The following is a 134,856-nucleotide window of genomic DNA, read 5'->3' as shown; positions in this document are numbered from 1 at the left end:
GGTCATCCTTTCCTAATTTCCTTAATTTCCTTACGAGTTTGACAAATATAATTTAAATAATATAATATTTTAACAGAATTATAATATTTTAAATCGGTATCTTTATATTATATATATATATATATATATTATCCGTAATCTCTATATTAAATCCGTAATCTATTCTATTGATGAAATAACAAATAATTAATTAAATTATTTATTATATATTATCTATAAAATTAACACAGGTGATGAATGAAATCAACCAAAAAATAACAAATGTGGTGAATGAAATCAACCAAAAATAATAAAATTTGAATATTTCGTATTCAAACTATAGCTACGATTTTAAAATATTACATTAATTAGAATATTTTGTGTTGTTATTTAATTAATCTAAATTTACACTTTTAGCTAAATGTAATATTAAAATATTACATTATTACATTATTATTTAAGTATTCAAAATGAAAAAATAAATATTAAAGGAAATAGGAAAGATAATAATTAAATAGCATTGATGAATCTTATTTTAATATATTATTGATTTATTTTATTCACTTGAAAATTAGAGAAGCCATTGATATACATGAAAAGTATGAGAATCAACCAATAGAAATGGGGTATATGGACTTAAAGCTTATTGCTTTAATAGTATAGTTAGATTAAACCAACCTAGGGAGCACGTTACTTTGGGAATCAAAGGAGTCATTAGGATTTGAAGTTCCAATTAGTTCCTCCTAAAAATTGAGTTTTATCGTTAAATTTTGTACTTTCAATTATTAAAATTAATCACTCTATCACGAAAAGTCACTTCGAAACAAGCAATAGATGTTGCAAAATGGTATGTATGGTAACAATATTTTATGACCTTTCAAGCATTACTTTTTTGACCGGACCGGCCAGTTCAACTAGGATTCCGTATCAAACCTTTTTTTCTTTTTTAATTTTAGTTTTTCCTCGTCAATCAACATACACCCACGTATCTTTAAATTCTTAAAAAATTCCATATTTTTGACATGACACTTTCTCATCAATCAATCTCTCTGCATAAATCTACATACACCTTCGTTCAATAGCATGCACTGTATGATCCAAATAGATTTTTGTCTAGTGCGTCAGTTTATAAACCGAGTTGGCAGGCTCAAAGCGATTTCTTTTGTACACCTCTAAATCAAAACCAATACACTCGATACCTATTTAGCAGCTATATAGCCAGCCATTCACTATTTCGACCAAAAAACTTTTAAGAAAGTACATTCTTATATAAAAAGTGAGCTCTTAAATAAGGTTAAAGTTTAAAAAAAACCCGTTACCATATAAAGAACCATTTTCTACAATAGTAAACTTAAAAACAAGTTTGTTCTAGAAGCCGTATAAACTTATAATGACAACTTTGATGCTCAAGATACGATGACATTCGATCCCTTGCACAGCTCATATTGAGGAACCCTGCCACCATCAAATGTCGTATAAATATAAACATATTTGATAAATGAATTATTTATTAAAAAATGATACCTTTGTTTAACTCCAATGACTCCTGTGCCTGTCGACATGGGTACGCCCATGATAATACGTTCACTAGCACCTTCAATCTTATCTACTCGACCATTCACCGAAGCATTAAAAAGATGATCTGTTGTTTTCTCAAACGAAGCCAACATTAACACGCTGTCTTTCATTTTCTGAACCCCAAATCGAGTCATCCCCAAAACTTCACCCTTATACGTCATGACATCAGCTAAAAGCATCATATGTCTGATATCTATACTCATTCCATGACTTTCCATAGTGTATTGGATCTCTTTAATAATCGTCCTTCTTGCAGCTTCAATCCCGAGTGTACCGTTTACTTCAAATATATGATTAGTTGTCGTTTCATGTCCATTAATTCCTTCAATCCCCATAACTGCTTGCAGGCCCGTTCTGAAATTAACAGTTTTATAATTGTTATATTATTATTACTATTATTATTATTATTATTGTGTAACTAAAGACAAACATACCCTTCGACAAGCAAATTAAACTTGTCCTGCTCTTTCTTTTTGTTTATTACAGCCCGTTCAATAGTACCAATGCCCTTTCAATCATGAGACCGTTAGATATAAAATAATTCGACAATCATATTTGACACACTGAGTATAAAAACACTTTATATACGGTTTTGTCCTGTTGTTTAACCCGAACAATCATTTAAGTTTAATAGTCTTTTTTTGGCTTTTTTAGCCCATTAGTTTTATTTTTGTGTCCATCCACCCCACATTTAACTCAGATAAAGGGGCATTTTAGTCTTTTTATCCCCAACACACATATTAATGCCGATGGTACAAATATGCCTAAGTGTAACCCACTATACTCTCTCTCTCTCTCTACTTTCTATCTCTAATATGTTACCTACCTAGCCAGAAGGTGGTGACAAACACGGTTTGGGAACGATGAAGTTTGCCAGGGGATAGGGTTAAAAGTGGTTGTTTTTAATTTTTATATATTTTTTTTATTTGTATTATTGAATAAAAACGTGTATCATGTTCATTAATGGTTGTATCCCATAAAAAAAGACCAAAATGCCCTTTAATTTGACAAACTTAGTGCTGTATTAAATTGATACGAAAATGAAAGTAATGGATTAAAAAGAAGTCAAAAATTTAAACTTTTGAACTAAAATGGTTATTAGCCCGTAGCCCGGTCGAATAAAGCTAGATAAAAAACTTGATTTCAAACGACCTGAGCCGAGCTGGCTCATTTTGTAACCGAGCAGCTCAGCTAGGCTCATTTAACTTCAAGCTCATGCTCGAGCTGAGCCAAGCTGCCTCGTTTAATTTCGAGTTCGAGCTCAAACCCACGCAGGCTAGACTCGTCTCAACTCGTTTACAGCCACCAGACTAAAACCTTAAATCCTTTTCGAACCTCTTACCTTAACAACAACTGTTGGAAGCTTTTTTCTGAGCGAATGAAGTTCAAAATATAGTTTATCCCTATCAGACGAGGGACAAATTTCAAGTTTACTAGCCTTCAAAACCCTAATATGCTGCACACAAAAGCAGTCATTTCTGTAAGTATATAAAATAATTTCAAGGTAAATATATAAACAAATCTTACATGTTCTTTCAGTTTCATTTTAGGAGTTTTTAGTATTGATTCTTTCACAGTATATGCATCTATAGCAAGTTGTAAAGCTTGAATCGTTGAATTGTCAAGGCTAATAACAATAGAAGCAGATCTTGATCCCAGTATAAGCTTTATACTCTTCGCGACCTACATTAAAATAATCCAACTCAATTTGTTACTAAAACCTTTTATACTTGAACCTTGACAAAAGCATCAAACCTGGCCCAAAAGAGTTCTCTCCATTTGACCTTTGACTAGCTTAGCAAATGATATGTTATCATTAGTTCTGAGTTTTGCTGTAATGACAGGTGTGCTGATTTTCTTGGCTGCGTTTATAATTTCCTTGATACGAGGAACACCAAGAGTGACATCTGTCAAAGGGTTAAGTAGTACACAACTCTACATATTATGATTAAACGAAAAATAACAATAATAATAACAAAAGGATACTCATGCTTGCAACTCCGGCAAAATGGAAGGTTTTTAATGTCATTTGTGTTCCTGGTTCTCCAATACTTTGAGCACCAATTGCACCAATATTTGTTCCCGCGTCAACCTTCTTTTGATGATAACGATATATACACGTATTTAAGAATACCTGCAGCTGCTGAGAAGTTATGCCACATATGCTTTGAGAAACCTTTTCAATAATATCAGATTCTTCATCATCTAACTGTCCATCATCATGCGGCAGAAGTGCTCGTTTAGTGATTTCTAAGTTTGCAGCATACTTGTAAATAAACTGTTTTAAGATCTTCCTGAAGTCCTCAGAGCAACCACCTTCTGGGGTCATATCATGCATTGAAAGACGTTCATCAACCGCTTCACGAATCTCTGAAGCCGAAATGCCTCTATGTTGACCAGCTGGACATGTAGCCTTGGCTTTCATTAATAAGCGGTCAAAATTGAGAGGAAATCCAGCTTTTCCTTCCATCTGAGACGGGTCCCGCCCATCACCACCGTAAGTAAACTGAACAATACAAGCACTGGAATCCCGTACTGTGTTGTCATAGTAAACAGATAAGTCTTCCAATCCCTTTATCAGTCTTCGCGACATATAACCAGTGTCAGCTGTCTTAACCTGTCATCATATAAATAGACAAACCTTTAGAAAACTACATGATTTCTGAATAATAATTATTTGTTTAAAGACTAGAAGCTTACCGCTGTATCCACAAGCCCTTCTCGTCCTCCCATTGTGTGGAAGAAAAACTCAGTAGCCCTTAAACCGCTATAAAACGAATTCGCTACAAACCCTTTCGCCTGCATTCAGGAAAAAAGAAGGAAACTATTAGATAAATTTACAGTTAATAGTTAATACATGACCCCAGACCATGAGAGCAAAAACATACAGCAGGAGTTTTTGACTGTCTTGGAAAATGCGGAAGACTTCGGTCAACAAATCCATTTGGAGCACGTTGACCTCCAACTGACTGTTGACCAACACATGCAACCATTTGACTAATATTGATAGGAGATCCCTTTGACCCACACTGAGACATAATCAAGGGGCTGTTCCTCCAATGCAGTTTTTCCATACAAACCTTGTAAAAACAAATAATCATTTTCATCACTAAAAGATAAAATCTTTAAACGTTAGTAAATTATTAAACAGGCAAACGATGTATCACCTTCCCAGTTTCATCTCTGATTTTATTTAGAACACCTGTTATCTCAGCTTCAAGGGTCTGAGCGGCATTACAACCAGGTTGCAACTTGAGCTTCCCTTGATTAAAATCAACTATAAAATTTTCACATTTATTATTTCCTTCAAAAATAATTCTAAGTGTATTCTCATTCAAGTTATCTCCAGGTTGAACATCATCAATTCCAATTGAGAATCCATGATTTCCTATCCATCGAGCACTGCATCAAAATAATATCATCCATCCATATATTACTCCATCAGTAATTTAGATATATTTACAAACAAATGTAATAAATAAATAAATAAGCGTGGTGTTACTTGGCACAAATTTATGACCCCAAAATTGTTTTTTACCGCCTTTTTTTCGTTCTCTTCCTAATTGCATGGATTTATATTTATAGTTATTAGTTTAACAACTAATTAAATAAAGTGATTAACATTAAACCCTCTACTATTCTCCTATCATATAATTTCTAATTTTGGTAAATACATGGTATCTAATTGTTTTTTTAAACATCTAGAAAACATAATATAATTCGTATGACTTTATGAGCGGAGTAAAATAATTGTTTTAGGGCAATTCAAGGTTTAAGATAATCAATTAACTTTTATATAAAAACTTTAAAAAATATAAAATAACATAGCATTAATCTATATCTATATACTTTATAAATACGTAAATGCAGTGCCACGTGGCACGATTCTATGACCCCAATATAATCTTTATACATAAATCTTCATATCTCAAAATATCGTCTTACAATTCCTATATATTTATTACTAACTATTTAATCGCTTCCTTACTCAACATGTGTAATACACGGGGTTCTAACCTATTGCGTGTGTGTGTGTGTGTGTATGTGTAAAAACATACCTTAGTTTTGCTAAGCGGTTCATACAAGAAGCTGCAGCATGTGAATTGTAGTCCCTAAGAAGAACCGAGTAAAGTCCATCCTTGTTTCCATTCCCTATAGCAGCCAAATAAAATGTGAGTAAAGTACTCTATTTTTTTTGAAGTAATGTTTTTTTCTGTAATCATATACTTGATCCCAGTTTAAAATGTACCGAAAAGTGCCTGTTTTGAACCGTTACAATATTAAAAAAGACCGAAAACAAACCTAAAGTAGCCTTTCCAAGCTGGCCACTTATAAGTTCACTGTTGTAAATGCAGACATATCCATCATTCGGGCACATTGTTTCATAAGGCTTGACCCCTTTTCCACTCGGTTTTCTGTAACTCTTTTCAGTAAGAGTCAGATTCAAATAAACTTTCATATCTGCATGTGGTCTCAACAATACACTAAATAACTGTTTACCAGTCCAAAGCTCAATTGGCTGAAAAACAAATAGTAAAATAAACAGTTATGAATTAAACAGCGTAAGCGCAAATGAAATTTAGACACAGTTTTTTTAAAGATCTTGCCTTAATAACAGCAGGAGTTGGTAAATCAAGTGTATCCATTGCATCACCCATATAACAACACATGAGTGAAAATGAAGCACGATCATAAAATGTGTCTTTTCTTGTTATAAGAAATGAAGATGTCAAAAAATCTTGAGTGGATGCAACCAAAATCTCCCCGTTTTTTGGTGTGCATAAATTGTTTTGCACCTGCATAATTAAAAGTGGCAATAAAATATAACAATTACATTAATAATAATAATAATGCGTAGTATTAAAATTCATATATATCCTTCTGAAAGTTTAAATTTACGCTACAAATCTAATAATATCATACTTAACGTTTCAAAAGCCAAAAGTACAGCAAAAAATTCCCACTTTACCCCTCATAGTGAACAAAACAAAATCAGATATGAAGACAACTATTCTTTGAACATAGTTCACAGATATGAAGTGTTAATTGGTATTTGCAAGATTAAATATGATATTATGAAAATCAAATGGCAAATAGGTAATTTAAGAAGTTTGTAGAGATGATTACCCCCATTAGCATTAGAGCTTCTGTTCGGGCCTCTTCAGTTTGTGGAACATGCATATTCATCTCGTCGCCATCAAAGTCAGCATTGTATGGATTACAAACAGATTCATTGAATCTCAATGTCCTCCAAGGCATAATTCTTGCCTACGTACACCAGATAACAAAAAGATTAATGACAGCTAAAAATAATCACAGATTTTAATAAAGATAAGATTCAACAAACTCACTCGGTGACTCATGATCGACATACGATGCAAACTTGGTTGTCTGTTGAAAAGGACAACATCGCCATCTATTAAGTGTCGGTGAACTACGTCACCAAATTTCATCTCATCAGCCAAACGCTTTCTAGCATTAATACTCAACGACCTGTGGCAGTACACTCACAGGGTCATATGTATCAAATCTAAGAAGGAACATGTAAAACGGGTCAAAGTACTTACAGCAAGGTGTCATCTGGCTTTCTGATAAACTTTGCACCAGGGTATTTAGAGGCACCATTACGCACCGCCTGCCTGAGTCTCTCTATATTGTGATGTGAAACACGCTCAGGGTAAGTCAACACCCGAGCCATTAAAATAGGAATCGCCACCTAGACCAATAATATCTCATCACAAGAAATCAAGTCTCATAAAAGCATTCAAGATCACAAGTGACTGGCATGTTATATGGGCCCGTATCACACCACGTCGGCCAATCTTTTGGTCATATGACTCGGCAGTCAATCAGGTCATATGGGACGTATGAATTGGCATACACCCGTTAAATATAATATTACTTCTGATCTATTAACCACATTGGCGTCCTGTTCCATATTAAGAGACTTTTTCTACAGCATACCCACTTGACCCATAATCAAGCCTATGTGACCCGAACCCACCCGTTCTCATATAAAGGTGTGAAATTTACATACCTCTGTAATCTTTAGATTCGGGTCGGGAGAAATAACAGTACGGCCGGTATACTCGACACGTTTCCCAGATAGATTCCCACGTATACGTCCTTGTTTTCCTTTCAAACGTTGAAATAGACCAGTAGTTGGCTTGGGAGAGTTTTGGATCATGGCAAATGATGGTGGTAAACGAATGTCACTGTTTATATACTGTGCAACTGAAAACTGCAGATGGTCCCAAGAAACCTATTACATCATCATTATAAAATACATCAGAGTATAAAATTACAAGTGTTTCGTTATTTTTAAGTTGAAAAAATCATATAGAATTACAAGGAAACCATACCAGTTGTTTGATAGCATGATTTGGATCAGTTAACACACTATTAATTGTAGCATTATATTTTATAATCTCTGCCAATTTCAGGGTAACATCATTCTCATTGCTGCAAGATAGAATATACAATTTGTAAGACATTTGAACTCTTAGTTTTCATGATCATGTATCAGCAATAAAACATGGTAATTGATAAGTTAACCATTTCATTTTAGTATATAGTATTTAATTTTTCTTTTAGTAAATTATGCATTAGCAATAGAACAAAATAAAAAATTTGGAACTGAAGTTAACCTTGTTGATGTGCCATCAATTTTGACAGATGGACGAATAGGTAGTGGAGGAACAGGAATAGTCGATATAATGAGTTTCTCAGGTCTTTCAGCAAGATAAAGCAAATCACAATCCTGTAAAACAATGAAAAAATTAAATTATTCACAAGAGACCAATGAAAATATGCTAAGCAGTTAATGCGGAAAAATATCGGTAATTTTAATATCATGAAATATTCATATATTTAACACTAATAATTCAGTATAGTCTCCCACCATTAACAAATTAACCTTTTCTAAACTGCAAAACACTAAAAATCGTAGCAAGTAAGAATTGATTAAGACTTAAAGCGCTAGCACTAAACACTAAACGTTGATAATTAAGACTTAAAACACTGATATCGGTAAATATAGATGATATATCGGTCAAATATTAGTCCAATATCGTTGATATTATTGGTAGCGATATTCTGAACTGATATTCTGATTTATATATCGCCAAGGGACCGATAACCGATATATCACTGATATATCAGTGACATATCGGCCATATCGACTGCATAGGAAATATGTCAAAAGTTACTGATATATAATGTTACAATATCATGTACTAACTTATATTCAAACACTAATTCTAGTTGAGTTATAAAGTTCATGACATGATAGAATAAAGTCAACTCTACAATGAAGCGGAAGTCAACTATACCACATCGAGCATCTTCTTAAAAAGTTTAAGAACTTTGTCAGGGTTTAACATTGAAAATAAATTGGCAGGTGTCTTCATCTCCTTCATGTTAGATATAGTATCATCGGATTCCTTTGAGGTATTATCTTGAACCTTGGTACGATCATGTATGACTCCCACTGTTCCAACAGCTCTTTTCACTATACCTGTAATTTTTCATTAACAACAATTAGTGAAACAATAAAGGGACAGAAAATTAAAAAAAAATTACAAATTATAGGGTAAGCTCTTAACCATTTATATAACCACATCTGGAGCATGTAACTGCCTTCTTGCTACTTGCCATTGCGGTGCACCTTTTAACTACCTTTTTATAAATATCATTCTTCATCCTATGATTTGTTGTTGGATTTCTCATACTCTTTAAAAATCCTAAACGTTCTTCCTCAGACAACAATATACGAGAACAAAACTGAAAAAAAAAACATGAGAATTATAAAAACAAAAGTCAAATGTAAAATGTAAAAGCTACAACTTTGATATACATATAATACAATAGTTTGGAAACATAGACATCCAACCAAATAATGTTTATCAAGATTAGGCCTGTAAATGAACCGTTCGGGAACTGTTTAGCAGAAAGTTCATTTATTTAATATCATTTAGTTAAACAAACGAACATAAACATGTGTCTCGTTCGTTCATTTACGCTCGTTTAGAGCATTCAGATCCCATCCCCATCTCTAACCCTATAAATTAACCAAAAATCACATTTTTCTAAATTTGTTTATCACTATTTAGAAAACTCCTGCATCCTACATTCCATTCCCAATATTATCTCATACAATGAAATAATACCTTTTTTATAATTATTTTTATTATACTTTCTCTTTCATCCACTCACATTCGCCAATATAAATCATTAAAATATATATGGGGGAAGAATAGTTAGAAGCAAATTTGGGGGATTTGTTTGTTTTCCCATAAAAAATATGGGGGATGATGATGGATATGTGGGATGGGATGTAGAGGTATTTTTCATGTTTTTCAGTCATTTTTCTTAAAATTTAAGAATGAGGTTATGAATGGTGGATGTGCTGTGAATTCTCTTACCTTCGTTCTTTTACATTCGTTAAAGTTCATTTGTTTATATATTCAGTAAGTTTAAGTTTTTAGACCCACTGTGATTTGGTTTAGCTTTTTATATTTTAGGCCCAACAGATTGATGTTCACATTTAATTAGTCGGTGCCCACTCATTATGTTTATGTTCATTCATCTATGTTCAATTATGTCCATCCTTTTATGCTCGTGAACCGTTCGTTAATACTATTAGCAAACAAAAATAAACGAACACAAACACACCAACTTTCTTAGCGACGAACACAAACAACAAAACCCTGTTCGTCAAACTGTTTGTATCCAATCGTTTGCTCAGTTAAAGTTAACGAGCACGAACATGTCTCGTACGTTTTCGTTCGGTTGTTTACAAGCCTGATCAAGATCAATATCAAACAACAATTTCCAGTGAACATAAACCAAAGCTACATACCTTGCATATGCACTTCAAAATTTCCACAATATAAGATAAATATCCAACATTAAACACTGGCAACACGAGTTTCAGGTAACCAAAGTGACCAGGGCAATTAGCAAAATCACCATGGCATGTCTCACATATGGCAGACTTGTTTGGAGGACCCTGAAATACCAAACACATGCCTTTCAAACTCAATAACTAAAATAACAACTTAATGAAAATAAGAAATTAATTAATGCATTCAACCAAGCAAGACAAAAAAAAATGTAGCACAATTTAGAAAGCAAAGATATGTTGTACAACTTCTTATCCAACTCAATTTTCAACCAAAAGCACTGTAGCCATGTGACTCAAAATAACAAAGATGCAAATTATGTATAGCACCTGTTACAAGTGTTTAATTTCAAAATTTAACATGAATAACTCATGAATGTGGTTAAGAAATTGAAATGAGTCAAGAACAATCTGAAACAAAACTTCGATAAATTGGTGTGTAAAACAACAAATTATTGATTAAGCATGTTTCATAACACTAAAAAAATGTTTAGACAGAATGATAATGCTTTGGAATGAAAAGATTAAGAATGGTGAAAACCATTTGGATAGTCTACTTTATATTTATCATCAAAAACTTATTATTCCCACCGGTAATCAGCTCCATCCAAACCAATGTTGTAAAAGAAGTTACATAAATGTATTTCATATATGTATCTTGCAAAGTTACATAAATGTATCTTGCGAAGTTACATAAACGTATATCATACGATGTATCTTGCGAAGTTACATAAATGTATTTCATACGAGGTAAATATATATATGGTTTCAAGTTAAATATATGTACTTTCACAAAATCTCTATATATAGGGAAAATTTAACGTACAAACTAAAAAATTGTACTAAACATGCGAATCAAATAGTGTAATTATACATACAAGTAGTCTAATTACACTAAAAACAAAACACTGAATACAAAACAACTACTAAACACTTACATCACTACACTACTTGTATGTATAATTACGCTATTTGAATCGCATGTTTAGCGCGTTAATTTAATTTGTATTTGATCCTAAGGGGAACGTTAACGTACGAATTAAATTAACGCGCTAACTGTGCGAATCAAGTAGTGTAATTATATATACAACACAGTGTAACTACAGCATAGTGTAATTAATTACACTATGATGTAATTACACAATTACACTACTTGATTCACACAGTTAACACGTTAATTTAATTTGTACGTTAACTTTCCACTTAGGATCAGATACAAATTAAATTAACGAGCTAACTGTGAGAATCAAGTAGTGTAATTATATATACAACATAGTGTAATTACACTACGATGTAGTTACATAATTACACTAGTTGTATATATAGTTACACTACTTGATTGGCACAGTTAACACGTTAATTTAATTTGTACGTTAACGTTCCCCTACATATATATATAAAATTGAAAAACTACAAATAGAATTCCAATTCGGTTAATCAAATCACTAACGCCTAGCGAGTTGTACAGCATAAACGGTGCCTAAACCCTAATCCATCCATAGATATAATAATTACCATGCGTGAATCCAACAAGCCATGACAAACAGTGGCTCTGCCATCCTCACTGCCGTAACATTGGCCACGGTAGACTTGAACTTCCCCCATTTTGAGTATATCGGCTTCCGAAAACAACGAGAACTCAATTCGCTTGCTGATTTTATTAATTAATAAACAAATGAGCAGAGTCAGTATATGAAATAATTATAAATAAATAAAAAGTCTTACATTCTTCGTGGACCGGCATCTTCGATGTACGGTTGCTTGGTGAATGAGATGGAGGTGTCCTGTACTAGACCTTTGTTCATCATTGTACTGGTGGTGGTGGTGGTGGTGGTTAGGGTTTAGGGTTTTGAGAAGAGTGGAAATGAGGCGATTGATCGATCGATTGGTGGCATATGCGGTTTGGTTCGTGAGTGTGACTGGCCCAGGGTTTTGGGGTTTCCCGGGCTTGGCCTAAAGATTAAACTGTAACAAAAAATAGACGTGAAAACGTTGAACCTTGAAAGTGTGGATGTGTTTTATTTAACGCGTTGCGAAACGTTAAAACGTGGAACAAGAAAGAAAGAAAGAAAGAAAGACTAGAATGTCAAAATGTTCATCAAAGAAACGAGTAGGAGTAGGGGTGTTTTTTGGGTTTATTTTTCGGATTACGGGTTTTTTTGGGTCGGGTTCAAAGTTTTAATTTTATACCCGAAACACAACCCAAATATCTTACGGTTTTTTCGGGTTCGGGTTATTTGAGTTCGGGTTTAATTAATTGGGTTTCGGGTATCTAAGAAAACAAAAGGAAAATAAAAAAAGTATAGAAAAGCTACAACACGAAAACTAAAACAACATATTCTTCTTTACTTGTTACGTATATAACCGGGGCAAACATGTCTTTTCACTTTTTCATATATAGATTTAGCTACTACAAAACGATTATAATAAAGTGGCAGGCAAACGGGCAACAAGCTGCGCCGCAACCCCCTTTTGAATAGCAAAGTCAATCCTACGAAAAACGAAGCTTTGGGACCTAGGAGTTGAAGAGGTTCCGTGTACGACACGTTGAACCCTACTCAAAAAATTCACAGCCTCCGAGGCTAGAAAACCAAATGTATCAAAAGCAAATGGGAGAAAGACATGTTGATTCTCTAAACAAGCTTTCTCGTGTTTAACAACTTTGCCTGATTTAGCCTTCAACGCATCCTGACCCACAACAAACCCACGGTCCCTGAGTCCAACATGAGGAGACACTCCTGTAAGATTCACACAGGAGTGTTTCCCCTGCCCACCCGAACACAAGAATATCAGCTGGTCGTGAAGTAGATCTCCCTTCAAGAGGATCCGTGAGAAAGTTAACAGGGGCTTCCTTTTTATCATAAATCTCTGCCCGTTTAAGAACATCACACACAACATATTCTTCAGTTACGTTTGTTATTAGCCATAAACAGAAAAGATATATAAACAATAAATAGTCGATCACCCATAATAGGTGGAATAGGAACAAGTGGAATATGTAGCGTAATTTGTATGCGATGTACATGTATAACAATGATATCATATTTTTAAACTAATAGCTTCTTCGGGTTGACCCGGAACCTAGAATTCAGACCCAAGAACCAACCCGCATTACTTAAAAAAGTAACTGAGGTTTTTAACGACCGTTAATGTAAACGACGTAAAATATTATCAAGAGTTAGCATATAGGATGTTAAGCGTGATTTTTAAAGATATATAATGAAACATACAGTTTTATAGAAACATAAATGATGTTATCTATAATGTTGTTTTATTAAAATCCGATTTGTGTATATATTAAACGTGTTAATTTATTTTGCTATTGTGTCACATTCCATTGTATATAATACTATAACATAATATTTCATAAATTACAAGCGTGATATATTTTATATAAAAAGAATTTATGTAAAACATAAATCAAAACGAGGATGAAGTTGTCCATGGACGTATACACATCAACTAATGATCTAATTTATAATTTAGTATTGGTTTTGCTATTCAAAAGGGGCTGTGGCGCAATTTGTTGCTCGTTTGTCTGACACTTTATTGAAATCGTTTTGTACTTATTATTAATTTATTATTAATGTTATTGCTATAAAAAACCTATACTATTAAATTTTGTATTTTAAGTTTCATAATGATTGATTAGTGCTCGAGTGAACTATCATTCACTAGAATAATTTAGTTGTTCTTTTTTCCATTTTAACTTACACGCTTTCTAAACTACTTTTAGATCTATACATTTGTTTACATAAGATTAGAACGCCAACCATTTATGCATAAACGCCTTCTCACATATCTTGATAGTGCTAGGCTATAAGTCCGCTAGCTTTCTTTTTGTAGGTATGTTTGGCCTTCCTTAAATTGTTAAATGTCGGATATAGTAATAAAATAACATATGTAACCTTATACTATTCTATATAATTTAGAAACAACCATGGCATAAGAAAACTTAGGTTTGTTGAGTTACTAATGGATCCGGTGCCACAAACATGGCATGGGGAACCACCAACAAGTCAAATCGGTGAATGGAAAGCATTATGAAAGCTATAATTAATACATTGATTTCGGGTCATGTGATGTGTGGCTTTAGAATCAAACACGGCACGGGGGGCATGTGTTAGGCGGCTTATAGAGGAATACTTGTAGAGTTTATTGATCGGAGGTTTACAGTTATGATGATCGACGATGACACGTGATTATTCTTCGAACAAGCAGTGAACAGTATTACAACATAATACAAAAAAATAACAGGTTTTGATACATCAAAAACTAACATTTACAAAATACATCCACAAGGTTACACTATTTGACATTTTTTCCAAAACTTCTACTGCCATCAAACTACACACATCCATCATCCATGCATCTTATTCTACATGGAAGCCAATTCAATGAACCTAAACTAAACAAGCAAAATGACCAATCTACCCCTTCCATCAACCTGTTTTCCTATATTCCTTTCTCATAGCAATTCAAATACTATTTCATCCAAAACTTCATCAAGAATCAAATCTTCCAAATCAAGTCCAACACTTTCAAAAACCAACTGCAAATTCATCCAACCATCACCACTTCTCAAATCTCGAGACACAATATCGTTTAAAGATTCATTAATATCATGTTTAAAGTTGAGCATTCGGCTCACATTGTTCCAAACTTGATCAAGAACAAGTGATCCAGTTGGAGTAGGACTAATGTGGCAATTAGATGACAGTTTTCTCGGGTAGTATGTAAATGCTCTTTCATACGTAGTAAGTAGAACATCGTCAACCAAATCAAAGACTAGTAAACGATGAGATAACTCATTAACCTCCTCTGCAAACCGTTCCGGATCATGGAAATAGTGAGATTCCATTTCTTGAAACACAAACGGGTCTAATGGCTGATTCGAGGAGTACCATGTTTGTTGAAAACCGATCTTGATGAAGCCTGAACGTTCTAGAATCTTCTTTACATAAGCGAAATCATCGTCTTTTGTTGATGATTCCATTTGTTTCTTATTGTTGACAGTCTTGATCTCCTTCTCAACATTTTTATGAACGCCTGAAAAGCATTAACAAATTAACACAAATTAGTTTGTATATATTTTCAAAAGGAAAAAGTCAAACGGGTCGAAATTCGCCCAGAAATGTAATCTTTATTGCATTAAATCTGTTAGATCCTTTTATTTAAAAAACTCAGACTACTACAGAAATAATATAACTTTTCGGTCATATTTGTCACACTAGCTATTTACTAAAGACTTTAAGAAAATGTGTTTCGGGTCTAGCTATTTCGACCCGTTTTGACCTTTACACAATTACCCATTAGCCGGTATTTTGCCACCTTTACACACACACACACAAAATAAGTTACCGTTTGAGATTTGAACTTTTTTGTCTTGTGGACAATACTCAGAAACTAAAACAGGCCTCTCTTGAGTAATTTCCCGGGATATCTGATAACTATTTTCCTTGACTTTTAACTCATGTGCATCTTCACAAAATGCAGTAGATTTAGCCTTAAAGGACTGCTCGTTTTCTAAAAACGTGTCACTTTTATCCTTTACTTCATTCAAAGACTCGCAATCTTGTGTAGAATTTAACTCTGCATATTTATCTTTATGTACAGATAAAGAAACATGATTTCTTTCATTTTGGCTAGAACTTCTAAACAAATAAGTGTCACGAGAACCTTGGTTTTCGCTTCTGTTTGTTAACTTCAAGCTTCTAGAAGCACGCAGCGTGGCCTTACTGACACTAAAATCAATAAACCTTGTAGCAGATTCATTGTGTGAAGATATTCTTCTAAGACTCATAATATTTTTACCATTAACATCATCGTTTGAGTTCTTCGATATGATGTAACTTTCATTCAGTTTATCTTTGAGCTTCATAGGCATTGATTTTTGTTTCGTATTGGAAGACACTGACCGTTCTTGTAACATGTTGATGAACAACTCTTTGTCAACTTCAAACATTTCCAAAATGTCCCGAGAATCGTTAACTTCAGGATTTGTGACCTTAACACGTGTTTTAGAACAATTAGAACTCACTGTTCTTTCCGTAACATTTTCAGGAAAGAAAATAATTGGATGAACCCATTCGTTGGTTTCCAAATGATGAATCGAGTAAGTCCTTTGCAGTTTTGGACTCGAAACAAAATCTTGATGTTCAGAAATTAATGCCTTTATTCGCGCTTTTAACGACCGTTTTCTATTACTATGATCCACCTAATGAACATAATCCAGAAACATTTACCATTTTGTTTTCTGTATCAAAACAATAAACTTTATACAAATTCATATAATATTAATAAGTAATAACATACCAGTATATGACTTGTTTTGGCATCAAACAGTTTCAAAACTTCAAAATGATCTTGATCATCCAACACCCTCTTGTACTTTTTATTACCTAAACAAAATCAAAACACAAAGTCATTTCATACAATTATGGACAATGAATATATATACATAAACAAAACATTATATATTGCTTACATTTGGCATGTTTCAGAGAACAAAATAAGCCAGACATGCACCGCGGATGACCATTATCCAACCGTTCATCTTCAACCCACATCACTTTCGCCATTCGACCCGTTCAATTACCAAAAACCAAGTACCTCTATGAGCCTAAATTATGAACTTTTGAATTAAACATAACTAATTACAAACAAATGAGGAAATCAAAAGGAAAAGTAAAGACAGGTGAGACAATGAGTACCCAACAAGAGAAAAGACTAAACCCAAAATTATAAACACTTGGTGTCATAGTGTGCAACCACTTAAATAATAATCATGATAACAAAAGGCAAAAGGAGATTGGACTCATTGGAGGTAGGATATTATTGTTGTTATTATTATTAACATAATAACATGTTGATTAATTTAGGATGCCCATGTGAGAATTAACAACAAAGTGAGAGTATTTTATTTAATTTACTTTACTATCTCAAATGAGTAACAACTCCACCATGGTTGCATTTGCACGAGAAACCATGGATTAATATTAATATTAATAACTAGAAATGGAGGGAAATAACCTTGACAAATAAGAATGATTTGTGGTCCACCAGTTTGATTTTCTTACCATTATTTTTTCATATTTTAAAATTATACTTGTGCGTGATTTAATAATGATTGCACAAATTTTAATGGTCTAATCTCTAATGGGTTCGCGATTTCACTACTTAATACGTTCGATTTGGAATTACAGTTTGATTTTTTTTTATTTTGGCTAGCAATTCAGGAGTTAAGGTCTGATTTCGGTTGACGATTTAGAAAAGTGAATGGTCTGATTTTGGTTTGCAACAATCAATTATGCCACTAACATGATAGCAGGCGGTTAATTAGACGGAAACGGAATTGATAGAATTTATAATTTTGTCACGTCGTGTTTTGAAGTTGAAATTGAAATTAATGGTTTATTTGAGTCACGTATATAACATATAACAAGCTATTATTGAATTCTATCTTTTATATAGTATATACTATATGTATAAAAGATAATAATTTGAATTTGCAAAGACATATAATATAATTTATTGGTAACACATGGTTCAAAGATATTAAAATAACTTAATACAATGTTGTAATACATAGTTATCACATCTAGAACATGATGAATTTTTTTATATATAATTGTTTTCTTTTGCTGACATTTTTATCATTCATCCAGGATCTCTTTTTGATAGTACGGATGATATTGACTTGAGCAAATTTAAATCAAAATCTCAGTTAATAATAAGATTAAAAGAGTTTAAATGAAATAGAAACGAATGTGCAATTATACAAATACATTAATCCACCAAAATATTACACATGTACAAAGTAGTTTCTAATGTTATATGCAAAGCTTTAATTAGTTGCGGCTAGAATTTTTTTTCTTCTTTTTGTTTTTGAACTTTGAGTTTAATTATGACTAGCTTTATGTTTAATTTTATTTTTCATAAGAAAAACAAAAGAATATACTTGAAATAGTTTCTTTCCAACTAAAAGTCACTCTAGTTATGATATAATAGCACTTGCGATTTTTTTCTCTTTAATTTTTTTAGGTCAAACCTAATATATAATATTTTTTTTTACAAAGCGATTACAATAAAGTGGCAGACAAACGGGCAACAAACTGCGCCGCAACCCTCTTTTGAATGAGAAAGTCAATCCTACTAAAAACGAAGCTTTGAGACCTATGAACTGAAGAGGTTCCGTGTACGTAACGTTGAACCTTACTAAAAAAATTCATAGCCTCTGGGGCCAGAAACCAAATGTATAAAAAAAAAAAAATTGTGTCATCATGTTTTAATGTGTTAGAATGTGTTTTATGATTCGGAAAAGATTTAGTGGTTATCATTTTAGTTGATCATACATAGCGTGTAATGTTTTATCAACTTTTTAATGTGAAAAATATAATAGTCATTGTGGCAAATAACATAAAAGTTCAATGTGATTTCTTTTTTCTTTCTTATTTTTGTTACAAAAAGTCACTCAACGATTTTCTATCCTCATATTAAATTTAAACAAAACTGAGAAGAAAACAAGAATTTTAAATAACTTGAAATAGTTACTTCCAATTGCTTTACAAAACAATTTTGATGGTTCTTTTAGTTTAAATATCATAAAAAGTGTTAAGAGTAATTCTATTAAAAAAACAAAAATATATGTTTGTTCTTTTATGGTAATAATTTGCAAAGCGACATGATAATAATAGAGGAGAAATTGTCAAAAACAAATATTGATTTACAAAGGCAAAGGTAAGGGGATAAAGCTGGTATTTGGTGCGAAACATCGGAGTAGGCTTTTAGCACCGGTGCATAGCATTATCATTATGTAGCCAAACCTGATGCTAGGACCCCTAAATTATTAATTATATTAAGTGGTAATATAAAATTATAAATAAGTTATAATATGTACCGATAAAAAAAGAGAAAATTTTTAAAATAATGAAGAGATATATTTTTCTAAATGGACCTACCATTTTGAAAAACTCTTAAAATGGCTCATCCCAATCTCATCTTCATAAGATTCAACTTTCAACGAAAATCTAACACATGGCTTCAATTCTCATCGTCAAAGTGGATTTGAAACCATGAGATTTGATCTCAAACCTCATCCTCACGATGAGATTGGGGATCCACGTGTCAGTTTCTAACTAAGTCGTTTGAAACTAATCGCTGACTTTCGAATTTAAGCGCGAATATGGTGCCACTCGTCATCCTTTCATTGGTAGATGAATCTCATCGTCCTACATACTAACCCACTGCCAAGATTGGTTCGAATGAGTTATTTTTGTTAATTGGAAATTCAAACACCCGAATTGAAACATTGTTTCATCGTTTGATCAGCGTTTCGAGATAACGTTCACATCAGTCAGCTCGTATTATTATTCCGATCAAAAGCCCTAAACATCGGTTTGAAATTCGATAAAAAAACTTAATGACGTTAAGTGTTTTTTTAACCAAGGTCCATCGAGTAAAAAAAACTCGAAAGGTTGGACGGTTGACATAGATTTTTAAAGATAAGATTATTATCGGTCAATACACAAAAATTGAGATTATTTATTTTCAATTTTGTAAAAAAAAACATATTGTCTACATATCATATGTATTTTAAATTAAATTAACTTAAATAACAGATAATATGCATTTTTAGACTGAATTTGATTTTCAACAATTTAACATTTTTTGCATACAAAATAATATTCTAGGATCAAAAACACAACACGTTAATGCAATCAACTCTATGAGTATTTCAAAATACAAACAGTATAATCAAACGTATGAATGAACCTGTTCGAAGATTTGTTATTTATTTTTGGGTACCAATTCGAAGATTTACTAAAATCAACTTATTGGCCATTGTAATTTTATATCTATATAAAATTATAATATAGTATTTGTCATTCATATTTAGTGTGACCACTATTTACGCCTTTTCAGCAATTAAATAATTGATTTATATTGAGTGTGGAACAAACACGTGTTTGTTTATAAAGTTGCATATTTCCCGTAAATATCAAAGTTGTTAATTTATATATTTGAAACGTGGCCTCGTTAATGAGTTTAAAATTTTAAGTTTATATTCAAAAAACGTCACATTTTATCTTTTCTAGCCATTATTATTTACTACTAACGATATAGGTTTATCAATCACTAGTTTGAGGTCGATGTATTACACGAATATTTCTTGAAAATACAATAATAAATAAATAATCAGTATATAAGAAAAAATAAACCTGTTAAACACTATTAATATAGTCGTTGTACAATAGTTTTTAAAATATTTTAAAGTAAAGAATTATAAATATTAAATGTTTGAAAAAAAAGAAAGTAAATATTAAATTAACAAATTTTGAAGCATAATTTTAAGAATGATAACTATTATTTTACTATTATAAATTTGTTAAAAATTGTGAGGTTTAATTTAGGAGTGACAAGTGACAAAACTTGTAGCTTTTTATTAAAGTGTATATATTCGAAATAAGTATAAGTTGTATGCTATTTTGGTGTGTAACTAAACGGCTTAACAACATCGCGGATAACGTAAAACTCAGGTAAATTTCCACATAAATAATGTTTTGGGGGGGGGGGGGGGGTCTCTTCATTAACTTGCCCCATTGACTCGATGTAAACAACGTTTGAACACAATGGACACAATTGAAGAATATTAGCTACCGTGTATGAGCAACTATTCAACTAAAGACTTAAGAAGTATATTTAGAATAAAATTCTGGGATGGAGCAAAAAACCAGCTTGCATGATCCCATAGTTAAGATCCAACACTCCGTGTTTGCATGATGCAAACATGTAGAAGTTTGAATTTTCTAAGCAATTCATACCAAAATTTGTACCTTCACTTAAACATAGGTATGAGAGTAAACTTCAAGAAATGTGCTTATCAAATAGAGAAATCTGCATTTGACTCCCTGGAAAATAACGTCACGAGATGGAATAGCCACTGAAAAAGAATTTGCGAACTTTGACTCCCTGTGTTACTTCGGCGGGTTCTTCTGACTCCTACCGTCAGTTGACCGTAGGTATTTTAGTAATAATACCAACATATTAAGGGTATTTTAGTAATCTTCTTCTAATAAATAATAAATATAAAAATAATAGTATTAATAATAATAAATAAATAAATAATAATAATAATTCTCTAATAATAATCGTAGAACATCATAAGGCTATCTTCATCATCATCATTTCATCAACAACCTCAAGAACCCTATCTTCATCAACTTGTTTCATCAACAACATCATTTCATCTTCATCATCAACAACCTCAAATCCTCAAACCCACCACCAAGTAATCCCTCCTAATATCATCATCTTCATCATCAATTTCATAACAAGTAATCAAATCTCTCAAATCCTCAAACCCTATATTTCATCACTCAAACCCTCAAATCTCCCAAATCACACCACCAATTGCTTCAATAATTCAACCACCGCACCCATAAATCATTCCAATCAAAACCCCTAACCTCCGGCACCACGCCACCGCCACAGCAGCCATCGTCGCCATGGATTCTGGCCATATCGTTTTTCCGGTCACGGCAGCCACCGCCACGGCACCCACATTCCGGCCATCTTGTTTTTCTATTTCAAAAAATTTATTAATAATTATTAATTCTTGTGTCATATTTGTTGTTATTGGATTTTTGGATGAATATTGATATTTAGATCTTAATTGTTTTGTAAATATGGAGATGATAATGAACTTGAGATGTTGAAGATATGGTGATGATGATGATGATGATGATGATGATGAAGATGATGATAAAATCTGGAGATGATGATGATGATGATGAACTTGGATTTTTGGATTAATAAAATCTGGAGATGATGATGATGATAAACCTTTGATGAAGTTATAAAGTGGTAATATATATTTATATTACATAGTTACAACAAACCTTAGTTTAGTTCAAATGGTTTGTTTTGTTTGTTGTTAACCGAGACGTCGCCGGTTCGAACCCCACCCTCTACACGATTTGGATTATTAGTTTTAGAATTAATTAAAGGCTCAGGGGTAAAATAGTCACTTCAACCTTTTTTGGTCAGTCAACTGACGGCAGGAGTCAGAAGAACCCGCCGGAGTAACACAGGGAGTCAAAGTTCGCAAAATCTTTTTCAGGGGTAAACCCATCGCACGACGATATAAACCAGGGAGACAAAATGCAGATTTCTCTATCAAATATTCTGGTCATTAGTCATTAGTTATAATCCTTTTAAGGTTAGTTCGAACACAAGTATGATATAACTTTTCATTGTATTTCTCTTTTCAAGTTACATTCAAACATTATTTATTCATATCGATATTTTATTCATCTGGTTAAATTCAAACCGGCATGACTCCTTAAAAAGCACCTAGAAACTAAACCAAACAATGAATTCAACTTCATGTTTTGAATTCCGTTTGTTTTGTTACTTTTGTATATCGGTTTCTTCAAGTTGTTTTACAAATACCAAACGGGGAAGGTTATTTTGAGAACCATGATGAGTTTTAAGAACTTTAAGAACTCAATTTTGAACAACACATTTAATTAAATGATATGAAATATGTGGCTGAGATTAAATTTAATTAAAAATTGAAGTAGGAGAGAGAATAAATATTTTTGATAATTACACAAGTTTAAAGGTGAGTTACACATGTGTAAAAAGTCAATTCGTTGTGTAAAAAAATACTGTAATTTTTTGTACATTACTTACACTTACGTATTACACATGTGTAAAAAAAATTCGAAAAAAAAATTGTTACGTTGAGTTCTTAAAACTCAAAGTGGTTCTCAAAAGAAATCAATCCATACAAAACATCCTTGTCTTTTTGCATATTTATATTCTAATACAAATTGAGAATTATTTTTAATCAAAAGACGAGCAAGAACTTTTGTGGATTATATGTTCAAAGTGACGAATATGTTCTTCTAACGTTAATCTATATCAAATAGTTTTCAAGTTATTAACTACTAGAAATAAAAATAAAAAAATGAATGCTTAAAAGTTACTGTAATAAATTTAAATTTATGCACACGAGTTAAAAAATATAATAATATCATACATTAAAAATACTTTTTTAAATATATAACTTAAACCCGTTAACATGTCCGACTTATTTATTAAACAATATGTTGGAAGATGTTGTCTTTCCAATATGTGAGACCGGTGACGAAGCTTGAATGAGTTCGTCGGGGAGGCGTCAGACTCAAAATGTATTAAAAAAAACCATAAATGATGGGGCCGGACTCAATTTTGGACCAAAAAAGGGAAAATTTAAACTACGTGTACAAATTTCGAGCGAAAAATGATCAATCTACACTACTGCGCAAAAACCATAGGGCCCGGCCACCACGGGCCCTAAAGAAGCTTCGACCATGTGTGAGACTTAATTCTAATTGATGTAAAAAAAGATTGTGTAATAATGTATAAATAAATATAGCTAAAAGTTCTAAACAAGAAGAAAAGTTGACCAAGTATTTTCAAACTATAGTTATACCATAAATTCGTGTAAAACAATACAATATCTTATGCAGTAATAGGCGTGATATGTATTGTACAAGTATAAAAACATAATTTATGTAGAATATAAATGAAAACGACGTTGAAGTGGTCCATGAACCTAGATATATAGGTTTCATAAAATAACTATATTAACTACTTTATAATTTACTATTCCAACCAAGGTTCGAGTGATTGGTGCAGGAGCCAACTACCTAGATAGTTTAGTTCTTTTGTAGGTATGTTTGGCCCTCCTTTTTTATCACCAAATATAGCATAAAATAATAAAAGAAAATACATTTTATTAATTTAAATTATTAACCAATAACCATCATTAGGCTGAGGGGTGTGGGGCTTCAACGGGGGCGCTAGAGCCCCTCCGCTCGCGCCCCCAGGCGCTAACACCACACCACCGAGGCGCTAACGGGGGCGCTAACGGAAAAAAAAAAGAGGCGTGAGCTGGTTAGCGGCTGAAGAGAGAGAGAATCTTGCATTGAGTTTAGAAAAGAGTCGTTGGGTTCTTAAATATTAAAAAAAAAATATTTTCCTATATAATTATACTTCATTTCACCCATTTTTATACCAAAACTTCAAACCTTCACCCAAAATTAATTCATCTTCTCAACTTTTTTTTAAAAAAATGGCTGGAAATTGGTTCCCAAACATTGATTCAGATTATCTTGACGACGATTTATGGTCGTCACCGCACCAACCGATGTTTTATTCGGAGCCGCAAGAATCACCCGGCTTTCAACCATCTAACACACAACCGTCTCCTAACTTTGTTGTTCCGGAGACACAAGAATCACACGGTGAAGCTACGGGACCAAAAAGACGCGTCCACCGGAAAAAACAAGTTGCAACGGACGGGTCGGGACCGGCTTCGACTCCGAGGACGAAACGGAAAGCCACTCCGTGGTCATCGGATGAGAAGGAAGCCTTGTGTCGGGCTTGGATAGTCATTTCTGAGGATCGGCGTTGCGGTAATTGTTTTAACGTTTTTAAAAATGATTTTTAATAAAAAAGTTAAATAAAAAAGTTAAATGGAAATCTAATTTATTTATTCATTTTGCAGCCGACTACCAAAAGAGCAAGATTTTTTGGACAAATGTTAGGGAGACGTTCTACATGCTCGTTGGGAGTACAGAGCGGAACGCCGATATGATTTCGGGTCGGTGGTCCGAAATCAGAAAATTTGTCGGCTTGTTTACTAATCTTTTCAACAGGAACAGCGGTCGTATGAGACCAAGTGGCAGTGATGATTTGGCGGTTTACAATTTCACGGTCGAAGAGTGGAAGCAGGAGTGTTTGCGGAGGTATGGGATGGTGAAGACGTGGGACGATTTAAAGTTGTGGGAGAGGTTGAAAAGGTGTTCCAAGTGGGTTGAGCTGGTGGCGCCGGACTTTGATGCGGAAGTAGGGCCGAAACGGACTAAAACTAGTTCGTCTGGAGCGTATAGCACTTCAACCGGGTCGGATTGCCGCGTTGGATTCGACCTAAACATTGCGGAGGAGGAAACGTCTTCACCGCCGAGGAGGTGGCCATTGGGAAGGGACGCCAAGGGGAAAAAACCGGCTGAGGGGGAAGCCGTAAACATCGCCAATCTTGTTGAATCCCTCAATAAATTCAACAAAACCATGGAGGTGGTCTCTTATGACAAAAAGGAAAAAAGTCGAATGAGAGATTTGGACTTTCTTACTAGAGACTTCAGTAACCTAAATCCGGTCGATCAAATGCTAATGGAAAAGCAAAAGGAACGTATCCGAAAGAGGTTGATCGAAGAAGACCAAGCCGAAGAATAAGAAGAATGTTTTTTTTAGTACTTTAATTTTTATTTTATTTTTAGATATTAATGTGTTTTTTTATTAATGTGTTTTTTTTTAATAATTTATGAGTTTTTTTAATAATACGTTGTTTGAATATATTTATAAAAAAATAAAAAAAAAATTCGCTGGAGCCCCTGCTGGAGCCCCTCCACACCAGGGCCAGAGACTCCAACGGGGGCTCCAACACCCCCCTTATCCAGTTTCTCTCTCTGCCACACGTCATAATATTATTGGTTGGAGCCCCCATTAAAGCCCCCCACACCCCTCAGCCTAAGATGTGGGTGTGAGTTTGAGTAAAATTAAAGTACTTTGAGACTTAAGGTTTTAACTATGCTTTGGAAGCCTACTCTTGTTACAGGTGCGTGGTGATCACGATCGACATTATTGTTTCTAGAAAATTCAAACATTTGGAAAAATGAAGAGTAAGCTTATAAAAACTTTTAAGGCTTAGGGGGTGTTTGTTTTTTCTTCAAAGATCTTCAAGGGAGCTAATGTCTGCAGGCGCGCAGACATTACCCTTGAAGACTGTTTGTTTTTTTTTTTAAAACAGATCTGAAGTTATCTTCTTTCATCTTAAAAGAAAAGCAAGGAAATCTTGCTTAAAACATCTTCACAAAAAAACCCTACTCTTCTCCCTTTGCAGCCACCCTCTCATCCACTGCTCCTACCACCGTCCGCCAACACCACCACCCACCGTACGCCGCCACCACCACCCCCGTACCCCGCCGCCACCGTCCACCACCATCCACCGCCACCACCACCGTCCACCACCCACCATCCATCACCACCACCGTCCGCCACCACCACCACCATCCATCACCGCCACCACCACCATCCATCACCCACCACCACCACCATCCATCACCGCCACCACCACCACCATCCATCACCGCCACCACCACCGTCCACCACCCACCATCCATCACCACCACCGTCCACCACCCACCATCCATCACCACCACCGTCCGCCACCACCACCACCATCCATCACCACCACCGTCCACCACCCACCATCCATCACCACCACCATCCATCACCACCACCACCATCCATCACCGCCACCACCACCATCCATCACCCACCACCACCACCATCCATCACCACCACCGTCCACCACCAACCAAAACCATCCATCACCACCACCCATTGTCCACCACCACCATCCACCGCTACTATCCACCGTCCGCCGCCACTACCACCATCCACCACCACCACCTTCCACCACCCACCAAAACCAAATCGGCATGGCAGGCAAAGACTAAAAACTAGATGTAACTTGAATAAATGACTTCTATCTTGTGAGATAAGTTTGACAGTTATGCAGACAGTATCAGCTTATAAAAACAAACAGTCTTATATTTTCAGCTTGCAGATCTTCAGACCACATCTTCAGTTGCAGACATGAAAACAGATGAAATCAGCTTGCAGACAGTTTATGTCTGCAAAAACAAACAGCACCTTAGTTGTGGGTTATAAAATAAGGGTGATTTTTGACACGTGACGTCATGCTAGTAGATAGATGATTTTCATTTTAGGGATGTAGAAGTGTTGTAGTCCAGAATCACCCTAAACGGATGCCATTGGTCCATTTAATAAAATAACAATTATTTTAACCTCACTTGCAACAAATCTATGTCGCCCCACATATCGAACCGGGGGGGGGGGGGGGGGCGCTAAAAACTGCCCCAAACTCCTTCCTTTGTCGCGCCACTACACTCATACTAATCGTGTTGAGATAGTGGGTTAAATTATTTACATATGTGGAAAAAATTAGGTGTGTGACTTACAACTAAATGATTTAAATGATTGCGGTTCTAGTCTCATTTGATACATGGTAAACTAGATGGAGAAAAAACTTTTAGCCAGTAAAAAACATTTATATATGTATTCTTGTTAATTAAATCAACCTACCATGAATACCTTTAAAAACAGGTAGTCTAAGATGCTGCCTTTTTTTTTTCAGTGGTAAAATATTTGCAAATCTGCGGACCATATCTACAGGCATCTGTAGCAGAAGAGGTGGACCAAACATTTGCAGTCTGCAAAAAGAAGATTATTTGTTTTTTAACGTCTGCAAACTGCTAAAATCAAACAGAAATAAGCTGAAATTTAAATAAAAAATATCTTCAACATAGAAATTTAAATAATAGTTAAACAACACTAAAATAATATTTATAAAACCACAATAACATTTTTTTTAAATAACTTGTTCCGTACTTTGCATGAACAATAATATTTGATAAATGTTGTCCTTAAAATAATGTTGAAGATTAATTGTGAAAGTTGTAAACAATTCCTCTTATGTATCTATTCTTTCTTTTGCTAACATTTAAAAATATACGACAAAGATGAAAATACAAAGAATGTTGGTAGAAGGCAGTAGTGGGTGGTGGCGGCGATGGAAGAAGGCAGTGGTGGTGGTAGAAGGCGGTGGTGGGTGGAAGAAGGCAGTCGTGGTGGTGGAAGGCGGTGGTGGGTGGAAGAAGGCAGTCGTGGTGGTGGAAGGCGGTGGTGGGTGGTGGTAGATGGTGGCGGCGGCGGACGGTGGTGGAAGGTGGGTGGTGTAACATCTGCCCCGATCCGACCCGACCCAGGTACCCGTTTCTCTGACCCGAACTCTTTCTTTTATGATTTAATATATATTTATACTTATATTTTACTTTTAATAATAATAATGTTTTCCTTCCCGCCTCTTTCTCTCTCTTTCTTTCCGCCGTCCCGTCCCTCTCCTTCTCTCTTTCCGCCTTCTTTTTCCTCTTGTCGCCGTCCCGCCCTTACGCCTTGTTTCCCTCTTTTTCTTCTAACTCTTTGCTTGTCCTTTGTTCCTTCCCGCCTAAGGTTGTCTGCGCAGCTCCACGCGCCAGACTCCCTTACAAGGAATCCTGCGTGAAGACCACCTGTTTCAGCGATACGCGAGACGAACTCTTCTCGCAGCGCGTTAAGAATTGTAATTCTTCTCGCAGTGCGCGAAGGACGGAAGTTCTTCCCGCGACGCGCTAAGGATTTGTAGTTCTCGCAGCGCGCTAAGAATCGTAGTTCATCCCTCGACGCGCGAAGAATTATAGTTCTTCCCGCGGCGCGCTAGGAATTTTAGTTCCTCCCGCGGCGCGCTAAGAAATGTGACTCTTCCCGCGGCGCGCTTAGAAATGGTAGTTCTTTCCGCGACGCGTTAAGGTTAGTTCTGTCTGCCTTCGCGCTCGCGCTCTCTTGACCTTCTGTGTCAGCCTTCTCGCGTTAAACCCTTTGAGTTTTCTTCTGTTTAAGCTAGCCGTTGCTTTTGAGTTGTCTTATCTTTTGAGCTGTTGACCTAATCTGCTTTATGTCTGAAAAGTTACTTTCGGCGCAGCATGCGCACCAACCCATTGGTTGACAGAAAAAGTGACTGACATTATCTTTTGAGATCTGCTTTTGCCATGCTTGACCAGTAACTTTATCTGTCCTCTCCCATGCCTTTTTCTGGATCCTGTCAACCTTTTCCTCTTTTTCCATGCTACCATATCTTTTGATATCTTTACTTTTCAGAACTTTTTACTGTTGATATCTTTTCTTTTACTTTTGGAGATCTTTTCTAGGGTTTGTGTCCCCTAGGGTTTGCCTATATATAGTACTATTTTCTTAACACTTCACACACTACACTTATTCTCTTCCTCCCTTTTTGCTCTCTGCCGTTGTTCTTCAGCCGCCCCCCTCCTCTCTTGCCTCCGTCTTCCTCCCTGTTCTGCCCTGCTTTTCCGGTAATATATATATATATATATAATAATTTACTTATTAATTATGCTAACTTATAATCAAGACTTAAAACCGATCGTTAAAACAATAATCTTATTTATAGGTTAACTTGTGCTTGTTTAAAGTTGGTTCTTGCTTTATCTTACACCGCATCGTTTATCAAGTGAGTAATCTCGTACCTAATCCCTTTTTGCTTTTAATGTTTTGGGATGTTCATGTGTTCATACAAACTTAGAGTCTTAAACTTGTTTATGAACTTTAGTCGCGCAGTATCCCATGTGTTGAGGACGTAGACTTGGCTGTTTATTTGTATGTGTGGATCATTAACCGTCTTGTCGGTCTATTCCGCAGTTTTCATGGTACCATTAGATGAACACGGGAGAACTATCGTTTATGATTTTCTCTTTTGTATACACATGCACAGTTTGTCTTGTTTGTGAGCTCAATTGTGAGCACTGGCAGTCTTATGAATCTTAGAGTTGGTCCCGATCAGATTACACCCTTGTTGAAAACCAGACATACACATGTTGCGCGCAGATTTTATTGTTATCTATGTATTGTATTAAACTTGATTTCTCACCAACACGCAAGTGTTTGACGTTTATTTTAACACATGTTCAGGTTTGCAGTAGCTGTTTTGGAGCTTGTGGACACGTAGGAAGTTTTCTTTACTTTTGACCTAGATTAAAATGTATCAAGACAAGTTATTGCTGTTCGGATATTATGATTTATAATATATTGATTTATGTTGATTTATATTATTTGTGTTTGCTTTGCGCGTGCGCGAACGAATGTATTTATTAAATATTGACACCCAATAGTGTCACGAGTAATGAAACAATATGTGGCGCCCCGATGTATAATCCGCCTTTGGTCGGGGTGTTACAGATTGGTATCAGAGCTCGTTGACTTTAGGATAGGTGGTTAGACGTAACGGCCTAGAATACCTAAGAGTCCCTTCTCGCGCATGAGAGAAATCTCATGTTTGCGCGCTTATTGTTAATTACTCGTTATTTATGAGTATGCTCGCGCTTGCGCAGTATATGATTTTATGTTTTATTTCGCGATATTTCGATTTTTGCTAAATTTCGATTTTTATTGATTTTTCTTACATATTCGTTTGTTGAATTTGAAAGTCCGAAAAGTCATGGTGATGCATGAATAGCTGATTTTCAATTTCCACTTACGATTATGTTCTGAGGTTGGAGACTTGAAAAGTCATGGTGATACATGAATTGTCAACCTTCAATACTCATTTTCTTGTATGTTTTATATTGAAGATTGAAAAGTCATGGTGATACATGAATCGTCAATCTCCAATATTCGTTTGCTCGTATATTTTAAATTGGGAATTCGGAAAGTCATGGTGATACATGAATTGTCGATTCTTGATTCGAATTTGTTACCTTTATTAAGTCTGCATTTTGGGTCATTTATTTTACTCTAACTTTTGACAGTAACTGACTCCGTGAAACCAAGCTTTATAAGATTAAAACTTTGCGCTAAAACCAAGATATTAACTAAAATTTAAAATTTTTATAGAATGCCTCCGCTATCTCGCCGATTTCAAAGAAGAGAAGCCTCGCGCATGCGTAGACAGCAACGTTCCCAGGAAATGGCCGCCGCGATAGCCCAAGCCTTGAGCCAAAACAATACCAACACCTCTGGTTATAACATTAAGTCCTTTAACGCGGGTAACCCTCCAAAGTTCACAGGTCTTGAAGGAGCCACCGTGATGCTCCAGTGGCTTGAGAAAATAGAAAACACTTTCCTTCACACCCAATGCCCCTCAGACAGACGAACCCTATATGCTTCCAGTGTCCTGGAATCCAGAGCGCTTACATGGTGGAATGGAGTAGCTCATGCGCGTGGCGCAGAGGCTGCTTCTAGCATGACATGGGAGGAATTCAAGGAAATTCTTACGCGAGAATTCTGCCCTCCCAACGAAATTAAGCGCCTGGAGGAGGAATTTTGGAATCTTAAGCAATACAGCGGTGAAGCGCGCGAGTACGCGACGCGCTTCCATGAACTAAGTTTGCTTGTCCCTCACCTTGTTACCCCTTCCCGCCGAGCCATAGAGAAATTCCTTGGGGGTCTCCCCATGGAAATTCAAGATTCTGTATGGGCCAGAAACCCAGTAACCCTCCCTGACGCTATTGAGTTGGCCGCTGTGCTCAGTGACAACCATGTCAGAGCAGGAACCCTGTTCCTGCGGGGAACTGAGAAGACCAAACTCACCAAGACTGCCCCTGAACCAACAGAAACCAAACCTGAACCCTCAAACCGTAACAACCTCAAGCGCAGGCGCAAGGCCTATGCGCTTACCAACCCGCCCATTGTCCAGCAACCCGCATACCAACCTCCAGTTTACACGCCTAACCCACTATCAGCCTACCCAACTCCCCCTATAGTCCACAACTATGCCTTAACCAATCCAGCACTCCCTGCCCCGCCAACTAAGAAACCTTACACAGGAAACCATCCCTTTTGCCCAACCTGTAGATTTCACCACCCAACCCAAACCCCGTGTCGACTTTGTACCCGATGTGGCCGTACTGGTCACCTTGCAGAAAACTGTAGAGTCCTTCTCGCCAATCCAATTGCGCCAACACCACCAGTCTACCCGCAGAACCCACAACCAACCTACCAAAACCCACGACCCAGATCGTGCTTTAACTGCGGTGATCCCAGTCATTTCCGGAACGCGTGCCCGAGACTACAAGTGCAAATCACACAAGCGAATCCGGTGAACCAGATTTCGAACCAAGTAACGCGTGGACGAGCTTTTAACATAACCGCGCACCAAGCGCAAGCGAATAATGACGTAGTTAATGGTACATTTTTGCTTAACGGATTTTATGCTTCTGTACTTTTTGATACTGGCGCCGATCGAAGTTTTATCTCTCGCGCCTTCGAGCAGAAGCTTGCGCGACCGCGCAACAATTTAAAAGAAGATTTTTCAGTTGAATTGGCTAATGGCGAAACTGTTTTAATTAACTCTGTGATCAAGGATTGTACACTTAACCTTAACGAAAACGATTTTCTAATCGACCTCATCCCCATGCCTCTTGGAAGCTTTGATGTCATTATTGGTATGGACTGGCTCTCGAAGAATCGCGCCGAAGTTATTTGCGCCAAGAAGTTGATTCGCATTCCTCGAGAAAATGGTGATCTTCATATTTACGGCGAAAAACCCTCCCGCGGTCTTAAACTTATGTCTTGCGCCGAAGCCCAAAGACTCATGCGGAAAAGGTGTATTGCATTCTTAGCTCATGTGGTTAAACCTGCTGAAGAAAAGAAGCTTCGCGATATCCCTGTTGTGCGTGATTTCCCTGAAGTTTTTCCTGATGATCTTCCTGGTATCCCTCCCGCTCGTGAAGTCGAGTTTCGTATTGATCTTGTCCCTGGTGCTTCCCCCGTTGCTAAATCTCCTTACCGTCTTGCACCCGCTGAGATGCAAGAATTGGCCAGCCAACTTCAAGAGTTGACTGCTAAGGGATTCATTCGCCCTAGCTCTTCGCCCTGGGGTGCTCCGGTGTTGTTCGTTAAAAAGAAAGATGGATCGTTTCGCATGTGTATTGATTACCGCGAGTTGAACAAACTCACCATTAAGAACCGGTATCCCTTACCGCGTATTGACGACCTCTTTGATCAACTCCAAGGTGCCTCCTGTTTCTCGAAGGTCGATCTCCGTTCTGGTTATCACCAGTTGCGCATCCGCGATGAAGATGTTCCGAAGACTGCTTTTCGAACTCGTTATGGTCATTTTGAATTCTTGGTCATGTCCTTCGGTCTAACCAACGCACCCGCCGTTTTCATGGATCTAATGAATCGGGTGTGTAGGCCCTTCCTGGATAAATTCGTGATCGTGTTTATCGATGATGTTCTGGTGTATTCTAAGACCAAGGCCGAGCATGAGCAACATCTCCGATTGGTGTTGCAAAAGCTTCGAACCGAGCAACTCTATGCTAAGCTTTCCAAGTGTGAATTCTGGTCTGATGAAGTACAGTTTCTTGGTCATGTAAACAAGATGGGTATTCATGTCGACCCATCCAAAATTGAAGCAATCAAGAACTGGATTACGCCATCCTCTCCTTCTGAGATCCGTTCCTTTCTGGGCTTAGCTGGTTACTACCGGCGATTTATTTCGAACTTCTCAAAGATCGCTTTGCCTTTAACAGCTCTAACGCACAAAGGTAAACCATATATTTGGGGCTCGAAGCAAGAAGAAGCCTTTCTATCGCTCAAGCGATTGTTGTGTGAAGCTCCTGTTCTTGCGCTACCTGAGGGTAATGATGATTTTGTCGTGTATTGCGATGCATCCAACCAAGGTCTCGGTTGTGTTCTTATGCAACGAGGCAAGGTTATCGCTTACGCATCAAGGCAACTTAAGGTTCATGAAAAGAATTATACAACTCACGACCTCGAACTTGGTGCAGTTGTTTTTGCCTTGAAGATCTGGAGACACTACCTTTATGGTACTAAGTGTATCCTTTACACTGACCATAAAAGCCTTCAGCATATCTTTGATCAGAAGGAACTTAACATGAGGCAACGCCGATGGAACGAACTCATCAGCGATTACGATTGTGAGATCCGGTATCATCCTGGTAAGGCTAATGTGGTAGCCGATGCGCTCAGCCGAAAACCCTGCCAGCTTAACTGTATCTTGCCGCGCACCCAGCTTCACTTCGCGCCGATTCAAAGCAACCTTGAATCGCGTATTCGTGACGCGCAGCGCGCATCCATCAGTAATGGTAACCTTCGCGCCGAGTTAGCGTGTGGCGCGGAAGCACTCTTTGTCCCTAATCTGAGTGGAATTCTCTGCTATCTTAATCGCATCTGGATTCCCTTTGATGAGAATCTTCGCGCTGATATCCTGAGTGAAGCGCACAAATCTCGATATTCTATTCATCCCGGCGCTGATAAGATGTACAAGGATTTGCGCATTACTTATTGGTGGCCCGGTATGAAGAAGGATATTGCTGTGTTCGTAGCTAAATGTCTGACTTGTTCTAAAGTGAAAGCTGAACACCAACGCCCATCTGGTTTGCTCGAACAACCAGAAATTCCTATGTGGAAATGGGAATGTGTAGCGATGGACTTTATTACCAAGTTACCTTTGACAGCAAGCAAACATGATAGCATTTGGGTAATAGTGGATCGATTGACTAAGTCTGCTCACTTCCTGCCCATATCGTGAAAACTACCGTGTTGAGCATCTCGCACAGCTTTATGTCAAGGAAATTGTCTGCCGCCATGGTACTCCTTTGAGCATCATATCCGATCGCGATGGCCGTTTTATATCTCGCTTTTGGAAATCTCTCCAATCTGCGCTAGGAACTCGCTTGGACATGAGTACGGCATATCATCCCCAGACTGACGGTCAGTCTGAGCGAACTATTCAAACTCTTGAGGATATGCTCCGATCTTGTGTTCTTGATTTTGGAGGTAATTGGGATTCACACCTGCCTTTGATTGAGTTCTCTTATAATAACAGCTATCATTCCAGTATCGGTATGGCCCCATTTGAAGCACTTTACGGTCGTAAGTGCCGCTCCCCGATTTGTTGGAGCGAAGTGGGTGAAACTCAAATCACAGGACCCGAACTTGTTCAAGAGACAACCGATAAAATCGCCAAGATCCGTGATCATCTGCTGACTGCCAGAAGCCGACAGAAGAGTTACGCAGATCGCAGGCGAAAGCCTCTCGAATTTCAAATTGGTGATCTTGTTCTCCTCAAAGTGTCGCCCTGGAAAGGTGTTGTCCGCTTTGGGAAGAAAGGTAAGCTTGCTCCTCGATATGTTGGACCATTCAAGATTCTCGCGCGTGTAGGAAAAGTTGCTTACAGACTTGACCTGCCGCCCCAGCGCTCAGTAATGTGCATCCAACGTTCCATGTATCCAATCTCAAGAAGTGTTTAGCCGACGAGAACCTTCACGTTCCACTTGATGAAGTTCAAGTTGATGAAACTATGCATTTCGTTGAGAAGCCTGTTGAGATTATGGATCGCGAGGTAAAGCAAACCAAGCGCAGTCGTATCCCTATCGTGAAAGTTCGTTGGGAGTCCAAGCGCGGAGCCGAGTTTACATGGGAAAGGGAAGATCAAATGAAGATCAAGTACCCGCACCTGTTCTCTGCGCAACCTACTTCGAGATAAATTTCGGGACGAAATTTCTTAAAGTAGGGGAGACTGTAACATCTGCCCCGATCCGACCCGACCCAGGTACCCGTTTCTCTGACCCGAACTCTTTCTTTTATGATTTAATATATATTTATACTTATATTTTACTTTTAATAATAATAATGTTTTCCTTCCCGCCTCTTTCTCTCTCTTTCTTTCCGCCGTCCCGTCCCTCTCCTTCTCTCTTTCCGCCTTCTTTTCCCTCTTGTCGCCGTCCCGCCCTTACGCCTTGTTTCCCTCTTTTTCTTCTAACTCTTTGCTTGTCCTTTGTTCCTTCCCGGCTAAGGTTGTCTGCGCAGCTCCACGCGCCAGACTCCCTTACAAGGAATCCTGCGTGAAGACCACCTGTTTCAGCGATACGCGAGACGAACTCTTCTCGCAGCGCGTTAAGAATTGTAATTCTTCTCGCAGTGCGCGAAGGACGGAAGTTCTTCCCGCGACGCGCTAAGGATTTGTAGTTCTCGCAGCGCGCTAAGAATCGTAGTTCATCCCTCGACGCGCGAAGAATTATAGTTCTTCCCGCGGCGCGCTAGGAATTTTAGTTCCTCCCGCGGCGCGCTAAGAAATGTGACTCTTCCCGCGGCGCGCTTAGAAATGGTAGTTCTTTCCGCGACGCGTTAAGGTTAGTTCTGTCTGCCTTCGCGCTCGCGCTCTCTTGACCTTCTGTGTCAGCCTTCTCGCGTTAAACCCTTTGAGTTTTCTTCTGTTTAAGCTAGCCGTTGCTTTTGAGTTGTCTTATCTTTTGAGCTGTTGACCTAATCTGCTTTATGTCTGAAAAGTTACTTTCGGCGCAGCATGCGCACCAACCCATTGGTTGACAGAAAAAGTGACTGACATTATCTTTTGAGATCTGCTTTTGCCATGCTTGACCAGTAACTTTATCTGTCCTCTCCCATGCCTTTTTCTGGATCCTGTCAACCTTTTCCTCTTTTTCCCTGCTACCATATCTTTTGATATCTTTACTTTTCAGAACTTTTTACTGTTGATATCTTTTCTTTTACTTTTGGAGATCTTTTCTAGGGTTTGTGTCCCCTAGGGTTTGCCTATATATAGTACTATTTTCTTAACACTTCACACACTACACTTATTCTCTTCCTCCCTTTTTGCTCTCTGCCGTTGTTCTTCAGCCGCCCCCCTCCTCTCTTGCCTCCGTCTTCCTCCCTGTTCTGCCCTGCTTTTCCGGTAATATATATATATATATATAATAATTTACTTATTAATTATGCTAACTTATAATCAAGACTTAAAACCGATCGTTAAAACAATAATCTTATTTATAGGTTAACTTGTGCTTGTTTAAAGTTGGTTCTTGCTTTATCTTACACCGCATCGTTTATCAAGTGAGTAATCTCGTACCTAATCCCTTTTTGCTTTTAATGTTTTGGGATGTTCATGTGTTCATACAAACTTAGAGTCTTAAACTTGTTTATGAACTTTAGTCGCGCAGTATCCCATGTGTTGAGGACGTAGACTTGGCTGTTTATTTGTATGTGTGGATCATTAACCGTCTTGTCGGTCTATTCCGCAGTTTTCATGGTACCATTAGATGAACACGGGAGAACTATCGTTTATGATTTTCTCTTTTGTATACACATGCACAGTTTGTCTTGTTTGTGAGCTCAATTGTGAGCACTGGCAGTCTTATGAATCTTAGAGTTGGTCCCGATCAGATTACACCCTTGTTGAAAACCAGACATACACATGTTGCGCGCAGATTTTATTGTTATCTATGTATTGTATTAAACTTGATTTCTCACCAACACGCAAGTGTTTGACGTTTATTTTAACACATGTTCAGGTTTGCAGTAGCTGTTTTGGAGCTTGTGGACACGTAGGAAGTTTTCTTTACTTTTGACCTAGATTAAAATGTATCAAGACAAGTTATTGCTGTTCGGATATTATGATTTATAATATATTGATTTATGTTGATTTATATTATTTGTGTTTGCTTTGCGCGTGCGCGAACGAATGTATTTATTAAATATTGACACCCAATAGTGTCACGAGTAATGAAACAATATGTGGCGCCCCGATGTATAATCCGCCTTTGGTCGGGGTGTTACAGATTGGTATCAGAGCTCGTTGACTTTAGGATAGGTGGTTAGACGTAACGGCCTAGAATACCTAAGAGTCCCTTCTCGCGCATGAGAGAAATCTCATGTTTGCGCGCTTATTGTTAATTACTCGTTATTTATGAGTATGCTCGCGCTTGCGCAGTATATGATTTTATGTTTTATTTCGCGATATTTCGATTTTTGCTAAATTTCGATTTTTATTGATTTTTCTTACATATTCGTTTGTTGAATTTGAAAGTCCGAAAAGTCATGGTGATGCATGAATAGCTGATTTTCAATTTCCACTTACGATTATGTTCTGAGGTTGGAGACTTGAAAAGTCATGGTGATACATGAATTGTCAACCTTCAATACTCATTTTCTTGTATGTTTTATATTGAAGATTGAAAAGTCATGGTGATACATGAATCGTCAATCTCCAATATTCGTTTGCTCGTATATTTTAAATTGGGAATTCGGAAAGTCATGGTGATACATGAATTGTCGATTCTTGATTCGAATTTGTTACCTTTATTAAGTCTGCATTTTGGGTCATTTATTTTACTCTAACTTTTGACAGTAACTGACTCCGTGAAACCAAGCTTTATAAGATTAAAACTTTGCGCTAAAACCAAGATATTAACTAAAATTTAAAATTTTTATAGAATGCCTCCGCTATCTCGCCGATTTCAAAGAAGAGAAGCCTCGCGCATGCGTAGACAGCAACGTTCCCAGGAAATGGCCGCCGCGATAGCCCAAGCCTTGAGCCAAAACAATACCAACACCTCTGGTTATAACATTAAGTCCTTTAACGCGGGTAACCCTCCAAAGTTCACAGGTCTTGAAGGAGCCACCGTGATGCTCCAGTGGCTTGAGAAAATAGAAAACACTTTCCTTCACACCCAATGCCCCTCAGACAGACGAACCCTATATGCTTCCAGTGTCCTGGAATCCAGAGCGCTTACATGGTGGAATGGAGTAGCTCATGCGCGTGGCGCAGAGGCTGCTTCTAGCATGACATGGGAGGAATTCAAGGAAATTCTTACGCGAGAATTCTGCCCTCCCAACGAAATTAAGCGCCTGGAGGAGGAATTTTGGAATCTTAAGCAATACAGCGGTGAAGCGCGCGAGTACGCGACGCGCTTCCATGAACTAAGTTTGCTTGTCCCTCACCTTGTTACCCCTTCCCGCCGAGCCATAGAGAAATTCCTTGGGGGTCTCCCCATGGAAATTCAAGATTCTGTATGGGCCAGAAACCCAGTAACCCTCCCTGACGCTATTGAGTTGGCCGCTGTGCTCAGTGACAACCATGTCAGAGCAGGAACCCTGTTCCTGCGGGGAACTGAGAAGACCAAACTCACCAAGACTGCCCCTGAACCAACAGAAACCAAACCTGAACCCTCAAACCGTAACAACCTCAAGCGCAGGCGCAAGGCCTATGCGCTTACCAACCCGCCCATTGTCCAGCAACCCGCATACCAACCTCCAGTTTACACGCCTAACCCACTATCAGCCTACCCAACTCCCCCTATAGTCCACAACTATGCCTTAACCAATCCAGCACTCCCTGCCCCGCCAACTAAGAAACCTTACACAGGAAACCATCCCTTTTGCCCAACCTGTAGATTTCACCACCCAACCCAAACCCCGTGTCGACTTTGTACCCGATGTGGCCGTACTGGTCACCTTGCAGAAAACTGTAGAGTCCTTCTCGCCAATCCAATTGCGCCAACACCACCAGTCTACCCGCAGAACCCACAACCAACCTACCAAAACCCACGACCCAGATCGTGCTTTAACTGCGGTGATCCCAGTCATTTCCGGAACGCGTGCCCGAGACTACAAGTGCAAATCACACAAGCGAATCCGGTGAACCAGATTTCGAACCAAGTAACGCGTGGACGAGCTTTTAACATAACCGCGCACCAAGCGCAAGCGAATAATGACGTAGTTAATGGTACATTTTTGCTTAACGGATTTTATGCTTCTGTACTTTTTGATACTGGCGCCGATCGAAGTTTTATCTCTCGCGCCTTCGAGCAGAAGCTTGCGCGACCGCGCAACAATTTAAAAGAAGATTTTTCAGTTGAATTGGCTAATGGCGAAACTGTTTTAATTAACTCTGTGATCAAGGATTGTACACTTAACCTTAACGAAAACGATTTTCTAATCGACCTCATCCCCATGCCTCTTGGAAGCTTTGATGTCATTATTGGTATGGACTGGCTCTCGAAGAATCGCGCCGAAGTTATTTGCGCCAAGAAGTTGATTCGCATTCCTCGAGAAAATGGTGATCTTCATATTTACGGCGAAAAACCCTCCCGCGGTCTTAAACTTATGTCTTGCGCCGAAGCCCAAAGACTCATGCGGAAAAGGTGTATTGCATTCTTAGCTCATGTGGTTAAACCTGCTGAAGAAAAGAAGCTTCGCGATATCCCTGTTGTGCGTGATTTCCCTGAAGTTTTTCCTGATGATCTTCCTGGTATCCCTCCCGCTCGTGAAGTCGAGTTTCGTATTGATCTTGTCCCTGGTGCTTCCCCCGTTGCTAAATCTCCTTACCGTCTTGCACCCGCTGAGATGCAAGAATTGGCCAGCCAACTTCAAGAGTTGACTGCTAAGGGATTCATTCGCCCTAGCTCTTCGCCCTGGGGTGCTCCGGTGTTGTTCGTTAAAAAGAAAGATGGATCGTTTCGCATGTGTATTGATTACCGCGAGTTGAACAAACTCACCATTAAGAACCGGTATCCCTTACCGCGTATTGACGACCTCTTTGATCAACTCCAAGGTGCCTCCTGTTTCTCGAAGGTCGATCTCCGTTCTGGTTATCACCAGTTGCGCATCCGCGATGAAGATGTTCCGAAGACTGCTTTTCGAACTCGTTATGGTCATTTTGAATTCTTGGTCATGTCCTTCGGTCTAACCAACGCACCCGCCGTTTTCATGGATCTAATGAATCGGGTGTGTAGGCCCTTCCTGGATAAATTCGTGATCGTGTTTATCGATGATGTTCTGGTGTATTCTAAGACCAAGGCCGAGCATGAGCAACATCTCCGATTGGTGTTGCAAAAGCTTCGAACCGAGCAACTCTATGCTAAGCTTTCCAAGTGTGAATTCTGGTCTGATGAAGTACAGTTTCTTGGTCATGTAAACAAGATGGGTATTCATGTCGACCCATCCAAAATTGAAGCAATCAAGAACTGGATTACGCCATCCTCTCCTTCTGAGATCCGTTCCTTTCTGGGCTTAGCTGGTTACTACCGGCGATTTATTTCGAACTTCTCAAAGATCGCTTTGCCTTTAACAGCTCTAACGCACAAAGGTAAACCATATATTTGGGGCTCGAAGCAAGAAGAAGCCTTTCTATCGCTCAAGCGATTGTTGTGTGAAGCTCCTGTTCTTGCGCTACCTGAGGGTAATGATGATTTTGTCGTGTATTGCGATGCATCCAACCAAGGTCTCGGTTGTGTTCTTATGCAACGAGGCAAGGTTATCGCTTACGCATCAAGGCAACTTAAGGTTCATGAAAAGAATTATACAACTCACGACCTCGAACTTGGTGCAGTTGTTTTTGCCTTGAAGATCTGGAGACACTACCTTTATGGTACTAAGTGTATCCTTTACACTGACCATAAAAGCCTTCAGCATATCTTTGATCAGAAGGAACTTAACATGAGGCAACGCCGATGGAACGAACTCATCAGCGATTACGATTGTGAGATCCGGTATCATCCTGGTAAGGCTAATGTGGTAGCCGATGCGCTCAGCCGAAAACCCTGCCAGCTTAACTGTATCTTGCCGCGCACCCAGCTTCACTTCGCGCCGATTCAAAGCAACCTTGAATCGCGTATTCGTGACGCGCAGCGCGCATCCATCAGTAATGGTAACCTTCGCGCCGAGTTAGCGTGTGGCGCGGAAGCACTCTTTGTCCCTAATCTGAGTGGAATTCTCTGCTATCTTAATCGCATCTGGATTCCCTTTGATGAGAATCTTCGCGCTGATATCCTGAGTGAAGCGCACAAATCTCGATATTCTATTCATCCCGGCGCTGATAAGATGTACAAGGATTTGCGCATTACTTATTGGTGGCCCGGTATGAAGAAGGATATTGCTGTGTTCGTAGCTAAATGTCTGACTTGTTCTAAAGTGAAAGCTGAACACCAACGCCCATCTGGTTTGCTCGAACAACCAGAAATTCCTATGTGGAAATGGGAATGTGTAGCGATGGACTTTATTACCAAGTTACCTTTGACAGCAAGCAAACATGATAGCATTTGGGTAATAGTGGATCGATTGACTAAGTCTGCTCACTTCCTGCCCATTCGTGAAAACTACCGTGTTGAGCATCTCGCACAGCTTTATGTCAAGGAAATTGTCTGCCGCCATGGTACTCCTTTGAGCATCATATCCGATCGCGATGGCCGTTTTATATCTCGCTTTTGGAAATCTCTCCAATCTGCGCTAGGAACTCGCTTGGACATGAGTACGGCATATCATCCCCAGACTGACGGTCAGTCTGAGCGAACTATTCAAACTCTTGAGGATATGCTCCGATCTTGTGTTCTTGATTTTGGAGGTAATTGGGATTCACACCTGCCTTTGATTGAGTTCTCTTATAATAACAGCTATCATTCCAGTATCGGTATGGCCCCATTTGAAGCACTTTACGGTCGTAAGTGCCGCTCCCCGATTTGTTGGAGCGAAGTGGGTGAAACTCAAATCACAGGACCCGAACTTGTTCAAGAGACAACCGATAAAATCGCCAAGATCCGTGATCATCTGCTGACTGCCAGAAGCCGACAGAAGAGTTACGCAGATCGCAGGCGAAAGCCTCTCGAATTTCAAATTGGTGATCTTGTTCTCCTCAAAGTGTCGCCCTGGAAAGGTGTTGTCCGCTTTGGGAAGAAAGGTAAGCTTGCTCCTCGATATGTTGGACCATTCAAGATTCTCGCGCGTGTAGGAAAAGTTGCTTACAGACTTGACCTGCCGCCCGCGCTCAGTAATGTGCATCCAACGTTCCATGTATCCAATCTCAAGAAGTGTTTAGCCGACGAGAACCTTCACGTTCCACTTGATGAAGTTCAAGTTGATGAAACTATGCATTTCGTTGAGAAGCCTGTTGAGATTATGGATCGCGAGGTAAAGCAAACCAAGCGCAGTCGTATCCCTATCGTGAAAGTTCGTTGGGAGTCCAAGCGCGGAGCCGAGTTTACATGGGAAAGGGAAGATCAAATGAAGATCAAGTACCCGCACCTGTTCTCTGCGCAACCTACTTCGAGATAAATTTCGGGACGAAATTTCTTAAAGTAGGGGAGACTGTAACATCTGCCCCGATCCGACCCGACCCAGGTACCCGTTTCTCTGACCCGAACTCTTTCTTTTATGATTTAATATATATTTATACTTATATTTTACTTTTAATAATAATAATGTTTTCCTTCCCGCCTCTTTCTCTCTCTTTCTTTCCGCCGTCCCGTCCCTCTCCTTCTCTCTTTCCGCCTTCTTTTCCCTCTTGTCGCCGTCCCGCCCTTACGCCTTGTTTCCCTCTTTTTCTTCTAACTCTTTGCTTGTCCTTTGTTCCTTCCCGCCTAAGGTTGTCTGCGCAGCTCCACGCGCCAGACTCCCTTACAAGGAATCCTGCGTGAAGACCACCTGTTTCAGCGATACGCGAGACGAACTCTTCTCGCAGCGCGTTAAGAATTGTAATTCTTCTCGCAGTGCGCGAAGGACGGAAGTTCTTCCCGCGACGCGCTAAGGATTTGTAGTTCTCGCAGCGCGCTAAGAATCGTAGTTCATCCCTCGACGCGCGAAGAATTATAGTTCTTCCCGCGGCGCGCTAGGAATTTTAGTTCCTCCCGCGGCGCGCTAAGAAATGTGACTCTTCCCGCGGCGCGCTTAGAAATGGTAGTTCTTTCCGCGACGCGTTAAGGTTAGTTCTGTCTGCCTTCGCGCTCGCGCTCTCTTGACCTTCTGTGTCAGCCTTCTCGCGTTAAACCCTTTGAGTTTTCTTCTGTTTAAGCTAGCCGTTGCTTTTGAGTTGTCTTATCTTTTGAGCTGTTGACCTAATCTGCTTTATGTCTGAAAAGTTACTTTCGGCGCAGCATGCGCACCAACCCATTGGTTGACAGAAAAAGTGACTGACATTATCTTTTGAGATCTGCTTTTGCCATGCTTGACCAGTAACTCTATCTGTCCTCTCCCATGCCTTTTTCTGGATCCTGTCAACCTTTTCCTCTTTTTCCCTGCTACCATATCTTTTGATATCTTTACTTTTCAGAACTTTTTACTGTTGATATCTTTTCTTTTACTTTTGGAGATCTTTTCTAGGGTTTGTGTCCCCTAGGGTTTGCCTATATATAGTACTATTTTCTTAACACTTCACACACTACACTTATTCTCTTCCTCCCTTTTTGCTCTCTGCCGTTGTTCTTCAGCCGCCCCCCTCCTCTCTTGCCTCCGTCTTCCTCCCTGTTCTGCCCTGCTTTTCCGGTAATATATATATATATAATAATTTACTTATTAATTATGCTAACTTATAATCAAGACTTAAAACCGATCGTTAAAACAATAATCTTATTTATAGGTTAACTTGTGCTTGTTTAAAGTTGGTTCTTGCTTTATCTTACACCGCATCGTTTATCAAGTGAGTAATCTCGTACCTAATCCCTTTTTGCTTTTAATGTTTTGGGATGTTCATGTGTTCATACAAACTTAGAGTCTTAAACTTGTTTATGAACTTTAGTCGCGCAGTATCCCATGTGTTGAGGACGTAGACTTGGCTGTTTATTTGTATGTGTGGATCATTAACCGTCTTGTCGGTCTATTCCGCAGTTTTCATGGTACCATTAGATGAACACGGGAGAACTATCGTTTATGATTTTCTCTTTTGTATACACATGCACAGTTTGTCTTGTTTGTGAGCTCAATTGTGAGCACTGGCAGTCTTATGAATCTTAGAGTTGGTCCCGATCAGATTACACCCTTGTTGAAAACCAGACATACACATGTTGCGCGCAGATTTTATTGTTATCTATGTATTGTATTAAACTTGATTTCTCACCAACACGCAAGTGTTTGACGTTTATTTTAACACATGTTCAGGTTTGCAGTAGCTGTTTTGGAGCTTGTGGACACGTAGGAAGTTTTCTTTACTTTTGACCTAGATTAAAATGTATCAAGACAAGTTATTGCTGTTCGGATATTATGATTTATAATATATTGATTTATGTTGATTTATATTATTTGTGTTTGCTTTGCGCGTGCGCGAACGAATGTATTTATTAAATATTGACACCCAATAGTGTCACGAGTAATGAAACAATATGTGGCGCCCCGATGTATAATCCGCCTTTGGTCGGGGTGTTACAGGTGGGCGGTGGTGGTGGCGAAAAGTGGGTGGGTGTGGTGGTGGCGGACGGTGGGTGGGTGGTGGTGATGATGGGCAGTGGGTATTGGTAGAGTGTGGTGTTTTAACCTTCTCCAAACCTTATAAGATCTCAGAAGTGGACGAGCCAAGTCTGCATCAACAAGAGCTTGTGTAGGCGTTTTTTTAACAAAACGTCTTTGAGAAAACAAACTGTCCGCGGATGCCAATGTTTGCGTGTGATCTACACGGCGCAGACAAAAGAGGTTGCGGAGACCTTTTTCAGAAAAACAAACAGCACCTTCATATATAAAGTATCAAACGTTTTAACAGGGTAGCGAGTAGTAATTAAGTTGTAAATTGCCTAATCGGGTTTGTGGGTTGTGGTAAGTGAGTTAAACTTTTGCAAACGAGTTGATGGATCAACTAGTTTAACTTAATGGGTTAAATAGGTTAACCCGGACACTATACGTTTCATTAAACATGGTGATCCGATTAGAAATGATAACCCAAGAACTTATTATGTTAATATCATGTTTCATTCGTGTAAGAAGTTAACATCCGTTGATGTAGTACACGCATAAAAGTAAACAAAAATTGAGTATTGTGTTAAAAGTCAAAAGCATACAAAAGAAGTGTGGGAATGTCAAAGTCATACATTGAACATTGAATAAACTAGATACACATTTACAAGTATATTTGTTACAATCTATCAATACTAAAAGCAACAATGTGTGTTGAAATGGTATGAACTATCCAAAGTACGTAGAGGTTCAAACCAAATTCAACATGTGAATATTAAAGCATAAATTGAGACAAATTCAAAAACGGTGATTAAGACCTAAAACAAACAATGCATGCACCGGAAGTTACACACACTTTCGCCTTTGTTGAATTGAAAATGAAGGCGAAAGTCGTATATTGATGGTGATGTGTATATATCTTCTATTGTTCTAACAATATAAGTGAATGGTTTGATTTATGACTGAATTACTGTTAAACTCTTTTGTTATCGTTAATATTCTTTATATTCATAGTTTTTGTTATTCTTTGATACCATAGAGACCATGTAAAAGTCAAGTCGGAATCTTGTGTTTTTCGAGTGAATCCACATTCACTTGATGTTGGATATATAAAGAGTTGGATTTCATTACCCCAAAATTATCATAGGTCAAATTATGGAGTTTGATTGATACATCATAAAGTCATTAAAAATAAGAAGTATCAGTAGTATATTATTAGTACTAATTAATAACTTTTTATCTCATCACCAACTAACCTCTTTAAAGTTGTGTTTGTCGTCAAACATGTTTTGTTATGTCATTTTTATCACAAGCCGCCAGCCAAAGAAGTTGTTTTCTTGATAGAATCTAGTTTGTAGACAACAAGAATAAATAACTTAGTTAAAAGTACCTCGTTCAATTTCCAAATTGAGAGATTATACGTACTGTGAATTCTTTGAAGTTGTTGTAGGAACTTCTGAAATCGCACGACTTAGATATATACTTTCAAAATAACGGGCGTCGTTTTCTCTCTCCATCTCTCACACACATAATATATATATGTATATATATACATATATAATAGGGGCGTCAAGAGGCTTTAAACCACAACGAGGCGTTATAGGTTGGGGCTTCGATGCCCCCAGTGCTCACGTGACGTTGGCGTGACACTGTGAAGGGGTTTTGATGCCTCCCACCATAGAGAACAGCCTTAGGGTGTAACTGCCTCACATCAGAACCACTATCGATAATAACTACTACCAAAGTTCATAATTGCTACCGCATACAAAGTTTGCCACCATTGCACAAACTTGTTTCATTGTACAAGTTTTCTCCCGCTTTTAAGATTGCTACTTATACACATTTAGCCACCAAGTAGCAAAAAATGCTACTTGTTTTCAATCTTAAAGTTGTTATTTAACATCAAACGTTTACTCAATACCTCCAAACATGTATTGACTGTTATTATGATTTCTCATTTGTTCTCAAAGTAAATCGGTTATCTGTAATAGTTTGATGAACTAAAATTACCAACAACAGTCTCACATCAAAATTCATTTGTCATTACAATGGAAAATTACAATTTGATTAAGAAAGACAACACCGAGTTATACACTTATACCTCCCGAGTTTCCATACCATCTTACACGTTCTCTTCCACCACCATTCCCAGTTCCTTTATTTCTGTATCGTCATTCACTTTGCACATGTCCGATGATTCTAATGCAAATGTGGCCGAGAAAATTCACTCGATGAGCTTTGATCAGTCCACACCGCCTCTGTTATAGGATCCATGTTCTTGAAGCGGATAAAAATGCCCAAGAACCTTAACTAACAAAATGTCGGACTAGATTGCAATTAGGTCGTTTCCAAGGGTCCAAAGGTAATTTCTCTTGTGTTAGCGCGTGAATAAATAAATAAATATGAACCCAAATTGAAGAGTTTATGTTTTCTTGTATTTAACATGTCAAAAAGAATTCATTAACTTCGTAATCAATTATTGACTTACTTGTAACTAATACGTGTCATAATATCATAAAATTCATTGTCAAATTACGCGTGTAATTCTCTTATTGCCTCTCATGTCCTTCTATTTTTAATTTTTTATTTTCTAAGTCAAAATAATTTCTAACTCCAACGACAATCAAAATTTGAGCAATATTGACTCTTAAAATTAATTAATTTATTTATTTTTAATGAAATAAGATCTCACGTGTAAACAAATCCTTAACGAGGCCATATCCAAGGTCAATGAAGAGATTACATGGGATTCAGCTCATTTGAGGCCCAAGAAAGTAAACTCCCTTAAGAGATTATGGGATCCAGCCCATTTGTGGCCTAAGAAAGTAAACTCCCTGAAGAGATTATGGGATCCAGCCCATTTGAAACCCAAGAAAGCAAACCTAGCCCAAAGCTCGCCTAAGACAAAAAGACAAGTCAACCACTGACGGGGTCCAGTGAGTCAGAGGCATCAAGGCAGGATGACGTCCGTCTGAGACATGAGAGAAGCATCCAGCGGATAAAAGAGGGGAGCCAGCTCAAGTCAAGGGACAAGGGAAGAACCACTGGGTAATAGAGAGTATCACCAGTTAACGGTCAAGGGAGGAAGATTCCTTTAGCACCATATATGTATAGGGATTGGCTCATTGTAAAGACACACACAACTCACGTAGATCATCTTTGATATAATATAACACACCATCTCTCCTAATTCTCCCAGAAACTTCTCATAATCTGCTATTAACATACACAAACAATTCAGATTCACTTGAGGTTTCTACATTGGCGCCATCCATGGGACCCTCGTTCTCTAGGAAGTCCCACACCACGGTCTAAGGGAAGATGGTTGATCCAAATCTGAAGCAAGGTGTCTCGGGACTTCAGCCCGGGACTGCAAACGAAAATGAATCCACAGTCATAGTAGAAAACGAAGAAACGAACTTGCAGGACTTGCGAAACATGGAGGGTCCGGTCATAATAGAAGACGAGACAGAGAAGGAAGACGCGAGGGGAGAGCGGGAGAAAGACCCCTCTTCCGGAGAGAAATGGGAGATAACTCCAGAGTTCATACGGGCTCATAGAGACGCACTCAGAGCATGTTTGGATGAACAAGAAAAGGAGGAAAAACTGGAGGCGGTACGGACACGCCTATTGTTCGACACTCCAAAATCCAAGAATGAGGAAGAGTCGAAGAAGGGGGCGGGAAAAGATCATGGCGTTCTTCTAGAGTCGCTGGTAACGCTTCTATCGTCAGTTAAGGGTAAGGAAAAGTCCGCATCCAGTACTTTAGATGCTCCTTACCGACCTTCAGATACTTCTTACATGTCGAAATTCACCCAACGAATAGCCGAGGCTACCCTGCCCCCAAAACTACGGTACCCCTCCACAGTGGGCAAGTATGACGGAACACAAGACCCCGAAGAGCATTTGCATGCTTTCCGGGGTGCTGGCATGATCAGTGGATGGACTATGCCCGCGTGGTGTTTAATGTTCCCTCAAACTCTGACGGGAGGGGCGAGGGTATGGTTTGATAGTTTGGAACCAGGGAGTATAGATAGTTACGAGGAACTAAGGGGAAGTTAGGACCCCGATGGTGGAACAGTTCATGGACCGGTATGTGGCATAGGAAAGCTGAAAAACCCCAACGAGATCTTGCATATCCGGAGAAGGGATGGAGAGAAGGTGGAACAGTTCATGGACCAGTATGTGGCAGAAAGCATGAACATCAAGGGTGTGCCGGAGGTTATGAAGATCAGTGGATTCATAAACGGGGTGAGATTCTCTCAACTCACGGAAAAGCTGGGGGAAGACTTCCCCAATACTTTCGATCAGCTGATGGACCGGGTTCGAGCTTTTGTGAGAGGGAAAGACACGGGGTCCAAACTATGAGAATGGGAGACCAAGAAGGGGAGCCCAAAGCCACCGGGAGGTAAAATACTGGGGAACGCAAGTCCAGGCAAGATACGAGGGCCATTCGACAGATCCCGGTTCGCCCCACACAGACCCCCGGGAGGCCAATAGGGATACCAACCTTCCGCTACCTATCACCCTCCGCGGTTTCCCAACACCAGACCCGAGGGAGGGAGGTACAGACCCCCATACGGAGGGAAATTGAATCTGGTCGAAGAAGACGTACTGGCAGCTGACAAGGCAAAATACCCTATCAAGGCGCCCAGTCCTTTCAAACAAGCATACAAGCCCAACCCTTCTGGGTATTGTAACTATCATAAAATCACGGGACATACCACAGAAAATTGTGTTCAGCTAAAAAGATTATGGGAAGCGGCTGTGACAATCGTCAATTCCAGGTTAACCTCGTTAACTCAACTCCGTTAATTCAAACTTTAAAGATCGTTGAATCTATAACGCATACTTCATTACATTTAAACTAGGGTTTAAATGACGCTTAACATTTACTACATGTGTAGTAGTCTTTCGGGATTTGCACCGAAACGCAAACGAGTTGATAAATAAACGACAAACGTCAAAACACGAACTATGTGATTACTATGTGTTAGGATTATGTGCTATGTGATAATATTATGGTCATGTTAACTTATTGTGCAAGTATGATAGAATGTTCTAGAAAAACAACACTTGGAAAGTAGAGGGATTAGAATGTAACTTGTATATCTATAAATATATTATTAACTTAACCCTAACTATTATTATTATCCTAACCCTAACCTACAAGTTCCGATCGGCTCTCTCTCACCTCCCTTCTCCACGGCTGCCGTCCACAAGAACACCCACATACACCATCAATTCAAGTCTTTGATCCAAGAACTAAGTGCTAGGAAGGTATATTTGATCATCCTTCACATCCTTGTTGATTGAATTTGATGTTTGTTGGGTTAATAACAAACCCTAGCTGGCCGATTCTAGGTGTTATATTGTTCATGTGATTCTTGAATTGATTTGATGATAAAGTGATAACTAGATTGATATTGATACATGATTGATTGTTGTTCTTGATTTGAATTAAAACACAAACCCTAATCTTGTATGTATGGTGTGATTTATATGCATGGATAGTAGTTATGGTGTCTAGAGGGTTATATGGATGCATGATAGTTCATAGATTGTTATGATGTTGAGTTTTGATGTGAACAGATTCTGGACAGAATATATATACGATGTTTAACTGACTGTAACGAAGTGTAAACGTGAAAATTGATTGAGATTGTGGGTACTGCAGTAAACTAGGTTGAGTCTAGTTTCTATAAAGTATAAATTCGTAATTTTTGGATAAGTGGAAGTATACTTTTATGATTTTACAAAAACGTGATGCAAAGCTGAGCTGTTAGACCTGCTGTTAGGTTATATTGTAAATTCTATATCTCATGAACTACGAGGCCAATTGGGTTGGTTCCACTTCTGGAAGTTGACTCACTGAGTTAGGAACCAAACCCAAGTGGTCTTGCATTTATTGGATTTTTCGTTTACCGGGAATTGCAAATAACATTCTGTTGTGCATGAATCTGACTGATATGAGTTTACTGTAGTGTTTTGATCATTATGAGAAATCTATATGGAATAAAAATAATATAAAATATGTTCTGGAAACCTAAGACATGTATGTTTCAGTGGTGATTTTTGGTGAATTAATTGAGATGATATGATCGGTGAAATAGTACAATCTTTCAAGTAGAAATTTTGTCACAATGAAACTAGCTGCTGAGTTGTGTAGGAATGCATGAAATATGATAGTTTTTATATAATTGTTGTATTTTGACCAAAATACCCTTGCGGGGAATAGTTGCTAGTTTGATTGCCATGAATTGACCAAATTGCCCTTATGGGGAATAATGGTTAGTTAGTCTTTGTTTGTTGACCAAAATGCCCTTACGGGAATAATTGCTTGTAAGTATGTTATTAATACATGACACGAAAGTAATTGCTCACTCGTGTATCGTATCACAATTGTACTTGTTTAAATCACACACGGTTCACAAACGAAACACGAAACATGATACGTGCGTAGGTATTATGTGCCGAGTCTAGAGACTCGTTAAACGTTCCGATACTTAGAAAATCTCTTTGTTATTTTAGAACGCTAGAGAGTTTTCTACGACGCGCATCACTCGGTGATCTAATTTGGAATATTCTTCGCAAACAGTGAGTTCACTTACCCCGCTCTTTGAACTGTTTTCAAACGTTTTTCACTTGGGGGAGATAACATACTCCGATAAACGCATTTTTGAGATAAACACATATTTAAGATTTTGTTATAAATTATATATATCACTTGTAGAGGCTAAGCGGCACGTAACCCTTGAAGTCCCACGCATCGAACCGGTTAATATTTGGAATAGCGAGTCACTGTTGAGTAGTACTACTGGGTTTGACAAACCCCACCCGACGCTAAGCTCAACTGGAGGTTGAGTGGGTGTAATTTTGGCTAACACTTACCATGGTCTGGGTTGACCTGGTGACGGGCACTTGATAAACAGTCAGCTTCGGTCTCGAACCACTTAGTAATACTTGTTGTATAGATTAGCTACCTATCGATATATAATTTGACATAACATTATCTGGTAACACTTAAACGCTGTAACGTGGTTACACACTTAAACGCCGTAACGTGGTTACGCAAAACATTTAAACGCCGTAACGTGGTTACGCAAAACTTTTAAACGCCGTAACGTGGTTACGCAAAACACTTAACGAAAACGCTGAACTCAAACGCTAAACGATTTATCTTATATAACTTGTGAACTCACCAACCTCGTGTTGACCCCTTTTAGTATGTTATTCTCAGGTAGCCGAGGCGGGCGCGCGGTTTAGGAGCATGCATTAATTGTTAAACATCTTACTCTGCAAACTTAATTTTAACATTTACATTTGGTTTTAAGTCGTCCTGCGTGACGCAACTTTTGAATTAAGGTTTTACGCTTCCGCACTTATTTTTCATTTAAACGTTTTCTTTGGTTTGGTTATAACTAATGATTCCGATCCTGCCAGTTCACACCCTCTGACGGTAAAACTCCGTTAGTGGATTTTGAGGGTGTGACAGATTGGTATCAGAGCCATTGGTTATAGCGAACTAGAAACTGCATGCATACTAGACTATAACCGCGACGACCCATTAGTTATAATAATACGCACTGCATAGGTTTGTGTAGTCTTGTAATCTTATCTCTTACCTCTTTCGCTCATACGCGCGCGCATACACGGCTTACCTGTAGGAATGTCGACGCCACCCTCATCATCATCCGATTCGATGACGCATGCTCACGGGAAGGAACCTCAGTTACCTACCGCCTCGCCACCCCGCGTAGTCCCGGAACTCGCAGCTCCCGCACCGAAGAGGTACCGCCTATCCGGAAGCCTTTACGAAAACAACGTTAGCTGGGATTGGTACCCTAACATGATCAGACGTATGGTCTACCGTGAACAAGTTCCCCCGTTGCCACACCCGAACCACCCTGCTTATCCCAACACCCTACCACCCATAACCGAACCTGTAGAGAGAGTTCTCGCAGCCGTTGTTTCATGTTTGGAGCGTGATGTGGGTTACATGCGCTACACGAGAGAGAACGTTTCCAGATTGTTAAAAGACGAAACCGAGAATAAGGAGGAGGTTGCCCGCATGGCGGCGGCAATGAAGGATATGCAAGGGGCTAGTGATCAACAAACGAAGGTTATGATGAAGATGCAAGCCGAAATGATAGACTTGAAAGAGCAACTCCAAGAAGCAAGGACCCGAACCGAAATAGCGTTAGAGCGTTGCGATATCCTACAAATGCAGATTGCTCAGAACGCAGCCGACCCTGAGGCAGAGCCTGAGGCCGAGCCTGGGGCAGAGCCTGAAGTAGAACCTGAAGAAGATCCCGAAGAGGAGCCTGAGGAAGATCCCGAGGAAGATCCCGAAGAAGAACCGGAGGAAGAACCGGCTGAGGAGGAGGCACACTCAGAGGTGTCCTCAGATGACGACATCTAGTAGTGATGATGCTTAGATGGAGGGGTTGTCTCCATCCTAACTATTATTTTTCTATGAATTGAGGATTGATTGGAAATACTTTGTGGCGGATACAATGGTTTTAATCATGAATTTTTATTTAGACTAATGTGTGGTTGTGATGTGATGTTGTCTCTTATTTCTTTCTTACTTATCTTTTCATTACATGTATGGTGTGTTGTATATGAAAGAAAAATTCATGTTTAACATCTTTATACTGTGATTCTAGGAAATGGCTGGAAGAAACGCTGGACGAGGACGTGGTAACATCAGCATGACTGCAGCTGAACTCCAAACTCTGCTGAATGACCATGTCGCGGCCGCTTTAGCCGCACACGTTCAGAATCAAACAGGAGGTCCGAATGGAACGTGTACCTTCAAGAACTACCGTGACTGCAAGCCCAGTACGTTTAAGGGTACTGAGGGAGCTATAGGCTTCCTGCGTTGGGCTGAGAAGGCCGAGTCGGCCTTTGAGATGTGTAACTGTCCCCCTGCCAGTAGGGTCAAATTCGCTGCTGGGACACTTGAGGATTCCGCCCTCACTTGGTGGAATTCGAACGTCCAGATCCTTGGATTGGAACTGGCTAACGCGATGAACTGGGAGGAGTTCAAAAGCATGATGCGAGAGGAGTACTGTCCGAGGGAAGAAATTTCGAAGTTAGAATCAGAATTTTGGTCACTAAAGATGGTAGGTTCGGAGATTGAAGCCTACACTACTCGTTCGCACGAGTTGGCTGTGATGTGTCCGCGGATGGTGGATCCGCCGAGCAAGAGAATAGAGATGTACATTGATGGGTTAGCACCACAGATTCAGGGTATGGTGACGTCTTCCAGACCAGCCACGATCCAACAAGCGATCCGTTTGGCTCACAAACTGACGGATCAGGCTGTGACCCAGGGTGCGTTACCACCGAGGGGTTCGACTGTTAAAGCCCGTGACAACCCGAGTAATGACCACGTCAGCAACAGTAACAACAACAGCAACCCGAACAGCGGGAAGAGAAAGTTCGACAACACCAGATCTTCATCCTCGAACCTCCCACCGCAACAACACTACCGTAAACCCGAGTTCACCCGGAGCTTTAACACTCAGAATCACAACAACAACAACTCCAACAACAACGGTAGCGGGCAGGTTTCGAGCGGATATGCTGGGAAGTATCCAAAGTGCAACAGGTGCAACTATCATCATGTTGGCCAGTGTGACCGTGTCAAGTGTCAAAGATGCGGAAAGATAGGTCACCAAGCGAAAGAATGTAGAGGAGACCTTGCGGCAAAGGGTGCTCCTAAGCAACCGATGACGACTAAGGGATGTTTTGAATGTGGACAGGAAGGTCATTTCCGGAAGGATTGCCCCAAGCTGAAACATAATGACAACAATGGGGGCAATGGAAGTGGCAGTAACGGTGGAGGAAATGGCAAAGGAAGAGCGTTTGTGATTGGATCGGGTCAAGCCCGCAATGATCCGCATGTGGTGTCCGGTAAGTTCCCTGTAAACGATTATTTTGCTTCTATTTTGTTTGACACTGGAGCTGATAGGAGTTTTGTGTCGAAAGCCTTTAGCCAACTTTTAGACCTTACTCCAACCCCGTTAGACGCTAAGTTTCCTGTTGAATTAGCTAATGGTAAAACTGTAGTAACAACTCATATACTTGCGGGATGTAAGTTGAAACTGTCAGGTCATGTTTTTGACATCGACCTTATTCCTTTTACGCTTAGTAGTTTCGATGTCGTTGTCGGCATGGACTGGTTATCCGAGAACCGAGCGGAGATTATATGCCATGATAAAATAGTCCATATTACCACCCCTTCCGGCGAGATCATTTCGGTCCGAGGCGAGAGAAGCGGCATGACCAACAACATCATCACCCTTATGAAAGCACAGAAGTATCTACGAAAGGGTCATCCGGCAATTTTGGCGCAGATTGTTGAGAAACCCGCGGAGGAGAAACGAATTGAAGACATACCGGTTGTGCAAGACTTTCCGGAAGTTTTCCCGGAGGATTTGCCCGGACTCCCTCCTATTCGTCAAGTCGAATTCCAAATCGAGTTGACACCCGGTGCAGCACCCATAGCACGAGCCCCGTATCGGCTCGCACCGGCGGAACTTCAGGAGTTGTCCACCCAGTTGCAAGATTTGTTGGATAAAGGTTTTATCCGACCTAGCTCATCGCCATGGGGAGCCCCTGTCTTGTTTGTTCGAAAGAAAGACGGGACTTTCCGAATGTGCATCGACTACCGGGAATTGAACAAGGTGACGGTCAAGAACCGTTATCCTTTACCCCGAATTGATGATTTATTTGACCAGCTTCAGGGATCGAGTTACTACTCGAAGATCGATCTACGATCCGGTTACCACCAGTTGAGAGTGCGCGAAGAAGATATTTCAAAGACGGCTTTCAGAACACGGTATGGTCACTACGAGTTCTCGGTTATGCCTTTTGGCCTAACCAACGCGCCAGCCGTATTTATGGATCTCATGAATCGAGTATGCAAGGCGTACCTCGACAAGTTCGTGATTGTTTTCATCGATGATATTCTTGTCTACTCCAAGAACGAGACTGACCACGAAGAGCACTTAAGGATAATTCTGGAACTACTGAAGAAGGAACAACTGTATGCTAAAGTCTCGAAATGTGAATTTTGGCTTCGCGAGGTTCACTTTTTAGGACATGTGATCAACGAGAATGGTATCCATGTCGATCCCGGTAAGGTAGAGGCCATCAAAAACTGGGAAGCACCTAAGACTCCGACTGAAGTGCGACAATTCCTAGGACTGGCCGGCTACTATCGGCGTTTCATCGAGGGATTTTCAAAGATTGCTCAACCCCTCACCGCTTTGACTCACAAGGGCACTAAGTACAACTGGGGTGACGCGCAAGAATCCGCTTTCCAACTGTTGAAAACCAAGCTTTGTAGCGCCCCTATTTTAGCCCTCCCCGAGGGAACAGAAAATTTTGAGGTACACTGTGACGCATCTATACAAGGTCTGGTTGTGTGCTGATGCAACTCGAGAAGGTTATAGCCTACGCCTCTAGACAACTACGGGTTCACGAGAAGAACTACACGACCCATGATTTGGAACTCGGAGCTGTGGTGTTTGCTCTTAAGATATGGAGGCATTACTTGTACGGTACCAAGTTTACCATTTACACCGACCACAAGAGTCTCCAACATATCTACGATCAGAAGGAGCTGAACATGCGACAGCGTCGTTGGGTCGAGCTGCTCAAAGATTATGATTGTGCCATCAAGTACCACCCGGGCAAGGCCAATGTGGTGGCCGACGCCCTCAGCAGAAAAGAAACAGAAAAACCCAGACGAGTAAGAGCATTGCAACTTACGATTCATGCCAGCTTACCCGATCAGATTCGCGATGCGCAACTGGAAGCTTTGAAAGATGAAAATCTTCCATCGGAACTCATGCGGGGCATGAACAAGCAACTTGAAACCAGATCGGACGGGGTCCGATATTTTGAGAACCGGATTTGGGTTCCACGATACGAAGAGTTGAGAACTCTAGTGATGGACGAAGCTCACAAGTCCCGATATTCTATCCACCCTGGCTCAGATAAAATGTATCATGATTTAAAGGCACTTTACTGGTGGCCGAACATGAAAGCCGACATTGCCACCTACGTGAGCAAATGCTTGACTTGTGCCAGAGTCAAGATTGAATACCAGAAACCATCTGGTCTACTGCAACAACCGGAACTCCCAATGTGGAAATGGGAGCACATCTCAATGGATTTTATTACGGGTTTGCCTAAGACACCGACGGGATGCGATACCATCTGGGTGATCGTTGACCGGTTGACTAAATCGGCACATTTCCTAGCGATTAAGGAAACGGACAAAATGGAAAGACTGACTCGAGTATACATGAAAGAAGTGGTGTCTAGACACGGAGTGCCTGTCTCGATCATTTCCGATCGAGATTCTCGTTTTACCTCACACTTTTGGAAGTCGCTGCAAAGCGCACTGGGCACACGTCTCGATATGAGTACAGCATACCATCCTCAGACGGATGGGCAAAGTGAACGGACTATTCAAACCCTGGAGGATATGTTGCGTGCATGCGTTTTAGATTTCGGAAAAAGTTGGGAACCCCACTTACCCTTGGTAGAGTTTTCGTATAATAACAGCTACCACGCAAGTATTAAGGCAGCGCCGTTTGAAGCGCTGTACGGACGGAAGTGTCGATCACCACTCTGCTGGGCAGAGGTGGGTGACAGCCAAATCACTGGTCCAGAACTGGTACTCGAAACCTCGGAAAAGATTGTTCAAATCCGAAATCGCATGGCAGCAGCACGGGATCGCCAAAAGAGTTACGCCGACAAGCGCCGAAAACCTCTCGAATTTAAAGTGAACGATCGGGTGTTACTCAAAGTCTCACCTTGGAAAGGTGTAGTTCGCTTTGGTAAGCGAAACAAACTCAACCCACGGTATGTTGGTCCGTATCGGATAACTGAGCGCATTGGTCCGGTGGCGTACCGACTGGACCTACCAACAGAACTCAGTGGCGTACACGATGTATTCCACGTATCAAATTTGAAGAAATGCCTATCTGATGAAACCCAAGTAGTCCCTTTGGAGGAACTGCAAGTTGATGAACAGTTACGGTTCATTGAGGAACCAGTCGAAGTTTTGGATTGGGAAACCAAAACACTCAAACACAGCAAAATTCCAATCGTTAAGGTTCGTTGGAACTCGAGACGTGGACCGGAGTTCACGTGGGAACGCGAGGATCAAATGATGAAAAAGTATCCTCACCTTTTTGAAGGGCTAACCAAACACCGAAAACCGCGAAACCCGGCAAACCGTCAAACATCACCGAAGGTATGAATTAAATTTCGGGACGAAATTTCTTTTTACTAGGGGATGATATGACAAACTGAAAATTTTTCTTCTTACTTTTTCAGGCTCTCATCACGACTTGACTCAAATTTTCGGGACGAAAATTCTTTAACATGGGAATGATGTGACAATCGTCAATTCCAGGTTAACCTCGTTAACTCAACTCCGTTAATTCAAACTTTAAAGATCGTTGAATCTATAACGCATACTTCATTACATTTAAACTAGGGTTCAAATGACGCTTAACATTTACTACATGTGTAGTAGTCTTTCGGGATTTGCACCGAAACGCAAACGAGTTGATAAATAAACGACAAACGTCAAAACACGAACTATGTGATTACTATGTGTTAGGATTATGTGCTATGTGATAATATTATGGTCATGTTAACTTATTGTGCAAGTATGATAGAATGTTCTAGAAAAACAACACTTGGAAAGTAGAGGGATTAGAATGTAACTTGTATATCTATAAATATATTATTAACTTAACCCTAACTATTATTATTATCCTAACCCTAACCTACAAGTTCCGATCGGCTCTCTCTCACCTCCCTTCTCCACGGCTGCCGTCCACAAGAACACCCACATACACCATCAATTCAAGTCTTTGATCCAAGAACTAAGTGCTAGGAAGGTATATTTGATCATCCTTCACATCCTTGTTGATTGAATTTGATGTTTGTTGGGTTAATAACAAACCCTAGCTGGCCGATTCTAGGTGTTATATTGTTCATGTGATTCTTGAATTGATTTGATGATAAAGTGATAACTAGATTGATATTGATACATGATTGATTGTTGTTCTTGATTTGAATTAAAACACAAACCCTAATCTTGTATGTATGGTGTGATTTATATGCATGGATAGTAGTTATGGTGTCTAGAGGGTTATATGGATGCATGATAGTTCATAGATTGTTATGATGTTGAGTTTTGATGTGAACAGATTCTGGACAGAATATATATACGATGTTTAACTGACTGTAACGAAGTGTAAACGTGAAAATTGATTGAGATTGTGGGTACTGCAGTAAACTAGGTTGAGTCTAGTTTCTATAAAGTATAAATTCGTAATTTTTGGATAAGTGGAAGTATACTTTTATGATTTTACAAAAACGTGATGCAAAGCTGAGCTGTTAGACCTGCTGTTAGGTTATATTGTAAATTCTATATCTCATGAACTACGAGGCCAATTGGGTTGGTTCCACTTCTGGAAGTTGACTCACTGAGTTAGGAACCAAACCCAAGTGGTCTTGCATTTATTGGATTTTTCGTTTACCGGGAATTGCAAATAACATTCTGTTGTGCATGAATCTGACTGATATGAGTTTACTGTAGTGTTTTGATCATTATGAGAAATCTATATGGAATAAAAATAATATAAAATATGTTATGGAAACCTAAGACATGTATGTTTCAGTGGTGATTTTTGGTGAATTAATTGAGATGATATGATCGGTGAAATAGTACAATCTTTCAAGTAGAAATTCTGTCACAATGAAACTAGCTGCTGAGTTGTGTAGGAATGCATGAAATATGATAGTTTTTATATAATTGTTGTATTTTGACCAAAATACCCTTGCGGGGAATAGTTGCTAGTTTGATTGCCATGAATTGACCAAATTGCCCTTATGGGGAATAATGGTTAGTTAGTCTTTGTTTGTTGACCAAAATGCCCTTACGGGAATAATTGCTTGTAAGTATGTTATTAATACATGACACGAAAGTAATTGCTCACTCGTGTATCGTATCACAATTGTACTTGTTTAAATCACACACGGTTCACAAACGAAACACGAAACATGATACGTGCGTAGGTATTATGTGCCGAGTCTAGAGACTCGTTAAACGTTCCGATACTTAGAAAATCTCTTTGTTATTTTAGAACGCTAGAGAGTTTTCTACGACGCGCATCACTCGGTGATCTAATTTGGAATATTCTTCGCAAACAGTGAGTTCACTTACCCCGCTCTTTGAACTGTTTTCAAACGTTTTTCACTTGGGGGAGATAACATACTCCGATAAACGCATTTTTGAGATAAACACATATTTAAGATTTTGTTATAAATTATATATATATCACTTGTAGAGGCTAAGCGGCACGTAACCCTTGAAGTCCCACGCATCGAACCGGTTAATATTTGGAATAGCGAGTCACTGTTGAGTAGTACTACTGGGTTTGACAAACCCCACCCGACGCTAAGCTCAACTGGAGGTTGAGTGGGTGTAATTTTGGCTAACACTTACCATGGTCTGGGTTGACCTGGTGACGGGCACTTGATAAACAGTCAGCTTCGGTCTCGAACCACTTAGTAATACTTGTTGTATAGATTAGCTACCTATCGATATATAATTTGACATAACATTATCTGGTAACACTTAAACGCTGTAACGTGGTTACACACTTAAACGCCGTAACGTGGTTACGCAAAACATTTAAACGCCGTAACGTGGTTACGCAAAACTTTTAAACGCCGTAACGTGGTTACGCAAAACACTTAACGAAAACGCTGAACTCAAACGCTAAACGATTTATCTTATATAACTTGTGAACTCACCAACCTCGTGTTGACCCCTTTTAGTATGTTATTCTCAGGTAGCCGAGGCGGGCGCGCGGTTTAGGAGCATGCATTAATTGTTAAACATCTTACTCTGCAAACTTAATTTTAACATTTACATTTGGTTTTAAGTCGTCCTGCGTGACGCAACTTTTGAATTAAGGTTTTACGCTTCCGCACTTATTTTTCATTTAAACGTTTTCTTTGGTTTGGTTATAACTAATGATTCCGATCCTGCCAGTTCACACCCTCTGACGGTAAAACTCCGTTAGTGGATTTTGAGGGTGTGACAGCGGCTCTGAGGACGGGGCAGTTACCCCCCCCCCCCCCGGCTAAAGTACCGCCACCTAGAATCAAGGAAGAAGGAGACATGCATTTTGTGGATATGATACGAAGAAGAGACGAGGCCAACGGAAGCCCCGGAAGACCTTACAAGACCGTGAGGAAGGAATTTCCACCAGTAAGCATGGCCTGGATGATAGCTGAGGTCCATTTCCCCGGTATCACAGAAAGTAAGGCCCGGGAGATGCCATTGAATGTGTCGGCTAGTATAGCCGGACACCGAGTGGCTAGAGTACACGTTGATGGGGGCAGCGGGGTAGAAGTGATGTATGAACATTGTTTCCTGAGGTTGCAAAGAGAGATCCAAGAGAGGCTGGAAGAAGATATATGTCCTTTGATGGGATTCTCGGGAGAAGTGGTAGAACCGCTGGGGTCTCTCTCTTTGCCGTTCATGCTTCGGGATGGGGAAAAGGCCAGGACGGTGTGCCTCCGATTCTCCATTGTCCGAGCCCCGTCCAAGTATAATGTTATTTTGGGCAGACCCGGTATGAAGGCACTTAGAGCGGTCTCATCCACAGTTCATGGGTACATAAAATTCCCTACTCACAGGGGAATAGCTACCGTGCGGTCGTCCATGGAAATCATAGCTGGGGTCGACAAAAAGACGCACCGGAAAAAAAGAGTGGAGGAATGGGTGCTCAACGGGGAACATCCCGAACAAACGGCGAGGATAGGGTCACATCTATCTGATAAAGGAAAGGCGGGGCTGAAAGAGGTGTTGCTGCACAAAGCCGATGTGTTCGCATGGACGCACAAAGACATGACGGGGGTCCTACGAACATTGGCACAACACACTTTGGATGAGTTTCGCTGGATGGAACCCGTCAAGCAAAAAAGGAGAAGTCTGGGGCTCCAGAAAAGCCAAGCAGTCCGGGAAGAGACAGCCAAGCTAGTACAGGCGGGAATAGTAAGAGCTGTCAAATATCCTCGCTGGATAGCGAACCCCGTGATGATTTCCAAAAGCAACAACAGCTGGCGTATGTGCATTGATTTTAAAGATCTAAATAAAGCTTGTCCGAAAGATTCCTATCCTCTCCCGGAAATTGAAAAGAAGATAGAATCCCTCGCCCAGTACCCACTCCGATGATTCTTGGACGCGTACAAGGGGTATCACCAGATCCAAATGAACCACCAAGACGAAGAGAAAACCGCTTTCTACACAGATGAAGGAACCTTTTGCTACACTAAGATGTCGTTTGGTCTTAAGAACGCAGGAGCTACGTATCAGCGGTTCATGGACCGCCTTTTCGACCATCAAAAAGAAAGGAACGTGGAAATTTATGTGGATGACCTAGTCATCAAGAGCACGGATAAGGGAAGAATGTTAGACGATATTAAGGAAACCTTTAACACCCTCCGGCAAGCCAACATGAAACTCAACCCGAGCAAATGTTCGTTTGGGGTGGAGGAGGGGAAATTCCTAGGGGTCCTCGTCACCAAGGAGGGGTTTCGGGTGAACCCCGAGAAGATTGAAGCATTGGCTCAGATGCACCCCCCCCAAGGACATCAAAGAGATACAGAGGCTGCAGGGACGTTTAGTCGCCTTGAATAGGTTCCTCTCCAAAATCGCCGACCGAACACTCCCGTTCATGGCGGTGTTGAGGAGGTGCATGAAAAAGAACAAGTTCTGTTGGTATTTGGAAGCAGACAAGGCCTTCCAGGAATTGAAAGTGCATTTAGGCGAACTTCCTTTAATCACCTCACCTCTGCCAAGGGAGAAGCTGAATCTATATCTGTCATGCACCAATCAAACCATCAGTTCGGCGCTCGTGGTAGAAAGGAAGGAGGCGCAGATTCCCATATACTTTGTGAGCCGAACCTTGAAGGGTCCGGAGGAGAGATATTCCTCAATCGAGAAGCTGGTATTGTCATTGGTCTATATAGCCAGGAAGCTGAGGAGGTATTACCATGCACATGACGTCCAAGTATTGACCGACAAGCCCCTTCAACGGATATTAATGAAACCGGAGATATCCGGCAGGTTAGTCAAGTGGGCCATAGAGCTGGGATAATATTCCATCGAGTATAAACCAAGAACCTCCTTCAAAGGGCAAGTGATAGCTGATTTCCTCACCGAGACTCCAACGTCTGAAATGGAGGAGGTTCTCCCCCAGGAAACATCAGAGGGAAGCGAGAAAGCTCCCCCAGAGGGAAATACTGAGGGAAATAACTTGGCGGACCAAAGAGAGCTAGTCTGAAATTTACATACGGAAAAGGCTTCCAATGAAGATGGGAGCGGAGCATCTGATATTGGTCAGCCCGGAGGGGACTGAGTTCACATACGCCATACGATTGGGTTTTATTAACACCAACAACGAAGCGGAGTACAAAGCTTTGCTGGCTGGCCTGCGAGTGGCACAGAAAATGAAGGTTAAACGCATCCAAGCCCACGTGGATTCTTTGCTGGTAGCAAATCAGGTCAATGGGGACTATAAGGCGAAAGATCACAAGATGATAGAGTACCTCAGAAAGACGAAAGAATTACTGCAAGGCTTTCAAGAAGCAAAGGTGGTACATATTCCTCGAGGCCAAAATAAGAAAGCCGATGCACTCAGCAAGTTAGCTTCTGTAGCTTTCGATCACCTGGCAAGGGAAGTCCGGGTGGAAACCCTAGGACAACCATCTATCTTGGAGAAAACTGTCGGGAATGTGGAAACGCCGGGGTACAGTTGGATGAGCCCCATCATCCGATACTTGCAAGAAAGAATCGTTCCTGAGGGGAAACAAGAAGCCCGGAGACCGAGAATCAAGGCAATGCAATATGAGATGATAAACGGAGCCCTTTACAAGAAATCCTACTTGGGTCTGTCCTTGTAATGCATTGATTATAAGGAGGCGGAGTATATCATCCGGGAAATCCACGAAGGGATATGTGGGATGCACATGGGGGCTAAAATGGTGGCCGCCCGGGCCATGCGAGCTGATTATTACTGGCTAGCCATGTTCCTGAGTGCTTTGCGAGAAATCCGGAAGTGTGACAGCTGCCAGATTTATGCCCCTGTAACGAGAAATCCGAAGCTCAACCTAGTACCGGTTAGTTCTTCCTGGCCTTTCCGAAAATGGGGCATCGACATTGTTGGCCCGTTCCCGGAGGGGGCGGGTAAGGCTAAATTCCTCATCGTAGCTATCGATTACTTCTATAAATGGGTCGAGGCGAAGCCTTTGGCCACGATCACAGGGCTACATGTCAAGAAATTTGTATGGGAGAACATTGTGTGTCGCTTCGGAATACCCCACACCATCGTGAGTGATAATGGGAAGCAATTCGAGGGGGGAATCTTTCGAGAATGGTGTGAAGAGCTACACATCAGGCAAGTTTTCACGTCAGTCGCACATCCCCAGGCGAATGGGCAAGTAGAAAGAGACAATAGAAGCATCGTGGAGGGTATCTCCAGCCGCCTGGGAAGGGAGCGGGGTTCCTGGGTCGAGGAGTTGCCACACGTTTTATGGGCCCATCGAACCATGCCGAAGGTTAGCCATGGAGAGACCCCTTTTAGCTTAACTTACGGTACCGAGGCAATGATACCGGTAGAGATAAATGTACCCACTCACCGTACACGCCTGAGTGAAAGAGAGAATGAGGAAGACCTCAGGCTAAATTTGAACTTCGCTGAAGAAAGAAGAGAGGCAGCAGCACGACGAGAAGTCGAATACAAGAAGGCCATGGAAAGGTACTATAATGCGAAGGTGAGGGAAGTGAAATTTAAAATAGGGGATCTAGTACTGCGAGAAAATGAGTCCAGCCGATAAGAAAATCAGGGGAAGGTAGGACCCCGATGGGAAGGGCCCTATCAAGTCACTTGGGCAGGAGAGAAGGGAGCCTACAAGCTGGCATACCATACGGGAGAAGAGGTGCCACGTACGTGGAATACCATGCAATTAAGAAAGTACTCCGCGTGAGAATCCCGGTTAGGGGAAAGAAGAAAGGAGAAAAAGGCAAAGAAATTCTCAATGACGTTTTTTGATATTTAAACGCACTCCTTTAGATGACTATGTCACGTTCTAATAAACACCTCTCCGAGAGGGAATCCATGTACTAGGGCATTAATGCTTTACCTTTTTGTAATCAGCCTGTGCAACGCAATTTGAAACTTAACATTGAAGTAAATGTCCTTTTGTGCTTTCTCCGTGAAACCTGATCATTTCAACCAAAGAACCTGTCTCCGAGACAATTGTTAAACGAAAATTAACAAACACCCCTCTGTCACGAAAAAATGAGAGGGAGGCCTCGCCGGTAGGCTACATGGTTAACCAAAAAAATTTATCTAATGAGACAATCTTCTCAAACAACCCTAATTAAATGGGATTACAAACATAACCGAATATAATCCTAGAAACGACACGGTTCGATTGATTAAAACTACCAAACCACCTTAGTGGTAAACAAAGTCCAACCCCTAAAGGGGGAAAACAACCGATTACATCAAACATAAGACCCCCAGGCGGTTAACACCTACAAAAGTTCTTACAGATAACAAGTAAATAAAAACAGCAAAAGCAAATAGAGTTCATTAAAAGACACAGCAATCCGAGCAAGTTTCCTGATCATCCTTGGGGAGAAGGAGTGAGGGGGTCAACTACCGAGGACATGGCCTGAATCTCCTCCACCGTATATCAGGAGTGGCTGAAAGTTGTTCCAAAAATGGAGGTTCATAAGCAACATAGGTGCCAAAAGCTGCTTCAGCCTCCACCTCCATAGTCTCAGAATAGGTGGGCGTTTCGACAAGAGGAATACCTTGAGCTTGGAATTCATAACCTTCTCTCAAACCGCTTTGATATCCGGAAGAAAAAACAGCACAGGTTATAGCTTCTCTAACCAAACGAGTCTCACGGCAGGACCGAGCCCGTCCAAAGACCAACTTGAACCCCTCCGACACCATCCACGCCCGGTCGGCCTGAGAACTTGTAAACACCTCCTCCATCTTCTCACACTTCTCCTGGAGCTCCCCGATCAACTTGTCTTTGTGAGCCTCCATCTTCTCATACCTCTCCTGAAACCCCCCCATCAACCGGTTTTTATGAACACGATTCGCATCGACCTCGCTCTTTAACCTTTCGTTCTCCTCACACACCATCTTTAAACTAGCTTCAACCTAACAACAAAGAGAACCAGAAAAACATGTAAGTCCTATGAACGGAGATAAAGATACAAGAAAGGAAGAAAAGAAAAATTTTCCTAAAACCTTGTCTTGCTCCAAGCGAGCTTTTGATAGTTCCACACCCAACCGGGCAGCTTCGTCTTGAGCCTTCTTCAATTCTGCCTTCAATTCAGGCACACCTAGAGACTCTTCCTGAGCCAGAAGCACTTGCTGTCTCAGACGCTGTATTTTCCCGTGGTTCTTCTCGTTCAACTGTTCAAGCCTGGAAATCTCTTCCTTCGGTTGTAACAACATCTGGCCATCATCGATAGTGGCTTGACGAGTGGCCGCCCCGAGGGCCAAGGCTCTATATAAGTGAGTACCAAAGTCACCAACCAAAAGTTCCCTGTTCAAAGCTCGAATGTTGGTCGCATCAACGGGAGGGATGACATATGAAAGGAATTCGTGCGCTTGCAGAGGTGTCATGACAGATGCCCCAACCTTCAAATCCCAGGGAGGAATGAACACAAGGTCATTGTCCGGCCCTTCCGTATTCCGAACGGGGGAACTTTGAGGAATAGGTCCAGATCCTTCAAGATGTTCATCGGGGGAATCGAATTGAACTTTATCTGACCCAGCGGATGCATGCATGTCAGCAGGAGTTACCACTGGAAACTCGAAATCATCTTCTAAATTGATGGGTTTGACAGAAGGGGTCACTGGGTGGGGTGAAGAGGACTGACCCAGATAAGGTCGCTTCGAATTCCTCAAACGGTGTTTCATGGAGGCCCCATAAACGTTAGCCAGAGCCTTTTTTCGTTTGGGGGCGTCTGACGCATCAATGCGGATACTAGAAGTCATACGGCCTGGGGAGGCTGATTCGGTCTCCGAACTAGCTGGAGGAATCACGGGGACGGACACGAAAGAGGCAGCCTTCAAAGGGCCTTTCAACAAGGTCTCTTTTAAACTCATTTCTGCACAAAAGAATAACAAGTTAGGGATATCAAAACGATAAAAAGTCAGCATAAAGAAAAAACAAGAGGTCGAAAACCTCGATCGCCGTCGAATATGGCTGGACAAGTAGAAGGGCCTGACCATATCCGGCTCAGTCCAGCCATACACAACAGGGGTTCGGGATAAGTCATGGCTTCGGTGGGGTTGCTGATCAGTAATTTGTATAAATCATCCTGAGATGTTGGAGGTCGAGGATACGTGTCATGAATAAGAGAATCCGTGAGCCGTCGGGTACGGAAGCCTGGAGCAAAGTTAAGGGACACGAAGAAGAAACTATTCTTCCATTCCTTAGGGTTAAACCCCGTAGGCATCTTTGAACAACATGGGGGATGTTTGTTCGCAGGACGTCGTTCGAAGGTAAACCAATCGCCATCCACCTTCAAACGGTAAAATCGACGAAACAGAGGCACAGTTGCGAAACCATCCATCGCCCGACAAGCAATTTCAAAGTGGGTCACACGCAAAAAAACCTAAGGGGTGAACCTGATCGAATCTTAACTTATGAAATTTCAACAAAGCTAACTGGAACTCCGTCAAGGGATAGCGAATGTTGGCGCATTCTAGGGTTTTGGTATACGGTGTGAGCAATTCGGGATGACTAAGTGCCGTCTCGTGAGGTTTAGGTAAAATTGGTGATAAAGATAAAGGTATTTGGTAACGAGCGCATATTTGGAGCATCTGGTCCTGGGTTAAGATGGAGGTTGTCGAAGACAAACCTTCACGGCTCATGGCGAAGGAAAAAATAAAGGAGGACCGAAGGAAAAGAACACTGACCTGTTGGAAGAGTGAAGGCCAGAGAGAGAAAAGAAGAGTCGCCTGAATAGTGTAAGAGAGAGAAAGGTAAGATGAAGAGAGTAATTTATGAGATGGGACGTCAGGAAGGTGAATAATAATCACCACGTGGAAAGACGTGTAATTCAATCTTCACCACATCTTTTACCGCCTTTTGAAATCAACCAAGGTGGGTCGGCAATGATTGTACACCCAAGAGAGGCCCATTTTATACCAAGCAGTAGTCCAGAGGCCCAACGAAGGTGACAGCAAAGAAAGAAGGAAATCGTATGGCAAGAGATGAGTCTATTGCTCATGTCATAAATAACATGAGTAATAGACTATGGGACTTGAAGAGATTACATGGGATCCAGCCCATTTGAGGCCCAAGAAAGTAAACTCCCTTAAGAGATTATGGGATCCAGCCCATTTGAGGCCCAAGAAAGTAAACCTAGCCCAAAGCTCGCCTAAGACAAAAAGACAAGTCAACCACTGACGGGGTCCAGTGAGTCAGAGGCATCAAGGCAGGATGACGTCCGTCTGAGACATGAGAGAAGCATCCAGCGGATAAAAGAGGGGAGCCAGCTCAAGTCAATGGACAAGGGAAGAACCGCTGGGTAATAGAGAGTATCACCAGTTAACGGTCAAGGGAGGAAGATTCCTTTAGAACCGTATATGTATAGGGATTGGCTCATTGTAAAGACACACACAACTCACGTAGATCATCTTTGATATAATATAACACGCCATCTCTCCTAATTCTCCCAGAAACTTCTCATAATCTGCTATTAACATACACAAACAATTAAGATTCACTTGAGGTTTCTACAGTCAACTTCTTGACCTCCCTCTGATACGCGGGAATCGAAAGTAATCCTTAAACACTCGCTCCATGTTAGATTTGAACACATGATTAAAGACCTGATTTACCGATCCAAATGAGAATTGAAAATACGTCTTCACTTAGTAAAGACATATTTCTTATTACAAGACCGAATTCTCAGGACAATAAGTTTTCTGAATGGACAAATAAAATGAAATTAAAATAATATATTTATGATCCAGTTGAAATTATGCATAAAATTTAATAATAAATAAAAATGTAGAAAAATATTAAATTCGGCGAGGTGGGGTGGTTGCAACTTGCCAAATAATAAAAAGACCATTAAATAAAAAAGACCAATAAATACAGGTAGAGTGTTTTAGGCAGCCTTGCCATTATATGCATGTCTTTATTATTGACTTTTTAATATTTGTCACTTTTATTTTAATTACAATTGAATAGGTGAAATCTCGACTATTTCCACCACGGATTTTGTAGGACCATATTGCTCCTCCAACATTCCTCATGCTTAGTTGCTTACCAATATTATATCTTTTCTTCTTATTTATTTCTCAACCCAAAAATTAATTCACTTTTTTGATAATTTTTTATATTTTTTTAGGTTTTTCTTTATATAAGAAAATAACAAACAACATATCTATTAATTTTTTTAATAAAGTTAGTAATTTGTTGTCCTTTTACAGCCAACTCAATGGTGGTTTCAAAAGGGTTCCTTCAAGAATAGAGGATATTGTATTTAGTTTTGGACCTTATTCCTGTGGAAGGATGATATACATTTTTACTTTTTTTTTAATTTGTTTTATTTATATATATACTAGTTTTATTTCCTTGTATTACAGGGTTTTTTTTACATTATTCGTTTATAATATATTTTTTTTGGATGTTAATTTTATTTATTATAAGTAAGTGAATAATATATTTAGGATTTGATGATGAAAAAGTTTTACAAAAAAATGAAATGTTATATCACAGTTTAAAAGATATTTGGGTTTAGTGTCCCATTTATTTGTTTTATTATAAAATTGTTTATTAATTATAAATAATATTTAAAAAAACGGATACTAATTTTTAGTATATCACTATATCCTTATTTTATATGATTTTTATATCAAATATATAGTAAGATTAATTTTTAATCTAATGAGATGTTATAACCTGTTTAAGGGATATCTGGGTTTGGTGAGACCCATATCCGTGAATTAGGGTCAAATGCATGAGAAACCTCCATTTACCAATAAAACAATCTGATAGCTTGAGAGAATATAGGTAGATTTCGTTTATATATATTTACAATATTTAAGTTTATAAAAGATAATAAAAAATGTATGTTATTAAAAAAGTAATAAATAAATTTCTAATTTTTATTACATTATGAAATTTCAAATCCTCAGTTTTTATGATGTTCAGATATAAAAAATTAAATACGTATAATACACTATAAAATTTCAAATCGTTTGGTTTCTCTTCAATGCGTCCTCGCTCCCACGTACAGATCTCTGCATTGCTAGCCTTCTTTAGTTCTTCCTCACTGCTGATGGATGAGGCAACCACATATATGAGATGTTGTAACTCATTTAAGATATATCCAAGTTTGTTTATAGACTCATGACTCGTGAAAATTATTGTTTGATTATGGAAGAGTTTATAATAAATGAGTCATATGCCCGCGAATTTGGATCAATACATGAGAAACTTCATATTACAAACCAAATAATATGGTGGCTTGAAAGGCTAAGGAGCAACAAGAGAATTATGATTTTTTTTAATAGACATTTTAATAAGATAGTAAAAAAAGGGTAAGTTCGTGTGATAAAAAAAAAATCTTTTAATAGCGCGTGATTTCTGGAAGCATGTTTTGACAATTTATTTGTCAAATAATAAACATGTAATTATTTTAAGCGAACGTCCTCTCAAATCTCTTGAAATGACGAATACATTTATTATAATATAATATTATTCGAATTGAAAAATATGTACCATTACAAGTATGATTCATGCACTTGCACAAAAACCATATATATCAAAACAAAAAGATGACCAAATAATATCTTTTATGAAAATAACGTGGATAGACGAACTAGCCACTTGTGAACAATTTTAATCCGCCTCAGTAAGACTTTGAATCAAATCGAGGTTAAACAAAATCGAACTTAGTTATTGATACGTGTTTAACAAACAAATTTGGAGTCAAAAACCTCACGTATCACGTTTGATTAGGTTGTTGGGCCTAAAAAACCATTATCATTGATAATGGTTTGGCTTTCCGTTGGTGATGTACTACACCGGGCAAGAGGATGTGCGAGTCGCATCATCAGTCGGGACACATAAATTTCGGGGGCACAAACTTTTTTATACATATTACAAATATATGTTTTTTTGGTGTTAAAGTTAAGGTTATTTGCAATGGTTTATGAGATAATTACATGTTCATAATGGTTTATGCTTATAATAAATCGGTCGATAAAACTTTTATTCATGTACATTAGCGAAAAAGAATTTTTCGTTAAGCATACGGGCCCTTTTATTTTGGCTGGGCCGAGGTATTTTAATTCTCGGAGACGACCCTGTTGATCGGGTTGATAATATTTGTCTATTGGGGGGCTCTATAGAGATTAAGGAACGACTTGGTATTAAAGAAGAATCGTCACAACAAACAAACGATCTTTAATGTTATTTTATATTTTTCTTTCTTTCGGTATAATACTATAAATCGGAAATGCAAAATTTCTAGAATCCATTGGCTTAGGAATTCATTATTGTATATGTAATTGTTTTGTTATCCTAGTGTCTTGCTAGGTTTATTTCTTTATATGACATTTTGTCTTGAAAAAAAAGTGAGGGTTTTCATTTTATCTAATAAAGTCAGTATTACACAATAAAATAAAATAAACAGTTTATATAGAAATATATATTAATAAATTTTATTTAATAAGCATGTAACAAGTTGTCAGATTAAGTTTAAGCTTAAAAAGTTATTAATGAGTCTGGGTTTTAAACATATAACTCAGATCAAGCTGAGTTCAAGACCCAGAGCTCTTTTAAATAAGATCAAGTTGAGTTCGAAGACCAAGAGCTCTTTTAAATTACATGATCCTAACTCTAGCTTTTTTAAAGTAAGTCGAGTTCAAAGTTAAAAGAACTTGGACTCAACTTAATCCAAACTTTGTTGATATCCTTTGGACCTTTTTCAAAGTTTCTAAAAGTGTCCAATTTTTGTTTTTCATTTTATGAAAGGAAATTTCAAACATTGACCATCAGACCCTTTTGGATTGAGTAATCGAATTTAATTTTAAGTTTTATTTATTGAAAAATAAAAGTCAAGGAAAATAACTTCTCCATTTGGCTTTACCTGAATACTTCTTTTTTACCTTTGATGGCATGTGGAAGTTTTAAATTTATTACTTTTAAACGTTTATAGAATGATTACAATAAAGGTTGTGATTTGTCACTTTTATTTTTATGATAATGTCAAAGTTTATGTGCTTATTAACTTTTAGAATTACAATCAACCATCAACTATCAAGGATAAAGTACAACCTCATAATGCAAAAAAGTAAATAAACAGTATTATTCAGTGTATGACCGACTTTCTTATTTATAATATATATATATATATAATATATGTTTTTTCTTAATTATTTTGAATCGTTATCGATGAAATTAAGCTCTTTTAATTTAGATGATTTTTTTTAAAGAAAGTTTGGGATGGACGGAGGATGAAAATGATGGGCGTTGTAAGGATTAAAGATCGGTTACGGACGAAAGGAGAAGAAAGTGAAAAAACTTGTATGTTGTTAACGTGGATGAAAGCGCTAGTTAAAAATAAAAATGATTCAAATTGTTTAAATGACGGCTGTCCTCTCTTAAATTACAAAGTATGAAACGCGCTTCACGTGAATAAACGGTATTAATTAAATACAAACTTTGAGTAGTGAGAAACGATTCAAAAGGAAGCAAAATATTATATTAGGATTAAATATGTTATGGTATGTTTATAATCTCCTATTTAATATCATAATTGATAATTATTATCAATATTATTGTTAATATTATTTTGTTGATCAATAAGAAAGGGATATAGTGAAGCAAAATATTCCACATATCCGATCATAATTTATTGGAGGAGATGTCAAAGCCAATATCATTTAAATATTTGTAAGTGGAGACCTTCTAGGCCCACCCACTCCACAAACCTAACCACACATGTCAACGATCCATTGTACACACACAGTATCACTGAAATAATGAAATATTGAAAGCTGAGCAGACACACACACAATTTAATTTCATTTTTATGATTTCAATATCTCCACACAAAAGTCAACCCTCCCTCTCTCTCTCTCTCTCTCTATCTTCTTCATCATATCTTTCCTTCCATTTCTCAACACAAACCCAATTCATTTCAATTCAATTCTTATAACTTAATAATATTAATAATATGGGTAACAGAGTAGGTAAATGCTTCACCGGAAACCACACCATCGTCCACCACCACAAACACACCCCCGATCCATTAGACGATCTGGGTCACTCCTTTTGCTACGTCCGACCCGACCCGACCCGAATCACTTCCTCCAAAGTACACAATTCAGAAGAAACGACGACGTTCCGGTCAATCTCCGGCGCGTCGGTGTCCGCCAACACATCAACTCCACTCTCAACTTCCTTAATCGATCTCAATTTCATCGATAAAGCTTCAGCTTTCGAAAGCTCAACTTCATTCGCTTCGATTCCGTTACAACCGTTGCCCCGAACCTCAATTAATTCGATCAATTCGAGCCCGTTGTTTTCGGGTTCTGTTCCGTTTTCGGGCCCGATCGAAAGAGGGTTTCTTTCGGGGCCGATTGAGCGCGGGTTTCAGTCGGGCCCGATCTTTTCGGGCCCTATTGAAAAGGGTGTGCAACTGCAAGATCAGTTTCAGAGAAGTTATTCCCAAGGTGGGTTTAAGTTTAAACGTAGATCAAGGAAGAAGTCGTTGATTCGGGTCATTCAACGGGCGATTTCGAGGAGTTTTGTGACCCGCGTGCAGAATTCGGTTGTGGCTCCGATTAGTAAAGGGTCCTTGAAGGTTCCGGATTGGGCTGTTGAAAGAAATAATAATAATAATAATAATAATGAGTTGACAATTAGTAGTGCTAATTTGAGCAGTGAATGTAGTTTTCTTGATGAAGATGAGAGTTTGAATAATAATATTAATAATAATAATCGGAGTCAGAATTTGCAATGGGCTCAAGGGAAAGCGGGTGAGGATCGGGTACATGTGGTTGTTTCGGAGGAGCACGGGTGGGTTTTCGTTGGGATTTATGACGGGTTTAATGGCCCGGATGCACCGGATTATTTGTTGACTAATTTGTACCCGAATGTTCATAAGGAGTTAAAGGGATTGTTATGGGATGATGAGGTTGAGGTTGAGGTTGATTCGTCGAATTCAGTTCAGCCGGTAGTTGAAATGGAAACGGAAACGGAAACTTGTGTAAATGATCAGCCTTTAAAATCCGAGAATCAAACGTTTATGGATCAGCAGGAGCGTTATCCGGTTGAGGATTTTGAAACGAGTCAAAACAAGAAACGAAGCAAGAATTCGAGACTTAGAAGTAGAACGGCTGCGAAGAAATGGGAAGATAATCATAGGAGATGGAAGTGTGAATTTGATCGGGAGCGATTAGAATTGGATCGGAGGTTAAGGGAACAATTGAGTTCAAACGGGTCGAATGCTATCAACCATTCGGATGTTTTGAAAGCGTTGTCTCAAGGGTTGAAGAAGACGGAAGAAGCTTATTTTAATGTGGCGGACCAGATGCTCGATGAAAACCCTGAACTAGCGTTGATGGGTTCGTGTGTTCTTGTAATGTTGATGAAAGAAGAAGATGTTTATATTATGAGTGTAGGAGATAGTCGAGCGGTTTTAGCTCAAAAGCCCGAGCCTGATCTTTGGAGACATGATCTAGAGAGGATTAAAGAGGAAACATTGTATGATCTTGAGGTTTTCGACACGGATGTTACTAACACAAATCCAACATTAACCGCGTGCCAGCTTACGGTGGATCATAGTACCTCTATTGAAGAGGTAAAAGTTTTTTTCTTTTAACCTTAAAAGTTGAAAATATGGAATAACAATTTCCTTAAAATTAATTATAATCTTTTGTAGGAAATTCAAAGAATAAAGAGTGAACACCCTAATGATTCTTGTGCGATTATGAACGACCGCGTTAAAGGGTCACTCAAGGTCACTCGTGCTTTCGGTGCTGGCTTCCTCAAACAGGTATTTGACTAAATGGTCAATAACCAATTGTCAATAAACAATGCTCAACTTGATCTATCTTTATGTATAAAAGCAATGTGAATTTAATTCCCTGTTGGTGCTTTAAAAAGTTAAAAAAATTCCTATTTGGATCAACAAACCAAATTGGGAGATATAAAGATTGAATCTTGCATAACTTTTTACATAGAATAAGTTAGTTGACTTTCTCAGTGACTTTTAAAAGAAATAGGCATGTAAAGATTGTTCAAATTTTTTTAATTTTTTTTCATTTAATCAACTTTTTACAATGTGTTTCTTGATTTATTGCAGCCTAAATGGAATGATGCACTTTTAGAGATGTTTCGGATCGATTATGTTGGGAATTCTCCATACATAAACTGTATCCCGAGTCTTTACCATCACCGATTAGGGCCGAGAGATAGATTTTTAATATTATCTTCAGACGGGCTTTATCAGTATTTCACTAACGAGGAGGCCGTTTCTGAAGTCGAGCTTTTTATTCAATGGTCCCCAGAAGGTGATCCAGCTCAGCATCTAATCGAAGAAGTATTGTTTCGTGCAGCCAAGAAAGCTGGTAATAATAAATTCAATTCATTTTTAGTTATGCATTTCTCTAGGTTATATTTTATCTCTAACAGATCATACCGATAAAATCAAAAGATAGTCTAAGATGTTTAATGATGCATAAAAGTAACTGTTTAATCATATTTGACAGACTACTTATCTGATTATGTGGTTAATGAAAAGGGTTATGATATGAAATTTGTTTATTTATATAGGTATGGATTTTCATGAGTTGTTAGAAATACCGCAAGGGGATAGAAGGCGTTATCATGATGATGTTTCGATTATTGTGATTTCGCTTGAAGGAAGGATATGGAGATCGTGTGTGTGAGCGAGTATTCTAGGTACGAACGACCCGATGATACGTGACGAGAATATGTGAATGGGTACATCCAATTTTTGATTATCTTTGGTTCTTTTTTAAAAATCTTTGTCACCCTTATGTAACATGGCAATGAAGCTCCAGAACTTAAAAAGAGAGTTGGTTGTGAAATGTAAGTTGGGTGATTAGGAATTGTAAAGGTGTGAAAACTTTACTCAAATGTTTATGAATATAATTTTGTCATGGATATATTCTAATAAGTGACACCATTTAGTTCTATTTGTCTATGGTTTTAATAAATAAATTTTTCATAAGCGAAAAATCTATCTAGAGGCTATTGTTTCTTACTTTCTTCGTGTGAGATATTGAGTTCTAACCCAGACAAAGGATGTAAGTTATTTGGGGATTGTAACAGTTAAAAAAAATTACCGAATTACTTGCATTATAGTGAATACAACAAATGAAATTAAAGATACTTCTGAAAACAAGCAAATCTTGAAACAATAGAAAACAAGAGCATGCAAATCACGGGTCGCCTCCCACCATCATAGACGAAGGGTGCACACTTTCTCTGTTTCTCGTCCACACTCCTTAGTCCTCGCAGTTTTCATCTGAATACATGTTTTCATCTGACTAAATGTGTTGACCACAAATTCCTCACAAACACGGTGTTGAAGTCTTGGAGATGGTCTTATAAACGTATGATAATTAGCCTGGTGGCTTAACACGGTGTTCCATTTAGCTAGGTGGCTTTTGAGAGTCGGGTTGAACTTAATTACACACGAATTTGTCAAATCGAAAGGGTAAATGTTGTAACCAAAGAAGATTTAAAAAGTTACACCAACAAAATTTGTATATAATAATAAGCTACAAGACAAAAAGAACACATACTGGGACTCATTTCGTACAATTCATATGTTATGTGACAATGTGACATTAACTTCTCTTGGTAGCATTTTGTGGCATCATTAATACCACAGCTACAATTTCATCTCACACACAGATTTCATCATTCTTAGTGACCCTAGAGGTGAAAAAAACCCCGTTCCGGACTCAACCCGGCGGTTCCTACCCAGAACCGGACCCGGGCTACCCTACCTGCAGGTACGGACTGGGCTTTGGGTTACCCCGGAACCGGAACCGACCGGACCCGGGCTACCCTACCCGCAAGTACGGATTGGGCTTTGGGTTTCCCTGGAACCGGAACCGGAACCGACCGAACCCGGTTCCGCCAATAGTCCAATACCTGGTCAAAACCCAACGCTACCCTACCCTACCCGAAGCCCGAAAAAAACCTGTGGAACCGGTCAAATACCCGACTGACTACTAAGCAGTTAATGCAGGGAAATATCAGATATTGTATTTGTAAAATTTAACTAGATTGTTATAACAAATATCATATGAAATTTTACAATGTATCTCAAACAAGTCAATAGAAAATAGCAAAATTGTATTAACTTGAAACAAACTGCTATCTATTATCTACTGAAAGAAATAGCAATGAATATGGATTTAATTGAAAGCAACCTAAAATTAAAATAGAAGAAATTAACATATTCAATAAACCCTTGAGATCATTCAATTAAGTTGAAAACATAACATAACACCACACAACAGATTCAATTACACTGAACCACCAAACTTACTACACAAAACCCTAAACCAACAAACCCTAACCCCCAAATCCATAAAGCGTACGGCCTTGTCTCTTCAACGCATACACCACATCCATAGCCGTAACCGTCTTCCTCCTGGCATGCTCGGTGTAAGTAACCGCATCTCTAATCACATTCTCCAGAAATATCTTCAACACGCCACGTGTCTCCTCGTAAATCAACCCACTGATTCTCTTCACACCGCCACGTCTCGCAAGCCTCCTGATCGCAGGCTTCGTAATCCCCTGAATGTTGTCTCTGAGAACCTTCCGGTGACGCTTGGCTCCGCCTTTGCCCAAACCCTTGCCGCCTTTGCCTCTGCCTGACATTTTGTATTTTTGATTATTTGTTTGATTTTGTGATGGGAATTGGGGGTGAGAGGTGAGGTATGTATAGTGGAGATTGGGGTGAGTGGAGTGTCGTGGACCGTTGGATTGGTGGGATGTGGTGGGTGGAGAGCCGTAGGATAATGATCCGTGTGGGGAGAAATAAATGATATGATTGGTTGCTTAGTAAAGACGCGGATTTTGCCTTGGTGACGTGTTTAAAAATAATACTTGTATATCTTTTACTATTTACTCCCATCATTTTTTCACTTTCGACTCTAGTCTCATATGCTTTTACTCTTTTATGAATATTTTGTTTTACGTTTTGGCCTAGATATTGCGAGTTAACACTTCGCAATGTTCGTGTATGGTTCAACGTTATTATAATTATTGTTTTCCCGTTTCACGGCACCCTCACAATGTGCGGGTCCTAGATCTGCTTATTATTGTTTTCTATGTTTCATGTCTTGCGTGCTTCATTCAACTAATAGAATGGTCGTTGGTGGTGATGTGGCATTAATAAAACTGGCACGGTTTTATGTTGACGCATTTTATCATATCTGATTATTCGTTCCCAACGGTCTGCAACTAATAGAATTATAACATCGTTAGTTGCATGTGGCAGTAAAAAAGTTTTTGGATGGAAAACTCGATTGAATTTTAAAAAAATGAGTGATATCTTTATGCTTGAACTTGGTTTAGTGTGAAACCGAGCGCCTTGGTTCGGCTTGGTTTTGCTTGATTTCATTCAAAGTTTCCAAAATTTTAAATTTTTAAAATTTAAAAAATATCATTAATTCAAGACTTTCAACTTTAGATTGTCTAAACTTCTACCTGTAAAATGTATAAAACTCAAAGTTAACAACAAAACATATATAAAACGAGCAACTAATGTTTAGATTTGAACTTTGAATTCATCACAAAAAGGAAAATTTTAAAAACTTTTAAAAAATAGTATACTTTTATAGGGTGCAGTTACTGTACGCTAATGTTTAACGTACGGTAGTTACGCGAGACGCTCAAAGACAAAAACAAAGGCAAAAACCTAAAACGCTCAGAAAACGCTCACAAAACCTTAAACGCTCAAAAACCGTCTTTGTGAAAAAAAAAAGTAAAAATTGATCGATTAACCATCAAAACTTTTTTTTTTCGGTGAAGCAATGATTGATTGGATATGTATTGACGATTCCAAGATGTTTGGATGTGATTTCATGGATCGATTCGTGAAAAACGGAATTCACGTACGTATTTGTACGATAAGCATTAATGTATTGGATCTTTTCAAACTTTTATATATGTACATAAAGTTTATATATAAAACTAATAAATAAAAATTAATTCAAGTAAAACGAACCGAACCAAACCGAGCGAGACTTTGCTCGTGCTTGGATTGTTTTTAAATTGACCGAGCCGAAATCGAACGAGCATTTTTCCCCCGGGGAATCTTTAGTATTACCACTGCTTAGCTTTCAATCCGTACCTTCGGACCATCCCTATAATATACAAAGACAAACTCCAGATATTTGAGATCTTTCTCTTTGAATCATATCTCAATTCCTGCGACGGTTTCATTAGATATCTTACAACTAGAATCGCTCTTTTTTCCGATCCAGTCCCTCCACCACCGCGAACCCTAGTTAGATTCAGGCATGCTACACTTTTTAGTTATTGGGAGAACCCAAGTACTCTCTTTCGGATTCAGGAAAGAACTCTCATAGATCTTTTTTCCTTTTGGAAGATACAGGAGCGAAACAATCAACCTATTGATATTGGAAGACCCAACGGATTCTTCCAATGTATCATTTCTGGGTCCAATGGAATTCATATGTATGGGAAGAAGCCCTATCAAATAGAGATTTAAGTACTATATTTTACTTTAATGTGGAAACGTAACAAATCCTTTCTTTTTCTTTATAATATTGTATTTTATCCTAATCAGATTTTACTCAATTCATAAGATTTTATTCATGATTGATGAATATTTTATAAAGAAAGCAAGAAAAAAAGGGAAAATTATTACGAATAGTGTCCTCTAATGATGAACAAGTATGGGCACGTTCGCTCATATAAAATGGCATTCACTTCCCCATTACGTATTGGTACTTCTCGAGTATATCACAACTCTTTCTACCCATCCAGCATATTGTTCTTTTTGTTCCGTATTCGTATTGTAATAGAAACTTAACTTATTATTAGTTATTAGACGAGATTTTACGAAAAAATTGTTCGTAGGTTTGTGGAGAGAACAAATCCTTTTTTCAATACTCACACTTCTTATTAGTTAATAATTCTAGTGATTGTATTTATATGCTTATTCCTGATAGGAAATACAATATTCAAAATTCAAATAAATGGTTTTTCTTTTCGTCGAATGACTATTCATCTATTGTATTTTCATGCAAATATGGAGCAATAAAACTATATGAAAGATGTTGGTTCAATTCGATCTTATTTAAGAAGGAGTTCGAACACAGATTATGGACTAGTCCCAAGATCGAGCCCTAGACAAGCGGACCTTATTTTAACAGCCGGAACAGTAACAATGAAAATGGCCCCTTCCTTAGTGAGATTAAACGAGCAAATGCCTGAACCAAAATATGTTATTGCTATGGGAGCATGTACAATTACAGGGGGGATGTTCAGTACTGATTCTTATAGTACTGTTCGTGGAGTCGATAAGCTAATTCCTGTAGATGTCTATTTGCCGAGCTGTCCACCTAAACCAAAAGCAATTATAGATGCTAATCCACTATTTCTTTATCATTACTTTGATTTTTAAATACATAGTATAGTACAATTTCGTATTTCGAGGTGAAATGCCTAGAAAAAATAAAAAAATGTGGTTGGGAAGATTATAGTAGCCAAAGCCATTGGAATTCTTAGTTTATACATTGGAAAAATCAATTTTGTTATTAATATACTAGGAAATGGGCAAAAGAATAACTGAAAGAAAGGAAATCTAGGAAACAGTAGACCGTATACCAGGATATTATTCATCATTTTTTGATTCAATTGATTCAAACGTCCAGTCCATCTTAATTGCAAAGGAAAATCTCCTTTAAATAATATGTTTAGTTTTTCAATTTATTACAAAAAAGATTCTTCAATATTGTTTTGATTCTTTAATTCAAAAGATTGTTTTGAATTGGATGGGCTAAAATTTAAAAAATCCTCACCCTCCTCTTGCTTTCCCTTTATATTTTGATTTTCACTAAAATTTGGATTTATATTCAAATTAAAAAGAAGTAAGTTGCTTGGGATAAACCAATGTTTCTCTTTATATTTATGATTAAGTATCAAAAGCTCTGGAAAGAAAAAAAAAATCAGATTTGATATGAGGCGATTTAAGATTAATAATTTTTCATTCATTCCCATCCAATCAAAAAAAACCTTTTTGAAATTGATTTCGGAATTTGAATCAATCGAAAGATAAAAAAGACCATTATTATGAATTTTATCCCTTATTTTGGTTTGGTCGTTATTAGGTTCAACATGAATATTTTTATTCAATTTCCAACCCAAATATTTTCTATTTGTATTTTTTTCCGTATATATATAATTGCTTTTTCCTAGATAATTCTTGATAGAAATATTTTTGAGTATGTTAAAAATAGGAATATTTTTGAGTATATTAAAAAATTTTTCTTTCTTACTGGTGGAATTTTCTTGCTTCTTATTTGTTTCTAATGATGATCTATAAATATAGGCCTTCTTAGTTTCAGAATGAATATAGTTATATGATAAAGGATCATATCTATAGTTTTTTTGAAAATTTTCTTCTTTATTTGGTAATAAATAGACTTTCGAGTTTTTTTTTTGTAATAAAATAATTAGTCTTTTTCATATGAATACCATTTCTTTAGATCCTTATTTTGAGACGTCTGGCATTTCTTTTTTCAATTCCGCTCTTTTTGTGGGACTAATCTAGACCATGTAATCTGAGATAAATCGTATTGATAGAGAAGGTCGGGTTTGTGTTTCCAGTGATGTTGAGCCTTTCTCGGCCGTTTTCCCACACCATACCTTTAGCTTTACAATGGTGAGTGGTGCAAGTGAGAATAATGTATATGATAATACAAATGATACTATTGTTGGAAAAAAGAGAGAAAACGAGGGTATATTTGGCCTGTTTGTTTGAAGTCTGAATGGGCCTGGATGGGTCTGAATCTGATTCAGTCAGACTTTGATAGTGTTTATTGGAGTAAAAGTTCACATCTGAATGGTTCAACAATGCTCTTACCGATTCAGATTTGAATCATCGCTGAATGGAAAAGAGACCAAATTACCTATGCCCCCTACATCTCTTGCTGCTTCCTTCTTATTCTGTTAAATTTGTAACAGGGCAAACTAACTTTAATTTCAAATCAAACACACCAGGTCATGTGGCTGTCACCACATATATTGCCTCCATCCCTGCAAATCATCAAACTTTAACATATAGATATAGGTAGATATGTCTTTTAAGAGGGTATTTGGGATTCATTATGTTTACCTTCTTATAGCTTCTAACTTACCAACTTATCTTCTCACATAATAATTAGTCCCAAACACTTTTTAAATTTTTACAAGTAAGTTATAAGTTATAATCCCAAACACCTAGAGGTGACAATGTAAGTGGGTTGGGTTGGATTTGGGTGATGGGTTAGAATAGGTATGGGTTAGGATGGGTATGCGTTATGATTGATTTTTAAAATAGAGGGTTAGGATGAGTGATAGCAATATCACCGGTAACGGATAGAAATTGAAATCGAAACTAAAACAAATAGTTCAACGGCTCGTTTTCGGATACAGACACACCACCAAATTAAACTGAAGGGCGTCTAACACGCATTTAGGATACATAAATCACCACCTAAACTTGTGATTAGATTCCAAAGATCACCCACCATTCAAGTTGCCACACTTGAACTAGCATTGGAGAATCAATTTTACTCAAAATCCATTGAGATAAAATTAACACAAAATATTTATAATCAATCGTTAACTTCCTCTTCTCATTTCTAACATTTGGATACATATAGGAAATAGAAGATAAAAACTACTAACCACTAACCCACGACCTCTAATTATGTGGGACTTTTAACTAGAACAAAAAACACTTGCAAATAACTACCTCAACATGGACTAACAATTAAATAAAAAGAAACATTAAGAAAGTTGAGTTTAATTAAATCATGGCGGGTCTTCGGGTTTGGGTGCGGGTAAACTTATGACTATGTTGACCAATTTCATAAACCAAAGCTGATAAACGTAACCAAGAATATTCGATCCAACCCGGGTCAGGAGATGTCTATCAATGAGTATGGGTCAAGATGGGTAGAGTTAACTCATCTTGACCCAAGTGAAGTTTAAAATACAAAGGGTTTAAAAAACCCCTCAAAAAACAATTCAAAAAAATTAATAAAAAAATAATAATTCAAAAACGCAAAATGTAAAATAACTAAAATGTTTTCCCCGTCATTCTTGTTCATAAAAAACACAAAAAAAAATCCGGTTTTCTACCGGCTCGGGTTTGATTTTTTCGATTCGATTTTGCTTTTTTTTCATTTCGGTCGGTTTTGGTATCTGTTCGGTTTTGATTTCTCGGTTTATATTCGGTTTCGTGGGTTTTGTTTAAAATAAAATTAGATGAAGCTTATTTTAGTCCATTCTAACCCATAAACAAACCCATTCTAACCCATAACAAAAAATCACTAGCATTTCCTTAACCCATTTTGACCTCCTTGAAAAATTATTTTAATTCATCCTAACTCATTCCAACTTTAAAAATTATCCAAATTGAACAAAAACAACCGATTTTACATAATGTATTTTAACCATCCTAAAGCTTATAACTTTCAAAACTTATACAATCAAGTTGTTACTTGAACTAAAACACAAGTACCATTCAATCATTCATGTAATCAACTTGTTTTATATAGTGATGTAGTTAGTATACATCTATCAAAATAAGTCCAAGGACACATGTGCCACTTTTGTGGACCAAAATAAATAAATTATTTAAGCGTGACACCATATTTGAATTTGAATATCACATAACTCCAAGATTTGTCTGACCCAATCCAACAACTTCTTATTTTTCTTCACTATCATTCAAAATTTCAACACTTTCTCCCATGAAAACATGTCCATCATAGGAAACAATGAAAATCTTGGTTCATCTTCCTTCCATATATTCAAAAAACAAGCTTCTTTCTTCCTCAAAGAGAAGATCAAGACTGCCAGATTAGCTTTGACTGATGTCACACCTGCACAATTGTAGTCTCTTTTATATTTATTTCAGTTTTGATTTTGTTTTTGACTTTTAAATATTGACTTTTTATGATATATTGAAGAATGGTTGAAGAGGCAACAAATGATAATCCATGGGCACCAGATGCACTAACCTTGAAGACACTATCAAAATCAGCTTTTGAAATTGATGATTATTGGAGAATTGTTAATGTTCTTCACAACAGGTTTTTCTTTATTTGATTTTTTTTTTGTTTATTATAAATTTTTTGAAATCTTGAGTGTTGACTTTTTGAGTCATACTACAGATTGGCTAGATTTGATGCTAAAAACTGGAGGATACCATATAAAGCTGTGGTGGTATTAGAACACTTGTTGACACATGGCCCAGAAAGTGTTGCTGAAGAATTTCAGACCCATAAAGATGTTATTCAAGAGATGACCAATTTTCAATTTATTGATGAAAAAGGGTATTTTTTTTTTAATTTCTTGGAATAAAAATCTAATCTTTATGATAAATTTAGGTTCTTTATGATATAGGTTTTATCATTTTACTATAAAGATTTGAATTTTAAGAAAAAATTTAGACCCATAGAGATGTTATTCAAGAGATGACTATTTTTCAAAATATTGATGAAAAAGGTTTTTTTTTTTTTTTTTGGAATATAAATCTAATCTTTTTTGATAAATTTATGTTCTTTATGATATGGGTTCTATCATTTTACTATAAAAAATTGAATATTAAGAAAGTTTTTAGACCCATAAAGATGTTAATCAACAGATGACCAATTCTCAAAATATTGATGAAAAAGTTTTTTTTTTTTTTGAATAAAAATCTAATCTTTGTTGATAATTTTAGGTTCTTAATCTATAAAGATTTGATCTTTGATAACTTTTTTAAACTTTTGTTATGTTTATGGTGCAGATTCAACTGGGGGCTAAATGTAAGAATGAAATCAGAAAGAATCTTGAAATTTTTGAATGATTTGAGTATCTTGAAAGAAGAGAGAGCAAGAGCAAGAAAGCTAAGTAGAGGGATACAAGGATTTGGTAGCTTTACCCAAAGAAATTCTTCCGAAAATGGCGCTAATCAACAACTTTTTCTTGAAAAGTTCAAAAGATCTAATACCCAATTCATTGACCATCCAAATATTCAAGAAAACAATGTCTTACCCATGATCCAAGACGAGAGTTCCAAATCAAGAAACCTTGTTAAGTTGAAAAACGAGCTTTCGGATTGTATTAGCGGATCTAGTGAGAGTGCGACAGTTGAAAAGTTAGGAAGTCAATGGAGTTTGAAAGAAAATATGGTTCCAAAAGAGGAACATGTTCTTGCGTCAATAGGGGAATCAAATCCTTTGTTGGGTGATCGGAAAAATGATTTGTCGGTTATGGTAGATGAAGCGAGTCATCCGTTCAACGATGAAGAGAATGAAGCAAAAATGTCTCTGATTTGATCAAATAGAGCAAGAAGAAATGGTTTGCTTATTTGGTTTCTTGTTGTAACAATTCTCTTGTTATAAGAATGTGCTTTGATTAGGGGAGAGATCATATATATGTGCTCGAAACTTATACAAGTGTTATGTTGGTGTGGGATAGAATAAAATAACACAGTGGAATTGAATCTACTGTTAAATGTTGCTAAACATGTGTTTTGATTGAAGGAGATATGTTCATAATAATGTGTTCTGATTAGGTGATGTTCCATCTTTGTATCTATTGAACTTGTTAAAAGTATAATCTGATGTATGCTAGGATTAGAATCATAACAATGGTCCTAGTGACTGACTCGTGACCAATGGTTCATAAGGTCAACACTATACCAGCTGAGAGTTATCGGCGCAACTGCTTTCTAAAATCGCTGATTAAAGTTTCTAACGTTGTTGAATGAACAAAATAAAGACCCATCACGGGCTCTTCTAAAAAAATAATACTGTGACACCTTGGTCTTGGTCAAATCCTACATCGTTCCATCCACATAAGAGATGTTGAGTTACAAGGAACGTCTGATCTCAAATGTCACCGACATATTTTAGGCGCATTAGAAGTGGATGAGAAAAAAAAATACTATATTTAAAAAGTTGTTGGGGGTGAGTAATTTCTACAATACACCTCCACAATCATTTTACCAAAAGATAATACTTATAATCAAATTTAACAATCTTACTAAATACAAAATATTTAAAATTATTAAATAAAAAGTTTTTAAGTCAACATATCACTCGAAAGTCAAACTTCAATGTAGAACTATTACAGACACAAACACCATTATACAAATAATCTAACATGTAAACTAAGAAAGCACAATATAAGAAAAGAACCAGTCAATTACCAGTACATGTCGAAGGGAATCCTTTAAATGTTTAGTACACAAGATATGCAACTGCAAACAAAAGTTTCTATTGAGCAACATCATCAAAGGATCTTAACAAATGATCTTACTGTGCTTTACAGATCACACAATTTCATCTTCATCACAGAAATTAACGGTTACACACGTCATCATATTCAATCGCCTCAATAACTCTCCCATCATTTATGCCCTTTTTTCAATCTGCACCTTTGGAGAAAACTTGTCAGTATTAACATTTAACAGACAACAATCTTATGTTTGATCCACAATATACACCACTCTGGCATTCATATTTAACAGATACCAATATGGATTCTCCAAGATATACAAAACCATAATAATATAATACATGTCTGAATGACTGAACCAAGTTCCTATTTTTCAGATGAATTCGGGTAATATTTAATATTAATCAGATCATTTTTTCTATTTAAAATCAGTGCATACAGTATTCAGTAACTTCTCCCAAAATGAAGAAAAAATAGTTTATGCACTAATTAAAAACTCACAATACTTGCCCGGTTCCTATTTTATGCAAAACCAATAATATTTATAAACTCTAGCAAAAAAACTTCACTTAACAGTTGACTTTTAAATTGACAAATTTTGGCCAACTTCGTAACAATAATACTAGTTGAAGACGTAGTTTCTGTATTTTGTTAGACTGTTTGTTAAACCAGAAAACACAGTATGCAACTTTGACATGTAGATTCAAACAGCTACAAACTCGATACTTTGTTTGAATTTAATAATAAGTTGATAACCAGGCAGGCAGGCATAGATTCTGCTGTAACAAATCTTATATATTCAATAACAATATACACCTAGTTTGGACAGAAGCACAATTTTCGCATAAAACCGACCCACAAAAGCCTCACTATGCATCTAATATAACAGCTAGTGTTTAGGAATAAAAAAGATAACATCATCACTTAAAAATTACAAGGAACACTTATTTTAAACCTAGGAGTCCCAATTACCAACGCTAAATTCTTGCAGACAAAATTATAATATACATCACACGTGTTATCAAACACATTCAACAAGCAGATTAGAACCAATAACTTCTTGAAAAATATCATTCAGCTACCAAAACAAGTTGAAGAAAATGATTCTTGAAATGTTTATAACGCAAGATATGCAACAAAAAGCTTTATTAATCAACATCATCAAACGATCTTACCAAACGACTTCATCACCAACATTCACTGAACAACTTTGCATATATCTTCATACTCAATCGCCTGAATAACTCTCCCATCATACACACCCTTTTCAATCTGCACCTTCGCACAAAACTTCTCAGTGTTAACCGACAACAACCTCGCATTCGACCCACGATACGCACCGTTCACAACCCTAACAAGCCCACCAATCTGAGGAATAACCGTTTCAAGCTCTTCTTGATCCACCCTCAACTTATGCTTACTTTCAAGCATCTCAATTTCTCCAACATACTTATCAATAACCTTACGAACAACACCTTTTTGCTTATAATATCCCTTTTCAGCCAAATCTTTACTCATAACCTTCACAATAATCCCTTCACATAACCAATAATCTTTCCGGTTAATCCTCTCTTTCGCCTTCTCTTCCTCCTTTATCAATTCTTCTAAAGCCGACCCGTTAAAAGCTTTCTCCTTTTTACCCTTCTCAACCTTTTCAACCTTAATATTATTATTATTATTAACATTATCCACGTCATCAAAAACGAATCTCGAACTCCCCTCTCCTTTCTCCTTAACCTTATTCAAAGACGTTACCGAACCGATACTAAGCTTAATCTTCTTCTCACCGCCATCATCTGACCTTACCAACAACTTCGCATCTTCATTCTCTAAACCCTTTTCCCCATTCTCCCCCGTCATTAACTGTTCGGCCCGTTCGATCTGCCGTCTAATCTCCCTCTCTTGCTTCTCCTCATCCACAATATCCGCTTTCGCCCTCTTACTCTTCATCTTCTCCTTAAACAACGTCTCCGAATCCCGATCAATATACGTAATAAACCACCCTTTCGGCGTCTCATCAACCTTACACTTCCCGGTCCGCCCCAAATACTTAACGAACTCAGTCAACGTAGCCCATTGAGTCGAATTCATATGCACATGATGCCTATCAGCAATATACTCATTATACACAACAGTAGCTGCAATTCTACTAAACCTATGACTCCTTTTCATATGATCAAGAAACGTCGACTCGAACTCTTCCGAGTACCCGCCAACGATACGATTCGGGTTTTGACCGAAAACTTCCATTTGACGCTGATGGCCTTCACTCATACAATGGCATTTGAATCCGTTCTCATCACGACATTGTTTCTGACACATCTGGCAATACCAACGGAGCTTTTGAAGACCCTTTGCTTTGATTCGATTGGCAATTGCCTTTGGGGTTAGGAACTCGTTCTTACCCATTAGGGTTTGTAAATTTCTAGGGTTTGTGAATTTAGGGGAATTGAAATTAAAGAAGTGGGTCTTACGATTGGAGTGACGGAGATTACGACAGAGTGTGGGGATTGATTCGCCGGAAATTGGAATTGATGGATTGACTCGCCGGAGATTGAATGATGATGATGGTATATTTGAAGTGTGTGAAAATGGGCGATTTTGAGGTGAAAGATATTTGTGTTGTGTTTTGTTGTGTTTTGTTTTGGGGGTTGAAAAATGTGTTGGGCTGGACTAAGATAAATATCAAGGCCCATGTTGTTATTTAAAAGAATAATTTCACAATATAACTATACAAGTTGAATTAAGGCCCACATACTTGGTTCCATACTTCAACGTAGAGGTGCACAAATCGGGTTTTTTCTAATACACGGGTTCGGGTATAAAATCGGTTTCGGGTATGATCGGGTATTGGAAAATCGGGTATTGAGAGAAATCGGGTAGGGTATTGAGGAGAAAAACTCAACCCTATGTACCCGGGTAGGGTATGATCGGGTTCGGGTATTGGAACCATGTACGACCGGGTATTAATACCCGGTTTTGAATTTGTAATTTTTTTATACATTTTTAAAATTTTAAATTTGCTTTGTAATGTATAAAAATAATTAAACTATATTACAAAAACCAAAAATCCACTTAATTACAAATTATTTACTTAGTAATATGCATTTTACTAAAACTTAAATATAAAAGTTGTGAAGTAAACATAAAAATATACTATAAAAACTCATGTATTATTTCGGGTATTAGAAAATTGGTATCGGGTATCGGGTATAACCGGGTATCGGGTATAGGGTATGACCGGGTCCGGGCATTTACGGGTATAAATCGGGCACGGTTCCAGGTACGGGTATTGACCTCAAAATGCATACCCTATCCATACCCTGCTGGTAGGGTCGGTTTCGGTTTCGGGTATAGAATACCCAGGTATAAAAAAACCGGTTCCGGGTATTTTTTCGGGTCCGGTTCCGGATACGGGTTTTTTGTGCACCTCTACTTCCACGTTGTTATTTATCTAGCCCCTTAAATAATTTAAAAGAAAAAAGAAAAAAAAACTTTGTTCCAAAATCACAAAGTTTGGTTTAATATGATTTTTAATTTAAACCGGAAATGATAATAAACCAGTTTGTGAAAACCGTCTCGATTTTAAACCGAATTGAGTGTTTGATATCGGTTTGAGGCTGGTTTTGGAAACGGTTAAAGCTGAATCGATTTGGTTTAAAACCGGTATTGAGCAGAACGGTCTTTTACCACTCGGAAACCAATTTCAAAACCGAATCAGTTTGGGTAAAAACCGGTTTAGATCATTTTTGACCGAAGCCGAATCGCTTTGGGCTCAAAGCCCGTTTTGTAAACCTCTAGTTTTAAGTCTACTTACGTTTGTTTGATCTAAAATTAAGGTTCTGTTGTTTATGGTATGGTTTTGACGTTTATAATGTGAGTAAATATGCTATTAATGGTTTTTATTGTATGTAAACCAGACTAAATCAGTTCAGCTCATTGAAAGAAATATTGAAAGTAAACTAAGCCAAATTGTTATTACATTTGGGTTTAACAGTTTTGACCCATTAAACCCTCAAACTGGTAGCCTTTTGACATGGGTTGAATTTACCTAAGAATTTTAAGGATGTATGTTATTGTAACCTATTAATTGCGTGGAGTCATTTTTAGAAACCAAGACAACTACAAGTGAAGTGTAAAAAAATATACATTAAGAAGGTGACGAGAAAACTTCTTAAATTATACAATGAATATACTATTAGTTTTGTTAGATTATGTTACTAGAATAAAATAATGGATCCACATACAATATATTTCAGTCTGACTTATAGGTTGTTTGGCAACTTGTGCACCACTATTTGTTGAATCAGTAAGATACTAAGATGTCTAAATGGTTAATAGACTCTGAGCTAGTAACTGATGAGTACGCCTATGCGGTGGTGAGTGGTGGTGGAGGAGGTGGTGTGTGAGTTGCAGATCGACTGAAGGTTATGAACACATGTGAACCTGAAGGAGCAAAGGAGTAAAATTTCAATTCAGCATCAGTTTGAAGCTTAATGGTAAGAGGTTTACAGACCGCGATTAAAATATGTCATTCTGATGAACTAAACAAACATAATGTTGACTGATTCAGGGGTAACCTCTTACTTGAACCAACGAGAGGCTGCCAAACAGCCGTCGTGCAATACACCAATTTAAAAGTATATTGAAGTTGTCCAGTGTCCACTAAACCAAACCCATAACCTATTCAATATGTTTTACGGTTTTACCTGTTTAGATGATGTATTGAACACCAGAAAGACCAAAAGAGTAACACAATAAAAATAGGAAAAAAAAACTATGACCGGTAAGAAAACGTATGCAATACTCCATATGTAATAAATAAAGTAATTTAAAGAATTACAACAAGCATGCCCAATGAAGAAAGTCAAATCTTTTTTTTATGTTTTAAGCTAACTTTAAATCATCATCAATATTAATATTAAGTATTAACAACAAATTGTTTCTCCATTGACAACATCACATGATTGTTGAAGTAATATTATGGTAACAAAATGATTCAAGTAACCATGCATAACACAAACATAAGCATAAAAATTAGTAATTATGACATATTTTCCCCCTTCCTTTTTTTATTTTTATTTTCAAATTTATGATAAGCAATATAATGGCATAGAAATTAAAATTATAAAGTTATCTGACTAAAGTTATCTAATAAAGTAATATTGTGCATATAATAAGAACTCTTTTTTATTTCATGATTATTACTTTTTATTAAGAATCACGAAATAAAAAAAGTTATCTCACATATTATTAACCTATTTCTTGATGATGATCATTAGTTGGACGAGTAAGATCTATGAAATAAGTATTGACCTAAAACTAACGGGCATATGATTTATGGGAAAAGCACGTGAAAAGATTCACTAAAATGTGTAAAGATCACCCAAAAAGCAAACAAAATAGATAAAGAAATAAGAATAAAAGATAAGAGTTTGCAAATCCATCAAACATAATATAATGCAATGGCGCACCCCTAACGTTTTTCAAATTTACAGTTACGGACCAATATAAACAGTCAATGACTTTGACACCCCAAAGTAGTCTAATTACCTAATTTTTAAAACTTTCGATTGGATTATGATTTTCAAATCCGTACCGAATAGTTTTGTTTGTAGTTAATACTCGAGACAACGTCTTAAAAACCAGACATGATGTAAGGTTTTATGATATGTAACTTTTATATTTTGCTTAAACCTATAGCTAATATAAGTTGGACTACACATATGATTTAGAATAGCTAATGGTAAAATGCATGGAGTTGGTCTTCTAGTTTTAACTATTTAAACATTATCCAATATTTTTTTTATCGTATCATGCATTTCTTTAAACATGTACGGTAAGTTCAACCTGACTCAAATTAAATATATCTCAATGAGTTGTTAAATGATAGACAAGCTCATTGTATCATGTTAATTGTAAATATTGTTATACGATATAACAACCGCATCGTATCATGTAACTATGCAATCAAAGAAAAATAGTTGTTATCACTATGTTACTTTAAATTTTACATTAATAACTGATTGATGGCTATTCTAACATATGCTTTAATAGAAGTGATGTAGCGATCCGCTCACCTTCACACGTTCACTTATCACCTACTTTATCTTATCGTTCCCAAACTCGTTCACACATGGTCAGACCCGGCTCCGAGAAAGCAAAAAAAGTTTTGGGCCGAAGGCGAAATTTTTTTAGGCCTTAATTAAAACGAGGTATTTTGTTGGTTTAAACAATTAAATTTTTATATGGGTTTACTTGGTTATAATTTGAATTGTATAAAAATAGAATTAAACATGACTCAAATAAGATCAGAACCCACAACTTTTTGGTTGAGAGTAATACCCTTTTGCCATTAGACTAAGCCAATGGTCATTACATTAAATATACATATTGATTTTAATAAAATAAATATAAATTTTTTTAAAAATAATTTTCGGGCCTAACGGGGTATCAGGCCTGTGGCCGTCGACCACCCCGTCACCCCTATGGGCCGGCCCTCTGCGCCCTGCACATGGTTCTTCGAGGGGTGGCTCGTTGCAACATCATTTGAATGATGAAACATGTGGGTAGCACTTTGATATAAACAAAGTACAGGGACTGTGTTTGTAAAACTAAAGTAAAATAGGTTTAAAAATGTCTGTGTAGAGGGTACATGTGTCTTTGTGTTTGTTTTTTGTGTTTATTGTATTGCATTGGATCCTTCGCCGAATTAGACTGCTTCTGTGTTCGCTATGCCAGGTGTATTAACACCACTTTTTTCCAATAATAAATATCTTTTAATTTGTAATAAATTATGTTTTTAAAGGAATTAAACTTTGTAAAGTTATAGACAAATTTCAATGCACTCCAAGTTTAGGGTAAACGATTATTTGTCTCACAATCAAGTTTACATAAAAAAGAAAAAGATCATAAAAACCACATAGATATGCAATATTGTATAACTGTTAAATAACTATATTATTTTTTTCTCACTCTCACACTACGTACATATAGTCACCATCTAAAAGTACTCATTTGGTTTACAAAATTCTCTACTTCACAAGTGAATACAAACTATTTAATTTATGTTATGAGGTGGATCAACTTCTAAGTTTGTTTGGAATTGTATTGTCTTTAAAAGGATTTATTATTAGTGATCAACTATAAGTCTATAATTTGTATGGAATTGTATTTATAATTACAAAAGGATACAAACTATATAGGATTTATAAAATCTTTAAAATTCGATAATATCTTATGGGTCCCACTAGAGACACCCACACGCCGCTCTATATACCTCGTATAGTGCTATACGGGCCGTATCGGGTCCCTGTATAAGACTATACGGGGGCTCTATCGCCCACGTATAGCCCTATACAGGGCGGGGCATATCGGTGAAGTTTTTGGAAAAAAGGTACGATGTCCATAAATTATCTTTTAGCAAAACAAAATTTGTATATTCAAATAATACTATTCTTCCTGAAAATAAAAGGCATAAAGAGTTATAAAACTGGTCCACAATATTGTAAGACACACATTCATAATTCATTCATTCATATACGACAGACCTCTCTCTTTCCATCTTTCACATCCACACCCATATTCTCAATTCGCCTTGTTTTCAGAGCCACAATAATAATAATACTCAGGTCAGCGCCGACTCCGGCAACCATGAACTCCGACAACCAACAACATAGTACTAAAAAACAAGAACATGAAAACATCTCATGTTTGTCAATCAAACTACCATCTTCTTCCGTTCAAGAACTCAACAACGATGAGCCCACAACTCCCACGTCATCAGATCACAGAATTCCGGTACCTGCCACGTGTCCACCAGCACCTAGAAAACCAAGATCAGTTTCCAAAGGTAAGAATAATAATAAGAGAAAGACACCGAATATTCAGAGAATATCCGTGGACTTGATGGTGGTGTTTAATGCAATGTGTGTACCGCCGGAATTTGTCGCCGGTGATGATATTATGGCGGGAAATCTTGGCGCCGGTGACCGAGCAAAGAAAGTCAAGAAAGCAGGTGATGTCACCATTGGCTCATCAACATAGTCTAAGTGTCTAACATCTTATCCTTTATATATTTTAATAGATTAATTTATTTTATTTTACTTTAATTTATCGTAACCATAATTGTGTAGAGAATTATGTGAATTGTTTTAATTTCATGGTATTTAACTATCTACAAGTTACAACTGATATAGCTTTATATTTTGTTGGAAATTTAGATTAATTGTTAAATTGTGTAGATAATTATGTGGATTGTTTTAATTCCATTGTTGTTGATTATGCATGATTGTATGAACCTGAATTTTGTAGCACAAAGAAAATTTCTTAATTATGATGGGCTCATGCAGTGGCGAAGCTTGGACTAAGACACTGGGGGCAGACTCAAAATGTATACAAAAATTCACAAACGATTGGGGGCCGGGCCTCAAATTTTCGGTCGAAAACAACTAAATTCACGCTACATATAAAAATTTTTTAGACGAAAACCGGTAAACTTACACTATTGCGCAAAAAAACAGGGAGGAGGAACCACCCCGGGCCCTAACTAAACTTCGCTTCTGGGCTCATGGAGAACCTCTTTAATCTTTTTACTGATTTTCAACTACCTACAAAACTAAACTGTGTTATATACGATGGTTAAAATTCAAAGGCACTCCAAAAATTATATCACCAATCACCTTTTTACTGATTACTTTATTTGTTGGTTTTGTATTGATAATATTTTTTAAACGTTGTATTAAACAATTAGTTAATAATTTTACTCTACCGGTGCCGTCTGCATAATAAGAAAACTGTTGTAGTTAATTAGAGGGAAGGTGCATAGGCCAGGTTGGGTGATTGTAATAGGTATAAATAATTTATTTGATAAATGTGAGGTGGTTGCTAAATGCTAAACTACAAGTCTTAACTTGTTTAATTAATTTGTGAATAATCAGTAGTTAATTAGGTAGATGGATTGATGCATGCATGTTACTATCTAAGAAAGGGTAGATCGTAGATGTTGATAAAATGAGAGAATATCCCATCACTATGTATGTATGGGTGAAAACCAAGAAGCATGTTCTTTATCTATATCTACTTTAAAAGTCAAATTATATTTTATTTTTTCACAATCAACGGGAAACTAGAAAGTACAAAAGAATTACATACAACTTAACAATAACATGAAAACTGAGTACTCGAAACCTCGGATTTAACCCAAAAATAAACAACTAAAAACACCCAAACAACATACGTACTGTTTCATATCGATCGGTTGATTTTACATGATTAGGATATGTTATTGATCCAAAAGACCAATCACGATTTATTATCATCCACTGCTCTCATAGGTGATCGATAAATCTTACAAAACAATAATTTGTTTGAATTTGTTTCAAGGATTTCAAATTAACTAATTTCTTTATTGTAAATAATATATAATCTGGAAATATAATGCATGGATATAATGTCTTATACTAAAGGGCTTATAGTCTAACGATATAAAGACGTGTACTAAAGGTGGACACCCCATGTGGTTGAAAGCACAAGTCTATGGTGGACAAATCTATTGACTTAGAAGTAAAATTAAATAGTGTGTTTGTTAAGCGTTTAAAAAAGATATAGTGTCTTGTGAGCTAAATAATATGATATTGAATTTGTGACAAATTCCATTCTTTTAAGTTTTTACTGGTATCACTAGATTCATTACATCCCTTAGGAGATCCATCAGTTTAACAAACTCAATATAAGTCAACATACGTTTCAATGTTACGCTCTTTATGTATAGTGCTGGAACATATACATACCTATAACATAAGATATATACAAATTTTAACCTCCCATCAACCAAAAGTTATTTGGTTTATTGTTTTAACTTTAACTCCATATAAAAAGTGAGATTTTTACTTAATATATATGCCTAGATTTAAATGAACTTAGGCTTGGAATCATGTTGAGTAGCCCATGTGTATATGCATGCATATATATGACATTCTGACAGACTGATCACTCAAATAATTTGTGAATACGCATGAGGATGTTTACATACATACCTTTAAAAATAAATGGAAAGGAAGGTGAACAAGTATTATATGAGGGAGGGCCATCCTAGATTTGTGGGACTCATTTTCATTAAAAACAATTAAATATGTTGGAGAAAAATAAACAGTCCACACAAAAAAGTGAAAAACATAACCATTCTTGATGGGTTGTGCGTAGTACGGTTCGGTGGGGGTTTAGGCTAAAACCAAACTGAAAACCAAAACTCCGGTTTTGGGATTTTTTGAAACCGTTTGGTTTTGGTTATTTCGGTTAAAAAAAAATTGGTTTCGGTTCGTTTTTGATTTTTTCGGTTTTTGCCATTTGAGCTTGAAAATTTGAGACAGAAAATAAAAAGTTGCAAAAAGTAATGAATTTAAATATAAATAATTTTGTTCATTGTTAACTAATAGACTATTATATATTTGACCAAAAATATTTAATTTACATATTTATTTAATTTTTATAAATTACTTAAAATAAAAAAAGTAAAATTTAGGAATTCGGTTTGGTTCGGTTTTTTCGGTTTTTATTACATGGAAAACCAAAACCGAACCGTTAGTTCGGTTTTTATAACAACATAAAACCCAACCGTCGGTTTTTATTTCGTTTCGGTTTTTTCAGTTTGGATTTTACAGTTTTTCGGTTTCTGAATGGTTTTTTTAATTTTCTTGCTCACCATTACAAAGTCTAGGCGTGCACCAACAGACAATGAATATAATTTCTAAATTCTAATGTCATATTATAATTGTACACCGGTGTTATAACTTATAATATAACCGATTTGAACATTTTTTCAAAGTTTTAAGTATAAAATTATAATTCAAACAACTTTTATAAGAGTTTATTGGTGTTTTGGTCCTTTTTTTTCCTGAGTGAGCCACATGCTTTTTATACAACATAGAAAAATTTATGATATCTTTTATTAGATTTTCTATATATAAGTAAATAATCTAATTTAACTTTCTAATTAAAAATATCTAGCTTTTAAATAGATTTTAGATCTTTAACATGCTTTAGTTGTTGGGTTGACATATTTAGTTCTTGGTTTGTTCTAAAAAGTCTCCGTGATTCATCCTGTAGAAATGATATACAAGGCTATAGGCCGGTAATGTCTTTATTAAAGGGTATTATATTATTAACTCAAAACTTATTTTATATTGAAGTGTTACATATAATTCTTATATCAATAAAATTTGCGGCCTTTCCGCTTTCAAATAAAAATGGATCAAGCTTAAGACGTATTAAAATAAATTGGTAGGAGTAGCATGCACTCTTCCAACTTTTCAGCTTTGTTTTCACGTTTCATCACATGAAACTACTACTTTAATTATATTTTAAAATTCGTTAATTATTTAATTTATCCATCCTTTTGTTCTTGATTTGACTTTTTATTAAATAAAAGTAGTTGATTATTTATCATATTAGTCTTAAACTAACCCAAAACGAAAGTTGTATATAGAAATATACAATGTAAGGACGAATATAAACAACATTTACAGTGCGAAGTATATGAAGTGAAGAAAAAGTTCACGTGATGGCATTTTCTTAATTACTATGATACCTCGTAATATATCATAATTATTACTGTATTAATTTATTTGTATTTTGTTATAACGTAATTATTCAATTACAAGTAATACAAACATGTACCACACATTTTCTCTATGTCTCTCTTTAATTCGTACAATTCATATAAAGAGTCACATTTATAGAAAATAAAGAGTCACATTTATAGAAAATAAAGAGTTGTAAACTTGTATAATGAATTGTCGTATAAAGACAACGCTATCAAGTGTCAATAGAAAATGTAACCTAACCTGAAATATGCATTATACTCTAAGCCGTAACTTTTTTTATATTCACATATTGCACATCTTAACAACAATAGCGATGTGAAGCATGAATCATGAAAATTGTAGATGAAGGTGGGTCGATTGTTTATATAGTATGAACTTGAAGACTTGAAGTTGTGTCCAACACTTATTTCATAGAGAAAGTGAAAGTCGGCCCCCGAGTGTTTGGGATAGGCGCATGAAATATTAGATTTGTTTTGAGATATGCTGAACAAAGAATATCACATTATAATTCAAAATTTTAGATTGTACAACTTTTGATTCACGAAATAGAAAGTCGGAAATCAGAACGAGGTAAGTTATGTAGCATGTAGATTTTTGTAAAGGATTGTGGCGTAATCATATATCAACTGATCAGCTAGTTGCACATGCGGTCCAATTTACACAATGCACCCATGAACACGAGAATGTATAGAGTTGAGTGACACTTAATAAAAAAAAGTCGTATGATAATATGATTCTGATTTCTGAAGATACACTACGGTATCTTAGACATTGTTAATAGGTTGATGCATGAACTGATAAACCATGTCGTTGAGAAAAAAAAAGCGGCAAGCTTCAAATAAGTGCCAATCAGATATAAGCTATTCTTATGCTAAGCAATAGGTTATAGGTAAAGTTGTTTGACGGAGACTACTCTTAAAACAACTTTCCCTATAAATCACTTATATTGTTTACATTTTTACTTGTGATATCGAAACAGATTTGGTTTAATCATCAAAAAAAAAAATGATTTGAAATTGGCAAATCCAAAAACAATATCTTGATTCCAAAAGGTAAATGGTTATATTTTGCAAATTCAACTATGAACATGACATCCGGTCATCTGAAACATGAAGTGAGGCCCATATATCTTTAAATAAATGTGAATATTAATGGGCCTAGCTGGGGATTGGGGTGGGCCGGTGGGGTAACATTTTTATGAAAATTGATGGGCTTTGTTATTAGTGGGTCCATATTTATATGCAACACAATTATGGACTGGGTAAGGATCCTAAGAGAACTCTTTGCAAATTGAGAACTTTAGAATCATTTTGAAGCACTAAAAACACATTTGAAAAAAATATTTAAAAAAATCATAAAACAAAAAATAACAAAAATTTCTAAAAAGTAAGAAAACCAAAATTCTTATATTTCATTCCGGTTTTATTAAAAAAAATAAAAATAAATAAATAAACGCCGTACTATACACGTATGTATAATTTTATTTAATCTTTAGTTACGTAATATACACATATGTACAGTGTCATTTATCTTAAATTATACACATGTGTATAAAAAATCATTTAAATGTACATATATGTATATAGAAAAGAGTTCAAATAAAAAACAAGTTGTGAGAAATGTGAGAAGAGCTTTAAAATAAAAAAAACCACCTAAATATAACACTATACAATGTAAATATGAAACAATACAATTATTTAGAAACTATCAATCTCAACCACTAGATCATAGATCCAAGGGCCTAGATCTATTCTTATTCTTCTCACAAAAATATTGTTTTTTACATTAACCCTACCATATGTATATATTATACATATGTGTATATAATCTGGCTAAACCGAGTTGTTTTTTTTAATGAATCCGGGATGTTAAAATAAGAATTTTGGTTTTTTTACTTTTTTCATTTTTATGTTTTTTTTATTTTATAATTTTTTTTATTTTTGGGTTTTTTGTGATCCAAAATGGTTCTCATGGTTCTTAATTTCAAAAAAATTCTCTCATGATCCTGATCCGTTATGGACTTATGGTTGAACTTAGTGCATTGTATATTGCTTCTCCTAAATATGCAATGCCTTTAACACACTAAAATAAAGCATAAAAGCTAAATGATATACCACACACATTTGTGCCTAATAAGTATAAGAACAAGTATGAACAAATTAGTTTGATGTTTTTTTTTTCTCTTTTATGTACATACCCTACACAGTTGATCAAAAAGCTAATGATATACATCTGTTATATTTTTCTCTCAATAAATAATGTTATGTTATGACATGAAAATTATTGACATAGTATGTGTTGAGAGAGAGAGAGAGAGAGAGAGAGAAAAGGAATTTAGTAAAGCAATGAATGAAGTATATACGGTTAAACATTAGAGTCCAATATACCCATTTTGCCTGCATTGGAATAAAACAAATACCCAATGCCAACTTCTAGGTTTTTGTTATGGTGCAAAATAGCAATAATCCGAGAAGTGAGTTTGATCCATCCTTGATTAAAGGGTAGTTGAACATAATAAAAGGGTATCTCGACTGCGTGTAGTGGTTTGGTTAGTAAAATGTCACGTCACTGTCAAGTATGTATTGGGCTTTTACCAATTAATATTTTAATAACAGTGTTGTGGTTTAACTTGATATTAAAAAAATATAATTGGTTGAATGGGGGTGGAACTCATCTTGTTCTTCTCTTATATATATTTTTCATTTCCTTTTTAATAAATCTTAAAGTTGTTTTTGTAAATCTCATATTATATAAAAAAACCTATAAAAGTTTATAAGATTTATAACTATATAAACTTGGTATATAAAGTTATAAATTTATAATAATATGATTAAAATTATGTTTAAACTACTTGATAAAAGTTAGAAATTTCATATTAAATAGATTTATTTATATAATATTTATCAAAATAAATAATGTGATTATAAAAAATAAATATACAAGTTGATGATAATGTGAAAATTTGTTTACTTCAGAAAACATTAGTTTTTTTTTTTGATCTTTTGATAAAGGTGCACAGACCGGTTTTTGGACCAAATTGGATCGTTTTTAAAACCATTTCGGATCAAGCCAAAGGAAGGAAAAATTGGATCGGAATAGAAGCTGGTTTCTAGTGGAAAACCAAATCGGATCGGATTAAGCAGGAACTGATTACATGAAAGATTGAACACTTTATATAACTAATTTTTTTTCCAACTGGTTTTGGAACCAGTTTCAAGTTATACATATTCAAATCGATTTTAAACTGGTGAATCATATCGGATCGAACCGGTTTCAGAAATGCTTTCAAATTGATCCGGTTTGGATGTGCCGTGTAATTTTCGTAGCACATACACCGTAGGTGTGTAGATATCCGTAATCCGTGTGTTAGTCAGGCCTCAGGGTGAGATGGGCTTGTGGTGTCTGATGAAGTTTGGGCCACTATCCTGAAATAAGAAAAGTTATGGTGCCTTACCATAAGCTATGGGGCCTTGCCATATGTCCTAGCCCATAAGCAAAAGCGAGGATGAAAAGCCCAAATATTAAAATGGAATTTAGGATATCCCACCCTCTCAAAATTTGGAGAGCCCCCGATGTTTCATTATGGTCAAACTATGTTGTCTTAACTGGGCCCACATTGACTTTAGAGTTTGGCTTGAGCGTTCCCCCGAGAAACTATACTGCCGACTGCCACTTGACAGTGTTGGTCACCACAAGAGCTGAAATATCTGGCGTAACACCAACCCACTGGGCTCAGAGTTCAAACTGACAACCTCTTCACAAGGCTTAACTCAAATCCCTTGTTGCCCAAAAATGACACAAGTGAGATTCGAACTTGAGTCTGTACTAGAGAACCCAAACCTCCTACCACTAGGCCATAACGTCTTGTTCTTGAGTTTTTTAACCAGGAAAGAAAAGGAAAGGAGATGGAAGGATAAGAAAGGGAAGGGAAGGGAATGAAATTTTTTTTAATTAAGTGTGTTCTTTAGTTGGAAGGAAATTAGAGGAAATGAAATGATAACTATGTTAAAAAATAGTTATCCTTAGTAATCATCCCATATTTGAAAGGATAACTTATTGGGAAAATACATTAATTTAATCCCTCCTAACTCCTCCTATTCATTTACTTTCCATCCTAAAAAACTCAAGAACACTCATTTTTTAACTATTTTTAGTTTTCATTTCCTTTTAAAAAACTCAAGAACAGGGTGTAAGTGATGGATAAAATGGAATTAGTTGTACACGGAATTTAAACTCTTAACCATTAAAATACGATATTATATTATGTCAATGCATTTATTAATTTATTCATTTCAGATATATCAAATATTTTTGACCTAAAGTTATTCGAATATGGATATTTTCCTGCTTAAATCAAATACTCAGTTGGTTTTGTGATTGATTTATAGTTACTTAACAAAATATATGGTTTTCATGCCAAAAGCCCAAAATGTTGTGAAAACATATCATATAGTTGAGTTCACATGATGGCATGTCATTAAAATATCAAACTTTTTTAATCAGAAAGGATGAAACATGATCTTTTAATCCATCTTTTAATAACTCAGAAGTCAGAAAGAATAAAGAGTTCTATATAAAAATAAGAATTCATTACTTAATGAAAAAGAAAAAAATAACACACACACACAAATCTTGCCCACAATTGCTTCACGCCTAATGATATAATTAGATCGTATCTCATCAAGATTGAACAACAACCATACAAATTATATAAAAAAATGAGCCAAAATGCTTATATATATGTCACTCTCCCCACCATATAACATTAATATGTAATATGGATACCCTACAAAAAGAATTCCACACACAAAAGTGCATTCCTTTATTGGATCCTTTTTATGTCTTTTCCTCGCCAACTCTCCTAAAAAAATGAGAATAATAAATAAATGGGATAGCAGAATATTTTAGTAATTATTTGGTACATTTTATCGTGTCGATATTATCACAAAAAGTTTCTCATGAGGTTAAAAGGTACAAAAGTTGTGCACCTACCGTTTAGAGAACACTTTACTTATTCACCAAATGAAAAATTACAATAAACTTTAATACCATCTAGGAGGTGTTAGTACACATTCGTTCAATGTAAATATAGTTTTCGAGGGTATTCAAAGGAAACTATTGTTTGGCGATTTTGGGCAGTGTCCTAACTGAGTCCAGGGATGTCCCCTTGTGAGTTCCAAGGGGCAACGCTCCTAGCTAGCAGGGGTTGCACTTCATCAGAAACGCATCATCAACAGATTGGTATGGATGATTGGATGGTAAGAGGTTGCATGGAAAAAAACACATTACCGGAAATAAGTGAGAAATTGCTACTGCTCGGCAACAACTTGGTTACTAAAGATCGGTAGCAACTTTGTTCTAAAGTAACAACTTGTTCAAACGGCAACTACTTTGTATACGGTAGCTAGTAAGCTAGATAACAAATGAGATGCAGTAACATTTTGTATTAGGTACGATCTTAGAACTTCGGTTTTTACCAAGTTTACTATCGAATGGAAATCCTGATGCCAATGTTACTATGGTGACTACACCTTAACTACATAACTGTTTATGAAGCTTTGCGACGATTACACCACAACCATTGTAATGGTGAAACCGATATATAAAGGATCATCAGGTCTAATTCAATCAATCAATTTTCATTAAAATTTTAAAGAACTTCTCGTTTTTAGGTATAACGCTATATGTCTAACTCAATTATTAATTTGTTTAGACACGAAGTACTTTAATCTAAAAGTGAATATCACACATAATTCAGATTCATCCAAGCATATATAAATTCTACGAAACTTACAAATCTAAGTACTATCATATCATGATAATATCGATATTGGGTGTTATTAAAAATTACTTAATACTATTTAAAGTATCAGAATCGCATAAGTTCAAGGACTTCTACTTAACCCAAATAAAACACACATTAATTTCACACTCCAAAGTCATTTGATTGTGCCCTTTTCTCTTATCCTCTCTTATAACTCGACTTCTTCACCCATGGACGACCTATGGCCTTTACCTCCTTTCCCTCTCTTCCACGTCTGTGTTTATTGTTTCACGTCGTACTCCCTAAGGCAACAAACCACCTAATGCGGTGTTAATCAAACCAAATAAATATAATTACATAATCTATAAAATTAAACTAGTGATTAAATGTATGGTGAAGTGCAATGATAAGTGGTGAGACCCTCTTTTTGACCCTCATCATGTTTTGTTCTCTTTACTCTTTAAGCCAGAAAAACCATGTGTTGTAAACTTGAACCTCTTTTGTTTTTTACCCTTTAAATCCTAACCCACCAACATCATATGACTTGACCCTTCCACACATATTAACCACATTCAAACAAACACAAACTGCACCAACAACCTAATCAAGTCCGGTACACCTCTTGCAGGTGCATGCATGGCTCAACAGGTACAAACCCCATGTGACCGTAATTTATGGCTAAGGTTCTTGACATGATTGTTTTAACTACAGGTTGAAGAAGGTGGATGGCCGTTAGGGTTGCAGCCTTTGAATCTAAGAGCTGTTTCATTCAGTACTCTACTCAGTGGCTCTCCATCATCTTCATCACATTCTTCTACTACAGATTTAGACACTGAGGTACGTTTCATTTGATAATTTGGTTTTGAATTTTTTTAATAATATAATGTTATTGTTTAGGAATACATTATAAATTGTTTGAATCTATTGAATGTAGTGTTTTCTTAAAAAGTGCTAGTTATTTTTTGAATTTAATTAGATTTAAATCATTAATAAAGTAAAAAATGTACATTTGTTATTGGATGTTACACAAGTACTTCTTATAGGATGATTGTTTTTGGAGATAAAAGTGTATAAATTGATGATGGAATATTGAAATATGTTCTGTAAATAGGTTTTGTGAGTTAGTGGCAATTGGGTTTAAATGTTTTATCATAGACTTATAGTGGGAGCACATTTGTCTTTAGAGAAATTTTGTGAAGCTCGAGTTTTATCTATAATTATACTTATTTAAAAAAAAAATCACACACGCACTATTTAGTTATTTTTTAATTTTACATATCCTACTAATTTTTAGGTAAACATATAGTTTGTTTACGTTTGTGATTATAGTCGAACTTGATAAGTGAAGTTCGACTTCAAGCTCATTTATTATAGAGCTCCAATATAAGCTCAAGCTTAGGATTGATTAAGTTTTAGAGAGCAAATTTTGACAACGGTAGAACCAAAGGGGGGCCAAGATGGTCCACTTACCACTCGACCACTAGAATTTATTGAATTATTAAATATAAAATATGAGATTTTTTTAGAAAAAGCATGATTAGGACCCTTGAGCTTAGCCGATGATGTCCAGCCCAACTGGTCGGAGGTGGGAGGGTTTACTCGCTTGCGAGGTTCCCGCCCGGGTGTTGGCCTGGGTTGGAGACTCTGCGGAGGCAAAATAATACCATTTTGGGTTGAGAGGTCCCTCTCTCTGGGAGATTCGAACCCGGGTCCTTTGGGTGTTAGGGGGTGTGCATTACCAACGAAACAAACAGTTCGAAAAAAAAGGACCCTTGAGCTTAGCCGGTAGAGAAGAGGGCCTTATGACTAACCTCCGGTTAAAACAATTTGGTTTCACCACTGAATTTCGACTAGCTTACGAACGGCATGATATGCTTACACCCATAAAAAAACCATGATGTCACGCATATAATCATAACACACATAGCACACCTGAATTATTAGTCGCGCACCATATTAGTTAAGTTATATGTCTCGGACAAGATTAGACGAGTTATATGTTTCGGACACGGATAGACGAGAAACACAAAACCATTCTTGTTGTGATAGATAAGTCGATCATGTAACACATAATCACATGGTTTTTTTTTTAGTTCTGTCAATCTTTATTTTTATTTTGATTGATCCAAATGTATGTGATAATGGATTATAAGTTATGTGATCCACATGTAGAAGGATATAACATGTCTTGTGACCTTGTCCGTACATAAACCTGCTAGATGTTAGTGGTATATGTTGTAGAATCTTGACACCCTCCTAGATTTTATATTAATTTTGATAAATTATTGTCTTTTCTTGTAGAAAATGATATTGTCCAAGGTAAACAATAAAATCTATGTGCCATGTTAGCTGAAATTTGCAAATTCATGACCAACAATTATTTAAAAGACTTGATTAGAATCATGAAAAAAAAAGTATTTATGTGATCATTGCCATGAGAAAGTAAACTATATATTCTTACTTTTCATGTTGAGGTACAACCATTAACGCAGAAAATACTAGTTGCAATTCTATACAATAACACATTTCATTAGAAAGGATAAGTAACTGTGTAATTAAGTTTGTCTTGTTAGCTCTTAATAGTTTGGATCATTTGGCCATGTCTTCTTATGGTGCAACATTGAAGTAGATGATTAAATACTTATATACCTTGAGATAAGTGAATTATCACATTTTTGGGAAATCGTGGCCATCTTTTTGAAAAATAATAATTAAACTTTCTTTTCATATTCTTTTTGAAAAATAATAATTAAATCTCCTTTTCTTTATGAAAACGAGGTGATGTTATTGTTAGCGCTTATTAAGGCTAATTTGTTGGTAAATAATTTGATTTACATCTTATTGTGATTATAGATAATAAAACTTATACCGTTTAATATGATTTGTATACGAGTCTTTAAACTTCTAAGAGCATTCACACCTTATTCTATATATTTTTCCTATAATTTAGCTAAAAAACATCATTCAATAAATTTATCTATCATTTTTCAAAATTCTTTCACATTCTATTCCCTATTCATATCTATAAATTAATTCTTTATTATTTTTTTTCTCTTTTGTCTTATTATATACTCCCCCCTCCCATTTTAAGTGTTCTAATTTGATTTTTCAAGTCTTTCTTGTTTAACTTTGACCGACAATATTTTTGTTTGTATTATATAATACTTGATGTAAAATATATGAATGGATTGGGTTTTAAATGTATTTTACATTGATATAATTTTCATCAAGTATTATATAGCACAAACAAAAATATTGTCGGTCAAAGTTAAACAAGAAAGACTTGAAAATTCAAATTATGACACTTAAAATGGGACGGAGGAAGTAGTAAATGGTGATTGGGAGATATGTGATATATTATATGGTATGGATAAAAAAACGAGTCTCTATATTTAGGGACTTACTTTTGTTGTCATATAACTCATCCATATATAGGGGTGTCCAAAATACCCAAACCCGATTAACCCGACCCGACCCGAACCCGAATAAGTTAATTAGGGTCGGGTTAAATAGGGTCAAAAGGTAATAATTGGGTTATTCGGGTTGACCCGAATAACCCGAATTTCTAATAGGGTCGGGTTTCGGGTTTATTTTTGAAAAATAATTGGGTTTCGGGTTAACCCGAATAACCCGATTAGTGAGGATTCTTTACTTTATATACAATAATAAAAGTGTGAAATAAACACCAAAAAGTCAATACTGAAAGTTTTATAAAGTAGTTAATTATTCTTCTACTTGTTCATGAACCGTTAGACTGGAAGTTCTTTAAAAATTAACGAACGAACATGAACAAATGTTTCACTCGTTCATCTATGTTCGCGAACACTCGTTTATGATCATTCATTTAAGTTTGTTTTCATTCTTTCACGTTTGTTCATATATCAATAGAAAATTATTAAATATCATTTGCATTTAGAAATTATATCACCATAATATGTTTATAGTTCTGTTCATTTAAATGTGTCCATTTATGTTCGTTTATGTATGTTTGCGTTCGTTAATGTATGCACATGTTCCTTCAAGTTCATTTATCTTTGTTTAATTGTGTTCATTTATGTTCGTGAACTGTTCGTTTAAATTTTAACTGAATGATCATAAAAAATTACGAACATGTTCATTTTTTAACGAACGAACATGAACACAAATATTTGTTTGATTAAGTGTTTGTGATCGTATACGTTTAAAGTTAAACGAACAAACACGGGCATGCCTTTGTTCATGTCCGTTTGGTTCGTTTACAAGCCGATATGTAATTATAAGATGGCTACTTGTGAAATAAATTGAATATTGAGTGGAATGAGAAATTTTGCAACCCACGAGTTACAAACATAAAAATCAACTTCAAATTATTAAGTAACATGGTCAACCCGATTAGCCCGACTAACCCAACACGACTAACCCGAAACCCGAATAACCCGAACCCGACTAACCCGAAACCCGAATAACCCGAACCCGACTAACCCGAACCTTAATAGGGTCGGGTTTCGGGTTAGATATTTTTTAAGAAAAACCCGATTAACCCGAAACCCGATCGGGTTGACCCGATGAACACCCCTATCCATATAATAGGGAATGGATTGGAAAGGTGATTTTGATGGTTTTCTTAAAATTTACCCTAAATTATATGGGTTTGACAATTTTAGAGAATGGGTTAAGAATGCTCTAACATACTATAAAGAAAATAAAACATGACACCTAAAAACACATGAAACAACCATGAACTACGAACTTAAGATTATTCGACCCACAAAAGATCAAGAGTAGAACCAACTAATCCCGCATAAAAACACTCTTGAAACAATGAAAGAAAACCCACACGAAACAAAACAAATAAGGAAGGCAAAATCGAACGAGTACATCATCCACGAAAAAAACCTAATACGGAATACTCGTTGCACTGTATCGCAAACACAAAACAGCCTAATCATCATACAGGACCTCTAGAGTCCCTTGGGATCTTTCGGCAGCAAAACCATGACTTTCATTTTTTTAATTGTATGTAACATCCCAAATCAATTGAGTAGGAGGAAACAACTTCTTTTTATAACAAGATGGATATCTTCTTTATCATAAATGTGTGAAAGAAAACGGACATAATTTTTTTCACTTAATATTTCTAATACCATATTTTCTATCTTTTAGTATGTCTTATAAACTTTAAGCCTCATGTGTTAATTGTATTCTTGTAAATGGGTCGACCCATAATAATGGTTCAAAAGTCTTAAGCCCATAATTTTTGAACCTTCAAAAAAAATTACCAAAATGATTAACCTGGGTTCAAAAATTCTTAGGCTAATTTTTGTTTCACCAATAGAAAATTTGGATATAAAACTTTTAGCCTAAAATAATAAATTTGGGTCATAATTAAATCCAATAATAAACATTCAAACAAATTCTCATAGCGTGCTACATTCAAATGGTATTGTAGCACGCTACGAGAATTTATGTTTGTTGACAATTAATAGTATTGATACCTAAATTAAATGAGATCATACATCATGCAGTCGGCAGGATCTTTCTTTCATGATAGGAGCATCACTCTAGGCAACCTCATGGGTGTTTCAAGCATTGTAGAGCTCTCAAGAAGATCCCTAAGAAGAGGCAAAATGTTATCCGAAACACTATCTTTAGAACCCAAGACAAAAACTAACCTTAAATCGAAACCTTGGTGTTTTGGTTTTTGTTTTTGTTTATGCCAAAGAGACAATGGTGACATCATCGACGTCTCCACACACAACGTTGTACCCCTCGGTCACTTTCTAGAAGTGGAAAGAAGAGCAGCTCAAGATCATAGACGAGGCCAACATAGTCCTCTTGTTTATGGAGCCGATGAGCTCACGTTAGCTCAACCTTTTAGGGATTCTTCTAACTCATTGTTTGTGGATGGTCGGATCATGCCGCCTACTAGGTCAAGCCCATGGTCCGGTTTGGATGCTAATGAGGAAAGAAAGAGTAGACGGTTCATAACTTCCTGTTTTTAAAGTGGTTTTTATGTTTTTATCTATCTCACTTCGATATTATTAACGTTGTGTGAGGTTATGTTTTGTTTATTGAAATGTGGTGAGTATCCGAAGTTTTGTTCTCTTGTTTGAAACAACATTGTTGCATTTTTATTTTGGAATGAGTTTGTTCAAGTTTTACATCATGAAACTTTTTATAGTTTCAACTTTATTAGTAATGAATCCATTGAATATTCAAATTTCTGTGATTGGTTAGGTTATACGGGTCCACAATTTTCAAATCAGTTGGTAAATATCATGTCCCCGTATTTGACAAGCTAATATATTTATCCTAAGTCTAAAATTCATATTTGAGGCTCGTCTACCAGACCCTTAGGACTCCGACCGTTCTATATTGACAATCGAAAGTCTCCATATATCGACTACCTCATATGTTTTTCGGCTCAACCAAGGCCGACCCAAAAGTAGGTCGGGCCATAGCCACCACTAAGGGCCTGTTTTGAGACGGGCCTATTAAAAAAAGGGGAAATTAATATAAAAAAATTATGGGTAAATCAGTGCATACTTTTATGTTACGGCTGATTATTATTATTATTATTATTATTATTATTATTATTATTATTATGCGTTAATATTAGCTTAGTTACTATAGATCACATTCAATTACTTACTTAACTGTTAGGGTCTTTACTAGAATAAGCTCACTAGACTTAACTCTTTAAGGCAACAGTTCACAACTTCACAAGATTAAATTTATGATAAGCCCGCAACACCCACATGGGTGATGTTCTCCTCAATCACTCATAGCTCTCTCTCTCTCTCTCTCTCTCTCTCTCTCTCTCTCTCTTCGGCAAAGAGTTATCGGGATTCAACCCATAAGGGGTACCTGAGAACAGCTACATCGGTGCACCCACTAAGAAAACTCAATCGACCGGCCACCACCCGAGAGCACCCTTACTCCCTAAGTTCATTTTTTATAATAATGTACGGGGTATTTCAAATCACAAAGACGACACTGAGCTCAACCATCACTTTACCCCAAGATAGTTCGGACGATTGGGAAACTATCGTTGGTGGTTTTTCTGTAGTCTTCCTTTTTAGTTACTCTAAAGTTTATTATGTGTAATGACAAATCTATGTTTAATACCTTAGTAATATTGTACTCTTTGGTTACTTAAGTCACTTTTGTGTTTGGGTGCATTTATATCATCCCTAATAAATACTTCTAAAACAATTTTTTAATGGTTTCCGTTTTGAAAGGACTATTAACTTGTTTGTATTCCTAATTATTGATTTGTAATAAATCTTGCATCCTAAAAAATATTTGTTAAAAAAGTACTAATTACACACGTTCCAAAGAAAAAGGATTAAAGTGCATATTTATATGACAAGAAAGTAATATTATGGAGAATGCTTGAACGAAAAAATATTACTTTATACCCGTAATCTTTGACCACTTCAAAACATTTTCACTGTTTTTTTCTTCTATTTATTTTCCATTTTTGACTATCATAAGTTTTGAACGATTTGATTAGTATATAATACACTATTTTAATAATTTCATATATTTTAATGAATATTCTCCTATTAAAAATCAATAATAAACTATTAGATAGAAAATTATTGGCCACGTTTAATGTAACCTTTTTACTGTAATTAAGAATATGATTTGATTTGATTTGATTTGATTTGATTTTCTAAACGTTCTTGTCATATTTGAATAATAATTAACTAGTACTAATTAATATCTTATAGGTTAAATAAATATACTTATTATTTAAAAAATAATGAAATAAAAGAATCTTTTGACACGTATAAAAGGTTAACTAGTTTAAGTTAAACTCCTATTGATAGCAATTATGATATATGACCCTCCAACTTTCTGAATTGTGCCACCTAAAGTCCATCAGCAAGAATGGGGTCCATACGTGGTCCAGTTCATGTACGGATCATGGACTGTTGGACTGCTGTTAATAGTTGATACGAAGACTAGATCGTAGATTGACCGGAATTGCGTAACTGGTCTTCATACCCAACCCACATCAAATTCATGGTGGACCTTTTAGCCTTTGGTCTTTTAGGTGTTAATCGAATTAAATTTCGGGCTTTTCAAGTTAATGAAGTCGAGTTATGAATTTTGAAATTTTGAAGTTGGAATAAAATTTGATTTGTTGAAACTAAAAAAACATGGAAGAAACAAAGTCTAAATTGCGACATCCGGATATAAATTAGCCAAATTATTGAAAGTTCAAAATAGAGTACAAAGATACAGTTGTGTAATGTTCTTGTATATGAAAAACACAATAGAATTATTTAGAGGGATCATATTGTGAAAGCCTTGTTTTAAAGATTGTATATAAATTGGATTTAAATATTTGTGTAAAAAAGCTTACATTTGAAACTAAAATAAGAATCCGGTTCGGTTCCAAATTTACATCAAAATTTATATCAATTTTGGTTTTTTACCTACTAATTTTATTTGATTTAAAGACTTTAGGATCAATTAAAGGTTTTGCTAAGTTGTAGTTATTCAATATTGGAAATCTGTACATATTGCTAAGTTCCCTTTATATGTTTAAGGGACTGCTTGATTGTCTTTTAATGATTCCGTTAACTAAGAGTCAATATCTGAATCAAATAATTATGAAGTGTGTTTGGCTCACCAAAATAAAACATCTAATTCGGTCAAAAAAACTTCTTACTCATTAAGTTCCATAATGATGCTATACGTAAGTTTTAACCCTTTATCATTTCACATGTTTTAATAAAACCTCTTCCATAACCAATCACCACCTCATCAGCACACTCATCCATCAACATCGACTCAACACTTATTAGTGTAGGGGTTGTCAAATAGCCCTAAACATTTCAAAAGCATTTTTAGAGAGATCATAAATGAACGTTACTGCTACAAAGATATAAGTAATATGGGTTGGAGCTTAGAAGTAGTACTTTTACGCTGTGTTCATAAGTTTACTTAACGAGAGAAAGGAAAGAAAAAAAAATTTCCTTTCATTTCTTTCTCTTTCATCTCCTTTCTGTTTTTCTTTTCTTTTCCTTTCTTTTCAATTCTTTCCATTTTGAAAAGGAAGTTTTTCACAAACTTTTCTTCTTTATTTCACCATTTTTCCTTTCATTTCTTTCCATTAACGAAATTTGGAAACACGCCATTTTAATATTTTTTTCCCTTTCTCTCCTAAAAAAAACTAAGGAACACATAAATTCTTTACTTTTCATTCAATTCTTTTCCTCTCTCTCCATTATTGAGACTCAGGAACACCGTAGGGTTGATTTACTGGTTATAAGCACATAAATTAACCATGTGTTAGTAGGTGTCATTTGTTGGTGTGCTTAAGCAGATGATTTACTATCAAATGCTCTTTGAAAAAAATTGAAAAATAAATTAAAAGTAACATACAAATACTCTAGATAGATATAAGATATTGTTCATACGTGACTTAAACAAGAATTTACACGTATTCATCTCCACCTTTGGTCCTACCCCAAGTCTCCAAAACACAAGCCATCTTCTAGCATGAGTCATCTCGATCACTAGCTCACTCATACATAAACACTTAATATAAAAACAAAACCTTAATACATCCATCGAATAGCGTTATATTGACGTGTGATACAAAGAATGTTTAGATGTACACCTCCTCAAAGAAACAACCACATCATTAACGTTGTTGGAAATAAAATGGACATCATAACACATTACACCATCTTAAGAATGCAGCTAGACATCAATGGGCCACAACATCATGATTCATGACGAGTGTCACATTTGATAATAATAAAAATTGAAGGGTGTCAAAAGACAATCAAAGTTAAACCCCACAAGACTTTTGAATCTTGGCAATCTACCACCACCACATAGATGAAAGTTACAGTCTGGTCCCCACATTATGTGACCCAAATCCCAATCTCACTTGTCTTCATACATAAGAGGCATGAATACATATGATGGTACAACAAATTATTGAAACCAACCAACAGACAGTGATCACATGACCAACCTGCAACCTAACACTTGTACCTTAACTAAAACACTATGTAATCAAGGTTGTACAGTCATACCATGCAAGCTGTACATATACATCATGATATGAATTATTAAAATTTCATATTAGGGGAAAGTGAATACGGTACTGTTATGCACCTAAGCTTACATGCAAAACCATCAAAACGACGTAGTTTTGAATAAATATAACCAAGAAATAAATTCAATCTTGTAAGTTATCAATTTTGTCTCCACTGTCCCTGATTAAATCCCTACGATTGATCATGTATACACTTTCTTCTTCAATCATTCATTAGAATTGATTAACCATATATAAAGATGAAAAAGTTCTTTATTGAAATTCAAAAGTATTATTCGTTTATCAGAAATCAAATTTGCGGATAATTTCTCCATAATTTAACATCTGCTTTTTAATTTTCCAAATCAAAACACATAGACGAATGAAATTTTCCTAAATTAATATAATAAATAAAAATAATGTATTGCGTGGGGTTCACACATATTCGATATTTAATTATTTGATAAATAAAGTTTTAAGTTTTTCAATTGATATATTACTTTCACGGAAACTGATTCTATGGTGTCGGACATTACGTTATGAATGCTATGGATCTAAGTAGGTTAAACAGGGAATAAAACATAGTCATAGTTAATTAAATTTGTAATTGTTTTTATTCAAAACTACATAATTTTGATGATTTTGCGTGTAAGCTTAGATGCATAACAATACCGTATTTACTTTTTCCTTCATATTATTTACTTTTCAATAATAAATATTGGATAAAGATTCGTGGTATATGTGTTAATATATCAATTGTCAGTATTTAATAGGCAATAACTTTTTCACCCATGAAATCCAAATAAATTAAACAATTTTTTTAGATTAAAAGAATCATTTAAGCATGAAACATCGAGCTCTTGACTTTGGATGTCACATATTATTGATTCTTTCATTTTCTAGTGAAAAGTATTTAATTATTGTCATGTTTTTATGTGGAGAAGCTTATTCTATTCAAGGTTCAACTAAAATAAGTTGGTTAATTTATGAGTTATGACACACAAGGACACTTCATGTTGTAAACTTGACGAATAAATTTAATTTTAAACATACCTGGAATATAGACGTCTAATTGTAATTGTAAACTTTACGGTGCGATAGTGATGAAGTTAACATTAACTCACTAGTCCGACCATAGTTGTATCTTAATCAAATCGATTGAGTGAACCAAACTATATTCATGTGTCATGTTGTTCCAATCCCTTTTAACCCTGTGAGTGTTATTGTCGTATTTCTTAGGCTATATGATTTCTCAACAAATGGTATCAAAGCCTTTAGTTTTTTAGATTTTTTAAGGGCAATGGTAAAGTAAAGATCACCAAACGTGCCGGCCATGCTTTTGGTTTATGGAAATCATTGGAAGACACATATTGAGGATACTTATACCATAATAAACTAAATAATCTGAATCGAAACTAGAAATGATGAAGTAGTGATGAGGGGTTGATTCAAGGGTTAGCAGACTCTTACATTTACTAGCTTAATAAAAGAAAACATGGTTGAAAAAACTTAAACTTTAAAAAAGATATAACTTGTAAAGGGTGAAGAACCTAACTAAAGAACATAGAGGATGTAACGTGTTGGAATTACACGCAAAAAATCGAGCACTTTAAAATATAAGGTCATGTTGTATACTCTAACCCTAACATAGGTTAAAATGACATGACACTTTAAAGATGAATTAAATCACTACCCACTTGTATTAAATCTGTTAAAAATGGGCATTGGATTATGCTTTTAACGCGTTAAAAGGCAAAGAACAATATATTAAATTAAAAATTAATATGAGTGAGATGAAGTTAAAAATATTAAATCATTTCCTTTGGGTGAGATGAAGTGAAAGAGAGAAAATAAGTGATGTTGTGCTTATGTGGAGTTAAGATGGCTTAGAGTATACCCCATAACCTAGATACAAGTTACCTAATGTTGTAAAAAAATTTAATTGCAAATGCAATTTACTATATCTTTCCAAGTTTTAAAGTTAATAAAATATCTTTAGCCTAGTGTAGCATGTGGATTCCAATTAAATTAATTGAGTGAACCCCTTAAGTTCATGAGTTTAATTCTTCCACTTCTTAATCTCATACTATTAATGTAGTATTCCATAAGTCACGTTTCTTAAAACGTTTCTAATTTTATATTTTGCTTATTTTTTTAATCTCCATCATTGTTCACAACAAAACTTTTACTTTCTTTCAAAGTTTTATATATATATGAAGAGGTAGGTCCCAGTAGAGCCCATTTGGTCCCGCAAGACTCACCTTAAACAGGGACGTCTGCGCAAAAACCAACTGGATCCGCAGGACCAACCATGCTCAGAGACGTGACGTCCTTACGCGCAGTACGCAAGCTGTTCCCCGCAGGAAATGCCTCCCATGGTGAAGAACTCCGCCTGTTCCCGCAGCCTCGGATACAAGCCATGAGGGAAGGCCACCCGCGCAGCATGGCTACACGCACTAGGTACTTAGCTCTCGATCATTCAGTGTCACCTGAAGGAATGAGCAAAGCCGGGAGCAATCCCGCACAGAGGCGGGAGGGGGAATACTCCCGCCCAAATAAGCCAGTCTGTATACTGAAGGACCTTTTACTGTACCTGACGAGGTATGGGCGAAAGATCTGATCAGAGATACGACAGCTCACTGATACAGCATGGCGAGCAGCATGCTCCTGTACTGTATCACTATTAGCCGCTGCCTACTCACCAACTACTGTCATACCACGTGCGTAGCCGGCAGTTGGTGGAAAGGGAACAGTATACAGCAGGCCTGGTCACTATCAGCCGCTGCCTACCCACCAACTACCAGCAGGGCACGTGCGTAGGCTACTGTTGATGAACAGGAACACTGTTGCAGCCGGCCATACCTCCTTGGAAACCTACCTTCGGCTATAAATACCCCAAATGGTATGATCATCGACACATTACATTATCATATTATCATCATAATATACCTGATATCTGCTCTAGCAATCTCTTAATATACTTTTATATTTAAAGAGCAATCTAGTCTGATTCTCACGCCGGAGGGTGGTCACAAGGAGGAACCCCCCCTTCTCAGTGACGAGCTCACGGTGTCTGTTTTGCAGGTTATCAGAAGAACCATCTTCCAAGGGTCTAACCCCTCGTGGGAAACAGCTATCCAACCCCCAGGTTACCAGTAATCTGTCCGGGGTCCGGTTAGTGTTTCTTCATTGGCGCCATCCGTGCATAAAGCTAGAACTTTATTTTTCTCCAGTTTTTTCAAACTTCTACAAAGATGGTTAGAGAAATTCCGGTAACCACAACCCCAGCTACTGGGATGAACACCGGCAACACAGTTTTTACGAACACTACCCCGGCTACCGAAGCCGGGGCAAGTGAAGTAAATTTTACGAACACTACCCCACTTACCAAAGCTGGGGCAAGTGCAATAAATGATCACCTATTGGGATCCACCGATATCCAGTTTGAGAAACGAAGACTCCCCCCGCCAGACTCTCGATGAAGTTAAGGCATGGGCGGAGGCACGACAAAAGGAATTCCAGGCTGAGTTGGACGAACGCTTGCGTTCCGTGCAACAGGCCGACGAATTCGAATACTGGGAGGATGACTCGGAGGAATCCGACTCCGACGCGAACCCTCGCCATAGGGCAAAAGGGAAGCGTAAGGAAACGGGATCCCAACCGAAAAGGCATTTTGGACAAGCCTTCAAACCAAAAAGCACAGGTGGAAGTCCACGAGACTTCTCTAAAACGTTCAGACCAAACGTTGCAAATGCAGGAACGTCCAAATTTGCAAGGGACATTGCTGAAGCAATCGCCCCAAAGAGTGCCAAACAAATGCCCAACATAGGCACATATGACGGTATATCTGATCCAGACGATCATTTGAACAGGTTCATAGCAGGGGCAACCGTCAGCAATTGGACGGAACCCACGTGGTGTTACATGTTCCAAATGACGCTGGTTGGGGCTGCTAGAGCATGGTTCGATCGTCTACCGGTCAACCACATCTACGACTGGGCAGACTTCCAACAGAAGTTTAGCCAACACTTCAGCCAGCAACGGAAGTATACCGAGGAGCAATGGACAATCCTCAAATGCATACGAGAGGAAGACGAATCTCTGCCAAACTTCATCACTCGCTTCAACTCAAAGAAGCTAAGTTTGGGCAATATCAGCGAAGATCTTGTTCGCGCTGCCTTCATCCAGGGCGCACATGACCCAGAGCTCATCCGCACCCTAACGGGTAAAGATGGCATGCCATCCACATGGGATGGCATCATGACAGCAGCAAAACGCTATGCGGAAACAGAGAAGCAACTGGGTAGAGATCTCCCACAGAGCACAAACCTCTACACCCAGAGGACGAGAGAAGACAACGTCCTCACCGCCCGACTAAATAAAAAACGAAAGCTAGGCATTTGGCAGTCAAGGGTAAACTTTGACACCTCATCCGGCTTGCAACATCGGTTGGGCGGAAGGGATAATGTACAGTCGCACCGGAACGCCAGATGGACGCCACTCACCAAAAGCGTCACTGAGATATTCGCCATTGAAGAGCTCCCATGGCCAAAGCCTCCAATAATCCGACATCGTCACGATGCTGATCGGAGCAAATACTGTGACTTTCACAAGACAAAGGGCCACAACACTGAAGAATGCATAGATGTAAAGGATATGGTCGAAGCATTTGTCAGAGATGGGAAGCTCGCGCACCTCGTGGCGTAATAAAGGCTGAGCAGGCGAGTGCGTATAGAACCCCAGCTGGGGAAAACACGAATCAATTCCAGCTTCAAATTCGAGACTACATGCTGCGTAAAGAACGAGATCCCGAACCAGGTGCGTATCGGCTCGATGGCACTCCCATCCCAACATGGAAGGGAGCTCATTTACACAGTCTGCATGTAAATCAATTCCAATTTGTAAAGAAAAGGCCAAGAGCCACTTCTAATGGAAATGATTCTCTTTAAGAACACCGAAGCTGATGATTTTACATTTATACTTTTCTGAACTGATATGCCGGTTTTCAGCGCATAATTACGTCGTCATTGCATGGGAAGGCGGTCCTACCCGCACGAACCCAGCAACGTGACAAACCTTCACGCAGGTCAGTTGAAGGGGAAAAAAGTTCAGCACCCAAAAATGAAAGTGCCGGTCTATCCGCATGAATCATTAAGGAAACTGAATAATAACCTATCAACAACCGCGCGTCGAACGGTTAAACTATCCAACACTGGTAACGGCATTCACATTACGTGAAGTCGTTGCGTGGGAAGGCGGTCTTACCCGCACGAACCCAATAACGTGGCAAACCTTCACGCAGAGTCAGTTGAAGGAGAAGAGTTCAATTATCCCATTAAATGAAAGTGCCGGTCTATCCGCATGAATCATAAAAGGAAAATGAACACTAACCTATCGACAACCGCGCGTCGAACGGTTCAAAACAAAATTCTGAAAAAGGATAAGGAAAACCTACACGCAGGTCAGATAAGGGTAAAGTTTTGCCATCCTACTAAGTGCAAGTGACGGTTCTACCCGCACAATCACGAAAGAGGAAGTAAAACTTCACACCTATTATCAACCACGTTCAAAGGTTAACTTATTCTCAAAAGGTAAGAAAAACCTACACGCAGGTCAGATAAGGGTAAAGTTTTGCCATCCTACTAAGTGCAAGTGACGGTTCTACCCGCACAATCACGAAAGAGGAAGTAAAACTTCACACCTATTATCAACCACGTTCAAAGGTTAACTTATCCTCAAAAGGTAAGAAAAACCTACACGCAGGTCAAATAAGGGTAAAGTTTTGCCATCCTACTAAGTGCAAGTGACGGTTCTACCCGCACAATCACGAAAGAGGAAGTAAAACTTCACACCTATTATCAACCACGTTCAAAGGTTAACTTATCCTCAAAAGGTAAGAAAAACCTACACGCAGGTCAGATAAGGGTAAAGTTTTGCCGTCCTACTAAGTGCAAGTGACGGTTCTACCCGCACAATCACGAAAGAGGAAGCAAAACTTCACACCTATTATCAACCACGTTCAAAGGTTAACTTATCCTCAAAAGGTAAGAAAAACCTACACGCAGGTCAGATAAGGGTAAAGTTTTGCCATCCTACTAAGTGCAAGTGACGGTTCTACCCGCACAATCACGAAAGAGGAAGCAAAACTTCACACCTATTATCAACCACGTTCAAAGGTTAACTTATCCTCAAAAGGTAAGAAAAACCTACACGCAGGTCAGATAAGGGTAAAGTTTTGCCATCCTACTAAGTGCAAGTGACGGTTCTACCCGCACAATCACGAAAGAGGAAGCAAGACTTCCTGTTATCAACCACGTTCAAAGGACAACTTATCTTAATGCCTTTGAAATTTCGAAAAGGAAAACCTACACGCAGGTCAGATATAAGTTAAAGTTTAGCCATCCTACCAAGTGCAAGTGACGGTTCTACCCGCACAATCACGAAGGAGGAAGCGAAACTTTAACCCACTATCAACCACGTTCAAAGGTTCTTATTCTAAACACTTGGAAAATTGCTAATTTAAACTAAGTATGCAAGTCATAAGTTTATAAAGCAAGGAACCCAAAGAAGGAAATAACAATCTTATACGCAAAAAGATTAATATTTCAAGAATATATTACAAGAATGGCCGGGTAACTACCCGCCTAAAAGAATAAAACTATACAAGTCTATCTTAGCAATGGGAAGGGATCTTCAGGATCAAGCTTCAGGGCCGCTTCCACTTGGACCCGCTCCGTCAGAAGAACGGGGTGGTTCGAGGAACGCTTTGAGGACAGCTAACCTATCATCAGCAGCAGCTACCTCGTCCACCTTCTCCACCACTGGATGCGGGAAGGCGGCGTATTGATTCAATGCTTGGTCATAAATGGCTTCGGTATCCACATCGAACAAAGGGAAGTTGGAAGGCGGGACGCCTTTCTCAACAAACCCTAGACCAAGCAGGAAGCCGGCCTTTTCCCCATCCTCATGAGAAGCGTTGAGGGCTGCGGTCATAGCATCATCGTAAGAGGTCTCTGAAAAGACCCGACGCACAACCTACATAGAAAACACAAGTATTAGAACCTTTTCTTACAAAAGAAAAGCGTGAAGATAAAACTAAACATACCTGAGGCAACGCTTCTCGAAGAAGCCATTGGAGGGCAGCTTGAGCTTCGTTATGGGCGCGTTCGGCTTCGCTCCTGTTAAGGTTGGCAAGTAAAACTTCCTTTGCGGCAGCCTCTTCGACGCCCTTAAGCTTCCGCTGGGTCTGGTCAAGCACCCCCCTCTGGTCCAGGATTTCCTGGAGTTTCTTGGCATCTTACATTGCCAAGGCATCATGAGCGCGTTGGAGAGCCTCTAATTTGCCTTTCAGCTCCTCATTCTCCACACGCAAAGGCTCAGCAACGGCTTCAGCCTTGGCAGCCCTCTCGGTTGCGTTTCGCGCAGTCTCCCTGGCCAGCCGAAGCTGTTCATTCACAGCTTGGGCAGCCTTGGAGCGGGCCTCGAGTCGCGCCTGAACTTCAACCTCGAGGGCCTTGAAGGCCTTCTCCTTGTCGGCGGCAGCTGCCGCCAGCTGTTGGTTCTCCTCCCGAAGAGCACGCGCCTCAGATATGTCCTTGGCGCGAGCTGCTTTCAACTTGTCGTTTTCACGACAAAGCAGCTCGACGCGCGGCTGCATCCGGGCCTGGAGAACCCGAAGCTCATTAGTTAGCCTACCCTCCTGGTAGCTAACCATGGCTTCCCCCCAACGCACCCGGAGGAGCAGCGTGGCGAGCCCAGTCCACGCACTCCACAGGTGTGCGAAGGGTTGTTCCTCGGCGTATGTTCCATCGATGAACATACACTTCATTGGAATCCGACACTGCAAAAGAAACAAAAGCAGTAAGGAAAAGATGATAAAAAACATAAGGGAAAAAGAAAGGAACCCTACGCACCTGTAGGGTCAATGACAGGCCGATAGCCGCCAAACCCATCACCTGAACCTAAAGGAAATCCATCCAACAGGTCAGGCAGACGGGAAGGTGGCAAAAATCGACGGGAAGCCCTGCGCGTACCTGATGGTCCGGCCATCGGTGCCGGTGGCGCGGGCATGGCGGCAGCCGCCGTGGTCGCCGTTGTGGTCGCCGCCGTGGTCGCCGCCTTGTAAGCAGCAGCAGTAACCGCCGGCTCTGTGAAGGATGCTGTAAAAATCGCACTCACAGCCGGCGGTGACGTCATCTCTGCCGGAACAGTTGGCTCAAAGGAATGAGCAACTGGACCAGCGGATGCAGGCGCAGGCGCCTGGGTCGACGCCTCAGAAAGGCTGACCGAGCCTACCGTCATTGGCGGGGGGATACTCCCCTGCGCTTCACCCCGGAATGCGTCAACACCCACGCCTGCACAAAGAAGAAAGTGTTAGATAAATTTATAGTGATAAATCTGCAGACATTACGATTGTACTTACGGGTTTTCTTGACCCTGAACGTACGGACGGGCGGGGAGGAACCCGATGGAGCCGGCCTCTTGGTACCGGTCACCGTCGTCTTCGTTGGTTCTCCGGAGGTAACGGTCGTAGCCTCCGGAGTAGTGGTCTCCTCACCACCGGGCTTCCCCGCCACCTCTTCACTATCTGACTCCGAGTCAGAGAGAACCACTGGATCAGCTGTGGAGGCCTTCTCCTTCCCCTTCACGCCGGCAGCAGCCTTCTTCTTCCGCACAAGGGGAGGACCATCTTCGGATTCCTCAGAAGAAGACAGGATGTAAGGATTTCCAGCAACGGGTACAGCATTGAGGGGTTCAGGATAGAATATCTCCTTACCTGGCCGCCGGTGGCTCAGGATCTCTTGGCCCGGCGGATAGACCTCCACAAACCTATCCGCCGTTTGCTCCAGGATGGGCAACTCATTGTCGTCCAGAGCACGAGTGCCCACCGGCACGGGACTGTCAGCTTCCCGCGGGAACAGGAGCGACTCCAAATTATTCCCCTCTGAAAGAAAAAGAAACAGTTAGAAAATTAACTAATATCAGCAAGAAAGACAAGACATACCATAAGGAATAGAGTTCAAACCATAATCAAGAAGGATGGGAAACCGGGACGCATCCTTCCATACCCGGCTCATCCCCAGCAGCACCATCCCGGACTCCGCAAACCGGTAAACCGGAGATTGGACCCGGGATATCTTCGCGAACCATTCCGCCTCCTGGTAGCTGGAAGCGTGAAGGCTCGGAAGCGCTTGACCCTTCTTGAACTTCATAGCAATGGGGATGGCGCGGGCAGAGATGTAGAAGAACTCCCGCTTCCACGATCGGAGACTGCGCTCGGTCACGCAGATCTTCAAACCCTTAATACGGGTTGTCAGGGTGTACCACCCCTGGACGCACCTCCAAGTATAAAAGGTCATCAGGCGGTCCACGTAGGGCTCAATACCCAGAATCCGACACACCCACTCGAAGTGCCGGACCTTGGCAATCGCCATCGGATGCACCTCGGTCAGGTGCACCCCGTGCCTCTCCAGGACACGGTACACAAACTTTGTCAATGGGAACCTAAGGTTCCCATAAACAAAGAATGCAGCATATACCCCGATCTTGCCACTGGGGGCATCGTACACAGTCTGGTGGGATTCAGGAAACTCAGGCTCGAGAGACTCGAGCATGAACTTCCTGACGATGTACTGGTACTGATCGACAGGTAGAGCACACTGGCACTCGCCAGCAGTACTCCTATCGTCGGCTACAGCTTCAGCATCATGAGAAGACATTTTTGCAGAAAGAAGAGTGATTTCGGGAAAATGCTTGCCTGAAAAAGGGGAGTATTTGCCGGAAATCACTAAGAAGAAGAAGAAGAGAGGTGAAAGTGTGGATTACAAAGAGGCCTCTCCCCCTTTATATACTAATCGCAATTAATGCGGTGAATTTAATGCGGAGGAGAGAGAAATCGAAGGTGCAATGAAACTATGACACGTGGCAAAAAGCAGGCTGGCAACAGCTGTTGACAGGACGTGTGCCAGTAATTTCGCGGCCACGCGCCCGAAAAATCGTGCCCACGCGCCAGGAAAAGCGTCTGGAATGACCATGTTCTGTCACGTCACCATAACTTCCTGCACGTCCTGACACAGTCAGAAGAAACCGTCGCACGACGTTTCATAGGTTTGGACTGTTCTTATCTTTTCACCAACTCTTCGAATTTCAAAATTCAAAAAATTTGAAAATATCAAAAGGTAAGCGGGAAAATACCCCTTACCCCTTGGCAAACAAGTAACCGTAAGACGGATGCGGGTACAGTGTAAAGGCAAAACCCTTCACATACCTAGCACCCGCAGGGAATTGAAGCCAAATAAACCTTGGCAAACAAGTAACCGTAAGACGGATGCGGGTACAGTGTAAAGGCAAAACCCTTCACATACCTAGCACCCGCAGGGAATTGAAGCCAAATAAACCTTGGCAAACAAGTAACCGTAAGACGGCCGCGGGTACAGTGTTAAGGCAAAACCCTTCACATACCTAGCACCCGCAGGGAATTGAAGCCAAGTATTCCTCGGCAACCAAGTAACTACAAGACGGGTGCGGGTACAGTATAAAGGCAAAACCCTCCACATACCTAGCACCCGCAGGGAATTGACGCCAGGAATACCTTGGAAGTAAAGTAACCGTAAGACGAGCGCAGGTACAGTGTCAAGGCAAAACCCTTCACATACCTAGCGCTCCGCTGGGAATTGAAACCAAGAAGGATCTTCTGGGCAATGCTAGCGGAAACGGAAATAACATCCCCGCATAGCGGGAACGTCGAGAACTACGTTGTTTGAAGCTCCAGGATGGAATTGGTGGTCTTAACATAATTGATCACTATGTTCAAAACTACCAAAACCTCATGGAAAATCCATACAACTGGGACTCAATGCTCCTGACTTGCGAGGAGGTTACAGACCTACCCGCATCATACCCAAAGACCAAGCAGGAAACTCGGGCATTTCTGCAAGTGACAAGGACTTCCGCGGAAAGAATCCCCATGGAAAACCTTACAAAACCCTTTTCAAAACCCTTTGCTCAAAGTCCAAAAGTTCACCTCACTTTATTAAACACGCATGAGAAGAACATTGGACTGGGGGGACTTGAAGAGGTAGGTCCCAGTAGAGCCCATTTGGTCCCGCAAGACTCACCTTAAACAGGGACGTCTGCGCAAAAACCAACTGGATCCGCAGGACCAACCATGCTCAGAGACGTGACGTCCTTACGCGCAGTACGCAAGCTGTTCCCGCAGGAAATGCCTCCCATGGTGAAGGACTCCGCCTGTTCCCGCAGCCTCGGATACAAGCCATGAGGGAAGGCCACCCGCGCAGCATGGCTACACGCACTAGGTACTTAGCTCTCGATCATTCAGTGTCACCTGAAGGAATGAGCAAAGCCGGGAGCAATCTCGCACAGAGGCGGGAGGGGGAATACTCCCGCCCAAATAAGCCAGTCTGTATACTGAAGGACCTTTTACTGTACCTGACGAGGTATGGGCGAAAGATCTGATCAGAGATACGACAGCTCACTGATACAGCATGGCGAGCAGCATGCTCCTGTACTGTATCACTATTAGCCGCTGCCTACTCACCAACTACTGTCATACCACGTGCGTAGCCGGCAGTTGGTGGAAAGGGAACAGTATACAGCAGGCCTGGTCACTATCAGCCGCTGCCTACCCACCAACTACCAGCAGGGCACGTGCGTAGGCTACTGTTGATGAACAGGAACACTGTTGCAGCCGGCCATACCTCCTTGGAAACCTACCTTCGGCTATAAATACCCCAAATGGTATGATCATAGACACATTACATTATCATATTATCATCATAATATACCTGATATCTGCTCTAGCAATCTCTTAATATATTTTTATATTTAAAGAGCAATCTAGTCTGATTCTCACGCCGGAGGGTGGTCACAAGGAGGAACCCCCCCCTTCTCAGTGACGAGCTCACGGTGTCTGTTTTGCAGGTTATCAGAAGAACCATCTTCCAAGGGTCTAACCCCTCGTGGGAAACAGCTATCCAACCCCCAGGTTACCAGTAATCTGTCCGGGGTCCGGTTAGTGTTTCTTCAATATATATACAAATGTAACAAAATCTCACCAAACTTACATTTTTAGAAGTGAATGTAGGTTGGGATACCTTTTTGGAACAAGATTTGGCCCTCATATATAGAAATAAAATTACTTTATTATATAAACTGTCACGCCATAGAATAATAAAAACAAAAAGGTGGGGTTCAATTTACCTCTCACCATATTTTCATTAAACCATTACATAGATGAATTTTGAATTTCTAGCCTTAGGTAACAAAAACAAAACCTTTTAAACAAGTAATAACTAAACAATACTCACCATTCATTTGCTTAATTATTGCCCCACAAATCCAATTCAATAACAGAATTCAAGACTTGATCTTTCTATACACAATGCCCAAACGCCCTGGACCGATGTTGACCCGATTCATTTCATGGTTTATCACATTCACGGTCAGCCGAGACCCGACCTGAGCTACGGCCCACCATCCTCCCAAACGAGGGTACAGCCGACAACCCCCTAAAGCTGCTGCTTCCCTCACTCAAATTCTGTGATTTTCTTGATTTCCGTTGCTTAGGAGAGGAATAAAGGTCGAGGTCTTGGTCAACAGGGTTGACTTTGACTTTAATGACTGTTAACCGTGCAATATTGCTACGACAAAACGGGCAAATGGGTTGAGGTAAGGTTGAGGTTATCGGGTTGGGCTTGTTGTGACAACACAAAGCTAGTGTGCATTGGGCGCACATTTGGTGACCGCAATCTTGAACCTCGATTGTGCATAGTTGGTCAAAACATATGCAACATAATTGTGAATCACTTGCCTACAAAACATAATTAATTAAAGTTTGTTGAATATTATCTTTCATTAAACTAGTTTAAGCCAAATGTAAACCAAATGTAAACGTGTCTGCGAAAGTAAGACATAAATATCTTTGATCAAAGTCAAAAGTCATCAACTATGACCATTTCAACCTAAAATAATCCAAAAAGTTTTTGGTTTTATTTACTAACTTTCCATTCCTTTTGTCTTTTTACACAATCAAATAAATAATCTTATAAATATCCATACAAGGATTTTATTATTCTATATGGTATCAGAGTCGGGTTCTTCTAATAATAACTACTCTAAATGAAACTTAATCAAATCATATTTTCTAATTACGGTAAAATTTACCTCTGAGATGTTGTCATCGATACACGTGGCATCAGAATGGGACGGAGAAGACACCGAGAAACCCGAACCCTTTAAAATGTTCTTCTCTCTTTCCATATTAACCTCCATTAAAGCTTGCTCTAACAAAGCTTTTGCATCTTGATTAAGCTCGCTAATGAATTTTAACGGCGAAGGCCATACTAAAGGCTCTGCAGATGAAGGGTTTAGTAAAGCTGCACACGCTCCGTTTTTATGTTTTAAAGCAACCGTAAACGGTATCCTCCTGTATTTATAAAACATTTAGATTATACATTAACATAATTCATAAACAACATTATTATTAAATTAGATATGATAAATCTTACCCGGATGCATCTCTATGAAGCCGATCAGCACCCCATGCTAATAACTCTCGGATGCAATCGATTGAACCGCCTCTTGCAGCCAAATGAAGTGGAGTGCTACCAAGAAGCCTACAAAATGATATTACTTTAGAACAAGAAAGAAATAAACATACAAATTATATCATAGGTTCATAAATTAATGTAACAATTAGTACCCATATCCACCAGTTGAGGCACAAACAAGCGCGCCACTAGTCAAAAGTATATGAACACATTCGGGCCGTCTTTGTCGGGCGGCTAAGTGCAATGGTGTCGCGCCTTTACCATCTCTAATATTCACAAATCTAGAAAATCCCCTGAAATTTGAATACAAAAAAAACATATTATAGAAAAAATTATACAAATTTAAAGGTTTGATTTGGGGAAAGATAAAAGATCTACCAAGAAACCGCAACAGGTGAGGTTTTCGCAGAGGAAAGAACAGTTTGCAAACAATCAGAGTGACCATAATAAGCAGCATAGTGCAAGCATGTTCTTCCATTTAATGAATCAAACATCAAAATCTGCCAAATTTATAAAATTTGAACAATACTTTTATTAATTAATGTAACAAAATTACAAAATCATGATTGATCAATGGAACAAAAGGGAGGATATTAACATACATTAGCCCCTGCTTCAATTAACCTCTCCACACACGCGATTTTCCCGTGCATTGCAGCCAACATCAATGGAGTCTGATAAATGATATCCATTAATCAAATTGTACAAATTTAGCAAACTCCAAATCTACCAAGGATCATGATTCATGAACAGAGGTGTAAACGAGCCAAGCCGCTTATGAGCTACTTGAGACTGGGCTCGAAAAAAGCTCGAATCCAGCTCACCTTAAACGAGCTCAATCCTAAAAATAAGTTTGGTTGTTTAATAAATGAGCCCGAGTCCGAGCCTGAGCCTCACTAATCAAGCGTCTAATTTATATAAATTATAAAATATATAAATTTAAATAATATTCTTTTTTATATTTAAAATTATGATAAAAATAATAAATAATATATATTTAATATTTGTAATATATGAAGGTATAATTAAAATAAATAAATAAATAAAATTAATTAATTAATTAATATGAAACGAGCCAAGCTCAAGCTTTAGAGATACAGCTCAAAACAGGCTCTCTGCCAGTTAAACGAGCCAAGCTACAGTCTACGTCTCTACGAGCTCGAGCTTGGCTCGTTTACATTCCAATTTGAATCCAGTTCATGAGGAATCATGAACTGGATTCAAATTTAATCCGCAAAACTTAACACACCTGTTTATGCCGATTCAAACAATCCGGATTAACCGACCGATTCTCCAACAGCAAACACAGAATCTAAATAAAACCAAATCCACCAATCAAACACAATTAAAAACCAATAAACCAACAAAGCCATCAAACTACACACCTCGATCTGGCCATTAGCAGCCGCAATATGCAGCGCAGAATGACGATCATAAACAGTAGTTTCCCGAACAATATTCGGATCTCTGTCAAGAACCATCTTCACCGACTCCAAATCTCCAAACTGAACAGCTGTAAACAAACCATGTTCATCTTGGATCCTGCAACTAAGGCCTTGACCCATGTTAATGGTTTGATGGAGAGTTGAGAGTAGTGTTAGTTATTATTAATATTAATGGTGGTGTGGAGGCATTTATGGAGACTTGAGAATGGAGGAAGATAGATAAATGGGGACAAAGGTGGCGGACGGGCAGGTGGGATGGGGTAAACGCCTGACAACGGGCAGGTGTCAGTGGGTTACGGGCAGTTTTAGAGATTTCAAAGTTAGTGAAAGTGGGACCGACCTTACCTTACTTAACTTGAAAATATATTTTTATTTTCGTGGGAAAAGGGTTTTGTGGTACCAGAATTATTTGATTTTGTTTTTTGTTTTGATTAAAATAGTGAAGTTGAAGTGAAATAATTAAGTTTAATTATTTGTATTAGCTTTAAAAATAATTAACTTTGATCAAGGATGATGATTTTTGTTAACTTTAATTATTTGTAGTGATTGATTGTTTCTTTTTATGGAATGGTTGTATCTTAATCTTAAAAACTAACTGGTTGAGTGGAGTGTGCGTGATACGAGTATGTTCTAACCTGAAACATATTATGACGTAATCCCTTTTGACTTGAATATGTACCGGCTCAAGCCGAACCAAATTAACTTGTTTTTTTGTATCGACTCATTCAGACCCTAGTCTGGTCTTACACATGACCCGAGTTTGACCGAATCGACTTGTTGCCGAACCTAACTAGTAATTGCGTAATATGTTACTCCCTCCGTCCCATTAAAAATGTTCATATTTTTTTATTTGTCACATTACAAATGTTCACTTTCAAAATTTATTAACCAATTTCCAATTACACTCTTAAACACACACAACTAGCATTAATAAACAATATTAATTAACCCAATTTTTAAGGGCATTATTGTCATTTGGTAAACAAAATAAATAATCATTCAATCTACCTTAAACTTTGTGTTTATCAAATCATGACGCATTTAATAGGATAGAAAGTGCAGGAGTAATTTAAATTTGGGTAGATATCATTTAAATTATAATAAATGGAGTGAAGTTGAGGGACCAAGGTTGTAACTATATTTTGAAGGAGCGAAATTTACATAAAAGTTGTGACTAGATGCATTATGTGTTATACATGAAGCAATAAGTATGGTACCTTTTAAAAACTAAGAGCTCCTTAAATTATGCTTAATATATATATATATATATATATATATGATGAAAATGTATCACTTCGACTTTGCTTAATTTAGTTCATTTAGAATGATGTTTTGTTAATTTTTTATTGGAATCATGTTAAAGAGGCATAGCTTTAATTATTATTTGCTTCAAATATATATCGTTTAACAACGTCTCTGATTTTGAGCAAAAACGTTAGGAAACGTTTATATGTGTGTTGGGTTGGGTTGGGTTGGGGTGGGGTGGGGGGAGGGGGTGGTTGAATCATGTGTTTTATTTCTTCTTTTTTTTTTCTCGTGAAAGGGGCAAATCTATAGGAATGACTAGAAGACTAGAAGAGTTTTTGGTACGTTATAACTTGAGGAAAAATTTGTTTATAGAATAATTTTTTTTTATCTCAAACTTGATTATGGTGGGTTATCTATACAAATAATATATATTATTGGGTTCTTCTTTAGTTTAAACCTATGTTGGATAATTTTCATTATGTTATATAAATCAAGACTTTATTTTAAATATTTAGTTAAAGTTAAGGTTGTTTAATGAAGACGAGTTCAAAAACATAAATAACTATGTACCCCTTATTAAATTGTATGTTGAATGTTGTAAGCATAAGAACCCAAGTTGTCAAGTTGGTTCACCTCATGAGCGTACAGCTTAGGACTCTCAATGTCATGACGCAACATGAAAGCTATAAATGGTCCAAAGCATGCACTATTTAGTATTCACCCCCTGAATATCTCTCGCACAATCCGGTAAACATCTCAATCACTATCAACTATCAAGCGTGTAAGTTAACACTTGTAATAATCGACTTGATTGTTAAACTGGTAAGTGGAGTTCCATCTTAATTAGTAAACTATAACAAGATAATGCTAAAAAAACTGATACCTAGTACCTATATGATATGCATAGCTATACATAACTCCGAATATGATCCACATTTATTCATTTAAAATCAATTATAACACACACACGATTGTTGGTAAAAAAAACTCACAACACGCTTAAATCGTGTAACCCGAACATGGTCTGTATAACTCATTTGTCTAAACGTGTAATGGGTTGACATGTATTAATTAAGTTGTATGCGTGCTAATTGGGTTGGTGAACAGTAAAAATGAGTTATACTTCTCATAATATTACAGGTTTTCGAGTTGACTTGTTTAACTAAATAGATTAAATAAGTTAATCCCAAACATGACACGTTTATAAAAATGTTACTTGTGTCAATCCAAAAACTGATTATTCTTGTATGATGTTAAAAACTTTCACTCCTTACTAAGAGTGTTACGGGATGCTTGTTTCTTACCATTCATTAAGAGGAAACCTCTTAACTATTCAGACTTAAAACTACCTCTTAACCATTAAGAGATAGCCTTTTAATGAATGTTAAAAAGCTAGCAAAGAGCCCTTAGTTTTATATAGGTGAAGAAACACTAACCGGACCCCGGGCAGATTACTGGTAACCTGGGGGTTGGAGAGCTGTTTCCCACGAGGGGTTAGACCCTTGGAAGATGGTTCTTCTGATAACCTGCAAAACAGACACCGTGAGCTCGTCACTGAGAAGGGGGGGGGTTCCTCCTTGTGACCACCCTCCGGCGTGAGAATCAGACTAGATTGCTCTTTAAATATAAAAGTATATTAAGAGATTGCTAGAGCAGATATCAGGTATATATGATGATAATATGATAAGATGAGATGGTCATACCATTTGGGGTATTTATAGCCGAAGGTAGGTTTCCAAGGGGTTTAGCCGGCCCAACACGCTACCAACTGTAACCTATGCACGTGCCCTGCCTGTGAGTGGTGGATAGGTAGCGGCTGACACAGAGCAGGCGTGTCGTGCACTCTTCCTCTTCTGCCAACTACAGGCTAGGCACGTGGTATGGCAGGAGTTGGTGGGTAGGCGGCGGCTATTGGTCACAGTGCTGTGGCGTGCTGTCTGCCATGCTGCTGTCAGTGAGCTGTCGCATTCTTGGTCAGATCTTTTGTCTGTACCTCGTCAGGTATCACACAAAAGATCCTCCATACGGACTGGCTCATTTAGGCGGGAGTTTTCCCCCTCCCGCCTTTGCTCATTCCTTCAGGTGACACTGGGGAGAGTTAAGTGCCTAGTGCGTGTAGCCATGCTGCGCGGGTGGCCTTCCCTCATGGCTTGTATCCGAGGCTGCGGGAACAGGCGGAGTCCTTCACCATGGGAGGCATTTCCTGCGGGACCAGCTTGCATACTGCGCGTAAGGACGTCACTTCTCTGAGCATGGTTGGTCCTGCGGATCCAGTTGGTCTCTGCGCAGACGTCCCTGTTTAAGGTGAGTCTTGCGGGTCCAACTGGGCTCTGCTGGGACCTACCTCTTCAAGTCCCCCCAGTCCAATGTTCTTCTCATGCGTGTTTAATAAAGTGAGATGAACTTTTGGACTTAAAAGGGTTTTGAAAAGGGTTTTGTAAGGTTTTCCATGGGAAGTCCTTGTCACTTGCAGAAATGCCCGAGTTTCCTGCTTGGTCTTTGGGTATGATGCGGGTAGGTCTGTAATCTCCTCGCAAGTCAGGAGCATTGAGTCCCAGTTGTGTGGATTCTCCATGAGGTTTTGGTAGTTTTGAACATAGTGATCAATTATGTTAAAACCACCAATTCCATCCTGGAGCTTCAAACAACGTAGTTCTCGACGTTCCCGCTATGCGGGGATGTTATTTCCTTTTCCGCAAGCATTGCCCAGAAGATCCTTCTTGGTTTCAATTCCCAGCGGAGCGCTAGGTATGTGAAGGGTTTTGCCTTAACACTGTACCTGCGCTCGTCTTACGGTTACTTTACTTCCAAGGTATTCCTGGCGTCAATTCACTGCGGGTGCTAGGTATGTGAAGGGTTTTGCCTTTACACTGTACCCGCACCTGTCTTATAGTTACTTGGTTGCCGAGGTACTTGGCTTCAATTCCCTGCGGGTGCTAGGTATGTGAAGGGTTTTGCCTTAACACTGTACCCGCATCCGTCTTATGGTTACTTGTTCGCCAAGGTTTTCTTGGCTTCAATTCCCTGCGGGTGCTAGGTATGTGAAGGGTTTTGCCTTAACACTGTACCCGCATCCGTCTTATGGTTACTTGTTCGCCAAGGTTTTCTTGGCTTCAATTCCCTGCGGGTGCTAGGTATGTGAAGGGTTTTGCCTTAACACTGTACCCGCATCCGTCTTATGGTTACTTGTTCGCCAAGGTAAGGGGGTATTTTCCCGCTTCTTTTTAAATTTTGAATTTTGAAATTCGAAAGGTTGGTGGAAAGATAGGAACAGTCCAAACCTCTGAAACGTCGCGTGACGGTTTCTTCTGACTGTCAGGACGTGCAGGAAGTTATGGTGACGTGACATTATATGGTCATTCCAGACGCTTTTTCAGGCGCGTGGGCGCGATTTTTCGGGCGCGTGGCCGCGAAATTACTGGCACACGTCCTGTCAACAGCTGTTGCCAGTCTGCTTTTTGCCACGTGTCATAGTTTCATTGCACCTTCGAATTCTCTCTCCTTCGCATTAAATTCACCGCATTAATTGCGATTAGTATATAAAGGGGGAGAGGGTTATTTGCAATTCACACTTTTCACTTTCATCTCTTCTTCTCAAGTAATTTCCGGCGAATTTTTCTGTTCAGTAAAGCATTACCCTGAAATCTCTTTTCATCTTTCTTCCACCATGCCTTCTCATGATGCTGATGACCAGAAGACTGCTGGCGAATGCCAGTGCTCTCTTCCTGTCGATCTGTACCAGTATATCGTCAGGAAGTTCATGCTCGAGTCTCTCGAGCCTGAGTTTCCTGAACCCCACCATACTGTGTACGATGCCCCTAGTGGCAAGATCGGGGTTTATGCTGCATTCTTTGTCTACGGAAACCTTAGGTTTCCGTTGACAAAGTTTGTGTACCGTGTTCTGGAGAGGCACGGTGTGCACCTGACAGAGGTGCACCCCATGGCCATTGCCAAGGTCCGGCACTTTGAGTGGGTGTGCCGGATACTGGGCCTTGAGCCCCTCGTTGACCGTCTGATGACCTTCTACACTTGGAGGTGCATCCAGGGGTGGTACACTCTTACAACCCGTATCAAGGGTTTAAAGATTTGTACCACCGAGCGGAGTCTTCGCTCGTGGAGAAGAGAGTTCTTCTTCATATCCGCTCGCGCCATCCCCATCGCCATGAAGTTCAAGAATGGCCAGGCGCTTCCGAACCTTCCCGCCCTCAACTACGAGGAGGCGGAATGGTTCTCGAAGATATCCCGGGTCCAGTCCCCGGTTTTCCGTTTTCCGGAGTCGGCGATGGTGATGCTGGGGATGAGCCGGGTGTGGAAGGCGGCGAATGCGGATAAGGTTCCGATCGTCCTTGAATATGGTTCGAACTCTGTCCCTTATGGTACGTCTTGTTTCATTTTGCTGACTTCGATTTTTTCTAACTTTCTTGTTGATTTCAGAGGGGA

At 38.0% G+C, this 134,856-nt stretch overlaps 9 protein-coding genes and 1 pseudogene across 10 annotated transcripts; 5 read left to right on the top strand and 5 right to left on the bottom strand.

The window, feature by feature from the left end:
* Positions 1 to 1,346: 1,346 nt before the first annotated feature.
* Positions 1,347 to 12,375, bottom strand: LOC143569132 (DNA-directed RNA polymerase III subunit 1-like). Its single transcript, XM_077055118.1, has 24 exons — positions 12,185 to 12,375; positions 11,975 to 12,110; positions 10,418 to 10,567; positions 9,162 to 9,339; positions 8,889 to 9,073; positions 8,205 to 8,317; positions 7,920 to 8,019; positions 7,595 to 7,819; positions 7,125 to 7,273; positions 6,909 to 7,050; positions 6,685 to 6,825; positions 6,165 to 6,353; positions 5,860 to 6,076; positions 5,616 to 5,709; positions 4,725 to 4,959; positions 4,446 to 4,637; positions 4,258 to 4,356; positions 3,544 to 4,174; positions 3,313 to 3,464; positions 3,085 to 3,240; positions 2,900 to 3,013; positions 1,992 to 2,065; positions 1,504 to 1,911; positions 1,347 to 1,434 (listed from the first exon to the last, which is right to left on the bottom strand). Exons 1-24 carry the CDS (start codon positions 12,265 to 12,267, stop codon positions 1,386 to 1,388), a joined length of 4,212 nt encoding a protein of 1,403 aa, XP_076911233.1. The 5' UTR covers positions 12,268 to 12,375; the 3' UTR covers positions 1,347 to 1,385.
* Positions 12,376 to 14,266: 1,891 nt separating this feature from the next.
* On the bottom strand, positions 14,267 to 17,055 carry LOC143569125 (uncharacterized). The gene is made up of 4 exons (XM_077055111.1): positions 16,947 to 17,055; positions 16,775 to 16,860; positions 15,821 to 16,676; positions 14,267 to 15,508 (listed from the first exon to the last, which is right to left on the bottom strand). The coding sequence occupies exons 1-4, from the start codon at positions 17,038 to 17,040 to the stop codon at positions 14,928 to 14,930; spliced, it is 1,617 nt and encodes a 538-aa protein (XP_076911226.1). The 5' UTR covers positions 17,041 to 17,055; the 3' UTR covers positions 14,267 to 14,927.
* Positions 17,056 to 61,346: 44,291 nt separating this feature from the next.
* Positions 61,347 to 62,405, top strand: LOC143569140 (uncharacterized). The gene has a single exon (XM_077055125.1). It carries the CDS (start codon positions 61,347 to 61,349, stop codon positions 62,403 to 62,405), a length of 1,059 nt encoding a protein of 352 aa, XP_076911240.1.
* A 1,142-nt stretch (positions 62,406 to 63,547) lies between these two features.
* Positions 63,548 to 64,135, top strand: LOC143569139 (uncharacterized). Its single transcript, XM_077055124.1, has one exon. The coding sequence runs from the start codon at positions 63,548 to 63,550 to the stop codon at positions 64,133 to 64,135; it is 588 nt and encodes a 195-aa protein (XP_076911239.1).
* Positions 64,136 to 73,463: 9,328 nt separating this feature from the next.
* Positions 73,464 to 76,484, top strand: LOC143569131 (putative protein phosphatase 2C 23). The gene is made up of 4 exons (XM_077055117.1): positions 73,464 to 75,092; positions 75,174 to 75,287; positions 75,597 to 75,861; positions 76,067 to 76,484. Exons 1-4 carry the CDS (start codon positions 73,464 to 73,466, stop codon positions 76,180 to 76,182), a joined length of 2,124 nt encoding a protein of 707 aa, XP_076911232.1. The 3' UTR covers positions 76,183 to 76,484.
* A 1,361-nt stretch (positions 76,485 to 77,845) lies between these two features.
* On the bottom strand, positions 77,846 to 78,157 carry LOC143569138 (histone H4). The gene has a single exon (XM_077055123.1). The coding sequence runs from the start codon at positions 78,155 to 78,157 to the stop codon at positions 77,846 to 77,848; it is 312 nt and encodes a 103-aa protein (XP_076911238.1).
* A 6,012-nt stretch (positions 78,158 to 84,169) lies between these two features.
* On the top strand, positions 84,170 to 86,010 carry LOC143569124 (ENTH domain-containing protein C794.11c-like). 2 transcript variants are annotated; one of them, XM_077055110.1, is made up of 5 exons: positions 84,170 to 84,412; positions 84,490 to 84,612; positions 84,694 to 84,855; positions 85,311 to 85,624; positions 85,655 to 86,010. In XM_077055110.1, exons 1-5 carry the CDS (start codon positions 84,279 to 84,281, stop codon positions 85,840 to 85,842), a joined length of 921 nt encoding a protein of 306 aa, XP_076911225.1. In that variant the 5' UTR covers positions 84,170 to 84,278; the 3' UTR covers positions 85,843 to 86,010. The 2 variants fall into 2 exon arrangements, with proteins under 2 accessions (XP_076911225.1, XP_076911224.1); XM_077055109.1 differs by having other exon boundaries at positions 84,175 to 84,412; positions 85,311 to 86,010.
* Positions 86,011 to 87,885: 1,875 nt separating this feature from the next.
* On the bottom strand, positions 87,886 to 89,231 carry LOC143569130 (KIN17-like protein pseudogene; annotated as a pseudogene).
* A 15,446-nt stretch (positions 89,232 to 104,677) lies between these two features.
* Positions 104,678 to 110,122, top strand: LOC143569123 (uncharacterized protein At3g17950-like). The gene is made up of 3 exons (XM_077055108.1): positions 104,678 to 104,761; positions 104,825 to 104,950; positions 109,618 to 110,122. Exons 1-3 carry the CDS (start codon positions 104,750 to 104,752, stop codon positions 110,092 to 110,094), a joined length of 615 nt encoding a protein of 204 aa, XP_076911223.1. The 5' UTR covers positions 104,678 to 104,749; the 3' UTR covers positions 110,095 to 110,122.
* A 16,174-nt stretch (positions 110,123 to 126,296) lies between these two features.
* Positions 126,297 to 129,329, bottom strand: LOC143569129 (putative E3 ubiquitin-protein ligase XBAT31). Its single transcript, XM_077055116.1, has 8 exons — positions 129,109 to 129,329; positions 128,973 to 129,035; positions 128,326 to 128,397; positions 128,102 to 128,223; positions 127,876 to 128,016; positions 127,682 to 127,789; positions 127,338 to 127,599; positions 126,297 to 126,984 (listed from the first exon to the last, which is right to left on the bottom strand). The coding sequence occupies exons 1-8, from the start codon at positions 129,286 to 129,288 to the stop codon at positions 126,595 to 126,597; spliced, it is 1,338 nt and encodes a 445-aa protein (XP_076911231.1). The 5' UTR covers positions 129,289 to 129,329; the 3' UTR covers positions 126,297 to 126,594.
* Positions 129,330 to 134,856: the final 5,527 nt, after the last annotated feature.

This window comes from Bidens hawaiensis, unplaced genomic scaffold (assembly GCF_021521415.1).
Source record: "Bidens hawaiensis isolate Kalapana, Puna unplaced genomic scaffold, B.hawaiensis_p1.1 tig00024338_1, whole genome shotgun sequence".
Taxonomy (NCBI): domain Eukaryota; kingdom Viridiplantae; phylum Streptophyta; class Magnoliopsida; order Asterales; family Asteraceae; genus Bidens; species Bidens hawaiensis.
Note: the sequence above shows the minus strand (reverse complement) of the source record. Positions and strands in the feature narration are given on the sequence as shown.

Coding starts and splice junctions, on each gene's coding strand:
- LOC143569132 (XM_077055118.1), bottom strand. CDS start 12,267: ATGATGAACAAAGGTCTAGTACAGGACACCTCCATCTCATTCACCAAG. Junction 6,354..6,684: donor AAGCTCTAATGCTAATGGGG/GTAATCATCTCT, acceptor TTAATTATGCAG/GTGCAAAACAATTTATGCAC. Junction 3,241..3,312: donor AGAGAACTCTTTTGGGCCAG/GTTTGATGCTTT, acceptor ATTTTAATGTAG/GTCGCGAAGAGTATAAAGCT.
- LOC143569125 (XM_077055111.1), bottom strand. CDS start 17,040: ATGGCGAAAGTGATGTGGGTTGAAGATGAACGGTTGGATAATGGTCAT. Junction 16,861..16,946: donor TTCTCTGAAACATGCCAAAT/GTAAGCAATATA, acceptor GATTTTGTTTAG/GTAATAAAAAGTACAAGAGG. Junction 15,509..15,820: donor AAAAGTTCAAATCTCAAACG/GTAACTTATTTT, acceptor AATGCTTTTCAG/GCGTTCATAAAAATGTTGAG.
- LOC143569140 (XM_077055125.1), top strand. CDS start 61,347: ATGCATTTTGTGGATATGATACGAAGAAGAGACGAGGCCAACGGAAGC.
- LOC143569139 (XM_077055124.1), top strand. CDS start 63,548: ATGGGAGCGGAGCATCTGATATTGGTCAGCCCGGAGGGGACTGAGTTC.
- LOC143569131 (XM_077055117.1), top strand. CDS start 73,464: ATGGGTAACAGAGTAGGTAAATGCTTCACCGGAAACCACACCATCGTC. Junction 75,093..75,173: donor ATAGTACCTCTATTGAAGAG/GTAAAAGTTTTT, acceptor AATCTTTTGTAG/GAAATTCAAAGAATAAAGAG. Junction 75,288..75,596: donor GTGCTGGCTTCCTCAAACAG/GTATTTGACTAA, acceptor GATTTATTGCAG/CCTAAATGGAATGATGCACT.
- LOC143569138 (XM_077055123.1), bottom strand. CDS start 78,157: ATGTCAGGCAGAGGCAAAGGCGGCAAGGGTTTGGGCAAAGGCGGAGCC.
- LOC143569124 (XM_077055109.1), top strand. CDS start 84,279: ATGTCCATCATAGGAAACAATGAAAATCTTGGTTCATCTTCCTTCCAT. Junction 84,413..84,489: donor GATGTCACACCTGCACAATT/GTAGTCTCTTTT, acceptor GATATATTGAAG/AATGGTTGAAGAGGCAACAA. Junction 84,613..84,693: donor GTTAATGTTCTTCACAACAG/GTTTTTCTTTAT, acceptor GTCATACTACAG/ATTGGCTAGATTTGATGCTA.
- LOC143569123 (XM_077055108.1), top strand. Junction 104,951..109,617: donor CTACAGATTTAGACACTGAG/GTACGTTTCATT, acceptor TACATCATGCAG/TCGGCAGGATCTTTCTTTCA.
- LOC143569129 (XM_077055116.1), bottom strand. CDS start 129,288: ATGGGTCAAGGCCTTAGTTGCAGGATCCAAGATGAACATGGTTTGTTT. Junction 128,398..128,972: donor GTTTGAATCGGCATAAACAG/GTGTGTTAAGTT, acceptor ATCATTTATCAG/ACTCCATTGATGTTGGCTGC. Junction 127,600..127,681: donor CTTCATAGAGATGCATCCGG/GTAAGATTTATC, acceptor TTATAAATACAG/GAGGATACCGTTTACGGTTG.